General features: G+C 44.0%; 5 protein-coding genes, 3 non-coding genes and 1 pseudogene across 9 annotated transcripts; 3 read left to right on the top strand and 6 right to left on the bottom strand.

Moving 5' to 3' along the window:
* Positions 1-30,800: 30,800 nt before the first annotated feature.
* RLBP1 (retinaldehyde binding protein 1) lies at positions 30,801-62,116 on the top strand. 2 transcript variants are annotated; one of them, XM_078772031.1, is made up of 8 exons: positions 30,801-31,001; positions 35,207-35,286; positions 35,416-35,541; positions 51,252-51,494; positions 55,697-55,875; positions 57,810-57,968; positions 58,279-58,389; positions 61,565-62,116. In XM_078772031.1, exons 4-8 carry the CDS (start codon positions 51,269-51,271, stop codon positions 61,721-61,723), a joined length of 834 nt encoding a protein of 277 aa, XP_078628157.1. In that variant the 5' UTR covers positions 30,801-31,001; positions 35,207-35,286; positions 35,416-35,541; positions 51,252-51,268; the 3' UTR covers positions 61,724-62,116. The 2 variants fall into 2 exon arrangements, with proteins under 2 accessions (XP_078628157.1, XP_078628158.1); XM_078772032.1 differs by lacking the exon at positions 30,801-31,001 and having other exon boundaries at positions 35,275-35,286; positions 51,284-51,494.
* HAX1 (HCLS1 associated protein X-1) lies at positions 61,905-90,061 on the bottom strand. Its single transcript, XM_068106645.2, has 7 exons — positions 89,732-90,061; positions 89,351-89,526; positions 87,303-87,436; positions 78,850-78,901; positions 67,592-67,710; positions 67,250-67,325; positions 61,905-62,236 (listed from the first exon to the last, which is right to left on the bottom strand). The coding sequence occupies exons 1-7, from the start codon at positions 89,803-89,805 to the stop codon at positions 62,181-62,183; spliced, it is 687 nt and encodes a 228-aa protein (XP_067962746.2). The 5' UTR covers positions 89,806-90,061; the 3' UTR covers positions 61,905-62,180.
* A 799-nt stretch (positions 90,062-90,860) lies between these two features.
* LSM6 (LSM6 homolog, U6 small nuclear RNA and mRNA degradation associated) lies at positions 90,861-95,065 on the top strand. The gene is made up of 4 exons (XM_068106646.2): positions 90,861-90,896; positions 91,419-91,555; positions 94,364-94,477; positions 94,727-95,065. The coding sequence occupies exons 2-4, from the start codon at positions 91,462-91,464 to the stop codon at positions 94,759-94,761; spliced, it is 243 nt and encodes an 80-aa protein (XP_067962747.1). The 5' UTR covers positions 90,861-90,896; positions 91,419-91,461; the 3' UTR covers positions 94,762-95,065.
* A 22,877-nt stretch (positions 95,066-117,942) lies between these two features.
* Positions 117,943-128,873, bottom strand: RPL4 (ribosomal protein L4). Its single transcript, XM_068106647.2, has 10 exons — positions 128,795-128,873; positions 128,338-128,509; positions 127,536-127,642; positions 125,480-125,618; positions 124,876-125,000; positions 123,092-123,221; positions 122,832-122,988; positions 120,326-120,409; positions 118,882-119,002; positions 117,943-118,160 (listed from the first exon to the last, which is right to left on the bottom strand). The coding sequence occupies exons 1-10, from the start codon at positions 128,795-128,797 to the stop codon at positions 118,017-118,019; spliced, it is 1,182 nt and encodes a 393-aa protein (XP_067962748.2). The 5' UTR covers positions 128,798-128,873; the 3' UTR covers positions 117,943-118,016.
* LOC137422744 (small nucleolar RNA SNORD18) lies at positions 119,793-119,868 on the bottom strand. The gene has a single exon (XR_010983582.2). It is a non-coding gene; the product is annotated as a small nucleolar RNA SNORD18 (small nucleolar RNA).
* LOC137422743 (small nucleolar RNA SNORD18) lies at positions 121,900-121,975 on the bottom strand. The gene has a single exon (XR_010983581.1). It is a non-coding gene; the product is annotated as a small nucleolar RNA SNORD18 (small nucleolar RNA).
* Positions 123,571-123,646, bottom strand: LOC137422742 (small nucleolar RNA SNORD18). Its single transcript, XR_010983580.1, has one exon. It is a non-coding gene; the product is annotated as a small nucleolar RNA SNORD18 (small nucleolar RNA).
* Positions 128,874-131,304: 2,431 nt separating the features above from the next.
* LOC144890687 (uncharacterized) lies at positions 131,305-138,474 on the bottom strand. Its single transcript, XM_078772027.1, has 2 exons — positions 136,442-138,474; positions 131,305-131,933 (listed from the first exon to the last, which is right to left on the bottom strand). Exons 1-2 carry the CDS (start codon positions 137,301-137,303, stop codon positions 131,833-131,835), a joined length of 963 nt encoding a protein of 320 aa, XP_078628153.1. The 5' UTR covers positions 137,304-138,474; the 3' UTR covers positions 131,305-131,832.
* Positions 138,475-139,351: 877 nt separating this feature from the next.
* LOC144890829 (protein FAM200C-like) lies at positions 139,352-141,252 on the top strand (annotated as a pseudogene).
* Positions 141,253-144,179: the final 2,927 nt, after the last annotated feature.

The raw sequence follows: 144,179 nt of genomic DNA, 5'->3' as shown, positions 1-144,179 counted from the left end.
TTCGCGGCCCTGCTCAAAACTGCCGTCCAGGCCCCAAGCTGCTGTTGTTGCTGCTGTTGCTGCGGCTGTGTGGACGTCGCGTGCTCTTTTTAGGACTCGTCTCTCTCGTCTTGTCAAAGCTCATCTGCTTCTATAAAAGCTCATCTGGTCCAACCACTTCTGTAAAAGCTCCTCTGGTCCAACCACTTCTGTAAAAGCTCATCTGGTCCAACCACTTAACTCAACAACAACACAACTTGCACGTCTCCCTGTCCAACAACTACTCGGTTCTTGCGCGCGCGCTTTTATAGCGCCTCAGGCGATCAAGCCGACGGCCTTTAGGACACGCCCATCGGTCAGCTCGCCTCGGCCCTGATTGGTCGGCACGGCCCTCTGGCTCCGCCCTTGATGACCATGGGCGGGCACGCCCTTCTTCCCCGAGCTGAGCACATGCTTAATGGTGGCTTTGGGGCGAAATCAGCAACCCACCGCTGTAACAAACCTGGCAAACTGCCCAGTGCGGTTGGCAATGGAGACTTGGAGGGGATGTAGCTGGAAATGGAGATTTTGGGAATGGGAATGAAAGGGGATCTATCTTGTTTCACTTGGTGCAATGGAGTGTCATCTTAATGGAAGACAAGGCCTTACCCTAATACACATAATAAAGATATAACTATCAACAAGGGGGAAATCTATGATTGGCTGACGTGTATGCTTTATGGAATTAACTACGGGAACGCCCTTTGACCTTTATACAACACTGGAGTAAGGAGGGTCCAGAATAAAGCACTAATAATAAAAAAACACAATAAAAAAAACACAATCCTCATATCCACAACACTGCACCCTCCTCCTCTTAGGCATGGCCCGGGCCTATAACTTTAACTTAGTGTGACACGTAGGTGTAGTTCCCTCTACTTTTAACCTGACCCTGAGTGCGACAGTTTTTAAAACATAAATAAATATGTCCCGCTGCTCCATTGCACCCTACCTAACAGACTCACGCCCACAGCTAACCGAATTGCGGAATGGTCTTCAAACTATACACTGACGGTGGGGAGCATTATTTACAATGGCTCTGCTTTTATTTACAAAACGCAACCCAGGACCTGTGATTGTTCTTTTGGGGGGGAGAGACAGTCTGCTCTGCATCGACGCACCATGAAAGCACCCAAAACGCACCAACACCAACACCAAATGCAGGCAGGTAGGTGGTCTTTCTGTCTTCTACCGACTCCTCTCCGGCCTTGCTCCCCCAGCTCTCTCTGTGCTCTGTCCCCCAAATATTCCTACAGGTCGCACAAGATCTGCCAGCAACCCTCTGATGGTTAAACTGCCGAAATCTCGGCTCTCTGCTCACCTTCACTCTTTCATTCCTCTTTTCTCCCGCCTGTGGAACAAACTCCCACACTCCCTTCAATCCCTCTCCTCCCTCCAGGTCTTTAAAACAGCTGTTCACCACCATCTCTTATCTTCCCCCATCCATAACCTTGATCTTTTCTACCCCCACTAATTCACCCCAGATCCACCTTGTTTGAAATTCCAACTTATTTCCTGGAAATCCTGGCAGTGTCCATATGTTTATACCTCTCCCACCCCCCCCCCCCTTCACATGCCTCCCCCCCTTCACATGCCTCCCCCCCTTCACATGCCTCCCCCCCAAAGCCCTCTCCCTCCCACAGATCTCTCGATGTCTCCATGTCTCTCGGTCCCTGCTCTCAAATGTTGTGTTTGTGTCCTTCCCCCTCTCTCCCCATCTTGTCTACCGCTCCCGATGTTATTTGTTTTATGTGTCTGTTTGTCTTTCTGTGTGATTAATGTTCGCTCTTTCACGAGCCTCGATCTTGTATACAAACAAACAAAACAAAACAAAAAAAAAAAAAAAAAAAAAAAAAAAACACACCCTCAAGCACCAATCGGCGCACAGTCATCACTGTTCATCAATAAAAATAAAAACAACAACCCCTAACCCTGCAGGTGGTCTCTTGTTCTTCGGCTCCCTCTGCTGGCTATTTGCTTTCTTCCAGATGTTGTCATTTTCTTTCATTTTTTCTTACTGGTGGCCTATTTGAACATAAAATGAAATGCACCCAACGTGTCCATTTTTATTTATTTATGGCCCACAGGGGCCGACTAGTGTGGTTCACCTGTGGGGCATCGGTGCCCTGTGGCCAAGGTCCGCCAGCAAGATTTCGGGCCTTCATGGCCGGTTCCAGCAGAGGGGCCTTGCCCCAACCCATGGGGTCCATAAGTGGTGCTCAGCCACAGATGTGTGGTCCATAATGTGGTGCATCGATGCAGACAGCTGGTTCTGGGAGTTCCGGGCGCACAATGGCGGACTCACGCACGCTCCCCTCGGCGCCCAGTGGCGCACAGGTCCTCATGTGGGAGACAAAGGGGGGAAAGACAGATGAGCGAGGGGTAAGGTCTCAAGGGTACACATCAATAAGGCAATGCAAGGTGAAGTGCGTACGGAGAGCGAAGTGAGAAAGCTCGTCCCTACCGTACGTCACCCCCCCTGTCACTTACACTACCCTTGCCCTTACCCCATATGTACAACAACCTACACCTTCACAAATTCGTCACTACTGTCACGTCTTCCCCATATTTCTTCTATACCAAATTCGTCTCCACAATCCCTCTAACCAAACTTTGCCATCACCCAATTCATCATCAATCCTCATAAGGAGGAAGAGATGGAACAACAAAGCACAGTCACACCCACGTCATGATGCATCTCACAATCCAAAACATTTGCATCATAAAAATAATAAAAACAACCTGGCATGGTGTGGAGGTACGTCATCCCAGGTGAGTGGATGCAGATGGTGCGAGGAGACTTCAATCCTAACTATCCTCCAAATGACTTTAACACACTTTACACTACCCGGGGTCTTTCCCTGCCAAACCATTGGCAATCTTACTCTATGTGGTTTTAAAAACCAATTCCCATTGACCAAACTGTGGTGCTTCATCAATTTGGGGTCTCACTCCCCCGATTCATCTCCCGGTGCCCTTGCACAATTTCTGGGCTGTGACGTGTAGCTCTTCCAGCAGGTCTACCCACCTGCACACCTCCACCACTGTAGTTGCCACCCGAGCTTACCTGCTCCTCACCCTAACCTAACTAACTGGGGAAGGCCCCTCCTGGCTCTGTCACCCCTTGGTGCCCTCTGGCACTGGGCTACCCGGGTCCGTCCTCCGGATCCTCGGGCCCCATCCACAACAACTCTACCGGCTCCCAGAGCCCACCTGCGGCCTCACCTGGCCGACATCCTCACAGTGGTTAAGTGCCCAAACCAACTACACACACTAACAGGCTACACGCCCAGCCATTTCCACAACACTAATGCACCCATCCAAATACCATTCTTTCACCCGCACCACAGGTGCCAATATCCAACCACAATTTACCTATACCCTCTACCTAACACTTGCACTACCCTCCCCAGGTATTCGTGATGGGGGTCCATCCTTCCCCCATTCACACCTTCGCACCATCCACTCCACTCCATAGTTTCCACCATACTCACTCCACGACCATCCATTCCAATATTCCATATATTCCACACTCCATGTATTCCACACTCCATGTATTTCACACAACCATTCTCCATACACCTGTAGTTGCACACCTGTGCAATCTTACCTGGTGCCACCTGCACCCTCCTTCCTCCCAGGACCATTCGGTCAATACAACACTAATCACCATCACTCACTCAAACACTGATCCATACACCTGCTCAGTTGCACACCTGTGCAATCACAATACAACTCACAATCACAATCATTTACTCATACCCTGCTCAATACACTTTCGATCCTCACACACACGGCATCATCTGAACTACCTGTTGCCCTGCTAACTTAGTGCTCCCCGTCTTCCCTTTAAACTAAGCACATACCACGTCATTATCATCCACTCTAATCTACCTGCGTCCCCACTACAGGTATCAGTCACTACCTAACCTTAACGTTACCTAAGGTCATCTTCTCTAGGGCCCTACACATTATCCAAACCCTCCCTCGGCGAGCTTACACTGCCATAAACCCCATAACTCTAGTGCTCCTTTGCCCCCACTGTGAGAGATGGTGGATTGGCCATCCCACCACATCGGGTATCTTCCACTACCAATTTTGCTCACCAAATTCCAACCAATCAAAAATTTTCCAATTACTGCCAATTCTATTCACTTTTCTAAATTTCGGATCAAAAACACTATCAGTATCATCATCATCACAGTCCGCTTTATCTGAGCCTCGGTGCGTCGTCACGTCATTAAAACTCGGCTTCGCAAAGCCGAGCAATGAATTCGGGTGGTTTGGTCGCCTGCAGGTTGAATCCGTCCGGCTTTCGGTTCAAGGGAGGTGGTTTGGTCGGGCCGAGATTCCACGCACCATCTCGGCGCGGTACCTTGCGGTCCCGGGCCCGATGGCTCAATCTCCCCCGGTCGGAACCCCGTCCCCACGAGGAGGCACCGTTCCGCTTCCTCCCACTCGCCCTTGAACCGGACCGGTCGCCTCGCCCGACAAGGCCCGGACTCGACCGTGCGGGGCGGGGCCAAGCCCGAATCGGCAACGACGCTTCGAAGAGAAGCGACGCAGCATCGATCCGCACCGGGCCTGGCATGCAACAAAGCGCACCGCGCCCCGAGTGCTCGCATCGGCTATCCGTCGCCCTAAACGCTACCCCATTCAACGTCGATGCTTTACTCACATGCCCACACGCACACGCGACCCTTTTGACACTCACAAAACCCGGCGTTCCAACGCCGTCCGTCCATTCCACCAACGCACTCCCTGTTACACACCACACCTCTCGCGCACACTCGCCGTTCGCACACTCCCTTAACACACCTCGCGCATCGTCTTGCGCACTCTCCCTTGGTACGTACTCCATGCCACTCACCATGGGCGTGCACCCTTGCATCCACCCACTACCGCGCTCCGATGTGCTCCCTCGCACCCGTGCCACGCCCAACTCAGGTGTGCTTCCTCGCACACGTTCCACCACCACCTTACTCTCCGTGTCACACTCACCCTCGCACGTACACTCCGTATTGCTCTCACTCCCTGTGTCACACTCCGTACACCCCGACGTGCATTCTCGCTCGCACTCGGTATCACACTCACGCTTCGTAACACGCTCACTCCTTGACGCACACTTTTTTTCCACACGCGTGCTATTTCCACTCACACCGGACCCTTCACCAACGCCCGGGTGCCATATTGACCCCAATCGCGCGACTATTCTCTTCGCGCCAAACCCCCTTTTACAAAATCTCCCGGCACCACATGCAGCCCGTCTCACCTTCGGGGTTCTTCTTCCTCCCTGCACCAACACCTGTAAATCTTTATAAGGATTAATGAGCACAGCATCGTGATGTGAGCACGGACTTTGTACAGTTTCCATTCCTTCCTCCGACTGTTGCTCTTCTACGTCTGTCGTTTCTACAATTTTAATTCCCGGCACTTTTGCTTTCTCTTTATTCACCACGATGACCGTTGGCTTTAATAAAATTCCCTCTTCTACCTCAATGGTCGCCGGCTGCCCCATACCCCGGGTCGCGATTTCTCTACCCGTCATTGTACCCGCGCTTTCCTCCGCCTCGCTCAACCAGCGCTTCTCGACCCGCGTTACCTCCTCGTGCACCCCTGGGACCTGCTCGCTCAACCCGCGGTCTCTGTCCCTCTCCGCTTCCCTTATTTCATATGCGACTCTGTCCCTCGCCAGTCCCTCATTTACTTCTTTGGCCTGGGCAGTTATGTCTTCCAATTCGTCCCCTTTTATTCTATTACAACACCCTTCAATTAGATTTCCCAATTTTTCTCTCTGAGCCCTCTTTTCGTCCCTCATTTGGCCCCTCAATCGCTCACTATTAGCCCTCGCTCTGTCTCCCATTTCTTTCATTTCCCTGCTAAATTTCTTCCTTTCTTCCCTCTGCTCGGCCATGTACGCCAGGCATTGTGTCATGAATAGGCCCCAGTCTGTTGGTACCGCGGGCTCGGCTGCCGCGCGCTCGTACGAGGCGCCATTTTGCACCTCTTCAACCACGTGCGCGAGAGCGCCATTTTGTGCGCCTGATACTTCCTCAACCACCTCCTCATTGCCCTCCTCCCTCTGATCCTGGGTTACTCCTAACCCCTCTCCTAGTTCCCCCACCGGCATCCGATCGCCTTGACTAGCCATGGCGCGATTTCAAAATTCGGGTTTTTCTTTAAAACAAATCAAATTTCAGCAGCTCGTAATTTTGAGCGCGTTAAGCGCGCTTCGGGTCCGACCCCACTCCCGACACCAATTGTTACTGCCAATAGTACAATTGGTGTTCCAAAATTTGGGCTAAATAAATTTAGTCCCAGGTTCGAATCCCACTCTTGACACCAATTGTTACGGACCGCGGATAAGGATGTTGTTTTGCCGAGCGGATGGCACCGCGGCCGAACAGTTACCCCGACTAACCCGATTCCCGAACGTTGGCCGGATCGCGCCACAGATATTCAATAGGGAAAAGACAAAGGCGACACGGATGTGAAGAAGAAGAAGAAGACAAAAAGGTTGGCAATACTACTAAATTTATTCCTATTATATACACGCTCAAAGTAACCAAGGAGAAGGAAAGATAATAAAATAATTTACAGAAGAGCTCAGAGACACAGTGCAATTATTAACTTATACAAGCTTAATTAATACCCAGGGACAAGACACACAGAACAAACTCACATACACAAAAGGATGGAAAGGCAGGAGGTGGATGGCTGGAGGGAGAGGAAGGTCCAACGGATACTGCAGCACGATCGGCGCGTTTAGCAGCCGCCGTTCCTTCGCGGCCCTGCTCAAAACTGCCGTCCAGGCCCCAAGCTGCTGTTGTTGCTGCTGTTGCTGCGGCTGTGTGGGCGTCGCGTGCTCTTTTCAGGACTCGTCTCTCTCGTCTTGTCAAAGCTCATCTGCTTCTGTAAAAGCTCATCTGGTCCAACCACTTCTGTAAAAGCTCCTCTGGTCCAACCACTTCTGTAAAAGCTCATCTGGTCCAACCACTCAACTCAACAACAACACAACTTGCACGTCTCCCTGTCCAACAACTACTCGGTTCTTGCGCGCGCGCTTTTATAGCGCCTCAGGCGATCAAGCCGACGGCCTTTAGGACACGCCCATCGGTCAGCTCGCCTCGGCCCTGATTGGTCGGCACGGCCCTCTGGCTCCGCCCTTGATGACCATGGGCGGGCACGCCCTTCTTCCCCGAGCTGAGCACATGCTTAATGGCGGCTTTGGGGTGAAATCAGCAACCCACCGCTGTAACAAACCTGGCAAACTGCCCAGTGCGGTTGGCAATGGAGACTTGGAGGGGATGTAGCTGGAAATGGAGATTTTGGGAATGGGAATGAAAGGGGATCTATCTTGTTTCACTTGGTGCAATGGAGTGTCATCTTAATGGAAGACAAGGCCTTACCCTAATACACATAATAAAGATATAACTATCAACAAGGGGGAAATCTATGATTGGCTGACGTGTATGCTTTATGGAATTAACTACGGGAACGCCCTTTGACCTTTATACAACACTGGAGTAAGGAGGGTCCAGAATAAAGCACTAATAATAAAAAAACACAATAAAAAAAACACAATCCTCATATCCACAACACTGCACCCTCCTCCTCTTAGGCATGGCCCGGGCCTATAACTTTAACTTAGTGTGACACGTAGGTGTAGTTCCCTCTACTTTTAACCTGACCCTGAGTGCGACAGTTTTTAAAACATAAATAAATATGTCCCGCTGCTCCATTGCACCCTACCTAACAGACTCACGCCCACAGCTAACCGAATTGCGGAATGGTCTTCAAACTATACACTGACGGTGGGGAGCATTATTTACAATGGCTCTGCTTTTATTTACAAAACGCAACCCAGGACCTGTGATTGTTCTTTTGGGGGGGAGAGACAGTCTGCTCTGCATCGACGCACCATGAAAGCACCCAAAACGCACCAACACCAACACCAAATGCAGGCAGGTAGGTGGTCTTTCTGTCTTCTACCGACTCCTCTCCGGCCTTGCTCCCCCAGCTCTCTCTGTGCTCTGTCCCCCAAATATTCCTACAGGTCGCACAAGATCTGCCAGCAACCCTCTGATGGTTAAACTGCCGAAATCTCGGCTCTCTGCTCACCTTCACTCTTTCATTCCTCTTTTCTCCCGCCTGTGGAACAAACTCCCACACTCCCTTCAATCCCTCTCCTCCCTCCAGGTCTTTAAAACAGCTGTTCACCACCATCTCTTATCTTCCCCCATCCATAACCTTGATCTTTTCTACCCCCACTAATTCACCCCAGATCCACCTTGTTTGAAATTCCAACTTATTTCCTGGAAATCCTGGCAGTGTCCATATGTTTATACCTCTCCCACCCCCCCCCTTCACATGCCTCCCCCCCTTCACATGCCTCCCCCCCTTCACATGCCTCCCCCCCAAAGCCCTCTCCCTCCCACAGATCTCTCGATGTCTCCATGTCTCTCGGTCCCTGCTCTCAAATGTTGTGTTTGTGTCCTTCCCCCTCTCTCCCCATCTTGTCTACCGCTCCCGATGTTATTTGTTTTATGTGTCTGTTTGTCTTTCTGTGTGATTAATGTTCGCTCTTTCACGAGCCTCGATCTTGTATACAAACAAACAAACAAAAAAAAAAAAAAAAAAAAAAAAAAAACACACCCTCAAGCACCAATCGGCGCACAGTCATCACTGTTCATCAATAAAAATAAAAACAACAACCCCTAACCCTGCAGGTGGTCTCTTGTTCTTCGGCTCCCTCTGCTGGCTATTTGCTTTCTTCCAGATGTTGTCATTTTCTTTCATTTTTTCTTACTGGTGGCCTATTTGAACATAAAATGAAATGCACCCAACGTGTCCATTTTTATTTATTTATGGCCCACAGGGGCCGACTAGTGTGGTTCACCTGTGGGGCATCGGTGCCCTGTGGCCAAGGTCCGCCAGCAAGATTTCGGGCCTTCATGGCCGGTTCCAGCAGAGGGGCCTTGCCCCAACCCATGGGGTCCATAAGTGGTGCTCAGCCACAGATGTGTGGTCCATAATGTGGTGCATCGATGCAGACAGCTGGTTCTGGGAGTTCCGGGCGCACAATGGCGGACTCACGCACGCTCCCCTCGGCGCCCAGTGGCGCACAGGTCCTCATGTGGGAGACAAAGGGGGGAAAGACAGATGAGCGAGGGGTAAGGTCTCAAGGGTACACATCAATAAGGCAATGCAAGGTGAAGTGCGTACGGAGAGCGAAGTGAGAAAGCTCGTCCCTACCGTACGTCACCCCCCCTGTCACTTACACTACCCTTGCCCTTACCCCATATGTACAACAACCTACACCTTCACAAATTCGTCACTACTGTCACGTCTTCCCCATATTTCTTCTATACCAAATTCGTCTCCACAATCCCTCTAACCAAACTTTGCCATCACCCAATTCATCATCAATCCTCATAAGGAGGAAGAGATGGAACAACAAAGCACAGTCACACCCACGTCATGATGCATCTCACAATCCAAAACATTTGCATCATAAAAATAATAAAAACAACCTGGCATGGTGTGGAGGTACGTCATCCCAGGTGAGTGGATGCAGATGGTGCGAGGAGACTTCAATCCTAACTATCCTCCAAATGACTTTAACACACTTTACACTACCCGGGGTCTTTCCCTGCCAAACCATTGGCAATCTTACTCTATGTGGTTTTAAAAACCAATTCCCATTGACCAAACTGTGGTGCTTCATCAATTTGGGGTCTCACTCCCCCGATTCATCTCCCGGTGCCCTTGCACAATTTCTGGGCTGTGACGTGTAGCTCTTCCAGCAGGTCTACCCACCTGCACACCTCCACCACTGTAGTTGCCACCCGAGCTTACCTGCTCCTCACCCTAACCTAACTAACTGGGGAAGGCCCCTCCTGGCTCTGTCACCCCTTGGTGCCCTCTGGCACTGGGCTACCCGGGTCCGTCCTCCGGATCCTCGGGCCCCATCCACAACAACTCTACCGGCTCCCAGAGCCCACCTGCGGCCTCACCTGGCCGACATCCTCACAGTGGTTAAGTGCCCAAACCAACTACACACACTAACAGGCTACACGCCCAGCCATTTCCACAACACTAATGCACCCATCCAAATACCATTCTTTCACCCGCACCACAGGTGCCAATATCCAACCACAATTTACCTATACCCTCTACCTAACACTTGCACTACCCTCCCCAGGTATTCGTGATGGGGGTCCATCCTTCCCCCATTCACACCTTCGCACCATCCACTCCACTCCATAGTTTCCACCATACTCACTCCACGACCATCCATTCCAATATTCCATATATTCCACACTCCATGTATTCCACACTCCATGTATTTCACACAACCATTCTCCATACACCTGTAGTTGCACACCTGTGCAATCTTACCTGGTGCCACCTGCACCCTCCTTCCTCCCAGGACCATTCGGTCAATACAACACTAATCACCATCACTCACTCAAACACTGATCCATACACCTGCTCAGTTGCACACCTGTGCAATCACAATACAACTCACAATCACAATCATTTACTCATACCCTGCTCAATACACTTTCGATCCTCACACACACGGCATCATCTGAACTACCTGTTGCCCTGCTAACTTAGTGCTCCCCGTCTTCCCTTTAAACTAAGCACATACCACGTCATTATCATCCACTCTAATCTACCTGCGTCCCCACTACAGGTATCAGTCACTACCTAACCTTAACGTTACCTAAGGTCATCTTCTCTAGGGCCCTACACATTATCCAAACCCTCCCTCGGCGAGCTTACACTGCCATAAACCCCATAACTCTAGTGCTCCTTTGCCCCCACTGTGAGAGATGGTGGATTGGCCATCCCACCACATCGGGTATCTTCCACTACCAATTTTGCTCACCAAATTCCAACCAATCAAAAATTTTCCAATTACTGCCAATTCTATTCACTTTTCTAAATTTCGGATCAAAAACACTATCAGTATCATCATCATCACAGTCCGCTTTATCTGAGCCTCGGTGCGTCGTCACGTCATTAAAACTCGGCTTCGCAAAGCCGAGCAATGAATTCGGGTGGTTTGGTCGCCTGCAGGTTGAATCCGTCCGGCTTTCGGTTCAAGGGAGGTGGTTTGGTCGGGCCGAGATTCCACGCACCATCTCGGCGCGGTACCTTGCGGTCCCGGGCCCGATGGCTCAATCTCCCCCGGTCGGAACCCCGTCCCCACGAGGGGGCACCGTTCCGCTTCCTCCCACTCGCCCTTGAACCGGACCGGTCGCCTCGCCCGACAAGGCCCGGACTCGACCGTGCGGGGCGGGGCCAAGCCCGAATCGGCAACGACGCTTCGAAGAGAAGCGACGCAGCATCGATCCGCACCGGGCCTGGCATGCAACAAAGCGCACCGCGCCCCGAGTGCTCGCATCGGCTATCCGTCGCCCTAAACGCTACCCCATTCAACGTCGATGCTTTACTCGCATGCCCACACGCACACGCGACCCTTTTGACACTCACAAAACCCGGCGTTCCAACGCCGTCCGTCCATTCCACCAACGCACTCCCTGTTACACACCACACCTCTCGCGCACACTCGCCGTTCGCACACTCCCTTAACACACCTCGCGCATCGTCTTGCGCACTCTCCCTTGGTACGTACTCCATGCCACTCACCATGGGCGTGCACCCTTGCATCCACCCACTACCGCGCTCCGATGTGCTCCCTCGCACCCGTGCCACGCCCAACTCAGGTGTGCTTCCTCGCACACGTTCCACCACCACCTTACTCTCCGTGTCACACTCACCCTCGCACGTACACTCCGTATTGCTCTCACTCCCTGTGTCACACTCCGTACACCCCGACGTGCATTCTCGCTCGCACTCGGTATCACACTCACGCTTCGTAACACGCTCACTCCTTGACGCACACTTTTTTTCCACACGCGTGCTATTTCCACTCACACCGGACCCTTCACCAACGCCCGGGTGCCATATTGACCCCAATCGCGCGACTATTCTCTTCGCGCCAAACCCCCTTTTACAAAATCTCCCGGCACCACATGCAGCCCGTCTCACCTTCGGGGTTCTTCTTCCTCCCTGCACCAACACCTGTAAATCTTTATAAGGATTAATGAGCACAGCATCGTGATGTGAGCACGGACTTTGTACAGTTTCCATTCCTTCCTCCGACTGTTGCTCTTCTACGTCTGTCGTTTCTACAATTTTAATTCCCGGCACTTTTGCTTTCTCTTTATTCACCACGATGACCGTTGGCTTTAATAAAATTCCCTCTTCTACCTCAATGGTCGCCGGCTGCCCCATACCCCGGGTCGCGATTTCTCTACCCGTCATTGTACCCGCGCTTTCCTCCGCCTCGCTCAACCAGCGCTTCTCGACCCGCGTTACCTCCTCGTGCACCCCTGGGACCTGCTCGCTCAACCCGCGGTCTCTGTCCCTCTCCGCTTCCCTTATTTCATATGCGACTCTGTCCCTCGCCAGTCCCTCATTTACTTCTTTGGCCTGGGCAGTTATGTCTTCCAATTCGTCCCCTTTTATTCTATTACAACACCCTTCAATTAGATTTCCCAATTTTTCTCTCTGAGCCCTCTTTTCGTCCCTCATTTGGCCCCTCAATCGCTCACTATTAGCCCTCGCTCTGTCTCCCATTTCTTTCATTTCCCTGCTAAATTTCTTCCTTTCTTCCCTCTGCTCGGCCATGTACGCCACGCATTGTGTCATGAATAGGCCCCAGTCTGTTGGCACCGCGGGCTCGGCTGCCGCGCGCTCGTACGAGGCGCCATTTTGCACCTCTTCAACCACGTGCGCGAGAGCGCCATTTTGTGCGCCTGATACTTCCTCAACCACCTCCTCATTGCCCTCCTCCCTCTGATCCTGGGTTACTCCTAACCCCTCTCCTAGTTCCCCCACCGGCATCCGATCGCCTTGACTAGCCATGGCGCGATTTCAAAATTCGGGTTTTTCTTTAAAACAAATCAAATTTCAGCAGCTCGTAATTTTGAGCGCGTTAAGCGCGCTTCGGGTCCGACCCCACTCCCGACACCAATTGTTACTGCCAATAGTACAATTGGTGTTCCAAAATTTGGGCTAAATAAATTTAGTCCCAGGTTCGAATCCCACTCTTGACACCAATTGTTACGGACCGCGGATAAGGATGTTGTTTTGCCGAGCGGATGGCACCGCGGCCGAACAGTTACCCCGACTAACCCGATTCCCGAACGTTGGCCGGATCGCGCCACAGATATTCAATAGGGAAAAGACAAAGGCGACACGGATGTGAAGAAGAAGAAGAAGACAAAAAGGTTGGCAATACTACTAAATTTATTCCTATTATATACACGCTCAAAGTAACCAAGGAGAAGGAAAGATAATAAAATAATTTACAGAAGAGCTCAGAGACACAGTGCAATTATTAACTTATACAAGCTTAATTAATACCCAGGGACAAGACACACAGAACAAACTCACATACACAAAAGGATGGAAAGGCAGGAGGTGGATGGCTGGAGGGAGAGGAAGGTCCAACGGATACTGCAGCACGATCGGCGCGTTTAGCAGCCGCCGTTCCTTCGCGGCCCTGCTCAAAACTGCCGTCCAGGCCCCAAGCTGCTGTTGTTGCTGCTGTTGCTGCGGCTGTGTGGGCGTCGCGTGCTCTTTTCAGGACTCGTCTCTCTCGTCTTGTCAAAGCTCATCTGCTTCTGTAAAAGCTCATCTGGTCCAACCACTTCTGTAAAAGCTCCTCTGGTCCAACCACTTCTGTAAAAGCTCATCTGGTCCAACCACTCAACTCAACAACAACACAACTTGCACGTCTCCCTGTCCAACAACTACTCGGTTCTTGCGCGCGCGCTTTTATAGCGCCTCAGGCGATCAAGCCGCCGGCCTTTAGGACACGCCCATCGGTCAGCTCGCCTCGGCCCTGATTGGTCGGCACGGCCCTCTGGCTCCGCCCTTGATGACCATGGGCGGGCACGCCCTTCTTCCCCGAGCTGAGCACATGCTTAATGGCGGCTTTGGGGTGAAATCAGCAACCCACCGCTGTAACAAACCTGGCAAACTGCCCAGTGCGGTTGGCAATGGAGACTTGGAGGGGATGTAGCTGGAAATGGAGATTTTGGGAATGGGAATGAAAGGGGATCTATCTTGTTAAACTTGGTGCAATGGAGTGTCATCTTATTGGAAGACAAGGCCTTACCCTAATACACATAATAAAGATATAACTATCAACAAGGGGGAAATCTATGATTGGCTGACGTGTATGCTTTATGGAATTAACTACGGGAACGCCCTTTGACCTTCATACAACACTGGAGTAAGGAGGGTCCAGAATAAAGCACTAATAATAAAAAAACACAATAAAAAAAACACAATCCTCATATCCACAACAATATATATATATATATATATATATATATATATATATAACTGTGAGAAATAGTAGAAACTCCACAGTACGAACAGGGCGTCTCATTTGCATTGAATATATAATCGGGAGATTGAATAAGACGCGGACGTAGCTTCAGGACTTCGATCTTTAATTCGACAAGCTTTCGACCAACAAAGGTCTTCTTCTGAGTCGGCCCCAATATATATATATATATATATATATATATATATATATATATATATATATATATATATATATATATATATATATATATATATACATACATATATATATATACACATAAGCCACGGATTTGACATAAAAACTTGCGTTTCTTTTTTTGCCAAGTACATATATATATTGTTACGGTTTTCCACCGCCCTTCCTACCCTTACCAAGGGGAGATTAAGCCCCTTGTTCTTTTTGGGTCGGCGTAACCGAGACTTGAAACGCCCCTCCCGGGCAAACGCAAAGTCGGGTTTCGGGACAAGTCTCGCACGTACCTAAATACCTGCGCCGCCGCGGAAGCGGGGAATCAAGCCTCGCACGAGCCACATGTAAATTGAGTACACCGAGTGGATTGCGTACCACGTGGTCCGTGCAGTTACCTTGGTATTGGAACGCGATTCGTGTGGTTCTATTCGTACCATGCTTAGTCAATGATGGAAGGGATAAGACGGTCAAATCAAAGAAATAACAGGTTTAATTATTATTTACACTTATATGTACAATGATTCGGTAGAAGAACAGAGACACAGAGCAGTCTTAAGCAGTCTTATGTTAATCCCAGACACGGGCCCGATCACACTCACAAAGGGGAAATGCAGGTAGAATGGTGTTCCTCGCTGAACGGTCGTCAAGGAACGGCCCCGCCCGGCGTGGCTCTCCTCGGTCCAGCACGTCCCGCAATGAAGGCAAGCAGGCGGTGGAAGGGATCCTTGTAGCGCGTCTCTCAAACAACGGGCAGATGAGGCAGGAGGGAAATGTACGCGTCTCTCGCCTGCTTGCCGGTTTTCAACAGCGCGTTTAGTTACCGGTGCGCTATCACTCACGTAACCCAATAGAGGCTCGGCCTCAAGCTCAACCGAGCATCCAATTTGGTAAGAGCGCTTATAACTTAGGTCATGCGCGTCTTCTCTCTTGTACAACACTCAACTCTCACAGAACTTGGTCAAGCGCCTCCCTTCGCAGAACTGCTCAACTCTCACAGGACTTTAATAACTTGCAAGCTCACCCCTTCGCAGAACTGCTCACTCTCACAGGACTTTAATAACTTGCAAGCTCACCCCTTCGCAGAACTGCTCACCCCGAACTCATAACTCACCGAACTGCTCATGGGGGCTTCGCGCAATGGGTTTTATTGCCACGCCCTTAGCCCTCTCGAATGTTCCAACCACACCCTGTGACGCAGTGCCGCAGCCACTCCCTTCGAGCCCTGATTGGCGGCTCGCGCTTACCGTCAGCTTCTCCGCCGCCCTCATTCGGTCTTGCCGCGATTTTCCAGGCCTGCCTCGTGTTAATTCGTGCCAAAAAGCCAAAGGCAGCATAAGGAGGCGTAAGGCGGCATAAGGCAATGGAGGCGGCATGAGGCAATGGAGGCGACATAAGGCAATGGAGGCGGCATAAGGCAATGGAGGACCTTCTCTCATTATTCTACTCAACGCAAGACTAACACAGGAAAAGGACTATTCTCACACATACTATGAAATAACTGAACTATCGCGAGGCTACGTGTTGTAGTGTGACTAAACTATGAGGGGGAAATTTAACCTTTATTGTAAAACTGCAACAATATATATATTGTTATGTCTGGTGGGGTAGTGATATGTAGAGCAGATAGTGATATGTAGGACTGGACCTTGGGGTGATCAAGTGTGGGTGAGCACTGGGGGGCTGCAGTTCTGTGTTAGGGTTAGAACTGAAATTGAGACATGACTCATTGTGAAGAGCTATCCATGGGGAATAAAAAATGTTAATGATGATGTCATAGGTGCCTCAATTATTACGTCATAATTCGACAAGTACAAAACTTCATTCGATCAAGATGAAATTTCTTGAGCATAATCTAGGAATAAATTAGTTTAGGAAAAAATAATGACGTCATCGGACACGTAGTTCAGCCGTCATATTTGTTTTAACACAAAAGCCTTAAAAACCACTGAAAATACATCCTGGCGAGGGTTTGCAATCTCTGATTGCTCTTTCTTGTTTTTACTAATTTTCAGATGTACACACACACACACACACACACACACACACACACACACACACACACACACACACACACACACACACACACACACACACACACACACACACACACATTACATTTGTACACTCCCTCAGTTGAGGAGCCAAAATATGGCTGCCAAGGTAATTCTGGTAACCTCCAAATATTTCGTTCACCTGTGATCGAGTTATATAATTCCCATCATTGGTACCAGGTCTCAAAATTCTCTCTCGTTTTAGTGGAGGATTTATTTGTGCATATATACAGCCCCCGTGTGCCTCTTTCATACAGGGACATTATTCCATGATCGTGGACCAAATTATTATTATTATTATTATTATTATTATTATACAAATTATTATGAAGTCGATGATAGTATTATAGCGGAAGAGAAAACTTTAAATATTATGTGGGAATGCCCGTTTGCTTTTATCAGCCAGAAAAGGGTGAGGAAGGAGGGGGGGGGCAGTGTAGGTGGGATATATTTGGAAAAGGGAGGTTGAGGATTTGGGTGGGGGGGGGGGGCGGGAGTTGAGGATCTTCGGTGGGGGCATGGGATTGAGGAGTTGTGGTGGGGAGGATGGATGTTGGGAGGGGTTTGTGAGCTTCAGGTGGGGAGGGATTTGATACTTCATATTTTTTAAAGGCTCTGCTGGTTGAGCAGATTCATAGGCTCAGCCACAGTAAGGGGGGTGGGGTGATGACGCAATCACCTGGTAATGATGATGACCTGGTAAATTTGGGGTAATGAGCTGGTGTGTATTAAACTCCTAAACCTGAACCAACCAAAGCCAAGGCTTAATCCGATGAAATTTAATTAAACGATTGTTCAACACCTACATCTCTCCACTTCAATACGGTACATCAAAATGAAATTATTTTTTAACGTTTGACATCTTTAACAGTCCGAGGCCTGTACTGTATTACCTCATAAGCAATTACAATATTCTGCTCTTACAATTACAATAGTCTGCAGCTCTATCCGTTAAATGTAACACTTACGTCTTACTTGTAAAAAAAATTCCAACATCCTGTTTAGATCCCCATTTATATGTAACACAACTTGGCTGGAAAGGTTGTTGTTGTGTTGGCGACACCACCTCAGTTGAGGAGCCCAAATATTGCCGCCAACTCACCAAGATAATTCCAATTCACCTCACTCGGTCCCGAACTATCACAGTAACCTCCAAATATTTGGGTAGCCTGCGATCTAGTTTATTAATTTCCTTCACTGGTACCAGGTTTCAAAATTTTCTCCCGTTATTGTGGAGGATTTATTTGTGTGTTTATACCGCCCCCTCGTGTCTCAATCATACATGGACATTATTCCATGGTCATGCGACAAAATATTGTATCTACTGTATATATATATATATATATATATATATATATATATACATATATATATATATATATATATATATATATATATATATTGTTACGGAAATGGAGTACGGCGCTCTCCCTTAGTGGGGGGGGGGGGGGGGGGGGGGTTTAATCCCCCACCTATTTTCACTGGCCGTCTCCACTCCTGAAGCTGCCCAGCTCCCTCCACGAGGCAGGTGAGCAACCCCGTTCGAGACCGCGGACAAGATGTTATTTTGCCGAGCGGATTAGCAGCCCGCGGCTCGAACCATTAGCAGTACTAAACCCGATCCTAAACGTTGGCCAAATCGTGCCACAGGTGTTCAATGATGGAAACGTCTAAAACGAACGGATGTGAAGAAAAGAAGGCAGAGTAAGGAAGAACAGGAATTTATTACTAACTATTGTACAAAACCAAAGAAACCAAGGAGAAGGAAAGAAACGAAAATAATTTACAGAAGAAGAAGAAGAAGACACAGTGCAATTCTACTTATCTGTACAGTCTTACTTATACCCAGGGACAACACAGACAAACAGACGACAGTCAGACTTACACGGGGATGATGACAAGAATGGCAGGAGGTGGATGGCTGGACGGATGAGGAGGTGGGACCACAGGGCTGGAAGGGTGCGGGTCCAGCTCGTGTCAACGGCAAGGCTCGAGGTCAGCAGCCGCCGACCCTCCTCAATCTCGTTCATACGGCGGCGTTGCTTCGCGGCCGCGGGTCGAACTGCCGTTAAAGCTCAACTCCTTCTCAACTCAACTCAGCTGCGGTGGACTCCTCTGCGGTGGACTCCTCACTCATCTGCTCAAGCAGTCCCTCCCAACTTCCTTTTATAAGGCGTGTGGCAATCAAGCCGCCGGCCTTTTAGAAACGCCCATCGGTGAGCTCGCCTTGGCCTGGATTGGTCGCGAGGGCTCACCGATCCCGCCCCCTTGATGAGGCGTTGGCAAAGCCACGCCTTGTTTCTGGCGCTTGGCTGACTCCTCCCACATTCTTCTCCGAGATGACCTCACCGTAATGGCGGCAAAGTAGTTGGCAATGCGATTGGCAATGACGCAGTTGGAAATGGAGGTTTTGGGGGAATTTGAACAAGGGGATCTATCTTATTCGATTCGGTGCAATGCAGTGTCAATTAATGGGCAACAGAGCCTTAAACTGGAACACATAATAAGGAAATAACTATTTAGAAGGGTATATGATTTTCTACGTGCATGCGATGGACTAACTAAGGGGACGACCTTTGACCTTTACAATTAACGGAGGTATTTACAAGGATCATTACATTTACACAGGGTGATATTTACAAACAGGATTCTCAAATCCGCAACACTGCACCCTCATCCTCCAGGCACATCCCGGGCCTATAAACTTAACTTAGTGTGGCACGTAGATATAATTCCCTTTACAATTAACCTGACCCTGAGTGTGACAGTTTTAAAACACAAATAAGTATGTCCCTCTGCTGCATTGCACCCTGCCTAACAGATTCACGCCCACAGGATAACCGAATTGCGGAATGGTTTTCAAACTAAACATGTACGGTGGGGAGCATTATTTACAAGTGACGTGACTTGGACTATTTACAAAACGCAACCCAGGACCTGTGATTTTTCCTTTTGGGAACAAAAAAAAGAATAAATCCTGTGGGAGGGGAGGAGACAGCATGCACTGCATCGATGCACCAGCACCAATAATCACCAAAGCACCACTCACCAAAACGCACCGGAGTGCACAGTCACCATAGTTCCATAAAAAAACCCTGTTGGTGGTCTTGTTCTTCGGCTCCCTCTGCTGGCCATTGTTTTTCCTGATGTTGTCTTTCTTCATGTTCTTCTTGCTGGCGGCCTATTTGCAATAATAATAAAAAGCACAGAACGTGTCCACTTTTTTATTTATGGCCCACAGGGGCTGACTATGGGTGGTTCACCTGTGGGCTTGGTGCCACCTCACCGAGGTCCGCAAGCAAGATCTTCCTCTGGCCAACCTGGCCGGTCCCAGCAGAGGGGCCATGCCACAAAACTGGTGGTCCATAAGTGGTGCTTGGCCACAGACTGTGGTCCATAAGTGGTGCGTGGATGCAGGCAGCTGGTTGCGGAAATTCCGGGCACACCGACGCCCCCGCCCCACCCGCACGCTCCACTCAGTGCGCAGAGAGCACGGTCCTCGGTTGGGGAAGGAAGACAGAGATGACAGGTTAGCGAGGAGTAAGGGCGCAATGGTACACATCAACACAGGTAATGCAGAACAAGGTGCGCACGGAGGGCGAAGTGAGAAAGCTCGTCCCTACCGTACGTCACCCCTCCCCCCCCCCCCCACCCCCGTTACCTACTCCACCCTTGCCCTTACCCATATTTACAACAATCTACACATTACACTACAATTTACAAATCCGTCGCTACCGTCTCGTCCTCCCCATATTTCCCCTAATACCAAATTCGTCACAATCCCATTGTCTAAATTTGCCATCACCAATTCATCATCAATCCTCATAAGGAGGGAGAGATGGAACATCAGCACAATGTCACACCCACGTCATTATGCGTCTCACATTCCAAACATTTGCACAAAAATAATTTTAAAAACATGGCATGGTGTGGAGTTCTGTCACCTCAGGTGAGTGGATGTAGATGGTGCGAGGAGATTCTTAATCCTCACTACTTCCTAAATGACATTAACACACTTTACACTACCCAGAGTCTTTCCCTGCCAATCCATTGGCCATCTTACTCTATGCGGTTTTAAGAACCAAATTCCCATTGACCAAGCTGTGGTGCTTCATCAATTTGGGGTCTCACTCACCCGATTCAACTCCCTGTGCCTTTGCACAATTTCAGGACTGGGTCGTGTGGCTCTCCCAGCAGGTCTACCCACCTGCACACCTCCACCACTGCAGTTGCCTCCGAGCTTACCTGCTCCTTATCTAACCTATCTAACTGGGGAAGGCCCTCTCTGACACTTACCCCCTCGGTGCCCTCTCTGGCACTGGGCTACCCGGGTCCGTCCTCCGGATCCTCGGGCCCCATCCACAACTCTAACGGCTCCCAGAGCCCAACTGCGGCCTCACCTGGCCGACATCCTCACAGTGGCGGAGTGCCCATTTAACTACACTCACTAATAGGCCACATGCCCAGCCATTTCCACGTCACTAATGCACCCATCCGAACACCATTCTTCCACCCGCACCACAGATGCCAATATCCAACCACAATTTACCTATACCCTCTACCTACTTTAAACTACCCTCCCTGGGTATTCGTGATGGGGTCCATCCTCCCCATACACACCTTCGCACCATCCACTCCACTCCACAGTTTCCACCATACTCACTCCACACCACCCATTCCATACTCCATATATTCCAGACCATTTATTCCATACAACCATGCTCCATACCTGTATTTGCACACCTGTGCCATCACACCTGGTGCTTCCTGCACCTTCCTTCCTCCAGAACCATTCGGTCAACACAACACACAATCACCATTACTCACTCATACACTGCTCCATACACCTGTTCACTTGCACACCTGTGCAATCACACCTGGTGCCCTCCTGCACCCTTCTTCCTCCCAGGCTTCTTCATTCAATACAATACAATGCACAATCACAATTATTCACTCATACACTGCTCCATACCCTTTCTACACACACACACACACACACACACACACACACACACACACACACACACACACACACACACACACACACACACACACACACACACACACACACACACACACACACACACACCATTCACGAGCAATTCCTCTCAATACCTCATTTCAATATGCTCATGCACACGGTGGTTCCCATCCAATTCCTCATTTCACCAAGCCCAAGAGGCACCCACAAGCTGCACCACGGGCGCACCCATCGGCTGCACCACGGACGCACCCACGGGCTGCACCACGGACACACCCACCTGGCTGCACCACAGACACACCCACCGGCTGCACCACGGACACACCCACCGGCTGCACCACGGACACACCCACCGGCTGCACCACGGACACACCCACCGGCTGCACCACGGACACACCCACCGGCGGCACCACGGACACACCCACCGGCTGCACCACGGACACACCCACCGGTGGCACCACGGACACACCCACCGGCTGCACCACGGACACACCCACCGGCTGCACCACGGACACACCCACCGGCGGCACCACGGACACACCCACCGGCGGCACCACGGACACACCCACCGGCGGCACCACGGACACACCCACCGGCGGCACCACGGACACACCCACCGGCGGCACCACGGACACACCCACCAAGCGTTCCACACACCTGTTCTTCACTTGCACCCCATGCAAGCTCATTCACTCAACACAATGTCACTCATCGCACACTTCTCACAATACGCTGCTGAGTACACTTTCAACACACACACGGCATCATCTGATCGAACTACTCCCCATCATCTGATCGAGGTATTTACAAGGATCATTACATTTACACAGGGTGATATTTACAAACAGGATTCTCAAATCCGCAACACTTTCTCCCGTTATTGTGGAGGATTTATTTGTGTGTTTATACCGCCCCCTCGTGTCTCAATCATACATGGACATTATTCCATGGTCATGCTACAAATTGTATATACTGTATATATATATATATATATATATAGATATAGATATATATATATATACATAAGTTCAAAATCTTAGCTTATTCCACACAGAAATCCTAAAATGGCCTGGCCAATATTATTTGCACCTTTTAGAAGTTGTGAGAAATAATTAGATTTCAGGCCGGTGATTCACCTTTACTTTGGAATTTAACTCACATGTGGTGAGTTGCAGGTGCCTGCAATATAACAATCATTCATTCAATCCGTTTGAAGGGAGAAAAGGAGTCATTCTGCTGTTTTGTGTCGCTGTGTGTTCCGCAATGAGCACGGAGAAAAGAAAGAAAAACAGAGAATTGTCTGAGGAGGTCAGACACAAGATTGTAGCCAAGCATGGACAATCTCAAGGCTACAAGTCCATCTCCAGAGACCATGATGTTCCTGTGTCCACCATACGCAATGTTATCAGGAAGTTTAAGGCCCATTAAGCCAACCTCCCTGGACATGGCTGCAAGAGAAAACCTGATCGAAGATTGCAGCGAAGGATTGCTCGAATGGTGGAGAAAGCACCTCAATCAACTGCCAAACAGATTCAAGCTGACCTTCAGACACGAGGTACGACAGTTTCAACTCACATCATCCGTCGCCAACTCAATGAAAGGGGTTAGAAACATATATATATATATATATATATATATATATATATATATATATATATATACATATATATATATATATATATATATATATATATATATATATATATATATATATATATATATATATGTATATATATATATATACAGACTTGGCATTTAATATGGAATATTGTTTTTTTCTTGACTTGGGTTTCCTTTCTGAACTCAAAATATCAATCTGGTGAGTTTCTTTTACGTTTTGGTGATTTCTTTGTTAAATGAACCATGTCACTGATTGTCTGTCGCAGCAAGAAGTCAATAACAGGATTATATCACAGGTGGCGTGACAAAATGTACGGACAGGTACATTTGACGATTGGCTTCACAATCGGGTATATAAGGGTTGTTGCGTTCTGTATTCGTGGAAAACAACTGCTGCACGTCTACAAAAGTTATTGCCGCTTCCTCTGGAGATGGTCCGTCAACTCGACAATGCTGTTTGTCATGGAGTGGTGGCTTTACGAAATTCCGGCATGAAACAGTGTGCTATTGCTCGGCAGTATGGCATCACTCAAGGTCAGGTGTCAAAGATACCGAAACGAAATGCTCAGAGGGGTGTCCCTCCTCTAATATCGAGGCCAGGACGTCCCCGCAGAACCACAAGGAGGGATGATCGCCAGCTGCACCGGTTAGGCCGCAATGGCCGTACCATGTCAGCTCATCGGCTTAGGGCTGAGTGGCAGCAACTGACAAATGTGCCTGTATCCAGAAGGCTAGTCAACCAACGACTGGTTCAAGCAGGCTATCGTGCCAGGCGTCCCCTGAGAAAGCCATGCCTGACAAGACAACACTGCCAGCGCCGATTGCAGTGGGCCAGAGAGCACCATCAATGGCAGCCAGGACACTGGAATCACTTGATCTTCAGTGACGAGTCTTGATTTCTGGTCTATCGTCAAGATGGCCATGTCTGAGTGTGCAGACAAGTGCATGAAGCCCACAACGAAGATTGTATAGTGCCAAGATTCCAAGCTGGAGGTGGTGGGGTGACCGTTTGGGCTGCTTTTCATGCAGGGGGCAAAACTGACTTGGTTGTTCTGAATGGAAACCTCAACCAGTTCAAGTACAGGGCCATTCTGGAAGAAACATTGCTTCCATTTGCTCGTGTAGCCTTTCGAGGAAACTTTGTCTTCGAAGATGACAATGCATGGCCTCATCGTGCTCGCATGATCCAACACTTTCTTGCTGACCGTGGTTGTAGAGCATATGGAGTGGCCTGCCATGTCCCCGGATATGGATCCGATAGAGAACTTGTGGGCAGAATTAACGCGTCAAATCGACAACTTGGACCAGCAGCCGACCTCTGTGCGTGAATTGCAGCAGGCTATTGTCACTGCATGGCAAGCGATTCCTGTCCAAACCTTGGCAAATCTCGTGAACAGCATGCCTCAACGTGTACGTGCTCTCCTGAATGCTCGTGGGGGTTACATGATGTACTGAACTGTAATTTTACTGTCCGTAATCCCAGTTGTAATTAAACTTTTGTTTTTGTTAAAAAAAATTTTGGCTAATGTGCAAAATAAAGAAATACTTCTGAAAAATGTACAGAAGTTTAACACAGTACTGTCCGTGAATTGAGTTCAATATCAGTTTACATCACTTTCAAGGATCAATTTATTTGCTTCGAAATGTCAAATGTGGTTTTTGTTTCCTTTAAAGGTCACATTAACAAAATCTAGAATAATTTCAACATAATTCCAATGAACTTTTGGTTCTAAGTCAACTTGAAAAGTAAGTTCACCCCCACTAAAAAAAAATTCCATATTAAATGCCAAGTCTGTATATATATATGTATGTATATATATATATATATATATATATATATATACATACAGCACTGAAAGAGGTGAGCTGTTAAATCCATAACAGTGTCCTTCAGTCAGTCCGTCTTTCCTCCCTTCCAAGAGTCAATTGATTTTTTTTGTTTTTTTGCTGTACTCCTCAGAGGCAGCTCAACAGATTGTTTTGAAACTCGGCATGATGATTCAGGAGGTTGATGTGAAAAAGCTAATGGATCCCTTTTTTAAATTTCCAACCAGGTAGTGAGATCATTAGCTAATTAACTCAAAATTTAACCTAAGTTTGTGTGGCCTGAAGGAACTGCGCTCCAACGCGAGTCGAAAGAATTGACGCGACCAAAGACGGAATTCGTCCGAGTTGCTTTATTGAAACAAAACAGCTCAGGTATTCTGACAAGCCCATTTATCGGGCAGCAATATATATACACATTTATGTCGGGAAGTTTGCCCCGCAAAAGCTATACCGGGCATGCCCGGGTGTCAAGGGCGAGCCTTGGAAAGGCGAGTCTGGACCTGCCCGGGCGTGTTTGGCTGCGGCCTGGCAAGTCGAGGCTGGGCGTGCCCGGGCGCTCTGGGCGAGCCCTGGAAAGGTGATAGCGGGCATGCCCGGACGCTCTGGGCGAGCCCTGGAAAGGCGATAGCGGGCATGCCCGGACGCTCTGGGCGAGCCCTGAAAAGGCGATAGCGGGCATGCCCGGACGCTCTGGGCGAGCCCTGAAAAGGCGATAGCGGGCATGCCCGGACGCTCTGGGCGAGCCCTGGAAAGGCGATAGCGGGCATGCCCGGACGCTCTGGGCGAGCCCTGGAAAGGCGATAGCGGGCATGCCCGGACGCTCTGGGCGAGCCCTGGAAAGGCGAGAGCGGGCATGCCCGGACGCTCTGGGCGAGCCCTGAAAAGGCGATAGCGGGCATGCCCGGACGCTCTGGGCGAGCCCTGGAAAGGCGATAGCGGGCATGCCCGGATGCTCTGGGCGAGCCCTGAAAAGGCGATAGCGGGCATGCCCGGACGCTCTGGGCGAGCCCTGGAAAGGCGAGAGCGGGCATGCCTGGGAAAGACGAGACCGGGCGTGCCCGGGAGGTTCGGGCGTGCCCGGGAACAGTGAGTCCGGGCATGCCCGGGAGAGGCGCGTCTGGCCGTGTTCTGGCCGGTGCAAGGCGATTGTGTGCATCCAGCGGTAACCGCTACAGGCCATCACATATCGCGAGATTCTGACATCTCACAATATATTTAGTCCTAAATTGTTTAAACTAAAGCTCTTAATTTAACCACTTAAGCCTCTCCCTATAGGATAGGGAAGGCTTATTGCTGTTGTCACGTTTGTTTCTACAATTACTGCTCCCAATTTTTAATAGCACCACAAAGTTTCTTTGAACCTTAGGAGTATTAATCCACCATTTAGAAAGAAATGTTTTTTCCCTGCATTCCCAATTTCCGAGCTGTATCAATTTTCGAGCTGTATCTCAGAGCTGGCTGGGACTTTCGGAATCAAATTTTGCAACAATAATAGGAATAGAAAGTGTGTGGGTTTGACTTTTTTCTTGACCTTGACATAATTGTTGTGGGCATTACCTAATTATAGACATTTTAACATTTTTCACCATAACTTGACTAAGATTTTTCCGATCAGAACGAAATTGCCCTCTTTAGATAGACTCGACGAAGTAGCATTTACACTTAATTTACATCATACCCCTCTGGGTCAAAGATCAAGGTCTTCGACTCGTTTGAGTGGTAAACCACCATTTAGGTTTTTCTACCTTTTTCTGCCAGAGTCCGAGCTGTATCTCGGTTTCCAGCTGGGATTTTCGGAATGAAATTTTGCATCAAGAATATGGAAATGAAAGGAATGCGGGGTTGACATTTTTTTTTGACCTTGATCTAATGTTAAGGTCATGACCAAATTGTAGATATTGTTATGAATTTGGGTAAAGGAATATCTAGAGTCAGGTAGATCTGTATAGGTAGGTATCCAACTGTCACGATAGGGAATCTACCCTGTAATAAGTTCTGTGTTTTAAGCGGTTTTTCGGGGAAGTGTATACCTGTGAACATACAAGGATGTTCGGGTGTTAAATAGTGCAGGGACTAAGATAAACCCCTGTGTGTCAGACCTGGTAGTCATTCCTTTGTCCCTTATGGCAATGCACACATGTAAACACTTAGCTAGGTCTGTAGTGCACACATTAATTAGTTCCCCTCCCTTACCACAACGACTTTGGAAAACAGGCAGAAAGCCAGGCAGGGGCACTGCCGATGGGGCCGCAGCCAGCCACACCACCAGCTGGCCTAGCAACCAGCCTCGTGGCATGGCTGGAAGCCACGCCCAGGAGGACTGTTGATTGGGCAGGGGGAGGGGGAGCAACACCAGTGCGGGAGGCACTCAGCCAATGACAGGGTGTGCTGCATGACATTTTGGCAGCTCTCTTTCTTCGCTGGTCTCTTGGCGCTGCACGACATATTTTGCTCTCTGCGCTTCTCTTCTTCGTGCTGACGGTTCGCTCTTGGTGTGGAGTGGTGCTTGGAGCGGTCCTTCCCGGTGCTTCCAGAGCTTGGAGCGGTGCTCGGCCCTTCGCGGTGCTGTTGGTGCAGGGAGCGAGTGTTGGTGCTGAGTGGGCGGGACCTCGTGGTGTGCAGCGGAGCGAGTCGCATCGGGGCCTGGCGAAGCGAGCGGGCGGACGAAGGGTTTCCTCGCACCGGAGTTTGGAGCCACGTGTAGACAAGACGACAAACAGATAAGAACGCACCACATTTCCCCGAACATAACGAACGTTTTATTTTCCTTAATTCATTTTCCCTTGTCTGTATCCGAAATCTGTGTGTGTGGGGACGTCCCGATTAGGACATTTATTACCGGCGCGTATTTTCCTGTCCAGCGATCCTTGTGAATAAACCCTTGTATTATTTTCCTGTATATATCTGAACGCAGTTTTCCGTGTGGTTTATTTAATTTGCCTTGGCATTGGAGATGCCCAGAAGAGCAGGTAAGACTGCAGGGCTCTTGCGCCGTCCCTCCATCCCGCGCAATTTTGTATAGCTTTCTGGCTTTGAGTCCACCATTGAGTTTTCGCCTCGAGAGCTAAGGCCTTTCCAATTGGCTTCTGTGACCGTCTGATTTTAATCAAAGGTGGCCACACGACAATACAGTCACGTGAAAAAGTAAGTACACCCCATGTAAAGTTTTGACTTTTTCAACATATTTCAACATACAGCTATTTGATTTTCATTTCAACAATATTGATACATAAAGGTGATATAATACAACAAATATCATGAAACATTTACATTTTGTAGTCCATTGTATAATTTAAATAAACATAAATGCAAATTTTGCATGTGGAAAAAGTAAGTACACCCTTGGCTCCAATAGGTGGTATTGCCCCCTTTGGCAGAAACAACCTCAAGTAGGCGTTTCTTACAACTGTCTACCAGTCTCTGACATCGACGGAGAAATTTTTGCCCACTCCTCCATGCAGAATTCTTTCAGCTGTGCGATGTTTGAGGGGTTTCTTGCATGCACAGCTCCTTTCAAATCCCCCCATAACATCTCAATGGGATTTAGATCCGGGCTTTGACTTGGCCATTCCAGAACCCTCCATTTCTTTCTTTTCAGCCATTCCTTGGTGGATTTACTGGTATGTTTAGGGTCATTGTCATGTTGCAAGGTCCACCTTTGGTTGAGTTTCAACTTACTGACAGATGGCCTCACATTATCCTCAAGCACCCTCTGGTACAATGAAGAATTCATAGTGGATTCGATGATGGTGAGTTTCCCAGGCCCTGATGCAGCAAAGCTGCCCCAAACCATAATATTTCCACCACCATGCTTTACAGTTGGTATCAGGTTCTTGTGGTCAAATACTGTCTTTGGTTTTCGCCAAACATGTCTTCTGGTACTGTGGCCAAATACCTCCACCTTTGACTCATCTGTCCAAAGCACATTGTTCCAGAAGGGCTGGTCTTTGCCTTGGTGTTCATTGGCAAATTTTAGTCTTGCCCTGATGTTCTTTCTAGACAGCAAAGGTTTCCTCCTGGCACACCTCCCATGTAGATCAAATTTGTGCAGCCTCTTTGTAATGGTAGACTCGTGCACTTTGACATCAACATTGGCAAGAGCTACCTGTAGGTTCCGTGATGACATTCTGGGGTTCTTCGAGACCTCTTTCAGCATCTTGCGGTATGCTCTCGCGCTGAACTTGCTGGGGCGGCCTGGCCTGAACAAGTTGGCAGTTGTTTGGAATCTTCTCCACTTGTAGATGATCCTCCGGACAGTCGAATGATTGATTTCAAATTGTTTGGAGATCTTTTTAAATCCCTTCCCAGACTCGTAGGCATCTATAACCTTCTTTCTGAAGGCCTCAGAGAGCTCTATTGATCAAGGCATGGTGATGCCGCACACTTCAACAACAAAGAGCAAACCAAACGAAATGTCTGAGGTTTAAATAAGACAGGTTCCTCCAAGATCCTCAAACGATGTTCTAATCATTTGCACCTGAGCTGGTGCACTTGATTCAAATTTTAGGTATTTGAAGTAGTGATAAATGTAGGGGTGTATTTACTTTTTCCACATGCGAAATTTGCATTTATGTTTATTTAAATTATACAATGGACTACAAAATGTAAATGTTTCATGATATTTGTTATATTATATCACCTTTATCTATCAATATTGTTGAAATGAAGATCAAATAGCTGTATATTAAAATATGTTGAAAAAGTCAAAACTTTACATGGGGTGTACTTACTTTTTCACGTGACTGTATATTAACATTTTGCACCATAACTCGACTAAGGTTTGTCGATCGGAATGAAATTGCCTTCCCTATATAACCTAGATTAAGTCGCATTTACATTTTATTTACATCATACCCCTCCGAGTTAAAGATCAAGGTCAAATGGTGGTCTGAAAAAAAACATGCTTTTTGTCTGCTCAATGTTGCCAAATACAGAATCTCAAAAACCACTTGGCCTTCCAAGATGTTCTTGCATAATAATAGTGTACCTGCATTGAAGTTGTGCACCTAGCATTTGATTAGTGTTCTTGACCTGCTTTGTCGGATTGTGACCTAAGTAAAAAAAACACCTTTTTGATCATAACTTAAATAGTTTTTCTCTGATTTTCATGATGTTGGGTTTTCTGGATAGACTGTAGATGGGGACACATTTTCTTAATTTACACTATATCCCTAAATATAAAAGGTCAAGGTCATATGATGGTCCAAACAAAATATGCCGTCCGTCATTGGATCGTGGGCCAATAGCAAGTTGTGGGTGATCGCAAAGCGTAAGCCGTGTTGTGAGGAGGTGGCTAATCCTTGGTGATCACTTTATGATTGGAAATATCTAATTTTATTTGATCTCAATCATTATTTAATTTAACGTCTGGATTAAATTTTAACCTCAATACTCTCTTGCCTTGAAGAACGGGAAAGAAAGGGGGAGGGAAGGACAGAGAGTTGGGTAGGGTGGGGTCAGAGAGGGGACAGTCATTTTAGGCCTTTTTTTTTTTTAGTCCATTTTACCCTTTTAAGACCCTTTTGACACTTTACACCTTTTAGACCTTAACTGTTATCGGGGTGGTTAAGCAGATGTGTGTGTGGTCCGGCAGTTGTCTGACCAATGGGTGCACATTTCAAAAATCGACCCCCAAAAAGAGCAACAACAACAACAACAACAACAACAAGCTCTTGTCGACATGCAAAATAAGTGGTTTAACCCTCACTGATTTTCACTTTGGTTTGTGTTTGATTATCATGGCTGTTCAAAGGAAACTTTTCAATCCTCTCAGCTCAGATAAGGACGACAAATATCACACGAGACGATAATACTATGAGAGGGTCGTTTGTCTGTGTGTGCCACCATTTTTCTCAAGGATGGCTGTACGGATCTTCGTCAAACTTTCAGAGGTTCATGGGTGAGTGCTGGGCATTGTTTCAGGCAGAATTTCTTATTAATTTTTGAAAAATAAAAGTTTGATTTTTTGGGGGATTTTGTTTTTTTAATCGCTTTTTTAATTTTTGGGTGCCTAAGCCTTTGGCGCTATGTGAATGGTAATATTGGCCTGGGGACCCGAGGATGTGCCTTTTCAAGGTTTGAAATTAATCGGACAAGTACTTACCGAGCTATGGCGATTTAGCCGTTCGCCGTTCGCTTTGGCGTTGCGAATGGACCAAACCATTGCATGTAAATAGAGGGGGGGGTTCTGTGGTCGTTGCGAATGGACCAAACCATTCATGTAAATAGAGGGGGGGGGGTTCTGTGGTCGTTACTGCCACGTGGTTTCAAAGTTTTTTTTTGTTGTTGTTTGCACGCATGTTTTTTTGCACCCACGTACGGGCACGCCCTAGGATGTTTACACACACACACCCCTACACAAATTTTTTTTTTTTTTTTTGGCAAGGAACGGGCACCCACGTACGGGCACGTCCTAGCTTATATATAGTACGGGCATGCCCTAGTATTAAATAATCTCCGATCCCATTCCTTTGTGGGTGCAGGGAAGTGTTTTCAGCCCCCACAAAGACAATATAAAAAACAAAACTTTGATTTCATCAAAATGCCAACAGGATTAGAACAGCACAGGGCAACCCTGCTGGTGTCCTAAATGTCCAAATAAAAAATAACAAAAACGACCCCACCTATCTATTTCCATAGTTGACCCCTGGAGGAGGTTCAGCTTATTAAACCTCTCGGCCTCATGCTCAGCAATGACCTCCCCTGGGCCAACCACATCGTAAAGCTGGCCTCCAAAACCAGCCGAAGACTGGGCATCTTGCGCCGATCCAAGTCTTTGGAAGAATCAGAACTACTCCATCTACAAGGGCCCTGTTGAATAAATGAAGTACTCTCTGCTATGAGCCAGCACCCTAGCATCACATCTGCTTCTTCTGGATTCTGTGGAATCTAAAGCTCCCAAAATTATTTGAATCTCGCATGATGAAGCCGAAGCACAAGATCTGTTGTTCTCACATCGCGACCACAGGTCAGTGGTCTCTCTGTTTTCTATCGTCTATTCTCCAATAGTGCTCCTTCTGTTCCTTCAGTCCTCCAACACTCCTCAACAACTCCAGGATCCCACACGTTCTTCCTGTAACCCCCTCCTGGTTCAAATTCCGAAATCCAGGCTGACTGCACACGTCAGCTCTTTCATTCCTTGCTTCTTCTCTCTATGGAACCATATTCCTGAGCCTGTTCGATCTCACTTCTCTCCAGGACAACAAGCAAGCAGTACACCACCATCTCATTATTATTTATTTATTTATCTCTCTCCCTGTTCATTCATCCCTTGCTTATTGTGTCCAAGAGTTGCTCAGGTTCCCCGCAGTTCATGTCATCCATCACCCTGCTCTTTCATGAGCACTGATCTTGGACAGGAATTTGTTTCGCACAATTAAGCCTATCAGAACCCCCAACCCCCAAATACCCCGTCTCTCTCCTGCGATGAAAATACCATCAATGGTGTTCGATATGAATCAGGGGTTTTTCCAAAATTTTAAAATCTTGGGAAATAATCAGACTGATTTTGTTACTTCACAGTAGTTGCTCGAAGATGGAAAAAGTGCAATGGCCCAATCTGGTTCTCAGGGGTAAAATGAGGAAATCTATTCCACATAAGCTTCCAGCGATTTCATTATAATCGCCTCGACAATTCCTGTTTAAATCTCAGGACACGTGGTCTGGAGCTAAGGTTCTTACAGTCCAAGTGTGAATCAGAGTTCAGCGATGGGGTCGCATTCTAATGAAACAAAACGGATGTTCAGTTTCTCCCTACATGAGGGAAACTACCTGTGTAAATCATGAAATCTGTCTGTTTCTGTCTTCTACCGACTCCTCTCCGGCCTAGCACCCTTAGCTCTCTCTGTGCTCTGTCCCCCAAATATTCCTACAGGTAGAACAAGATCTGCCTGCAACCCTCTTATGGTTAAACTGCCAAAATGTTGAGTCTCTGCTCACCTTCACTCCTTCATTCCTCTTTCTTCCCGCCTCTGGAACAAACTCCCTCACTCCCTTCAATCCCACTCCTCCCTCCAGGTCTTTAAAACAGCTGTTCACCACCATCTCTTGTCTTGCCCCATCCAAAACCTTGATCTTTACTGCCCCCGTTAATTCACCCCAGATCCACTTTTCTGAAATACCGACTTCTTTTCTGGAAGTCCTAGCAATGTCCATGTATTTTTTTTTACCTTTTCCCGCCCCCTCCCCACCTCCCTTCCCACGCCTCCTCCCACCAAGCCTTCTCCCTCCCACAGATCTCCCGATGTCCCTGCTCTCAAATGTTGTACGTGTGTGCTTCACCCTCTCTCCCCATCTTGTCTCCCGCTCCCTTTATTTCGTCTTATGTGTCCGTTTTTTTTTTTTTTTGGCATTAATGTTAGCTCTTACACGAGCCTCGATCTTGTATTAACAAAAAAAAAAAAAATGTTAACCTTCAGTATGAATTGAGGAGTTCAATTCCCACCATACAATGACTCGCCAGTCAAAAGGAAAGGAACAATCCTTGTGCCATCAAATGGGTCATTCCTGCGTGTTCATCGAGTGTAAACACATGGTGTTGGAGATTACAGGGTAGTGATTAGAAAGGATGCGTACGGCTCAGGATTATATTCGGTATAAAAACCAACTGCAAGCTTCGTCTAACCCTTCCAATCCCAACTCTTTCTGAGTATCCACCATTCCCAACATCCTAAGTCTTTCGAAGAGAGCGAGAGCATAGCGATCGGCATCGAAGATTACATTAAAGTGAGTGTCACAGGTAGGTGTCTCCACCATAGAGCGAGCATGACAGGTAGGCGTCTCCACCATAGAGCGAGCATGACAGGTAGGCGAATGGTATATCTGCAAACTCCCGTCTGAGCTCTTTAGTCTGGCTTCGAGTCCCTATGCAGTTAAAAACCGTCCAATTGGTGCTTTGTGGGGAGAATGAGGCACTCCATGAGTGAAGCAACCTTCGCACGTAGTCGTCGTATGGACATTAGCCTGGAGACCCATCCCCTAGCATTAATTGGTGGCCATTAAAGATCTCAAGGTGTTTACAAACGAAGAGTAGGATTAGTATCCATCATCAGGGCCTTGTAATCAGGATTATCCCTGGCGTTGGCTTAGCGGTTAGGGTGCCGGCTTAGGATCCTAGGATCCTGGGTTCGAATCCTGGTCAATCGCTGAATTAACGCCAGGGGGGTTGACTCAGCCTGCTCATCCTTCCGAGGTCGGCTAATTGAGTACCAGTTCACTGGTAATTCCCTGTGTGTCGTTAAAGGCGGCAAAAAGGGTTGGCGTCAGGAAGGGCATCCGGCCGTAAAACATTGCTTCAAAAAGGGGACCGAAAAACAACAACAACCACGGTTCCCGAAAAAGGCCAACCCCCGCTTTGCGGGGTAAAATGGCCTCTAAAGGTGGTTATATTATATATATGTATCAGGGCCACCCGTCCACAAAGGGTTAACATCCCAAACAGGACATTCACTTTTGTTTGTACAACAGTTAGAAAACCTCGATAAACAGTCTTGTTCTCCCGATTATTGTAGGACGAGCGGAAGCCCATGGTAAAAAATACCACGATGAGAAGAAAAATTGAAAACGAAGCTTTTCATTCTTGCACTGGTTGAAAGAGCTCACAAATGGGAGGTTATATTAAAAAAAAAAAGTCTTCATTATATGCAGGGCCTGGTGTTGGCTTAGCGGTTTGGGTGCCGGCTTGGGATCCCGGTCGATTGCTGAATTAACACCAGGGGGGTTGACTCAGCCTGTTATCCTTCAGGGGTCTGGAAATTGAGCACCAGTTCACTGGTCATTCCCTGTGTGTCGCAAGAGGCGACCAACAGGGTTGGCGGCAGGAAGGGCATCCGGCTGTAAAATATTGCTTCAAAAAGGGGACCACGGTGTCCAAAAAAGACCAACCCCCGCTCTGCGGGGGGAAATGGCCTCCAAAGGTGGTTCTTTCATTCAGATGCAGGCTGTTATGATTCATCCAGTTGAATTAAATCAGTAAAAGTTTATAATTGAAAAAGTTGGATTTACTAGTCAGTAGAGCCAAGTTTGTGTGTTTGATTGAACACCAAAAGGAATGCTTTCTTGTCCATGATGGAATGTGATTATGGATTCTTTCTGTTATTATTGCAGATTGAGTAGTGATTGGGAAGTCCCAAAGAGACGCCATCATTGCCCTTCATCCTCCTAGAGCAGGTATCATGACCGATGTGGTAAGTGAATGCAACAGGTAGGAGTCCAAGTTATGGACATTGTCGTCCTTTTAACCTTACTGATATTGAATGAGTGATTTCAAGTCTAAAACTTGTCTAAAGGATGGATATATTTGTGTTTTCACACAGACTGGCTCATTTCGGACGCTCTCGGATGATGAACAAATCTTACAAGCAAAGCTTGACTGCCTCACACCGACTGCTCATGGTCCTGTTTTTGAGTCCAAAGAACTTCAACCACACACTTTGTACAAGGTTAGGTGCATCTTCCATGAAGGTTTCCAACTTTGGATTTAATTTGGGACAGTTGTCTGCCATGCTGTGTCCAATGTCTCCTGTCTCTATGTCTTCTTTGTGTTCAACTCCGTGAGAATGGAACAGTTCAATTTTCAGGAAGTTATATGTGAACCTATCTCAGAATTATTCAAATCCATAATTCCACGCACAGGTTAGGAGGTATAGCCGATGATCCAATTCCAGAAAGAGCTCTATTTAAGGAGTTTGCTGCACCCCTCCCTCCCTGCTACCAAGATTTGACGATTGATTATATATTGTTCCTGAGCTATTTAGGAGTGGGAATCCACTTGTTGGCAATCCCAAAGCCTGCAAGGGAAAATTGTCAACAGCACTTTATGTTAGGTGGGTAGGGGTGGATAAGCGTAAATTTTCATACGTTTCAAAATGGGGGGTATGGGTGTTATAGAGTCTATAGTGCTTCTTGGTATAAATTAATCATGACATCTTACACCACTGGAAAGAGGCATGAAATACCTATCCTATGGTATCCTATGGTATCCTGTGATATCCTTGGAATAAATCAGACAATAATTGAGGTGAATATGACAATTTGTGTATCTTGTCCGTAAATATGCGTAGCCGTTAAAAGCGAACATTTCGACTAAAGCATATCTTACAATCAATCAGGAACCACTATAAACCGCCAAAGGTCAACTAGATCTATTACATTAGAAGCCTTAGGGTGCCATATGAATAAAACAGAATAAATACATTGAAAATATACCGATGAATACACCGATACCGATAAATATACCGATATTTAAATATCATGGAGAGACTCATTTAACAAATGTCATGGAAAGACTCTTTTAAACAAATATCATGGAGAGACTCGTTTAATAAATATTGTTATGTCGGGTGGGGTAGCATTATGTAGAGCCAGATAGATCTGAATAGGTAACGTGCTTCGTCTGTCGCGGTAAGGAATCTACCTTGTAATAAGTTTCATGTGTAGGTGTTTTGTCGGTTAAGAGTATACCTGTGAGCATACCAGGATGTTCAAGTGATAAGTAGCGTAGGGATTAAAGAATAAAGCCCTGTATGTCTCACCTGGTCAGCCAAACCTTTGTCCCGTATGGCAATGCACACCTGTAGACACTTAGTTAGGATCTCCTTAGTGCAACATTAAATGACTCCCTTCCCTGACAGTGACTTTGAAAGACGAACAAGCAAGGAAACCAGGCCGGGGCACCGCCGATGAAGGCCGCCACCAATTACACCTCCGACAGGCCTAACCACATCGAGTGCCACGCGCTATCACCAGCTGCACCTACGAGCTATCACCACGCTACACGCTACGTGCTATCACCAAGCTACGGTCCTGTGATTAGTCGGCGCGCTGGGCGCGAACCTCCAGCCAACGAGTGCGAGAGGCGCGAAGCTAGAAGGTTCGGTGGAAGCCACTGGTTGGTAGCGCGCCAAGGCTAACGTCACCGAAAAGGTTATTTAAGGGAGCGCCGAACGCCATTTTTCTGGCCCCCTTTTCTCTTCTTTGTCTTGCGCAGCCCGAGTTGAGTTGAGTCATAGCCCGAGTGGAGTTCGCTTGTCTTCTTGCACGTTTGCTTAGGGAGAGCTGACTGGGACGTGGCAGGCCGATCGTGTGTGTGAAGATCGACCTCGCTTGGAGCCCTAGCCTGCGTTACACGCACGGTGCTTTCCCTGCTGTGGGACCTCGTGGGTGCTTTGGAATTTGGAGCAAGGCCTGGTGACGCGTGAGCACGAGTGGAGCTTGGAGCCGCGTGGTGGACGATACCAAGACAAGACGAGGGACAGATAAGGCCAATCCCCATTACCTTTTACACAACATGTTCTTTTCCTTTAATTCATATTCCTGTGTCTCGTTTCTGATATCTGTGTGTGGGGACGTCCCAATTTAGGACATTTTATTACCGGTGCATGCTTTTTTTACTGTCCTTGCCTTTTTACTTTAATAAACCCTTGTATTATTTTCCATCCCCTGTTAAGCCTGTGCCCGCTCGAGTTAATTGCCTTTACAGGATCGGAGTGTCCGCAGTTAAGTGCTTGCGCAGCTTCCATTTTCCTCCTTCCTCCCACGCGACATATAGCCAAATCCGTGTTTGGTTATCGCCTCCATTAAATCTGTTTCGGTCCATCCGCGACCTTCTGGTGTTAACCGGAGTCGCACGACAATATCATGGAGAGACTCGTTTAACAAATATCATGGAGAGCGTTTAACAAATATCATGGAGAGACTCTTTTAACAAATATCATGGAGAGACTCTTTTAACAAATATCATGGAGAGACTCGTTTAATAAATATCATGGACTTAAACGTTCATTAAACATTAAACGTTCATTAAAGGATTACGAAACGAAAAACATTACGAAATTACGTTCACACCGTCACGTCAAACACTACCGTGAACACATTCATCGTCACAACATCGTCACAATGAGAACATCGTCACAATGAACGTTATGCAAACGCGAATGTTATGCGGGAGTCCAAACCTGAGAATACTGGAGACCAAAGCTGAAATTGGCAAAACTAAATAGCCTATTTTACTCCTGGAGATCCCAGGATTACCCACCCAAAATATCTTTGCATTCGGTTCAGCAGTTTTTACAGTACCTTCGAACAGACAGACAGACATTTGGTGAATTATAGTAAGATCGTCACAATGAGCACATCGTCACAATGAACGTTATGAGAATGCGAATGTTATGCGGGAGTCCAAACCTGAGAATACTGGAGACCAAAGCTGAAATTGGCAAAACGAAATAGCCTATTTTACTGCTGGAGATCCCAGGATTACCCACCCAAAATATCTTTGCGATCGGTTCAGCAGTTTTTACGGTACCTTCGAACAGACCGATGGACATTTGGTGAATTATAGTAAGATGAATCACATTAGATATTCAAATCAATCACATTGTATTAAATCACCATGATATTCAAATCAATCAATCACATCAGATATTCAAATCAATTAATCACATTATATATTCAAATCAATCACCTTGTAGTAAATTGCCTTTATATTCAAATCAATCAATCACATTCGATATTCAAATCAATCACATTGTATTAAATTGCCTTGATATTCAAATCAATCAATCACATTAGATATTCAAAACAATCACATTGTATTAAATTGCCTTGACATTCAAATCAATCAATCACATTAGATATTCAAATCCATCACCTTGTATTAAATTGCCTTGATATTCAAATCAAAGAATCACATAAGATATTCAAATCAATCACCTTGTATTAAATCACCATGATATTCAAATCAATCAATCACATCAGATATTCAAATCAATCAACCAGATTAGATATTCAAATCAATCACCTTGTATTAAATCACCATGATATTCAAATCAATCAATCACATCAGATATTCAAATCAATCATCTTGTATTAAATTGCCTTGATATTCAAATCAATCAACCAGATTAGATATTCAAATCAATCACCTTGTATTAAATCACCGTGATATTCAAATCAATCAATCACATAAGATATTCAAATCAATCACCTTGTATTAAATTGCCTTGATATTCAAATCAATCAATCACATTAGATATTCAAATCAATCACATTGTATTAAATTGCCTTGATATTCAAATCAATCAATCACATTAGATATTCAAATCAATCACATTGTATTAAATTGCCTTGATATTCAAATCAATCAACCACATTAGATATTCAAAACAATCACGTTGTATTAAATTGCCTTGACATTCAAATCAATCAATCACATTAGATATTCAAATCCATCACCTTGTATTAAATTGCCTTGATATTCAAATCAATCACATTGTATTAAATCATCGTGATATTCCAATCAATCAATCACATCAGATATTCAAATCAATCAATCACATTAGATATTCAAATCAATCACCTTGTATTAAATTGCCTTTATATTCAAATCAATCAATCACATTCGATATTCAAATCAATCACATTGTATTAAATTGCCTTGATATTCAAATCAATCAATCACATTAGATATTCAAAACAATCACATTGTATTAAATTGCCTTGACATTCAAATCAATCAATCACATTAGATATTCAAATCCATCACCTTGTATTAAATTGCCTTGATATTCAAATCAATCAATCACATAAGATATTCAAATCAATCACCTTGTATTAAATTGCCTTGATATTCAAATCAATCAATCACATTAGATATTCAAATCAATCACATTGTATTAAATTGCCTTGATATTCAAATCAATCAATCACATTAGATATTCAAATCAATCACATTGTATTAAATTGCCTTGATATTCAAATCAATCAACCACATTAGATATTCAAAACAATCACGTTGTATTAAATTGCCTTGACATTCAAATCAATCAATCACATTAGATATTCAAATCCATCACCTTGTATTAAATTGCCTTGATATTCAAATCAATCACATTGTATTAAATCATCGTGATATTCCAATCAATCAATCACATCAGATATTCAAATCAATCAATCACATTAGATATTCAAATCAATCACCTTGTATTAAATTGCCTTTATATTCAAATCAATCAATCACATTCGATATTCAAATCAATCACATTGTATTAAATTGCCTTGATATTCAAATCAATCAATCACATTAGATATTCAAAACAATCACATTGTATTAAATTGCCTTGACATTCAAATCAATAAATCACATTCGATATTCAAATCCATCACCTTGTATTAAATTGCCTTGATATTCAAATCAATCAATCACATTAGATATTCAAATCAATCACCTTGTATTAAATTGCCTTGATATTCAAATCAATCAATCACATTAGATGCTCAAATCAATCACCTTGTATTCATTTGCCTTGATATTCAAATCAATCAATCAGATTAGATATTCAAATCAATGAATCACATAAGATATTCAAATCAATCACCTTGTATTAAATTGCCTTGATATTCAAATCAACCAACCAGATTATATATTAAAATCAATCACCTTGTATTAAATTGCCTTGATATTCAAATCAATCAACCAGATTATATATTCAAATCAATCACCTTGTATTAAATCACCTTCATATTCAAATCAATCAATCACATAAGATATTCAAATCAATCATCTTGTATTAAATTGCCCTGATATTCAAATCAATCAACCAGATTAGATATTCAAATCAATCACCTTGTATTAAATTGCCTTGATATTCAAATCAATCAACCAGATTAGATATTCAAATCAATCACCTTGTATTAAATTGCCTTGATATTCAAATCAATCAACCAGATTAGATATTCAAATCAATCACCTTGTATTAAATTGCCTTGATATTCAAATCAATCAATCACATAAGATATTCAAATCAATCGCCTTGTATTAAATCACTGTGATATTCAAATCAATCACCTTGTATTAAATTGGCTTGATATTCAAATCAATCAATCACATAAGATATTCAAATCAATCGCCTTGTATTAAATCACCGTGATATTCAAATCAATCACCTTGTATTAAATTGCCTTGATATTCAAATCAATCAACCAGATTAGATATTCAAATCAATCACCTTGTATTAACTTGCCTTGATATTCAAATCAATCAACCAGATTAGATATTCAAATCAATCACCTTGTATTAAATTGCCTTGGAATTCAAATCAATCAATCACATAAGATATTCAAATCGATTAATCACATTATATATTCAAATCAATCACCTTGTAGTAAATTGCCTTTATATTCAAATCAATCAATCACATTCGATATTCAAATCAATCACATTGTATTAAATTGCCTTGATATTCAAATCAATCAATCACATTAGATATTCAAAACAATCACATTGTATTAAATTGCCTTGACATTCAAATCAATCAATCACATTAGATATTCAAATCCATCACCTTGTATTAAATTGCCTTGATATTCAAATCAAAGAATCACATAAGATATTCAAATCAATCACCTTGTATTAAATCACCATGATATTCAAATCAATCAATCACATCAGATATTCAAATCAATCAACCAGATTAGATATTCAAATCAATCACCTTGTATTAAATCACCATGATATTCAAATCAATCAATCACATCAGATATTCAAATCAATCATCTTGTATTAAATCACCGTGATATTCAAATCAATCAATCACATAAGATGTTCAAATCAATCACCTTGTATTAAATTGCCTTGATATTCAAATCAATCAATCACATTAGATATTCAAATCCATCACCTTGTATTAAATTGCCTTGATATTCAAATCAAAGAATCACATAAGATATTCAAATCAATCACCTTGTATTAAATCACCATGATATTCAAATCAATCAATCACATCAGATATTCAAATCAATCAACCAGATTAGATATTCAAATCAATCACCTTGTATTAAATCACCATGATATTCATATCAATCAATCACATCAGATATTCAAATCAATCATCTTGTATTAAATCACCGTGATATTCAAATCAATCAATCACATAAGATGTTCAAATCAATCACCTTGTATTAAATTGCCTTGACATTCAAATCAATCAATCACATTAGATATTCAAATCCATCACCTTGTATTAAATTGCCTTGATATTCAAATCAATCAATCACATAAGATATTCAAATCAATCACCTTGTATTAAATTGCCTTGATATTCAAATCAATCAATCACATCAGATATTCAAATCAATCAACCAGATTAGATATTCAAATCAATCACCTTGTATTAAATCACCATGATATTCAAATCAATCAATCACATCAGATATTCAAATCAATCATCTTGTATTAAATTGCCTTGATATTCAAATCAATCAACCAGATTAGATATTCAAATCAATCACCTTGTATTAAATCACCGTGATATTCAAATCAATCAATCACATAAGATATTCAAATCAATCACATTGTATTAAATTGCCTTGATATTCAAATCAATCAATCACATTAGATATTCAAATCAATCACATTGTATTAAATTGCCTTGATATTCAAATCAATCAACCACATTAGATATTCAAAACAATCACGTTGTATTAAATTGCCTTGACATTCAAATCAATCAATCACATTAGATATTCAAATCCATCACCTTGTATTAAATTGCCTTGATATTCAAATCAATCACATTGTATTAAATCATCGTGATATTCCAATCAATCAATCACATCAGATATTCAAATCAATCAATCACATTAGATATTCAAATCAATCACCTTGTATTAAATTGCCTTTATATTCAAATCAATCAATCACATTCGATATTCAAATCAATCACATTGTATTAAATTGCCTTGATATTCAAATCAATCAATCACATTAGATATTCAAAACAATCACATTGTATTAAATTGCCTTGACATTCAAATCAATCAATCACATTAGATATTCAAATCCATCACCTTGTATTAAATTACCTTGATATTCAAATCAATCAATCACATAAGATATTCAAATCAATCACCTTGTATTAAATTGCCTTGATATTCAAATCAATCAATCACATTAGATATTCAAATCAATCACATTGTATTAAATTGCCTTGATATTCAAATCAATCAATCACATTAGATATTCAAATCAATCACATTGTATTAAATTGCCTTGATATTCAAATCAATCAACCACATTAGATATTCAAAACAATCACGTTGTATTAAATTGCCTTGACATTCAAATCAATCAATCACATTAGATATTCAAATCCATCACCTTGTATTAAATTGGCTTGATATTCAAATCAATCACATTGTATTAAATCATCGTGATATTCCAATCAATCAATCACATCAGATATTCAAATCAATCAATCACATTAGATATTCAAATCAATCACCTTGTATTAAATTGCCTTTATATTCAAATCAATCAATCACATTCGATATTCAAATCAATCACATTGTATTAAATTGCCTTGATATTCAAATCAATCAATCACATTAGATATTCAAAACAATCACATTGTATTAAATTGCCTTGACATTCAAATCAATAAATCACATTCGATATTCAAATCCATCACCTTGTATTAAATTGCCTTGATATTCAAATCAATCAATCACATTAGATATTCAAATCAATCACCTTGTATTAAATTGCCTTGATATTCAAATCAATCAATCACATTAGATGCTCAAATCAATCACCTTGTATTCATTTGCCTTGATATTCAAATCAATCAATCAGATTAGATATTCAAATCAATGAATCACATAAGATATTCAAATCAATCACCTTGTATTAAATTGCCTTGATATTCAAATCAACCAACCAGATTATATATTAAAATCAATCACCTTGTATTAAATTGCCTTGATATTCAAATCTATCAACCAGATTATATATTCAAATCAATCACCTTGTATTAAATCACCTTCATATTCAAATCAATCAATCACATAAGATATTCAAATCAATCATCTTGTATTAAATTGCCCTGATATTCAAATCAATCAACCAGATTAGATATTCAAATCAATCACCTTGTATTAAATTGCCTTGATATTCAAATCAATCAACCAGATTAGATATTCAAATCAATCACCTTGTATTAAATTGCCTTGATATTCAAATCAATCAACCAGATTAGATATTCAAATCAATCACCTTGTATTAAATTGCCTTGATATTCAAATCAATCAATCACATAAGATATTCAAATCAATCGCCTTGTATTAAATCACTGTGATATTCAAATCAATCACCTTGTATTAAATTGGCTTGATATTCAAATCAATCAATCACATAAGATATTCAAATCAATCGCCTTGTATTAAATCACCGTGATATTCAAATCAATCACCTTGTATTAAATTGCCTTGATATTCAAATCAATCAACCAGATTAGATATTCAAATCAATCACCTTGTATTAACTTGCCTTGATATTCAAATCAATCAACCAGATTAGATATTCAAATCAATCACCTTGTATTAAATTGCCTTGGAATTCAAATCAATCAATCACATAAGATATTCAAATCGATTAATCACATTATATATTCAAATCAATCACCTTGTAGTAAATTGCCTTTATATTCAAATCAATCAATCACATTCGATATTCAAATCAATCACATTGTATTAAATTGCCTTGATATTCAAATCAATCAATCACATTAGATATTCAAAACAATCACATTGTATTAAATTGCCTTGACATTCAAATCAATCAATCACATTAGATATTCAAATCCATCACCTTGTATTAAATTGCCTTGATATTCAAATCAAAGAATCACATAAGATATTCAAATCAATCACCTTGTATTAAATCACCATGATATTCAAATCAATCAATCACATCAGATATTCAAATCAATCAACCAGATTAGATATTCAAATCAATCACATTGTATTAAATCACCATGATATTCAAATCAATCAATCACATCAGATATTCTAATCAATTAATCACATTAGATATTCAAATCAATCACATTGTATTAAATCACCATGATATTCAAATCAATCAATGACATCAGATATTCAAATCAATTAATCACATTATATATTCAAATCAATCACCTTGTAGTAAATTGCCTTTATATTCAAATCAATCAATCACATTCGATATTCAAATCAATCACATTGTATTAAATTGCCTTGATATTCAAATCAATCAATCACATTAGATATTCAAAACAATCACATTGTATTAAATTGCCTTGACATTCAAATCAATCAATCACATTAGATATTCAAATCCATCACCTTGTATTAAATTGCCTTGATATTCAAATCAAAGAATCACATAAGATATTCAAATCAATCACCTTGTATTAAATCACCATGATATTCAAATCAATCAATCACATCAGATATTCAAATCAATCAACCAGATTAGATATTCAAATCAATCACCTTGTATTAAATCACCATGATATTCAAATCAATCAATCACATCAGATATTCAAATCAATCATCTTGTATTAAATTGCCTTGATATTCAAATCAATCAACCAGATTAGATATTCAAATCAATCACCTTGTATTAAATCACCGTGATATTCAAATCAATCAATCACATAAGATATTCAAATCAATCACCTTGTATTAAATTGCCTTGATATTCAAATCAATCAATCACATTAGATATTCAAATCAATCACATTGTATTAAATTGCCTTGATATTCAAATCAATCAATCACATTAGATATTCAAATCAATCACATTGTATTAAATTGCCTTGATATTCAAATCAATCAATCACATTAGATATTCAAAACAATCACGTTGTATTAAATTGCCTTGACATTCAAATCAATCAATCACATTAGATATTCAAATCCATCACCTTGTATTAAATTGCCTTGATATTCAAATCAATCACATTGTATTAAATCATCGTGATATTCCAATCAATCAATCACATCAGATATTCAAATCAATCAATCACATTAGATATTCAAATCAATCACCTTGTATTAAATTGCCTTTATATTCAAATCAATCAATCACATTCGATATTCAAATCAATCACATTGTATTAAATTGCCTTGATATTCAAATCAATCAATCACATTAGATATTCAAAACAATCACATTGTATTAAATTGCCTTGACATTCAAATCAATCAATCACATTAGATATTCAAATCCATCACCTTGTATTAAATTGCCTTGATATTCAAATCAATCAATCACATAAGATATTCAAATCAATCACCTTGTATTAAATTGCCTTGATATTCAAATCAATCAATCACATTAGATATTCAAATCAATCACATTGTATTAAATTGCCTTGATATTCAAATCAATCAATCACATTAGATATTCAAATCAATCACATTGTATTAAATTGCCTTGATATTCAAATCAATCAACCACATTAGATATTCAAAACAATCACGTTGTATTAAATTGCCTTGACATTCAAATCAATCAATCACATTAGATATTCAAATCCATCACCTTGTATTAAATTGCCTTGATATTCAAATCAATCACATTGTATTAAATCATCGTGATATTCCAATCAATCAATCACATCAGATATTCAAATCAATCAATCACATTAGATATTCAAATCAATCACCTTGTATTAAATTGCCTTTATATTCAAATCAATCAATCACATTCGATATTCAAATCAATCACATTGTATTAAATTGCCTTGATATTCAAATCAATCAATCACATTAGATATTCAAAACAATCACATTGTATTAAATTGCCTTGACATTCAAATCAATAAATCACATTCGATATTCAAATCCATCACCTTGTATTAAATTGCCTTGATATTCAAATCAATCAATCACATTAGATATTCAAATCAATCACCTTGTATTAAATTGCCTTGATATTCAAATCAATCAATCACATTAGATGCTCAAATCAATCACCTTGTATTCATTTGCCTTGATATTCAAATCAATCAATCAGATTAGATATTCAAATCAATGAATCACATAAGATATTCAAATCAATCACCTTGTATTAAATTGCCTTGATATTCAAATCAACCAACCAGATTATATATTAAAATCAATCACCTTGTATTAAATTGCCTTGATATTCAAATCAATCAACCAGATTATATATTCAAATCAATCACCTTGTATTAAATCACCTTCATATTCAAATCAATCAATCACATAAGATATTCAAATCAATCATCTTGTATTAAATTGCCCTGATATTCAAATCAATCAACCAGATTAGATATTCAAATCAATCACCTTGTATTAAATTGCCTTGATATTCAAATCAATCAACCAGATTAGATATTCAAATCAATCACCTTGTATTAAATTGCCTTGATATTCAAATCAATCAACCAGATTAGATATTCAAATCAATCACCTTGTATTAAATTGCCTTGATATTCAAATCAATCAATCACATAAGATATTCAAATCAATCGCCTTGTATTAAATCACTGTGATATTCAAATCAATCACCTTGTATTAAATTGGCTTGATATTCAAATCAATCAATCACATAAGATATTCAAATCAATCGCCTTGTATTAAATCACCGTGATATTCAAATCAATCACCTTGTATGAAATTGCCTTGATATTCAAATCAATCAACCAGATTAGATATTCAAATCAATCACCTTGTATTAACTTGCCTTGATATTCAAATCAATCAACCAGATTAGATATTCAAATCAATCACCTTGTATTAAATTGCCTTGGAATTCAAATCAATCAATCACATAAGATATTCAAATCGATTAATCACATTATATATTCAAATCAATCACCTTGTAGTAAATTGCCTTTATATTCAAATCAATCAATCACATTCGATATTCAAATCAATCACATTGTATTAAATTGCCTTGATATTCAAATCAATCAATCACATTAGATATTCAAAACAATCACATTGTATTAAATTGCCTTGACATTCAAATCAATCAATCACATTAGATATTCAAATCCATCACCTTGTATTAAATTGCCTTGATATTCAAATCAAAGAATCACATAAGATATTCAAATCAATCACCTTGTATTAAATCACCATGATATTCAAATCAATCAATCACATCAGATATTCAAATCAATCAACCAGATTAGATATTCAAATCAATCACCTTGTATTAAATCACCATGATATTCAAATCAATCAATCACATCAGATATTCAAATCAATCATCTTGTATTAAATCACCGTGATATTCAAATCAATCAATCACATAAGATGTTCAAATCAATCACCTTGTATTAAATTGCCTTGATATTCAAATCAATCAATCACATTAGATATTCAAATCAATCGCATTGTATTAAATTGCCTTGATATTCAAATCAATCAATCACATTAGATATTCAAATCAATCACATTGTATTAAATTGCCTTGATATTCAAATCAATCAACCACATTAGATATTCAAAACAATCACGTTGTATTAAATTGCCTTGACATTCAAATCAATCAATCACATTAGATATTCAAATCCATCACCTTGTATTAAATTGCCTTGATATTCAAATCAATCACATTGTATTAAATCATCGTGATATTCCATTCAATCAATCACATCAGATATTCAAATCAATCAATCACATTAGATATTCAAATCAATCACCTTGTATTAAATTGCCTTGATATTCAAATCAATCAACCAGATTAGATATTCAAATCAATCACCTTGTATTAAATCACCGTGATATTCAAATCAATCAATCACATAAGATGTTCAAATCAATCACCTTGTATTAAATTGCCTTGATATTCAAATCAATCAATCACATTAGATATTCAAATCAATCACATTGTATTAAATTGCCTTGATATTCAAATCAATCAATCACATTAGATATTCAAATCAATCACATTGTATTAAATTGCCTTGATATTCAAATCAATCAACCACATTAGATATTCAAAACAATCACGTTGTATTAAATTGCCTTGACATTCAAATCAATCAATCACATTAGATATTCAAATCCATCACCTTGTATTAAATTGCCTTGATATTCAAATCAATCACATTGTATTAAATCATCGTGATATTCCATTCAATCAATCACATCAGATATTCAAATCAATCAATCACATTAGATATTCAAATCAATCACCTTGTATTAAATTGCCTTTATATTCAAATCAATCAATCACATTCGATATTCAAATCAATCACGTTGTATTAAATTGCCTTGACATTCAAATCAATCAATCACATTAGATATTCAAATCCATCACCTTGTATTAAATTGCCTTGATATTCAAATCAATCAATCACATAAGATATTCAAATCAATCACCTTGTATTAAATTGCCTTGATATTCTAATCAATCAATCACATTAGATATTCAAATCAATCACATTGTATTAAATTGCCTTGATATTCAAATCAATCAATCACATTAGATATTCAAATCAATCACATTGTATTAAATTGCCTTGATATTCAAATCAATCAACCACATTAGATATTCAAAACAATCACGTTGTATTAAATTGCCTTGACATTCAAATCAATCAATCACATTAGATATTCAAATCCATCACCTTGTATTAAATTGCCTTGATATTCAAATCAATCACATTGTATTAAATCATCGTGATATTCCAATCAATCAATCACATCAGATATTCAAATCAATCAATCACATTAGATATTCAAATCAATCACCTTGTATTAAATTGCCTTTATATTCAAATCAATCAATCACATTCGATATTCAAATCAATCACATTGTATTAAATTGCCTTGATATTCAAATCAATCAATCACATTAGATATTCAAAACAATCACATTGTATTAAATTGCCTTGACATTCAAATCAATCAATCACATTCGATATTCAAATCCATCACCTTGTATTAAATTGCCTTGATATTCAAATCAATCAATCACATTAGATATTCAAATCAATCACCTTGTATTAAATTGCCTTGATATTCAAATCAATCAATCACATTAGATGCTCAAATCAATCACCTTGTATTCATTTGCCTTGATATTCAAATCAATCAATCAGATTAGATATTCAAATCAATGAATCACATAAGATATTCAAATCAATCACCTTGTATTAAATTGCCTTGATATTCAAATCAACCAACCAGATTATATATTAAAATCAATCACCTTGTATTAAATTGCCTTGATATTCAAATCAATCAACCAGATTATATATTCAAATCAATCACCTTGTATTAAATCAACTTCATATTCAAATCAATCAATCACATAAGATATTCAAATCAATCATCTTGTATTAAATTGCCCTGATATTCAAATCAATCAACCAGATTAGATATTCAAATCAATCACCTTGTATTAAATTGCCTTGATATTCAAATCAATCAACCAGATTAGATATTCAAATCAATCACCTTGTATTAAATTGCCTTGATATTCAAATCAATCAACCAGATTAGATATTCAAATCAATCACCTTGTATTAAATTGCCTTGATATTCAAATCAATCAATCACATAAGATATTCAAATCAATCGCCTTGTATTAAATCACTGTGATATTCAAATCAATCACCTTGTATTAAATTGGCTTGATATTCAAATCAATCAATCACATAAGATATTCAAATCAATCGCCTTGTATTAAATCACCGTGATATTCAAATCAATCACCTTGTATTAAATTGCCTTGATATTCAAATCAATCAACCAGATTAGATATTCAAATCAATCACCTTGTATTAACTTGCCTTGATATTCAAATCAATCAACCAGATTAGATATTCAAATCAATCACCTTGTATTAAATTGCCTTGGAATTCAAATCAATCAATCACATAAGATATTCAAATCAATCGCCTTGTATTACATCACCGTGATATTCAAATCAATCAATTTGTATTAAATTGCCTTGATATTCAAATCAATCAATAAAATGTTAGATATTTTAATCAATTACCTTGTATCAAATCACTTTGAAATTCAAATCAATCATGCTCGATATTCCAATAAATAAATCTTGATATTCAAATCAATCAATAATGTTAGATATTTTAATCAATTACCTTGTATCAAATCACTTTGAAATTCAAATCAATCATGCTCGATATTCCAATAAATAAATCTTGATATTCAAATCAACCATCTTGATATTCAAAGCAATCAATCATGCTATACATTCAAATCGATCACCTTGTATCGTCATTCAATCATCTCGAGTCTATTTGTAAACTTGAGAGCATTCTAAATTGCCTTGTATGTTCATGTATGTTGTTTTCACCTCCACACCTTTATATCCTTGTTTTTGGAGCTTTGCTTTCCGATTCCATGGATCCCCAACAGGCATTAAGGGAACTTGGTGAAACTGAGGGTCTTCGTAAATCCGCTCCTCAATCTCTGCGACAACTCATCACGTCCAAGGCACAGACGGTACCTGAAGACCCCCTGGCTCGTTCTGCTGAAGCTCGAACACGTGACCGCAACGACGCCTATCTATTGCGCTTCGTCCGTGCCCGCAAGTTTGACATTCACAAAGCTTATGATCTTCTGAGAGGCGAGTAATTTGCCATATAAAACACAATGTGTGTGTGTGTGTGTGTGTGTGTGTGTGAGATTGTGTGAGATTGTGTGTGTGTGTGTGTGTGTGTGTGTGTGTGTGTGTGTGTGTGTGTGTGTGTGTGTGTGTGTGTGTGTGTGTGTGTGTGTCCCTTCATAAGGCTAGGCTTTGAGTAGTGGGCTATTAAAGGCTTTGAGTAGTGCTTCAGGAGGGATTTGAGTGAGAGGGGGGGGGGGCGGGGAAGGGGGGGAGTGGTTTAAGGGGCAATCTTTGAACACGACTGTGTGTCCACCGGTTAAAAGCCCTAAAAGACTCTGAGGACCCAAAAGACCCCAAGGATCCAGAAGCCCCCACAGACCCAATGTACCCCAAACACTCAAAATACCCAAAGACCCAAAATACCCCATAGACTGTTAAAGACAAAAGATAATGAAGACCTAGAAGACCCCAAGGACCCAGAAGACCCCAAGGACTCTGAAGACCCAAAATACCACAAAGACCCAAAATACCCGAAAGCCCCAAAGGACCCCAAAGACCCAAAAGACTGAAAAGACCCTGAAGACCCAATGGACCCCAAAGACCCAAAAGAACCTGAAGACCCAAAAGACCATGAGTATCCAAAAGACCATGAGGATCCAAAATACCCAATCCCAAGGACCCAAAATACGCTGAAGACCCAAAAGACCATGAGGATCCAAAAGAACATGAGGATCCAAAATACCCAAACAATCCCAAGGACCCAAATGACAAAAAGGACCCAAAATACGCTGAAGACCCAAAAGACTGAAAAGACCGTGAAGACCCAATGGACCCAAAAGACCCAAAAGACCTCAAGGACCCAGAAGACCCCAGAGACCCAATACACCCCAAACACCCAAAATACCCTGAAGACCCAAAATACCCTGTAGACTGTTAAAGACACAAAATATAATGAAGACCTAGAACACCCCAAGGACCCAGAAGACCCAAAGGTCTCTGAAGACCCAAAGGACCCCAAAGACCAAAAAGACAGAAAAGACTAAAAAGACCCTGAAGACCCAATGGACCCCAAAGACCCAAAATACCCTGAGGATCCAAAAGATCCAAACAACCCCAAGGACCCAAAATACCCCTATGACTCAGAAGACCCCCAAGGACTCTGAAAATCCAAAATACCCTGAAGACCCAAAAGACCAAAAAGACCCAGTGGGCCCCAAACACCCAAAATACCCCAAATACACTGAAGACCCAAAAGACCCAAAAAGACTGAAAAGTCCCAATGGACCCCAAAGACCCTGAAGACCCAAAAGACCATGAGGATCCAAAAGACCATGAGGATCCAAAATACCCAAACAATCCCAAGGACCCAAAATACGCTGAAGACCCAAAAGACCATGAGGATCCCAAAGACCATGAGGATCCAAAATACCCAAACAATCCCAAGGACCCAAATGACAAAAAGGACCCAAAATACGCTGAAGACCCAAAAGACTGAAAAGACCATGAAGACCCAATGGACCCAAAAGACCCTAAGACCCAAAAGACCTCAAGGACCCAGAAGACCCCAGAGACCCAATACACCCCAAACACCCAAAATACCCTGAAGACCCAAAATACCCTGTAGACTGTTAAAGACACAAAATATAATGAAGACCTAGAACACCCCAAGGACCCAGAAGACCCAAAGGACTCTAAAGACCCAAAGGACCCCAAAGACCAAAAAGACTAAAAAGACCCTGAAGACCCAATGGACCCCAAAGACCCAAAATACCCTGAAGACCCTGAGGATCCAAAAGACCCAAACAACCCCAAGGACCCAAAATACCCCTATGACTCAGAAGACCACCAAGGACTCTGAAAATCCAAAATACCCTGAAGACCCAAAAGACCCAGTGGGCCCCAAACACCCAAAATACCCCAAATACACTGAAGACCCAAAAGACCCAAAAAGACTGAAAAGTCCCAAAGGACCCCAAATACCCAAAAAAATTCGTAAGACCCTAAGACCTTAAGGACCCAAAAGACCAAATATACCCAAAATACCCGAAGATCCAAACTACCCTGGAGACTGTTAAAGACACAAAAGACCATGAAGACCCAGAAGTCCCCAAAGGCCCAAAAGACAGAAAAGTAATTGAAAACCCAATTGACCCCAAACACCCAAAATACTCCGAAGACCCAAAAGACCCCGAAGACTCTTAAATACCCAAAAGACACTGAAGACCCCAAATTCCCCAAAGACCCATAAAGAACCCGAAGACTCAAAGACTGAAATAACACTAAGATCCTTAAAGACCCAAAAGACCCAAAATACACCAATACCATTGAAGACCCAAAAGACCACAAAGATGCAAAAGACCCTGAAAGACCCTTAAATACCCAAAAGACAACACCCAAAAGACCTTGGAGACCCAAAAAACCCCAAAGACCCTTAAATATCCAGAAGACCCAAAATACCCCAAAGACCCTTAAATATCCAGAAGAACCAAAATACTCCAAAGACCGCAAGACCCTTAAAGACCCAAAAGACAACAAAAACCCAGAAGGCCCTGAAGACCCAAAATTCCCCAAAGACCCATAAAGACACCAAAGACCCAAAACACTGAAAACACCCCAAGACCCTTAAATACCCAAAAGACCAACAAGACCCAAAATACCCAAAATACCCCAAAGACCCAAAATACCCCAAAGACCCAAAATACCCTGAAGATCCAAAGACCCTTAAATACCCAGAAGACCCAAAAGACCATGAAAACTAAAAAATACCCTGAATATCCAAAAGACCCAGAAGACCCTTAAATACCTCAAGGACCTAAAATATCTCAAAGACCCTTAAAGACCCAAAAAGACCCGGAAGACCAAAAAGTCCCTGAAAACTCAAAATACCCCGAAGACCCTTAACGACCCCACAGAACCAAACAATCTAAAACACCAAAAAACCCTTAAAGACCCTGAGGACCCAGTGGAACCCAAAGACCCAAATTACCCCAAAGACCCAAAATACCTAGATGACTGAAAAGACCCGAGGACCCCAAAGAGGCAGAGGACGCAAAGGACTCAACTGACCTAAAAGACCTTGAAGACCCAAATGAACCAGAAGATTCCAAGGATGCAAAAGAGCTTGAGCACCCAAAAGACCCAAATTAACCAGAGGACCAAAAAATACCCTTAGGACTCTGAAGACCCAAAGAAGAGTAAGTATGTCTCTTACATTGGAATTGCAGACGGTGGCTTGCAAACCGAGCCTCAAGGTCGGTGTACGAAGCGGTTTTTTTTAAATTACAATAAATACACGGCGTAGGGAGGTGAAATTCGTTGAACGTGTCGTGCAAAGTGCGCAGAGTAAACTGAGTGATCATTTACGTCTGTAGGATGTCAATCCAAAACACCAAAAAGACCCTTAAAGACCCTGAAGGCGCAGTGGATCCCAAATACCCAAATTACCCCCAAAGACTCAAAATACCCCAAAGACCCAGATGACCGAAAAGACCCGAGGACCCCAAAGATCCAGAGGACCCAAAATACTCAAATGACCCTGATGGCCCAAATGACCCAGAGGACACAAAAGACCCAGAGGACAAAAAAGACCCAAAATATCCCAAGGATACAAAAAAGCTTGAACACCCAAAAGACCCCGAGGACTCGGAAGACCCAAAAGAAGAGTAATTATGTCTCTTACATTGGAATTGTCGACGGTGGCTTGCAAACTGAGCCTCAAGGTCGGTGTATGGAAGCGGTTTTTTAAAATCACAATAAATACAAGGTACAGGGAGGTGAAATTCGCTGAACGTGACGTGCAAAGTTCGAACGAGTGTTCATTTACGTCTGTAGGATGTCTTAACAAATAAAAATGATATAAGCATCCCTGACACTAGGCCCAGACGTCGGCCTGCTCACGCCACTGTACTGTAAACAACTGTTCCAACCCGTCATTTTTGACGGGCTTTATACTCGTGGTCTTATAATCGTTTAGGATAGAGGCGGCACACCAGGCCTTTCCCTGCTGAGTGGTATAGTTTACCGAGAATTTATACAGGGAGTGAGTGGAGGGGAGGAGCGGGTGTTGAGGGAGGTGGGGGTGGGGTGGGGAGGGAGTTTAGTTTACTGTTTGTCGAGGAGGCGGTGGTATAGATTATTGTTTGTAAATGAGGAGGTGGCATAGTTTATTGAGGATTTGTACATTTACACAAAAAGCTAAATCTGAGGGATTGTGTGCGCAGGTTACGTACAGTTCCGAGATCAGTATCCAGAGCTTTTTGAAAACGTATCCCAGGAGGCTGTTCGGAGCACAGTGGAGGCTGGTTACCCGGGGGTGTTACCTACACGGGACCGGAAAGGTCGTGTCATTCTCCTTTTCAACATTGAGCACTGGGACTGCCAGGAAATCACATTTGATGAGGTCTAAATGCAAATCTTTTTGCTGATGTAGTTATTCGATGACCTTGTTCAGATGAGGTCTCATTGGATGTTGTTTTGTTGCGTTTAATGGCCTGGTTTAGCGAAAGTGTGGGTGAAGGTGGAAGGGCGACAAGGGCAGACATGATGAGGTTCAGCAGAAAACAGGACGCTGAGCTTTTCCCTACAGTGGTTCATCACTCACTACATTTCACTTTCACATTTGTTACATAACGTGCAATTTGTTGAAATTAGCTGCCTTATCATTTGGATTTAATGGAAACTCGGGGCAGCACTCTCTCTCTGATTGAGGAACAATGCACAAAACACATTTAAATGACTACTGAGAAACTCAGCTGCACTCCCTGTGCTAAAATCAAAATACCAGGCGAGAATATTAGAAAATAGGCAAACTAAACGATAGGCGCCATGTAGTTCCTCAACCGTTCATGTGTTGCATGTTTCATGCAAGTGTCGAATACGTTATATTGGAACGTAACTTTGAGACTGTTAAGATCCCTTGGACCTTTTAAAGACCTTTGACTTTAGACCGTCAGACCCTAAACATTTTAGACCCTTCGACCATCAGAGCTTTAACTTTAGACCCTTTAAAGTTTAACCTCTCAATACCATTAGACACTTTACACCATTTAACCCTCATGACCCTTGACACCTTAGACCCTCAAGATCCTTTACACTTTATCCCCTAGACACTTTAACCCAACAAGACCATCATAAAAACCCCATTTCACCCATCAAGACCCCCATTAGACCCTCAAGAGCCTTTGCTGAGCCTAGCTTTTTAATAACTTACCTCTTTTAATGCACCAGGTATGCTGAGCCACAGACAAGGTTTCTTATCTCAGCTTGCTTCTACCGAAACAAATCATCCCTATAACATGTCACATTGCATGACATTTCATAGTTTTCTGCAGTAGTAATATTACTTTCATGCATGTAATACATGATCCACTCATGATTATGTGTGGTTCCACATATGTAATGTTACATGACATATGCATGTCGACACGTAGATTATTTTATTATTTGGACCACAACTTGTATAATTACATTCATAACAGAACAGATTGTCCATCACAAGATCATATTATCATCACATAGGATGTCACGTGGTACAACTCGTGATTCTACCTGGCTTGTAGAATCGATTATTTCAGCGAAAAATTAGCGAACTGCATGGATGGAAATAAGTTAAAACAAACAAGAAGTAAATACTTTTTTCGATGCACGCTCATTATGCGCTATATCAAATTGTCATGCGACATGTGGGAAAGTTTCAATTTCCTCCGTTGAACGGTTTCCGATGCATGCTCAATATGCGCTATATCAAATGGTCATGTAACGTGGTAAAGTTTCAATTTCCTCCGTTGAACGGTTTCCGATGCATGCTCAATATGCGCTATATCAAATGGTCATGTAACATGTAGTAAAGTTTCAATTTCCTCCGTTGAACGATTTTCGATGTACTCTCCATCAAATGGTCATGTAACATGTGGTAAAGTTTCAATTTCCTCCGTTTAATGATTTTCAATGTACGCTCTTAATAATATGCAAACAGTCAGACACGTACGTACGTACGCACATGACAGATTGCTTAACTCCTCTTTTCCCTTCACATGCACGTGGGGTAATAAGGACTTTTCAAACATTGCTATTTGAATAAATGCTGCCCAAAATAAGCCACCTGCACCAGCCCAAACACCTCCCATCCCTCCCTCCACATTCCCTTCTTCCCAGTGTGTATATAATTTATATATGGCTCCCTTATGACGTAGCACGGAGCTGTTGCACAAGTTGGTCTAAGCAGCAAAATGAGTTTGTACGAGTGAGCACACATTTGATCCACAAGGACCCCATATATATGTTTGTTCATCCTCACACGATCTCCAATAACGCATCTGTCTGGTTTCACCGCAGATTCTTCAAGCATACTGTGCGCTGCTTGAAAAACTTTTGGAGAACGAGGAGACACAGATAAACGGCTTCTGTATCATTGAGAACTTCCAGGGCTTCACCTTGCAGCAAGCATCCAGCATTACACCTTGGGAGCTGAAGAAGATGGTCGATATGCTTCAGGCATGACCATCCCTGGGGAAACCTGCACAAGTTATCTGGCCTTGCATGCACTCATTTAAAATATATTACACAGAGAGTTCACCTACATATTTCATCACTTTAAATCCACAGAAAACATTTCCTAGTTACTCAAGCTTGAAGAAATATCAATGTACAGGACCAGGCCATTTCACTTTTAGTTATTTATGGTTCAAGGGGAATCAAGTACTGAAGGAAAAGCTTAATAATGCTTTCTGAACTCCACTTGAAATATACAAAATGTATTTTATTTACTATATACTGAAATGTTTTGACCTTTTTGATCATACAGGACACCTTCCCAGCACGATTCAAGGCGATTCACTTCATTCACGAGCCCTGGTATTTCAAAATGACCTACAACATCGTTAAACCTTTCCTGAAGACCAAGATCCTTGAACGGGTGACGATCTTTAATTTACTTTGCATGCTCTTATCATACAACCTTATACAGTAGGCATTACAATCTTCATGTTGTAGTTATTTCCATCTTTGGAGGTTTGGAACAAGAAGAAGAAGAGTCGCCATTTTAGAAAGTTTGGGAACAAGGTGGAGGTCACCATCTTAGGAAGTTTGGGAACAAGAAGCAGAAGTCTCCATCTCAGAAGGGTTGGGAGGCCTCCAAAGTCACCATCTCAAGAGGCCTCCAAAGACAGACGCTGACTGGGCATCCTCTGTCGTGCAAAGTTCTTATTGAAATAGTCTAGTTTTGGAGAAGTTCCGAGTGTTTACATACACCCTGACTGACTCACTCACTTGGCTGACTCACGCTGTGAATACCTCAAATGAACAATTTTATTCAAAGATTTATTCATACAATGAATGACCACATAACAGAATTTAAAAAAACAAGTCAGGAGACGACGATGGTTCACGAGTGAGCAGTATTCAATGACAAAGGACGGGCTATAACCGAAACAGGCCGTCTGGGGGGGGTTCGGGGGCCCACGTGGCAGGTGTTGGCCCCCGACATGTGGTGTACATGCCTATTTACAAAGGGCCCCAATGCGCTGCGTGCTAATACACAATACCGAAAATTCGGTTCGATTCCGACAACTTTGAAAATTTGACCTTTGTGACCTTCAAAGTTCAAAGATTCTGAAATTTGTTGGAAAACTTGTATTTCATGATGTATGTGATAATATAAGATCATGTACGACATTTCACCCTATCAGGAAGCGAACAATGTAATAAACCCATCAAAAATCGACTTTTCTAAATTTTGTGACCTTGACGCGAAAACGAAAAATCGAGCTACGTGGGGCTAGACACATGACATTGGCCCTAACCACATATCGAAACCCTTGTCAGATTCCACCAACTCCCTCGGCGAAGATGCAACTTGAACTCGATTATCCCCTAAAAAGACATCTTTTCGGGCGTTGCTCCGCCCACAATGGGCGCAATACGCCCACTCTAGGCAGGACACAACGAGATCATGAGATCAACCTCCCACCCAAGTTTCATCAAGATCGGATGATGTCATCGGGTAGTTATGCTGCGGACAGACAGACACACAGACAGAAACCCATGACGAATATAGTGGTCACTCTGTTTGATAACTCGTGAACCAAAAAATTCTGCAGAATCACAATCATTTATATGTATTTGTATCATGCAACATTATTAAACGCTTCACTATTGATGAAGCCTGGTGTTGGCTTAATGGTTAAGGTGTCTAGCTTAAGATCTTAGGGTCTTGAGTTCGAGCCCATCATGCCGTTGATCAACACCAGGTGTGTTGACGCAGCTTGTCATCCTTCTGAGGTCAGCAAAATGAGTACCACCTTACTGGGAAGAACGAGCCGTTCGAGTATCCTGTGTCGTAGTGGTGACCCGTCCAGGATTGTCCCCAATAGCCGAGGAAACTGCTTTGTCAGGCCTATGCATCTGAAGATGCGAAAGGAGTGGTCTTCTTCTTTACTATTGATGACTAATAATACTTAATGCAGGAAGGAATATATACATTCCGCTCCTGATACTCCTTTCGCAATTGTTACCGCCAATAGTACAATTGGTGTTCCATAATTTGGGCTAAATAAATTTAGTCCCAGGTCCGAATCCCAACTCCTGACTACCAATTGTTACGGTCCGCGGTTAAGGATGTTGGTTTGCCGAGCGGATGGCACCGCGACCTAACAGTTTCCCCGATTCACCCGATCCCCGAACGTTGGCCGGATCGCGCCACAGATATTCAATATGGAAAAGACAAAAGCGACACGGATGTGAAGAAGAAGAAGAAGAAGAAGACAAAAAGGTTGGAAATACGAATATAATTTATTTATATTTACAGGCTCAAAGAAACCAAGGAGAAGGAAAGATAATAATATAAAATAGACAGAGGGACGGACCAGAAGGACACAGTGAAAATCGCTAGCTTACCTATGCAGTCTTAATTAACCCAGGACAGAACAAACAGAACAAACTCACGTACACAAGAAGGATGGAATGGCAGGAATGAATGCTGGAAGGAGGAATGGGAAGGTTCAGCTGGGGCAGATGGTTCGGGCTTGATCCCGCACGGGACATCGGCTGGACCTCGACGGCCACCGATGCCACCGCTATCTGGTTCCCGCGGGGTAACGGGTTGAAGCTGCCTGGTGGAGTCAACGCTGCTTGTGGAGCCAAAGCTGCTTCTCTGGCCCACCTCAGGACGCGTCTGCCGTCTCTGGCGCAACTGCTTGTAATTTACCTTGAACCTTCTCTCCCTCGTAGGACCTTGCGCACGCCCTTTTATAACGCCTCCGGCGATCAAGCCGCCGGCCTTTAGGACACGCCCATCGGTGTGCTCACCTCGGCCCTGGTTGGTCGCGCGACCCTTTGGCTCCGCCCTTGATGACGACGGGCGGGCACACCTTTCTTCCCCGACCCGAGCACATGTTCAATGGTGGTTTTGGAGGGGATGTAATATTGGCAAACGAGGCTTGGCCATGACGAAAGGGGAAATGGAGGTTTTGGGAATGGGAATGAAGAATGAAGGGAATCTATCTTATTTCACTTGGTGCAATGGAGTGTCATTTTAATGGAAGACAACGCCTTAACCTAATACACAGAAAAAAAAGAAAAAAAACACCTTTAGAGGACATTTTTTCCCCGCAAGCGGGGGTTGGCCTTTTTCGGGGACCGTGGTTGTTGTTGTTTTTCGGTCCCCTTTTTGAAGCAATGTTTTACGGTCGGATGCCCTTCCTGACGCCAACCCTTTTTGCCGCCTTTAATGACAAACAGGGAATTACCAGTGAACTGGTACTCAAATTAGCCGACCTCGGAAGGATGACAGGCTGAGTCAACCGCCCTGGCGTTAATTCAGCGATCGACCGGGATTCGAACCCAGGATCCTAGGATCCTAAGCTGGCACCCTAGCCGCGAGCCCAACACCAGGGTTCAAACCTAATACACAGAATAAGGAAATAAACTACTGAACAGGGATATTATAGTGTCCTTCAATGTATGCTTTGACATTACCTGGAGTATGTATGCTTCAATGTATGGAGGACATTAGAAGCCCTGCAGTATAAAACTTTTTAGCTCATACATTCATTGTTACAAATGCAGATCAATGTCTCACTGTCCTTGTGCAGATACATGTACACAGCAATAATCTGGATGATTTCTACATCGAGTTTGATCCGGACATTTTGCCAGAAGACTTTGGAGGCAGACTACCGAAGTACGACGGAAAAGCCACAGCCGAGAAAGTGTTTGGAGTGCAAGAGGACAGCGAAGACACTGCACTCTAAGGCCTGTTTGGTCCGTGACCCTGCAGGTGCATCCAGTCATCCCTAATGGTGTTTGCTGTCCAGTCTGAGCTTAAACAAAAAAGAAAATTACCTCCATGGGTGCAGGGTACAAACACCACAGGATTTTGGAATAAAACAATGAATAGTTACAATCTTTTACTTCGAAACAAGCACACGTGGATGATATTTGATAAATGTCCTTTATTTGTCAAATTTAAATTGCATCAAAGTGCTATCAATAACACTTGCCTAACCATCACATTTTTACACAAATTTCCATCTCATGCGGTTGGTATCAACAGAAATCTCATGTACAGTGCTATGTACAACTTTTCACCACATATTGGGCCAACTTCACTTGTGCACAAAACAACAACAAAATGGATGTAATAATTGCAAGATAAATGCTCATCGTGTCAACGAGTGTCTGGTCTGACCTCGGGGTCCCACAGTCCGTTCACTTACGAAAGAGCCAGCTCAGAATATTGTCTTGGTTAGAGGGTACGTGTTCATCTATGAAAACACCAACAACATTATTTTGTAATACCTTTTATGTCTCACACAAGGAAGAAGTACAAGGCTCGTGATGGGGGTAATTTACAAAAACAGAGTTTATAATCGTGTTACTATCCTAATTTTCTATGATAATCCGATTCCACAATTGGTAGATCAACCACAAAATAAAGATGTGCAATTTAAATACAATGCAAATTCAGTTTCCATACCATACACAGAAAAGACTTCATTATCAATCAAGACTAAAGACACTTGTGTTAACAATGAAAGAATGAAATCAAAATAAAGATTGCATTTTGGAACCACATTATCAAGACCAAAAATAAATATATCAATGGAGAGAACAAAAGCAAACTAGAACTGCCACTTTATAACTGCTGGCAGTGATGACCGGTTTCCTCCACCTTCCTGCTTTCATATTATTATTATTACACACACACACACACGCACGCACGCACACACACGCACACACGCACGCACGCACACACACGCACACACACACACACACACACAATTTTTTTTCACTCCATCAATTTATCCCTAGATGATGCTCAATAAATTTCATCCTGTTCGGATGAAGTTTTGTACTCGTCAAATTATGACATCATAATGGAGGCACCTCTGACATCATTCACAGGGGTTATTGTCCATGGATAGTTCTTTAGAATGAGCCATGTCTCAATCTTTTCTACGCAGCGCTTTTGGAGATACAGAGGTGCAAAGTTTTTCGGTTTTTCCAAAATGGGGCCAGTACCACGTCACCTACAACGTCATATTTACCATTACAAATTCTGCATGCCGAGGGCTCCTTTGGTGAAAATTTCCTGTCCATCGGTCAAACCATTGCAGAGAAAATGATTTTTAAAGAAAATAAACCTGAAAAATCGCACTGCCATAATCCGTGACATGGCATGAGAACCTCTTGCAGAGTTTCTTCTTCTTCGTCTTCACACAATAACTTATAGCTTCCAGACCGTAAATCCAATCATCTTGAAATTTTGCGCACTTATTCCACTTCATGAGTTCTACTCTATTATAAAGTTTCATGTCGATCAATGAAGTGGTTCAAGAGATATAATTTTTTAAAGATTTTAGTTCAATTAGTTACAGCTGCCAATCCATGTGAGCTATCGCAAATTCCAAAAGGGCGTCTATGCATGCCGACATGTGGAACATAATTGTGACGTCTCCATACGATATGATCAAAAATGACGGAGGACCTAGGTTTTAAAGGTTTATGCTTCAAAATGTAATAGCTCCTAAACCATGTGACTTATGATGTCATGCTCGCTGAACTTTTGGTTTGTCATGGGTATGCGATTCTGCCTGCAAAGTTTGGCCTCGATCTGTTCAGTCATTTCAGAGAAAATGTGTTTTTAGTGGTTTTTCAGGCTTTCCACTTACAATATGGCGGCCGAACCACGGGACCTACGTCATTATAATTTTTTTTCTGCATCAATTTATATTGATGATGATGCTCAAGAAATTTCATCCTTATCGGATGAAGCTTTTTACTTGTCGAATTATGTCGTCGTCATGGAGGGACCTATGACATCATCATTCATATATGTTATTCTGCATGGAGAATTCTTTACAATGAGACATGTCTCAATTTTCTCTGTGCAACACTTTTTTTAGATATAGAGGTGCAAAGTTTTTCGGTTTTTCCAAGACGGTGCCTGTACCACGTGGCGTGTGACATCATAATTACGATTAAAATATTCCACAGGCAGAGGTGCTCCTGTGGTGAAAATTTCCTGTCAATCAGTCCAACTATTGCAGAGAAAATAAAAGTTTTAACCTTCCCACATGGGGAACGTTTGTGTAAAGTTCCCAGTCAATATCTTCAAAGATTAGGGTGGAGATAGGATTTAAATTTATGCTTAAAAACGTCATAACTCCTGAACAATGACGTACGACATCATCATGCGGGAACTTTTTGTTTGTCATGGGCATGCGATTCAGCAAGCAAAGTTTGGGCTCGATCTGTTCAGCCGTTCCAGAGAAAAAGGGGTTTTCGTGTTTTCACGAAAAACAATATGGTGTATGTGGGGATTTGACATATGACGCTGAATTTTTTTTGAACCTAAATTTTATTTAAACCACGGTCATGTAAATAAATATAATATTCGTGGCATCAAGGGGTCTATTTGTCGCATTCTAACTTCGTAATGTTAGCACTTTTAATATCGTAAATACACATGTTTTTTGGTCCCATTGCAGAGTTCTTTAGAATGAGCCATGCCTCAATTTTTCCATTGAGCCGTTTCAGAGATATCGAGGGGCAAAGTCGAAGGTGTTTTCCAAGATAGCGGCCATACCATGTGTCCTATGACGTCATTAAAACCACCGTTTAGAGGCCATTTTTCCCCGCAAAGCGGGGGTTGGCCTTTTCGGGGACCGTGGTAGTTGTTGTTTTTTGGTCCCCTTTTTGAAGCAATGTTTTACGGCCGGATGCCCTTCCTGACGCCAACCCTTTTTGCCGCCTTCAACGACAAACAGGGAATTACCAGTGAACTGGTACTCAATTAGCCGACCTCGGAAGGATGACAGGCTGAGTCAACCCCCCTGGCATTAATTCGGCGATCGACCGAGATTCGAACCCAGGATCCTAGGATCCTAAGCCGGCACCCTAGCCGCTAGCCCAACACCAGGGATTTAACTAGAACGACACTCAGTGGAGCGCATACCTCCGCCAGGCTGAACAGTTTATGGTTTCTATCTCACTGATAGGCCGAATCTGGATTCGGACCTGAACCAAAATCTAATGGGCTTGTTCTCGTCACCTAACAAACTCGTCCACCAAGTTTAGTCATAATTCGTCCACAACTTTTTATGCCTCCACCCTCGAAGGTGGCTGGAAGCATTGTGTTTTCGGGTTGTCCATCCGTTCATCTGTCCGGGCTATACCTCGTTTTTCTCAGCAACCATAAGTCTGATTAAGACGAAACTTTTAGGGTAGGAGTGACACCCATGCAGAATGTTTTTATCACAATTGTGAGGTCATAGGTCACGTGGTATGGCCGCCATCTTGGAATAAACACAAATAATGAAAATTTTATTTCTCAGAAACCGCTGAATGGAAAAATTTGAAACTTGGCACATTATCAAGTACTCCGAATGTGGAACAAAAGCATGATAATGATGACATCATAGGTGAAGTGGTATACCAGGAAAAAATGTTTTAATCCAATTCCTTATCCTAAAAATCTGAAATTGCATGCACATGATCGATGACCCATTTGTATTTAAATATTACATTTATGACATCATAGGTCACATGGTTTGGCAGCCATATTGGATTTAACCGAAAACCTTATAAAAACATCTTCTCCCAAACCACCAAAACGATGGACTCGAAACTTTACGTGTGCCATTGACTAGGCATGGCGATTAAAAGATCATGAAAACATCATTGGTCACACAGTGTGGCAGCCATATTGGATTGCAGGGAAATAAAAAAAATTATATCTCTGAAACCATTTACCCTATCGATGTGAAATTTTACAAATATCATCTAGCACCACTGTTGCATATATTTTGAAAATAATGACATCATAGGTCATGTGGTTTGGCAGCCATCTTGGTTAGAAAAACGAACCTTATCCGATCAACACGACACTTCACAAACGTGATCCTCTACCCATACATATGCAGTGTGTACATTTTTCATGTAGTGTGGCAGCCATATTAGCTTGAAAGCCGATATTTCAAAAAAAATCCCTTCTCTGAAAGCGCTTCGCCGATCGAAGTGAAACCTATGAAGGCTGGTGAAAATGTGATGCTTCAAAACAGCTGAAAGGATTAAATCAAACTTGTTTATTTTTAGGACAGTGAAAGAGGGCATCTACCCGTTGTGGGACTATGCGGAGGCATATTGGCGACACAGTCGCATTGCTCTTGTTTAACTATGTTATATACTACTTTTAACTCTCCCGATGGTAAAGAATCACTTACAAAATTAATTTCTCATATCCAAATCCATATTCAGATCTTAACCAAAATTGAATCCATACGGTCTTGTCGCGTACCCAATCTATCCACCAAGTTTCGTCCAAATCCATCCACACCTTTCTGAAATATCCTGCTATATATCAGTTTTAGCCCTATCTCCCAATGGTGAAGAATCACTTCAAAAATTAAATAACTCACATCCGAATCCATTTTCAGATCTTCACCAAAATTGAACCAATTCTTCCTTGTCACACACACACACACACACAATCTATCCACCAAGTTTCGTCCAAATTCGTCCACAACTTTTTGAGATACCCTGCTATATTTCGTTTTAAGCCTGGTGTTGGCTTAGCGGTTAGGGTGCCGGCTTGGGATCCTAGGATCGAATCCCGGTCAATTGCTGAATTAACACCAGGGGGGTTGACTCAGCCTGTCATCCTTCCGAGGTCGGCAAATTGAGTACCAGTTCACTGGTAATTCCCTTTGTGTCACAAGAGGCGACTAACAGGGTTGGCGGGAGGAAGGGCATCCGGCCATAAAACATTGCTTCAAAAGGGGACCAAAGTGCCCGAAAAAGGCCAACCCCTGCTCTGCGGGGAAAAATGGCCTCTAAAGGTGGTTCTGCTATATTTCGTTTTGGCCCCATCTCCCAATGGTGAAGAATCGCTTAAAAAATTCTACTCGCCGGATCCGAATCTTAACCAAAATCTAATCATTTCGTCCTTGTCACATAACCAGCCTCTCTGCCAAATTTCATCCGAATCCTTCTACAACTTTTTGAGATATCTTGTTCACAGACAGACAAACAAACAGACATGGGTAAAAACAACTTCCATCCACCTTTGGTAGTGGAGATAAAGAATGGAGAATGGAATGAAGAAATATTCATTTCCTAAATAAGAGGTTCTGCTTCGGGGCCAATCTATTTAGGAGATAAAATGGCAGAACATTTATTCAAAAAGGCCAGAAGTATCAATAAAAATGGGAGAATTCATAACACAAACCGAAGCTCGTCATGTTTGCACGTTGTGTTGTATTAGTCAAAGGACACACCTCTTGTTGGAGGAAAGTGTTTCACAGTAGTTTGCTTTCCCTCATCGTTATAAACGGTGCGGCGTTCTTCAATAGCCTGCAGAGACATATTGCAGAGACAACTATGAATGTGCATCAGCCTCCCCCTTCTCCCTCCCCTTCTCCCTCCCCCTCCCCTCCCCTTCTCCCTCCCCCTCCCCTCCCCCTCCCCTCCCCCCAGCAGTGCACACTCCAAGCAGGATTGTTATTCTTGCTCGTTTAAATATCTAAAGAAACTTGACCAACGTGGTTGGTTTTCGCCAGAAAAAAAACTATTACGTTTCAGAGATGTAATTTGAAAGGAAAATGAAACAGTGCTCCTACTCCATCTGGAAGAGTCTTTCTGATGATGGAGTAGCTTCGGAAAATCGATGTCTGTGGCTCTTTGGGAAGAAGTTCTTTGAAACCACCAAGTCCCTCTGAGGATAATCGCTTGTCCAGATCTTATTCAATGTGTGTGGACATTCACGTTGGAAGCAAAGAAAAAAATGAGTGGAGGGAAAAAGGGTAAACAAAAAAAGTTAAGTGAAAGTTCAAGAGGATAAATTGTACAAAAAGATCAGTTAGACCGACTCATGAGCCATCACGTACTTTGTGAAGCAAAAATGACTTCTCCTGGCTTGTTTTTAGGATCTATTTATCATGCAGGAGCTAAAACACAAATATCGGCAGGTTTACAAACAACCAAAGGGTATGGGGAGTGGTGTGGATGTGGACAAGAAGGAAAGCTGGATTAAAATAAAAAATGAGTAACAATGGCCCAGAGAGGAACATAATGAGAAAGAATCTACGTATGTTGAAGAGATCATATATGTGCAAGGGTGAGCGTATGAGGTAGTGATGGGCAGCATATTTCAAAGACTGAAGAGAGGAGGCCAACCCAACAGGCACATGAAGACTTATTCCACAATGGAGAGGCTAAGGGAATCGATGAATGTAGGTGAGGCAAGCCGAAAAGACTTCAGGAGGTTAAGCAAGTGTGGGTTTATTGTAGGACTTGTGCAATCTGGGGTGGCTTTGAGAGGGAAGAGAGAGCAGGGAGAGAAAGGCCACATGTAGAGAGAGCAGGGGTAGAAAGGCCAGATGAAGAGAGAACATGAGGAGAAAGGCCAAATGTAGAGAGAACAGGAGGAGAAAGGCCAGATGTAGAGAGAGCAGGAGGAGAAAGGCCAGATGTAGAGAGAGCAGGGGGGAAAGGCCAGATGTAGAGATCGCAGGAGAAAGGCCAGATGTAGAGAGAGCAGGAGGAGAAAGGCCACATGTAGAGAGAGCAGGGGTAGAAAGGCCAGATGAAGAGAGAACATGAGGAGAAAGGCCAAATGTAGAGAGAACAGGAGGAGAAAGGCCAGATGTCGAGAGAGCAGGAGGAGAAAGGCCACATGTAGAGAGAACAGGAGGAGAAAGGCCACATGTAGAGAGAGCAGGAGAAAGGCCAGATGTAGAGAGAGCAGGGGGAGAAAGGCCAGATGTAGAGATAAGATAGCAGGAGAAAGGCCAGATGTACAGAGAGCAGGAGGGGAAAGGCCACATGTCGAGATAGCAGGGAGAGAAAGGCCAGATGTAGAGATAAGATAGCAGGAGAAAGGCCAGATGTAGAGATAGCAGGAGAAAGGCCAGATGTAGAGATAGCAGGAGAAAGGCCAGATGTACAGAGAGCAGGAGGGGAAAGGCCACATGTAGAGAGAGCACGGGGAGAAAGGCCAGATGTCGAGATAGCAGGGAGAGAAAGGCCAGATGTAGCGAGAGCAGGGAGAAAAAGGCCAGATGTAGAGAGAGCAGGGAGAGAAAGGCCAGATGTGGAGAGAGCAGGGGGAGAAAGGCCACATGTAGAGAGAGAGCAGGGGGAGAAAGGCCAGATGTAGAGAGAGCAGGAGGAGAAAGGCCACATGTAGAGAGAGCAGGAGGGGAAAGGCCACATGTAGAGAGAGCAGGGGGAGAAAGGCCAGATGTGGAGAGAGCAGGAGAAAGGCCACATGTAGAGAGAGCAGGGAGAGAAAGGCCAGATGTAGAGAGCAGGAGGAGAAAGGCCAGATGTAAAGAGAACAGAGAGAGAAAGGCCAGATGTGGAGAGAGCAGGGAGAGAAAGGCCAGATGGAGAGAGAACAGGGAGAGAAAGGCCAGATGTAGAGAGAGCAGAGAGAGAAAGGCCAGATGTAGAGAGAGCAGGGAGAGAAAGGCCAGATGGAGAGAGCAGGGAGAGAAAGGCCAGATGCAGAGAGAGCAGGGGGAGAAAGGCCAGATGTAGAGAGCAGGGAGAGAAAGGCCAGATGTAGAGAGCAGGGAGAGAAAGGCCAGATGCAGAGAGAGCAGGGGGAGAAAGGCCAGATGCAGAGAGAGCAGGAGAAAGGCCACATGTAGAGAGAGCAGGAGGAGAAAGGCCAGATGCAGAGAGAGCAGGGGGAGAAAGGCCAGATGTAGAGAGCAGGGAGAGAAAGGCCAGATGTAGAGAGCAGGGAGAGAAAGGCCAGATGCAGAGAGAGCAGGGGGAGAAAGGCCAGATGCAGAGAGAGCAGGAGAAAGGCCACATGTAGAGAGAGCAGGAGGAGAAAGGCCAGATGGAGAGAGAGCAGGAGGAGAAAGGCCAGATGGAGAGAGAGCAGGAGAAAGGCCAGATGGAGAGAGAGCAGGAGAAAGGCCAGATGGAGAGAGAGCAGGAGGAGAAAGGCCAGATGTCGAGAGAGCAGGGGTAGAAAGGCCAGATGAAGAGAGAACAGGAGGAGAAAGGTCAGATGTAGAGAGAACAGGAGGAGAAAGGCCAGGTGGAGAGAGAACAGGAGGAGAAAGGCCAGGTGTAGAGAGAACATGAGGAGAAAGGCCAAATGTAGAGAGAACAGGAGGAGAAAGGCCACATGTAGAGAGAGCAGGAGGGGAAAGGCCACATGTAGAGAGAGCAGGGGGAGAAAGGCCAGATGTAGAGATAGCAGGGAGAGAAAGGCCAGATGTAGAGAGAGCAGGGAGAGAAAGGCCAGATGTAGAGAGAGCAGGGAAAGAAAGGCCAGATGTGGAGAGAGCAGGGGGAGAAAGGCCAGATGTAGAGAGAGCAGGAGGGGAAAGGCCACATGTAGAGAGAGCAGGAGGGGAAAGGCCACATGTAGAGAGAGCAGGGGGAGAAAGGACAGATGTAGAGATAGCAGGGAGAGAAAGGCCAGATGTAGAGAGAGCAGGGAGAGAAAGGCCAGATGTAGAGAGAGCAGGGAGAGAAAGGCCAGATGTGGAGAGAGCAGGGGGAGAAAGGCCAGATGTAGAGAGAGCAGGAGGAGAAAGGCCAGATGGAGAGAGAACATGGGGAGAAAGGCCAGATGTAGAGAGAGCAGGAGGAGAAAGGCCACATGGAGAGAGAGCAGGAGGAGAAAGGCCACATGGAGAGAGAGCAGGAGGAGAAAGGCCAGATGGAGAGAGAGCAGGAGGAGAAAGGCCAGATGTAGAGAGAACATGAGGAGAAAGGCCAGATGTAGAGAGAACAGGAGGAGAAAGGCCAGATGTAGAGAGCAGGAGGAGAAAGGCCAGATGTAAAGAGAGCAGAGAGAGAAAGGCCAGATGTGGAGAGAGCAGGGAGAGAAAGGCCAGATGGAGAGAGAACAGGGAGAGAAAGGCCAGATGTAGAGAGAGCAGAGAGAGAAAGGCCAGATGTAGAGAGAGCAGAGAGAGAAAGGCCAGATGTAGAGAGAGCAGGGAGAGAAAGGCCAGATGGAGAGAGCAGGGAGAGAAAGGCCACATGTAGAGAGCAGGAGGAGAAAGGCCACATGTAGAGAGAGCAGGGAGAGAAAGGCCACATGTAGAGAGAGAGCAGGGAGAGAAAGGCCACATGTGGAGAGAACAGGAGGAGAAAGGCCAGATGTAGAGAGAGCAGGGAGAGAAAGGCCAGATGTAGAGAGAGCAGGAGGAGAAAGGCCAGATGTAGAGAGAGCAGGGAGAGAAAGGCCAGATGCAGAGAGAGCAGGGGGAGAAAGGCCAGATGTAGAGATAGCAGGGAGAGAAAGGCGAGATGTAGAGAGAGGAGGGAGAGAAAGGCCAGATGTAGAGAGAGCAGGGAGAGAAAGGCCAGATGTAGAGAGCAGGGAGAGAAAGGCCAGATGCAGAGAGAGCAGGGGGAGAAAGGCCAGATGTAGAGAGCAGGGAGAGAAAGGCCAGATGTAGAGAGAGCAGGGAGAGAAAGGCCAGATGTAGAGAGCAGGGAGAGAAAGGCCAGATGCAGAGAGAGCAGGGGGAGAAAGGCCAGATGCAGAGAGAGCAGGAGAAAGGCCAGATGCAGAGAGAGCAGGAGAAAGGCCACATGTAGAGAGAGCAGGAGGAGAAAGGCCAGATGGAGAGAGAGCAGGGGTAGAAAGGCCAGATGAAGAGAGAGCAGGGGTAGAAAGGCCAGATGTAGAGAGAACAGGAGGAGAAAGGTCAGATGTAGAGAGAACAGGAGGAGAAAGGCCAGGTGGAGAGAGAACAGGAGGAGAAAGGCCAGGTGTAGAGAGAACATGAGGAGAAAGGCCAAATGTAGAGAGAACAGGAGGAGAAAGGCCAGATGTAGAGAGAACATGAGGAGAAAGGCCAAATGTACAGAGAACAGGAGGAGAAAGGCCAGATGTAGAGAGAGCAGGAGGAGAAAGGCCAGATGTAGAAAGAGCAGGAGGAGAAAGGCCAGATGTAGAGAGAGCAGGAGGAGAAAGGCCACATGTAGAGAGAGCAGAAGGAGAAAGGCCACATGTAGAGAGAGCAGGAGGAGAAAGGCCAGATGTAGAGAGAACAGGAGGAGAAAGGCCACATGGAGAGATAGCAGGAGGAGAAAGGCCAGATGTAGAGAGAACAGGAGGAGAAAGGCCAGATGTAGAGAGAGCAGGAGGAGAAAGGCCACATGTAGAGAGAGCATGAGGAGAAAGGCCAGATGTAGAGAGAGCAGGAGGAGGAGAAAGGCCAGATGTAGAGAGAGCAGGAGGAGAAAGGCCAGATGTAGAGAGAGCAGGAGGAGGAGAAAGGCCAGATGTAGAGAGAGCAGGAGGAGAAAGGCCAGATGTAGAGAGAGCAGGGGTAGAAAGGCCACATGTAGAGAGAACAGGAGAAAGGCCAGGTGTAGAGAGAACATGAGGAGAAAGGCCAGATGTAGAGAGAACAGGAGGAGAAAGGCTACATGTAGAGAGAGCATGAGGAGAAAGGCCAGATGTGGAGAGAGCAGGAGGAGAAAGGCCAGATGTAGAGAGAGCAGGAGGAGAAAGGCCAGATGTAGAGAGAGCAGGGGTAGAAAGGCCACATGTAGAGAGAACAGGAGGAGAAAAGCCACATGTAGAGAGAGCAGGAGAAAGGCCACATGTAGAGAGAGCAGGAGGAGAAAAGCCACCTGTCGAGATAGCAGGAGAAAGGCCACATGTAGAGAGAACAGGAGGAGAAAGGCCAGGTGTAGAGAGAACATGAGGAGAAAGGCCAAATGTAGAGAGAACAGGAGGAGAAAGGCCATATGTAGAGAGAACATGAGGAGAAAGGCCACATGTAGAGAGAGCAGGGGGAGAAAGGCCAGATGTAGAGAGAGCAGGGGGAGAAAGGCCACATATAGAGAGAGCAGGGGTAGAAAGGCCACATGTAGAGAGAGCAGGAGAAAAGCCACATGTAGAGGGAGCAGGAGAAAAGCCAGATGCAGAGAGAGCAGGGGGAGAAAGGCCAGATGAAGAGAGAGAGCAGGAGGAGAAAGGCCACATGTAGAGAGAGCAGGAGGAGAAAGGCCACATGTCGAGAGAGCAGGGAGAGAAAGGCCACATGTAAAGAGAACAGGAGGAGAAAGGCCAGATGAAGAGAGAACAGGAGGGGAAAGGCCAGATCGATGTAAGCTTGTATAAAATAGAGTACACAAACTTGCCACCAGTGGGAGAATGATAGTCCTTGAGAATTTCCCTCTTGTCTTGATACTCATAGCGCAGATATCGTTGTTTCAGACAGTCTCAAAATGAGCAAGGTGCGAAACAGGAGCATCAGCCCAAAGTGGGGAGCTATACTCCATAGAGTGCGATATGAAAGCCTTATACAGCTTGATGAGCTCAATGCAGCTCACAAATGCCTTATTAAAATATCCAGATGGTGACTAGCCTTTGATGCAAGCTTGGAAATATGATCTGTCATATCTCGAGCGACGGGGCTTGCTTTGATCTCTCCACGGCATCAAAGTTTGAGTGTTTTCCCGTTCGTTTCTTTGTCAAATTTCCGCTGCGTATTTTGTTGTGTATGTGTTATTGTGTGTTTCTATTTGGTTTTGGTTTTGTAGTTGTTGCAAATTTGTGTGTAATTAGTCGTTTCTTTGTCTGCGCCTCGTGCGGCCTGGTGTCTCGTGCGGCCTCCTCGTCTCGACTTGTGCCCCGCCCCCTATATTCTCGTTTGTTCTTTCACCTCTGCTCCTGCTTTCTCAAATCCACGTTCTCACTTAGAGACTTTTCCCAGATTGTTTTCATGGTTTTGTTTAAATATTTATTTAAATATGTTTAAACCGCAGCGGTGATCCCCCCCCCCCCCCCCCCCCCCCCAGGATTTCCATGTTTTAAACGTTTCCCAGTGTGTACCCTGGATAAGAATAGGTACGCCGTATCCCTGCGTGTCGTAGGAGGCGACTAAGAGGGTTGGCGTCAGGAAGGGCATCCGGCCATAAAAAACATTGCCTCAAAAAGAGAACCATGACAATTACAACTACATGTGGGCAGGGTACAGCCCGAAGTGGAGATCGGTTTCTGAGGTTTGGGACATGGAATGTAGGGACAATGACAGGGAGATCAGGAGAAGTGGTGGAAGTATTGGTCAGAAGAAGAGTGGACATATGTTGTGTGCAAGAGACGAGATGGAAGGGAAGTGGTGTGAGAATGGTGAAGGGTAGTCAGGGACAGAAATACAAGTTTGTGTGGCAAGGGTGCCTGGAGGGCGTGAATGGTGTTGGTGTCCTGTTTTCTGAGGAGTTTGTAGACAGTGTGGTGAGTGTGACTAGAGTGAGTGATAGGTTGATGATGGTGAAAATGATGATTGGAAAGCTCTTGGTGAACGTCATCTCGGGATATGCTCCACAGGTTGGTCGGAGCGATGAAGAGAAGGACAAGTTCTGGTGTGCGATAGAGAAGCTGATGGAAAACGTGAAAGATGAGGAAGTTGTTGTGGTAGGAGGAGACCTAAATGGACATGTGGGAAGGAGTATGGATGGTTTTGACGGAGTTCATGGGGGTTACGGATATGGTGTGAGAAATGGAGAAGGCGAAAGGATTTTGGAGTTTGCTGATGGAGCTGATTTGTTGATTTGTAATACTCAGTTCCAGAAAGAGGATAATAAGCTTGTTACATACACGTCAGGTGGGTCGACGACAACCGTTGACTACCTGATGGTGCGTAGGCGAGATAGGGGGCACCTCCGAGACACAAAGGTAATCCCGGGGGAGGAGGCTGTTTCACAGCACCACTTGGTTGTCTGCGACGTAAGGGTGAAAGGTGCGAGGAGAGCTCGGCGGGTGAAGTACCAACAGAGAATGAAGGTGTGGAGGTTGAAAGAGGTGACAGTAAGGGAGGCATTAAAAGAGAGGCTGAGTAGGGTCGAGGATGATGTGGTTGAGCTTGAAAGTGGTTGGATGTCAATGAAAGCTAGTCTGTTGGGAGCCGTTGGTGAGGTATGTGGATGGACAAAAGGACCACAGAGGCACTCGGAAACATGGTGGTGGGATGATGAAGTTGGAAAGAGGATTGACGAGAAGAGGAAGAAGTTCAAGGAGTGGCAGAAGGCGAAGGGTACGGGAGCAGAAACAGCAGAGCATGAAAGTTATAAGGCAGCCAGGAAGGCTGCAAAGAAAGAGGTAGCAAAGGCGCAGGAGGCATGTAGGAAAATGTTCGGAGAACGCTTGGATTCGGAAGAGGGTCAGAGAGCGGTATTCAGGATTGCAAAGCAGATAGCGAAAGAGATGTGTGATGTGATGGGGGTGAGCTGCTTGAAGGATGAAGTGAGACAAATCGTTGTCGACCCAGATGGAATTAAAGGAAGAAAAGATATATGGAAATGCTGTTGAATACAGAGAATGAATGGGATGGCAACATAGAGAGTAACCCAGTTTTAGGACCGGCAGAGAAGATAACTGAGAAGGAAGTTGAGGAAGCGATAAAAGCAATGAAGGGTAGAAAAGCGGGAGGGCCGACGGGAGTTGTGGGAGATATGTTGAAGGCAGCAGGAAGTTGGGGTGTGAAGAGAATGACAGAGATCTGTAATCTGGTGGTGAAAGAAGGCCGCATTCCAGTGGTTTGGGAACTGAGTACCCTCGTCCCTCTATACAAGGGGAAAGGTGACCCTCTGGAGTGTGGCTCGTACCGAGCGATAAAGTTATTGGAGCATGGAATGAAGGTATTGGAAAGGGTGTTGGAGAGGAGGATAAGGAAGAAAGTGAAGATCGACGAAATGCAGTTTGGATTTATGCCAGGAAGAGGAACGACAGACGCGCTTTTCATTGTGAGGCAGTTGCAGGAGAAGTACATGGAGAAGAGGAAGAAGTTGTTTCTTGGGTTTGTTGATCTGGAGAAAGCATTCGATCGGGTTCCACGCAAAGTATTGACATGGGCATTGAGGAAGTTAGGAGTGGAGGAATGGTTGATCAGAGTAGTGATGGCAATGTACAAAAGAGTGCGCACAGCTGTAAGGACGAAGGACGGGAACAGTGGTGAGTTTGAGGTGAAGGTGGGAGTGCATCAGGGGTCGGTACTAAGTCCACTACTATTTGTAGCTGTGATGGAGGTGCTGGCTCAGAACGTAAAGGAGGGTTTAACGTGGGAGTTGTTGTATGCAGATGATCTGGTGTTGATTGCGGAAAGTATGGATGGACTGAAGGAAAAGATAAACACGTGGAAGGAATGTATGGAGACAAAAGGTCTGAAGGTGAATATCGGAAAGACGAAGGTGATGGCAAGTGGTAAAGCATGTGGTGAGGTGGAAAGAACTGGGAAGTGGCCCTGTGCTGTGTGTAGGAAGGGTGTCGGAGTGAACTCCATTCAGTGTACAATGTGCGCTGAGTGGGTTCATCAAAAATGTAGTGGTCTGAGAGGGTCATTAACCAGTGTGGCAGCTACATTCAAATGTAAGGTGTGCACAGAGGGAGCTGCAGATGGAGGAAATGTTGAGTTGGATCTTGGAGACGGTGTGAAGCTGGAAGGTGTGAAAACATTTTGCTACCTCGGAGACATGCTGAATGGAGAAGGTGGATCAGACTCGGCAACGGTTGCTCGAGTGAGATGTGCATGGAAGAAGTTTCGGGAATTGAGTGGCGTGCTGATGATGAGGGGAGTGTCGTTGAAGCTGAAGGGAAAGGTGTATGCTGCATGTGTGAGAAGTGTTATGATTTATGGGAGCGAGACATGGGTAATGAACGTAGAGCAGCAACGAAGGTTGGAAAGGGTGGAAATGCGAATGGTTCGACGGATGTGCGGAGTATCGTTGAGAGAGAGGAAGACAAATGATGAATTGCGAAAGATGATGGGAATAGAGCCTGTGATTGATGCTGTGAAGAGGAACAGGTTGAGATGGTTTGGTCATGTGTTGAGGAAGGATGGAAGTGACTGGTTGAGAAGAGTGATGGAAATGAATGTAGAAGGAAGTAGAAGACGGGGAAGACCGAGAAAGACTTGGCTAAAGATGGTGGAAGAAGAAATGCGGGCAAGGGGGTTAACAAGGAGAGATGCAGAAAATAGGGCAAAATGGAGAAGATTGTCATGGGGACCGCAAGGCTAACCCCCGCTCTAGCAGGGAAAATGGCCTTTAAAATGCATGTTGTGTTGTTGTATATAAATCGATGTGTCAGATAGTGAGGCCAATAGGTTCCAGGGACTTCACGTTTTCTAGTGGCTGTCCATAGAAGTGAATTGGATAGTTTGATTTCTGATCCTTATGCATAGTCAGTGTGAGACTTGTCAGTGTTGATCATGCAGATGACCAGGGGCTTTCTTTGTCCAGTTGTGACAAAAGGGATTCAGCAGTGGTGGGCCTTTCTTTCACAAGTGTGATGTATCGTTCTCCACAGGATAGAGTCATCCTCAAAATGGTAAAGTTGGTATTCACAAAAATCAGGCAGATCATTGATATCGATTAAGAATAATGTAGTTCTGAAGATGACGCCTTGTGGAAACCCAGCCAGATGAGAAAGGTAAGAGGAAAGGACACATCAAGGGCCACCCACTGAAATCACTTGAGAAAACCAATTGAAACCACCACCCAGGGAATCTTAAAAACACTTGAGCTCAGGGCTCTGAACTACAAATCTAGGCTAGATACCAGGCAGTGGTTTGAAAGTATGAGAGGTTATATAACACATGGATAATACAAAGAAGAAAAGTGCATGGTTATTTTCCTGCCCCTTGTTAAAGAAAGACGCGTGGAGCGAGTGTTAATAAGGACGTTACATGAGACTAGCATTTGTAAGTACATGACTTCCTCAATATACGGACATTCAATACCGGAAATGAGTAATTAGGGATTCAATTTTGACATATGGAAGTAGGAATTGCACTAAGAAATTTGCAACTACAAATTTTTTTTTTTGAGAAGAAATTAAAAAAGAAGCTTTTCTTTACCCGATTGTGTGTTTTATTTAACTTTTTCAGGCGCATTTCATACCTGGCCGTTTGTCACTGTGTTTCATACAAGGCCCCCATGCATCACTTCCCCTCATGGTCAATGGCCTGTGTGACTTAGTCTCCTCTGGTTTTCACACTCGTTCAAGACTATAAAGTGCTTCACCCTCGATTATGAGTAAATCCATTACTTTCGAGGTTAAACTTGATAAGGGTTTGACGAGGGTGAAAAACGGACATCGCGGAAGTGATAGGCCTTCACAGTGTGCATAATAAAAGACTAACGACAAAATAAGAGCCAGTGCTCCGCAAGTAACACACCTCTGTCAGCCACCTCTTCAGAAACAACCCCTCAGTCTTAAGACATTTAGCATTTGAATAAAGTGTGTTGCATTAATGTGTGTATTTTTTATGTCATTGAGTTAAGATTTGGTCTGTAGAAACCTATCTCCACTTATATAATGGGAGTATATGGGATAATTAAATTAAATATATGGAAATTCACCTAACAGAGAGAGTTTAAGAAATGTGACCCTTCCGTATAATTGAGGGATTACTGTAAAAGATAACAGAACAGAGTAAGTGAAGAAAAGAAAGGAGAGCCGGGAGCAGAGCACCCGGTAGAGCACCATTTATAGGAAGCGAAGAAAGAGGAACAGAAACATAAAATCTTTACACAAAACATCAAAAATACAAGTTCTTCAAGATGGGTACATGCAACAATAAAATGAAAGAACAAGAAGGAAGATAACTTGGAGAACAGTACCATGCTTCTTCTCCGAAGAACCGGAAGACATATACCCATAAAAACAGACACAAGAGCTGAAACTCGTGAAATTTAAAACCTTAGAAATGCAACAACGTGACTCCTCTAACAAAGACCTTTCTTTGGAGATTGCCATCAAACAAAGTACATAAAGGGGTTATTGTGTGGATGACTGACAGGCATTTCATCTTTATATAAATAGAGAAATAAAAAACAAGAAATTGATATTTGTACTAAAGACAGACAACACACACACATCATTTACCATTATCTTCTTTCACAAATGGGCTTGGCATGCGTTTCTCTGGAGTGGTGCCCTATTGTGCAAACAAAACATGAAACAAAGATAATTCTGAATCAGTTAAAAATCGAATAAGATGGAATGGTTACATATGATGGCAGAGAAATACTTTTAAAATGAAATACAAACAAGTCAAACAAGTAATACAAAGAATGGATTTGCCTTTCACTTAGCAAGATTAAAACCATACATGTGACTGTTTATAATGTTTACTAACCCTAAAATAAACAAAATATCATTACATGTGAGGCATTATAAATCAACTGCATTTCCAGCTCCATGAACATAAACAAAGTACATTTATAAATTCATAAACCCAAACAAACTGCATCTATAAATGCATAAACCAAAGCAAACTGCATTTATAAACCCAAACAAACTGCATTTATATATCCATAAACCCAAACAAACTGCATTTATAAATTCATAAACCCAAACAAACTGCATTTATATATCCATAAACACAAACACACTGCATTTATATATCCATAAACCCAAACACACTGCATTTATATATCCATAAACCGAAACAACTACATTTATATATCCATAAACCCAAACAAACTGCATTTATATATCCATAAACCCAAACAAACTGCATTTATATATCCATAAACCCAAACAAACTGCATTTATATATCCATAAACCCAAACACACTGCATTTATATATCCATAAACCCAAACAAACTGCATTTATAAATTCATAAACCCAAACAAACTGCATTTATATATCCATAAACCCAAACACACTGCATTTATATATCCATAAACCCAAACAAACTGCATTTATATATCCATAAACCCAAACAAACTGCATTTATAAATTCATAAACCCAAACAAACTGCATTTATATATCCATAAACCCAAACACACTGCATTTATAAATTCATAAACCCAAACAAACTGCATTTATATATCCATAAACCCAAACACACTGCATTTATATATCCATAAACCGAAACAACTACATTTATATATCCATAAACCCAAACAAACTGCATTTATAAATCCATAAACCAAACAAACTGCATTTATAAATTCATAAACCCAAACAAACTGCATTTATATGTCCATAAACCCAAACAAACTGCATTTATATATCCATAAACCCAAACAAACTGCATTTATATATCCATAAACCCAAACAAACTGCATTTATATATCCATAACCCAAACAAACTGCATTTATATATCCATAAACCCAAACAAACTGCATTTATATATCCATAAACCCAAACAAACTGCATTTATAAATTCATAAACCGAAACAACTACATTTATAAATTCATAGACCGAAACAAACTGCATTTATAAATTCATAAACCGAAACACACTGCATTTATATATCCATAAACCGAAACAACTACATTTATATATCCATAAACACAAACAAACTGCATTTATATATCCATAAACCCAAACAAACTGCATTTATATATCCATAAACCCAAACAAACTGCATTTATAAATCCATAAACCAAACAAACTGCATTTATATATCCATAACCCAAACAAACTGCATTTATATATCCATAACCCAAACACACTGCATTTATATATCCATAAACCCAAACACACTGCATTTATATATCCATAAACACAAACAAACTGCATTTATATATCCATAAACCAAAACAACTACATTTATATATCCATAAACACAAACAAACTGCATTTATATATCCATAAACCCAAACAAACTGCATTTATATATCCATAAACCCAAACAAACTGCATTTATATATCCATAACCCAAACAAACTGCATTTATAAATCCATAAACCAAACAAACTGCATTTATATATCCATAACCCAAACACACTGCATTTATATATCCATAAACCGAAACAACTACATTTATATATCCATAAACCCAAACAAACTGCATTTATAAATCCATAAACCAAACAAACTGCATTTATATATCCATAACCCAAACACACTGCATTTATATATCCATAAACCCAAACAAACTGCATTTATATGTCCATAAACACAAACAAACTGCATTTATATATCCATAAACACAAACAAACTGCATTTATATATCCATAAACCCAAACACACTGCATTTATATATCCATAAACACAAACAAACTGCATTTATATATCCATAAACCCAAACAAACTGCATTTATATATCCATAAACCCAAACAAACTGCATTTATAAATCCATAAACCAAACAAACTGCATTTATATATCCATAACCCAAACAAACTGCATTTATATATCCATAAACCCAAACAAACTGCATTTATATATCCATAAACCCAAACAAACTGCATTTATATATCCATAAACCCAAACAAACTGCATTTATAAATCCATAAACCAAACAAACTGCATTTATATATCCATAACCCAAACAAACTGCATTTATATATCCATAAACCCAAACAAACTGCATTTATAAATTCATAAACCCAAACAAACTGCATTTATATATCCATAAACCCAAACACACTGCATTTATATATCCATAAACCCAAACACACTGCATTTATATATCCATAAACCCAAACACACTGCATTTATATATCCATAAACCCAAACACACTGCATTTATATATCCATAAACCGAAACAACTACATTTATATATCCATAAACACAAACAAACTGCATTTATATATCCATAAACCCAAACAAACTGCATTTATATATCCATAAACCCAAACAAACTGCATTTATAAATCCATAAACCAAACAAACTGCATTTATATATCCATAACCCAAGCACACTGCATTTATATATCCATAAACCCAAACAAACTGCATTTATATGTCCATAAACCCAAACAAACTGCATTTATAAATTCATAAACCCAAACAAACTGCATTTATATATCCATAAACCCAAACAAACTGCATTTATATATCCATAAACCCAAACAAACTGCATTTATATATCCATAAACCCAAACAAACTGCATTTATATATCCATAACCCAAACAAACTGCATTTATATATCCATAAACCCAAACAAACTGCATTTATATATCCATAAACCCAAACAAACTGCATTTATAAATTCATAAACCCAAACAAACTGCATTTATAAATCCATAAACCAAAGCAAACTGCATTTATAAATTCATAAACCCAAACAAACTGCATTTATAAATTCATAAACCCAAACAAACTGCATTTATAAATCCATAAACCAAAGCAAACTGTATTTATAAATTCATAAACCGAAACAACTACATTTATAAATTCATAAACCGAAACAACTACATTTATAAATTCATAGACCGAAACAAACTACATTTATAAATTCATAAACCGAAACAAACTGCATTTATAAATTCATAAACCCAAACAACTACATTTATAAATTCATAAACCGAAACAACTACATTTATAAATTCATGAACCGAAACAACTACATTTATAAATTCATAAACCGAAACAAACTGCATTTATAAATTCATAAACCGAAACAACTACATTTATAAATTCATAAACCGAAACAACTACATTTATAAATTCATAAACCGAAACAAACTGCATTTATAAATTCATAAACCGAAACAAACTCTACATCTATAAATCCAGAAACCCAAGAAAACTGCATTTTAAAATTAATAAACCTAAACAAACCACATTTATAAATTCGTAAACACAAAAAACTACATTTATAAATCCATAAATACAAGTAAACTGCATTTATAAATTCATAAACCGAAACAAACTACATTTATAAATTCATAAACCGAAACAAAATACATTTGTAAATACATCACTCATGTATAATCTGCGACAATAAACCGATATATTTACGGGCAGGTCACCGGGTATTTTTTTTTTTTTTACTCGTCTAGTTTCCACGTTAGACCGGACTGCCAACTTTGATGAAAACCTACATATAGTTCGACAAGAAAAAAAAAAAAATTACAGCAAATCCTCGCCATTTGTGGTTCCAGGCTATCACCTCGAGCAGTTGGGAAAAACCATTTCCTCGAGCTCAGGTTAAATTCTCTAATGTCTCGTTAATGTATGTATATTACAGTCAAGTGAAAAAGTAAGTACACCCCATGTAAAGTTTTGACTTTTTCAACATATTTCAACATACAGCTATTTGATCTTCATTTCAACAATATTGATAGATAAAGGTGATATAATATAACAAATATCATGAAACATTTACATTTTGTAGCCCATTGTATAATTTAAATAAACATAAATGTAAATTTCGCATGTGGAAAAAGTAAGTACACCCTTGGCTCTAATAGGTCGTATTGCCCTATGGCAGAAACAACCTCAAGTAGGCGTTTATTATAACTGTCTACCAGTCTCTGACATCGACTGGGAGAAATTTTTGCCCACTCCTCCATGCAGAATTCTTTCAGCTGTGCGATGTTTGAGGGGTTTCTTGCATGCACAGCTCGTTTCAAATCCCCCCACAACATCTCAATGGGATTTAGATCTGGGCTTTGACTTGGCCATTCCAGAACCCTCCATTTCTTTCTTTTCAGCTATTCCTTGGTGGATTTACTGGTATGTTTAGGGTAATTGTCATGTTGCAAGGTCCACCTTCGGTTGAGCTTCAACTTTCCGACAGATGGCCTCACATTATCCTCACGCACCCTCTGGTACAATGAAGAATTCATAGTGGATTATATGATGGTGAGCTGCCCAGGCCCTGATGCAGCAAAGCTGCCCCAAACCATAATATTTCCACCACCATGCTTTACATTTGGTATCAGGTTCTTGTGGTCAAATGCTGTCTTTGGTTTTTGCCAAACATATCTTCTGGTACTGTGGCCAAATAGCTCTACCTTTGACTCATTTGTCCAGAGCACATTGTTCCAGAAGTGCTGGTCTTTGCCTAGGTGTTCATTGGCAAACTTTAGTCTTGCCCTGATGTTCTTTCTGGACAGCAAAGGTTTCCTCCTGGCACACCTCCCATGTAGATCAAATTTGTGCAGCCTCTTTCTAATGGTAGACTCGTGCACTTTGACATCAACAGTGGCAAGAGCTACCTGTCGGTCCCGTGATGACATTCTGGGGGTTCTTAGAGACTTCTTTCAGCATCTTGCGGTCTGCTTTCGGGCTGAACTTGCTGGGGTGGCCTGGCCTGAACAAGTTGGCAGTTGTTTGGAATCTTCTCCACTTGTAGATGATCTTCCGGACAATCGAATGATTGATTTCAAATTGTTTGGAGATCTTTTTAAATCCCTTCCCAGACTCGTAGGCATTTATAACCTTCTTTCTGAAGGCCTCAGAGAGCTCTTTTGATCAAGGCATGGTGACGCCATACACTTCAACAACAAAGTGCAAACCAAACTCAATGTCTGAGGTTTAAATAAGACAGGTTCCTCCAAGATCCTCTCTAACGATGTTCTAATCATTTGCACCTGAGCTGGTGCACCTCATTCTAATTTTAGGTATTTGAAGGAGTGATAAATGTAGGGGTGTACTTACTTTTTCCACATGCGAAATTTGCATTTACGTTTATTTAAATTATACAATGGACTACAAAATGTAAATGTTTCATGATATGTGTTGCATTATATCACCTTTATCTATCAATATTGTTGAAATGACGATCAAATAGCTGTATGTTGAAAAAGTCAAAACTTTACATGTGACTGTATACTCGTATATACCGATTATACCGTACGTACATATATGTACAGGGTGAGCCAGAAATATGGTCATTTTTGAAATTCGTGTGAAGGAAATAAAAAATTGTACTTCTAAATAAATGCATCCATGATATTGAAGTACATAACATGAATTTTTTTTTTTTTTTTTTTTTTTACCAATTTCGTTTTATTTTTTGCAGGCAGAACACACTTGAGTGACCATGTGGAACTGGTCGGGTTTAGAACGCGCTTTCGCTATCAAAGCTTTTTACAAGAATAATGATGGTGCAACTTCTGTACAACATCAATTCAAACTCCATGGAAATGTGCCATCTGTTCGTGCTATCAAGTTATGGGTTCAGAAGTTTGAGAGGACCGGTTCAACTTTAAAAGAGAAACAGCCAGAAGCACCCAAATCAGTAAGAAGAACCACCTTTAGAGGCAATTTTTCCCTGCAAAGCAGGGGTTGGCCTTTTTCGGGCACCATGGTCCCCTTTTTGAAGCAATGTTTTATGGCCGGATGCCCTTCCTGCCACCAACCCTGTTCGTCGACTCTTGCGACACACAGGGAATTACCAGTGAACTGGTACTCAATTTGCCGACCTCGGAAGGAAGACAGGCTGAGTCAACCCCCCTGGCGTTAATTCAGCGATCGACCAGGATTCGAACCCAGGATCCTATCAGTTCAAATCAGTTCCAAATCAGTAAGAACGGCACAAAACATTGAGCATGTAGGGGAATCAGTTTTGAGACGTCCGCATCGCTCCAGCCGAAAGCATGCATCAGCCTTAAGAATTTCTCACACTCGCTACGCCACATATTGCATAAGGATTTAAGCTTTTATCCCTATAAAATTCAAACTGTCCAGGAATTAAGCCAAGATGATGAGATTGCCCGCTAGAATTTTTGTGAGGGAATGCTTTCATTTATGGACGGAAATGAAAACCAAAACATTGCTCACAATTTGTTCATGTCTGATGACGCACATTTTCATGTGTGTGGCTGTCAACAAGCAAAATACTCGTTTTTGGGCACCAAAAAATCCAAGAGAAATGCACACGAAACCGTTACACAGTCCCAAAGTCACAGTGTGGTGTGCACTTTCGTCGTTTGGCATCATTGGGCCTTACTTCTTTGAGAACGATAACGGAAATGCCATCACTCTTACTGCAGCTCGATATACCGTAATGGTTTCTAACTTTCTCTCCAGGGAATTAAACAGATTTGCAGGAGTGAGACGTGGTTTCAGCAAGATGGTGCAACCTCCCACACCACCAGAGTGTCTATGACTACTGTAAGGGCGCTCTTTCCAAAAACGGCGATATTCTATGGCCAGCGAGGTCACCTGATTTGACTGCATGTGATTATTTATTGTGGTCATATCTAAAGGAGAAAGTGTATGTTAACCATCCACAAACTCTTCATGAACTTAAAGAAAACATCAGATGCGAAATCAATGATATCGACGTGGCCATGTTGCAGAACGTCATGAATAATTGGCGTCCAAGATTGGAGGAATGTGTCAGACAAAATGGTGCGCATCTCCTAGATGTTCTTTTCCACAAAAAAAAAAAAAGTTATTTGAGTCACTATACCTCCGCTCGTAGCGTGTTTCACAATGTACAATCATTTTTCAAGTGCAGAAGTATTGTTTGATCAGCCTCTGGGGTCACGCTGCGATAATCATAATCTTCATGACCAATTTCCATGAAGAGCGACATTTGGAAACTCAAAGGTTGGTGTTTAAGGACCGGGGAGTGCTCCCTCGAGTTGAAGGAAGGTTTTAAGGAAAAACTTAAGGAATATTCGTATAAGCAACAATCATCAAATTAAGGGTTAGGGGAAACTTATAGAAATGTTTAAGTAAATCCTCAAATCTTTTCTTGAGGATGCCTTTGTATACAAGATCGAGGCTCGTGAAAGAGCTAACATTAATCACACAAAAAGGCAACCGACACATAAAACACACAAAATAAGGGGAGCAGAACACAAGATGGGGAGAGAGGGGGAAGGACACAAACACAACATTTGAGAGCAAGGACATCGAGAGAAATGTGGGAGGGGGGGGGGCTTGGGGGGAGGTGGAAGAGGTATAAAACACATTAACACTGCAAGGACTTGCAGGAAAGAAGTTGGAATTTCAAAAAAAGTGTATCTGGGGTGAATTAGCGGGGGTAGAAAAGATCAAGGTTTTGGATGGGGGAAGATAAGAGATGGTGGTGAACAGCTGTTTTAAAGACCTGGAGGGAGGAGTGGGATTGAAGGAAGTGGGGGAGTTTGTTCCAGAGGTGGGAGAAAGGGGGAATGAAAGAGTGATGGTGAGCAGAGAGCCTAGATTTTGGCAGTTTAACCATAAGAGGGTTGCTGGCAGATCTTGTACGACCTGTAGGAATATTAGGGGGACAGAGCACAGAGAGAGCTGGGGGGCAAGGCCGGAGAGGAGTCGTTAGAAGACGGAAAGACCACCAATTTGCACCCAAGGTGGGGATTTAAAATTTTCCACAGGTGAGGAAAGAAAAATTAAATGAATTAAGAATGGTACATGAAACAATTATCCCCGGACGCATTACAAAGTGAAAATTAAAGGAAATTGGGGATTCTCAGACAACCATATAAAGAGGGGATGACAATAAGCAAAATAGACATGTGGTCCTGGCAGTGGCTAATTGGGGCCATACAGACATGCAATCGACACGTAATTAAGAAATAACTAAACGAAAATTAACCACTTGCTAACCCCTATGGGCGGTCTCCGTAACAATATTATCGTCACCGCAACTGCTCTTCGTGGCAGAAATCATCGGGGCCACAAGGCCAACTTACCCTGGAATCATACGACTTGTGTTTATCGATGGTGGTGACGTCATCATCACGTTGGGGAGGGTGGCTGTCGGGGAACTTCAACATGAAATCCCTCAATGAATGAGGACGTTCCCTTTCTTCATCGAGAAAAGGTTCTGAAACAAACAACAACAATTCGGGTCACAACTTCCCCGCACATTCCTGTCAACGCTCCAGCACAACAACATGACAGGCCTTCAGTTCAAGTGAGCAGACATCAGCAACTAGAACGGCACTCAATAGAGAGCACACCTCCGCCTGGTGAACAGTTTACGTTTAGTATCCCACCGATAGGCCGGATCTGGATTCGGACCTGAACCGAAATTAATCGATTAGTCCTCGTCACACACACACAACCTCTCCACCAAGTTTCGTCCAAATCTGAACAACTTTGAGATATCCCACAATGTATAGTTTTTGGCCCTAACTCCCAATGGTGAAGAATCACTTAAAAATTAAATAACTCTCATACCCGAATCCGTATTCAGATTATCACCAAAATCGAATCTATTTGTCCTCGTCAGACACCCAATCGGATCCACCAAGTTTTGGCCAAATCCGTCCACAACTTTTTGAGATATCCTGCTATGTATCGTTTTTAGCCCCACCTCCCAATGGTGAAGAATCATTTTTTAATATATTGTAGCCGGATCCGAATCCTTACCAAAATCTAATCATTTTGTCCTTGTGACATACGCTACATCTCTGCCAAATTTCGTCCGAATCCGTCCACATCCTTTTGAGATATTTTGTTCACGAAGAAACAAACAAACAGACAGAGGTGAAAACATAACCTCCATCCACCGTTGGTGGAGGAGGTAACAAGCAGATGATGATAGAAAGATAAGCTGTGCAACGATTGATAAAAAACCACATAATAAGGTACAAAAAGGTGAAGTTTCTAACCAAGACAAGAGGGTAAAGAGCTCGGTAAGTACAATCTTTAGGAAATGCATCCTCATTTTCATTTCGTCTCAACCACTGGGTTTCTGTTGGTTCTTCTGCTCGAGAAAATGTTGATTAATGTGATATTGAACATCTTCATTTTCCCCTTTTATTTTCTCTTTTCCCATTTGTTCCTCTAATTTTCCATGTCTTATTCTTCCGATGTCCACATCCGACTGAGCTACTGTTATTATTTAACGGGTTTAGGGAAACTTTGTCCCCGGCAGTGATGCGGGATCTCCGTGAGGAAGTCCACGCTTGTGAGGAGATGCCTAAGCTGAAACTTGAGGGGCTTTCCAATGAGGGAAAGTGACAGCAGGTCCTTTGTCCTGGCGTTTGACAAGGTAATCCCGAGAGCCTTTTGGGCTTTGCGAGCAGCGAACGCGAGTGTCGGTTTTCAGGCGGGAGCGCCGAAGATTGCACGTGCGAGGGGTCGGGGTCACGGAAGGGGACCTTGCGCCCTGGTTTGGAAAGAGCGATAGTGCTCCTGACAGAGAGCATCCAATCAAAAGGGATCTGCGCAACCAGCGTGCCTAAATGGGTTCATCCACAATGGCATCTCATCGAACACCTGCGAGTCAAATTCACTGGAAGAACGAGTCCTCACAAGGCAATAAGACTTTTTTCTGACCAGCGCAGGTGTACCCGTCCTCAATGAAGAAATCAAGTCAGCATGAAGGTGTGATCAAATATGGACACACGCACAATGTCAATGTAGCAGTTGTAGCACACTAGTCTTAGCTTTTCAGATTCTTTAATCCGGTCGAGTTTCGTCCTATGTATCGTTTTTGGCCCCATCTCTCAATGGTGAAGATTCACTTAAAAAATTCTACTAGCCGGATCCGAATCCGGATCTTCACCAAAATCGAATCGTTTCGTCCTTGTCACATACGCTACATCTCTGCCAAATTTCGTCCGAATCTGCCCACAGCATTTTGAGATATTTTGTTCACAAACAGACAGGACAACCTTTGACACGTTTTGACTTTTGAAAGACAGGTCAACAAACAACCTCCATCCACCTTTGGTGGCGGAGGTAACAATTAAAGCGGTGAACCAGATGGACCTCCGCCAGCGGGTCGTACCCGAATGTGGAAACGAGTCGAACATGGACTCGAACATCCTCATGAAGTCATCCATGGCCCGGAAAGGATCGTGCAGGTCTGGGAAGGCCTCGCCGTGATGGTTTCCAAAAGGTAGGCCACAGTCATCGTCATCCTCATCGTCAACAAACCAGCCCCAGGGGCCACCAGGTCGAAGGCTTTCACAACCACCGAGAGAGCAATAAAAGGGGAATTGGAACGACAGCAGAGGGGTGCGGGGAGAGTGAAACTTTCAACCAAAGCGGTTTTGTTTGTCGGATTCCGAGAGCGAGAACGCGACGTTGAGACACCGAACGATCTGAAGTAACAAATAACATGAAAGATCCTTCAGAGAATCTGACATTCAAAGAGCGGTTCGCTTACTCGTCTGCTCGTCGTCTCCCTCTCCCATCGCCTCCGAAACCAAAGAACCCACGAAGCACGTCTTTCAGATCCATGTCCGATGCGGTGCGCGTAGTGGCTCCGAAGTCCGAAGTCCGAACTCCGAAGGCGAGGAAGTCTTCTGGATATACGCTTCTTCTTCTTCTTTGTTTATTTTCGGCCTAGCAGATATACTATTGCAGTTAAACCATAAACACCTCAATTATTCAAATCGGCAATAAAAATCGTTACAGAAAACACTGCAAGGAGCAAACTTTATAAAGTCTGCCGGAACTTGATGGCTCCCTTTCCTGCTGACATGTTTAAGTGTGTGGCATATATAGAGCCTGACGGCTCTGAAAACACCATTTATTACCTCATATTAATGATAATAAAAGGGCGTTTAAGCCGAATATTAAATAGTTGTAATCGTCATGGAAGGAGAAAGATTGTTTCCTTTGATAAATAAAGGGTGTAGTGTCATTATCGAAGTATTTTTTTTGGCGTCCCAGATCCTGCTAACAAGGATATTGATCGTGGGCTGGCATTGGCATCAGACAGGCCGCCGCCATATTACCTTGACCAAAGGCCGATTATAACGTTGGCATTGAGCATTTCCACATAGTCTTGATGCTACAAAACAACATCACGAACGCAGGAATGTTAACCCATACGTGCAATTGGGCCTAAATATTACACACGGCGTGCGAAGAACGACGTTTTACGATATTGTTTGAACATGATGCTTGTTTCTCGTTAACGGCCAAGCCGATCGCGGCTTCAACAGGCAGTGAAAGATGGCGTCAGGCTTCTTCCGGTTCTGTTTTTCCCGCCACAATTGTAAATTGCTCAGCGGGTTGACTATCTTTTGTCAATTCCGAGGGTTTTCGCAATATCTTCTTCCCATTCTTTCTTTAAAATTTTTATTTTGTGTTACGCAACTGCTGACGAGTGATAATGGCGGTGTAGCGGTCGGCTGACGTCCAGGTGAAGTGCTGTTAAGGGGTAAATATCGTAATGTTGTTTCATTGCATATTCAATGAATTCCTTTGATTTACAAAGATTGATTATTTTGTGTAAAAATGGTTTATTGCCTGAGATTAAAAGGCGAAGCATAAGAATACCCGGTATGCATTGCGATTGGGCCTGGCACGAAGTGTCAGTTTAGGTTTGTTATTTCGGGTTGGTCTCGAACAGCTTGTTGGGGTTTAAATGACCCGGATTTGTGTGGAATTCTGGGAGTGTTACTTTAAGGGAATTTCAAAGGATCACAAACAATCTAAGGCTATTTGTTAAAATAGAATATTCTTTCCTGAGTCTTGTATTTGCTTTGCCATTACATGCAGATGAGTACAGTTCTGTGGAACCGTTAACATTTACCTGAACGCTATTTCACCGGTAAAGCAAATTAGCCACCTTTACCGGCGCACGTGATGAAACTGTCGGTACCTGTATATTGTCCGGTCCTCGTGAAGTCGTGAATAAGTAATGCCATCGCTTTACCGGTAAAATAACGACACGCTGAATGTTGCCGGTTAAATAAACCATTTGTTTTCCCAATCGTCATCTCACGGGGTTATGGAAATGGTGGATTTGATAAGTCACTCAATGGCCGTGTCCCTCCACCACCTCCCCCATTGAATGCAATGCTAATGGTTCGACGGTTTACCTTTTGATACACCTGTTCCAGCCTCCAGGGAGCGATTTGGATCGTGCTTGCAAAATAGTCCAGCATGAGTCTTCGGAAGCAAACTCCAAGTGATTTTTTAAAACAGATCATCGGAAGGCCAGTGGTGGTGAAACTCAACTCCGGTGTGGATTACCGAGGTGATGGATGAATGAACGAATGATTATCATTTCCGATGAAGAGGGGGTGACACCTCTTCAGTTATGTTCATTGGTGATTAAGGTGTCGACCCACACCCCTCCTTCTCCTCCACATACCCGAGCCCCTTCATCCATTTTTTTGTCTTCTCCAATACATAGATACTGTATATTGGATAGACAGTGTACAATATGATATACAGTGTACATTACATGGATATATAAGTGTACAATACATGGATATACAGTGTGCAATAGATGGATATACTCATCCACAGTGTGACAGTTATTTAATTTATTATTTTGTAGTTACATCATAACATACATTGCGCCCCTGCAGGATTTCCAAAAAGTGAACCAAATCGCTGTCGAGCAGCATAGCACTTATACTGGACATAGTGTGTGACAGATGTACTGCACATCCAGTGTATGACAGATATACTGGACATACATAGTGTGTGACAGATATACTGAACATAGTGTGGCAAATATACTGGACATAGTGTGTGACAGATATACTGAACATCCAGCGTGTGACAGATATACTGATCATCCAGTGTGACAGATATACTGATCATCCAGCGTGTGACAGATATACTGATCATCCAGCGTGTGACAGATATACTGATCATCCAGCGTGACAGATATACTGATCATCCAGTGTGACAGATATACTGATCATCCAGTGTGACAGATATACTGATCATCCAGCGTGTGACAGATATACTGATCATCCAGCGTGTGACAGATATACTGATCATCCAGCGTGACAGATATACTGATCATCCAGTGTGACAGATATACTGATCATCCAGCGTGACAGATATACTGAACATCCAGCGTGACAGATATACTGATCATCCAGTGTGACAGATATACTGATCATCCAGTGTGTGACAGATATACTGATCATCCAGCGTGTGACAGATATACTGGACATAGTGTGTGACAGATATACTGAACATAGTGTGGCAAATATACTGGACATAGTGTGTGACAGATATACTGAACATCCAGCGTGTGACAGATATACTGATCATCCAGTGTGACAGATATACTGATCATCCAGTGTGTGACAGATATACTGGACATAGTGTGGCAAATATACTGGACATAGTGTGTGACAGATATACTGAACATAGTGTGACAGATATACTGAACATCGTGTTTGGCAAATATACTGAACATAGTGTGTGACAGATATACTGGACATAGTGTGTGACAGATATACTGGACATAGTGTGTGACAGATATACTGAACATAGTGTGTGACATATACTGAACATAGTGACAGATATACTGGACATAGTGTGTGACAGATATACTGAACATGGTGTGTGACAGATATACTGTGAACATAGTGCGTGACATATACTGAACATCGAGTGTGTGACAGATATACTGGACATAGTGTGTGACAGATATACTGGACATAGTGTGTGACAGATATACTGGACATAGTGTGTGACAGATATACTGGACATAGTGTGTGACAGATATACTGGACATAGTGTGTGACAGATATACTGGACATAGTGTGTGACAGATATACTGGACATAGTGTGTGACAGATATACTGGACATAGTGTGTGACAGATATACTGGACATAGTGTGTGACAGATATACTGGACATAGTGTGTGACAGATATACTGGACATAGTGCGTGACATATACTGAACATCCAGTGTGTGACAGGTATACTGAACATCCAGTGTGTGACAGATATACTGAACATAGTGTGTGACATATACTGAACATAGTGTGTGACAGATATACTGAACATCCAGTGTGTGACAGATATACTGGACATAGTGTGTGACAGATATACTGAACATAGTGTGTGACAGATATACTGGACATAGTGTGTGACAGATATACTGGACATAGTGTGTGACAGATATACTGGACATAGTGTGTGACAGATATACTGGACATAGTGTGTGACAGATATACTGAACATCCAGTGTGTGATAGATATACTGGACATAGTGTGTGACAGATATGATATACTGAACATAGTGTGTGACGGATATATTGGACATAGTGTGTGACAGATATACTGAACATCCAGTGTGTGACAGATATACTGGACATAGTGTGTGACAGATATACTGAACATAGCGCGTGACATATACTGAACATCCAGTGTGTGACAGATATACTGAACATCCAGTGTGTGACAGATATACTGAACATCCAGTGTGTGACAGATATACTGAACATAGTGCGTGACATATACTGAACATAGTGTGTGACAGATATACTGAACATAGTGTGTGACAGATAAACTGAACATCCAGTGTGTGACAGGTATACTGGTCATAGTGTGTGACAGTGAGATACACAAGCTCTGCAGTGTGTGTTCGTTAGCCATACTAGATCGACAGTGTGTTACAGTTATATTGGATCTGCAGTGTGTGGTAGTTAGACATACTGGATTGACAGCATGTGACAGTTAGTTCCGAGTTGATTATTTAAAGGGTCACTTAATTAGTCAGTCATTTACAAAATCGAATTAATTGTTTTTATTTGTAATTATTGAATATTGGTAGAAATTTGTCACTGGTTGTGGTTTGGATAATCTGTCTTGGTTGTACGAGGTGTTTGAATTTGTATCAAAGTATAGAACAAGTTCCAGGTATTCTTTATACATTTCTTGCTCAGTGACTTATTTTCTGCACACACATAGTGTGCCAGCAAGAGAGTGAACACCGAGGAAACGCGGTGCAGCAAACATTCTCCGGGATGACGTGAGCTGATGATTGCTTGTTGTGAAATTGAGGTTTTTTAAAAACCTTGTACGCTCGTAGGTGTCCTTGCCTGCCTGGATGGTTACATGAACATCGCCTTGGAGCAGACAGAAGAGTACGTGAATGGACAACTGAAAAACAAATATGGAGATGCATTTATCAGAGGAAACAACGGTAATGCCCCACTGTAGGAGGCTACACAGTCGAAGCTAATATAGTGATGCATGGCATCCCTCCATCCCCCACCTTCTCCCCCCACCCCCCATGTGTGGATGTGGATGTGTTTGTGTGTGTCACCACCACCATACTCCTCCCCACCCACCACATGTGCTCCATGTATGAAATGTATGCGGCTTTTCCTCTGTAGATACAAGGCGTTCTCAGATTTTTTCTTCTTCTTCCCAATACCTCCCTGTTTTCCAGTCCTTTACATCAGCACACAGAAGAGGAGAGTTTAAAGGTGGCCCTGCATGAAAGCGTCAAACTTCACCCTCAACACATGAACCTTTGCTTTTGTAAACAAAAACAAAAATATGTTCACACTCAAAACTTTATCGAATGTAGAGATTACAATCGAGCTACGTTCATTAATTATGATCGAATTGGTTTTTTTTTGTTTGTTTCCTCCCCCTCCCCCTTTTTTCCACACCTGTCTTTTATACTTGTGTTGGATGTAATGGATCTATTTTTCATGAACTTTAATAAACACGGTTGCTTTGTGAATTAAAACATGTATTTGTGAATAAACCGCAAAAAACAACAGCTCGGTTTAATTACATCACTATTGTTTCTTTATGTAGGATTTTACACAAAGATAAACTTTACACATCACTGAACTTGCCTTCACACAAAGATAAACTTTACACATCACTGAACTTGCCTTCACACAAAGATAAACTTTACACATCACCAAACTTGCCTTCACACAAAGATAAACTTTATACAACACTGAACTTGCCTTCACACAAAGATAAACTTTATACAACACTGAACTTGCCTTCACACAAGGATAAACTTTATACAACACTGAACTTGCCTTCACACAAGGATAAACTTTACACAACACTGAACTTGCCTTCACACAAGGATAAACTTTACACAACACTGAACTTGCCTTCACACAAGGATAAACTTTACACAACACTGAACTTGCCTTCACACAAGGATAAACTTTACACAACACTGAACTTGCCTTCACACAAGGATAAACTTTACACAACACTGAACTTGCCTTCACACAAGGATAAACTTTACACAACACTGAACTTGCCTTCACACAAGGATAAACTTTACACAACACTGAACTTGCCTTCACACAAGGATAAACTTTACACATCACCGAACTTGCCCTCACACAAAGATAAACTTTACACAACACTGAACTTGCCTTCACACAAGGATAAACTTTACACAACACTGAACTTGCCTTCACACAAGGATAAACTTTACACAACACTGAACTTGCCTTCACACAAGGATAAACTTTACACAACACTGAACTTGCCTTCACACAAGGATAAACTTTACACAACACTGAACTTGCCTTCACACAAGGATAAACTTTACACAACACTGAACTTGCCTTCACACAAGGATAAACTTTACACAACACTGAACTTGCCTTCACACAAGGATAAACTTTACACAACACTGAACTTGCCTTCACACAAGGATAAACTTTACACAACACTGAACTTGCCTTCACACAAGGATAAACTTTACACAACACTGAACTTGCCTTCACACAAGGATAAACTTTACACATCACCGAACTTGCCCTCACACAAAGATAAACTTTACACAACACTGAACTTGCCTTCACACAAGGATAAACTTTACACAACACTGAACTTGCCTTCACACAAGGATAAACTTTACACAACACTGAACTTGCCTTCACACAAGGATAAACTTTACACAACACTGAACTTGCCTTCACACAAGGATAAACTTTATACAACATTGAACTTGCCTTCACACAAGGATAAACTTTACACAACACTGAACTTGCCTTCACACAAGGATAAACTTTATACAACACTGAACTTGCCTTCACACAAGGATAAACTTTACACATCACCGAACTTGCCCTCACACAAAGATAAACTTTACACAACACTGAACATGCCTTCACACAAGGATAAACTTTATACAACACTGAACTTGCCTTCACACAAGGATAAACTTTACACAACACTGAACTTGCCCTCACACAAGGATAAACTTTACACAACACTGAACTTGCCTTCACACAAGGATAAACTTTACACAACACTGAACTTGCCTTCACACAAGGATAAACTTTACACAACACTGAACTTGCCTTCACACGAGGATAAACTTTATACAACACTGAACTTGCCTTCACACAAGGATAAACTTTACACATCACCGAACTTGCCCTCACACAAAGATAAACTTTACACAACACTGAACATGCCTTCACACAAGGATAAACTTTACACAACACTGAACTTGCCTTCACACAAAGATAAACTTTATACAACACTGAACTTGCCTTCACACAAAGATAAACTTTATACAACACTGAACTTGCCTTCACACAAGGATAAACTTTATACAACACTGAACTTGCCTTCACACAAGGATAAACTTTACACAACACTGAACTTGCCTTCACACGAGGATAAACTTTATACAACACTGAACTTGCCTTCACACAAGGATAAACTTTACACAACACTGAACTTGCCTTCACACAAGGATAAACTTTACACAACACTGAACTTGCCTTCACACAAGGATAAACTTTACACAACACTGAACTTGCCTTCACACAAGGATAAACTTTACACAACACTGAACTTGCCTTCACACAAGGATAAACTTTACACATCACCGAACTTGCCTTCACACAAGGATAAACTTTACACAACACTGAACTTGCCTTCACACAAGGATAAACTTTACACAACACTGAACTTGCCTTCACACAAGGATAAACTTTACACAACACTGAACTTGCCTTCACACAAGGATAAACTTTACACATCACCGAACTTGCCTTCACACAAGGATAAACTTTACACAACACTGAACTTGCCTTCACACAAGGATAAACTTTACACAACACTGAACTTGCCTTCACACAAGGATAAACTTTACACATCACCGAACTTGCCTTCACACAAGGATAAACTTTACACAACACTGAACTTGCCTTCACACAAGGATAAACTTTACACATCACCGAACTTGCCTTCACACAAGGATAAACTTTACACAACACTGAACTTGCCTTCACACAAGGATAAACTTTACACAACACTGAACTTGCCTTCACACAAGGATAAACTTTACACAACACTGAACTTGCCCTCACACAAGGATAAACTTTACACAACACTGAACTTGCCTTCACACAAGGATAAACTTTACACAACACTTTTCACAAAGAGAAACTGTACGAAACACTTGACTTTCCTTTACACAGACAAACCTTACACAACGCTTGATTGGACTAAACAAAGACGAACATTCTCGGTGCTGGTGACGCCATCTTGTAATATCACTTTTCTTCCTTCAGTCAGCGGAATAATTAAGGAGAAATTCCACCCTCGCCCCATCCCCCATTGGGGCAAACCAATAAGGATTTCCGGTGGATGGCTGCCTGATCATTAGCCCTCTCTGCATGCTGGTGAAGTGCATCCTTGGTGGGAGGAAGACTGATCAGTGGTGGATGAGACACAGTACAATCTGTATGTTGCATCATTCACATCATCTCAGGAATACTGCCCATATAACCGACACACAAACGTCTCTAGTGAGCTAAGTGTATTCTGGCTCATAGTGAGGTTGGAGCCTACTTCCATGGAAGTACCTTGGAAATCATCACTGTCTACCAGAAGTGAAAACGACTTCTTCTTGCCTTTCCCTCAGAAGGCACTGGTGGAGTCGCATCCGGTGAAGGTGTGTCATCCAATCAGAGATTTTAGTTTTATTTTTTTTGTATACAAGATCGAGGCTCGTGAAAGAGCTAACATTAATCACACAAAAAGTCAAACCGACACATAAAACACAAAATAAGGGGAGCGGTAGACAAGATGGGGAGAGAGGGGGAAGGACACAAACACAACATTTGAGAGCAGGGACATCGAGAGATCTGTGGGAGGGAGAGGGCTTGGGGGGAGGTGGGAGAGGTATAAAACATATGAACACTGCAAGGACTTCCAGGAAAGAAGTTGGAATTTCAAAAAAGTGTATCTCGGGTGAATTAGCGGGGGTAAAAAAGATCAAGGTTTTGGATGGGGGAAGATAAGAGATGGTGGTGAACAGCTGTTTTAAAGACCTGGAGGGACGAGTGGGATTGAAGAGAGTGAGTTTGTTCCAGAAGTGGGGAAAAAGAGGAAAGAGTGAAGAAGAAGGTGAGCAGAGAGTCTTGATTTTGGTTAGTTTCACCAGAAGAGAGTTGCTGGCAGATCTTGTGCGACCTGTAGGAATATTTGGGGGACAGAGCACAGAGAGAGCTGGGGGAGCAAGGCCGGAGAGGAGTCGGTAGAAGACAGAAAGACCACCAACCTGCCTGCGGTGAGTGAGTGAAAGTCCCTCAGAATCGGCTTCATTGTGATAGATTCCAATGATTCTGAACGCTTTGGTTTCTACAGCATGAAGCCGAGCTTAGTGTGAGGCAGGAGCACCGGCCCAGAGGGGAGAGCAGTATTCCATTGAGCTGCGGATGAAATTTTATCCAGGTCTGCAAAGTTTAAAGAGGCTGCTGCCTGCCGATCTGAGGGATGAGATATGGAGCGGCAGAGAGTGAAGTCATCAGCAAAAAGATAAAGAGGATTTTCCAGAGAGTCGGAGAGATCATTGATGAAGATTATAAAAAGGCCAAGGCCCAGAGTGGTATGAACAGGGCGTTCTGAGGCAAAACATCTCCACAGGACCACTCGCATACACTCGCATACACTCGCTTATGCTCATTCCACTCGCTCTCGGTCGTTTTTGCTCGCTCACCTGCTCGGTGACTCATCTCAGAACCCCCCTTTTCCTACTACTTGTGTGGGGGGAGGAGGTGGAGGGAAAGTGGGGGAAGGAAAGGGGAAAGAGAGCGGTTGATTATTACAGATGGTGTTTCACATTATTTACACCCATCATGTTTTCATTATACTGGAGATACTGTGAAAGAGGAACAAAACTCTCCATCTGATCCCTTAAATGTTTATTAATGTTTTTTTTTTGGTGTGTGTTTTACAGAGTGGAAAAACAAACAGAACCGTCATGGTGTACCAGCAGGCAGACATGACTCACCCGTGGCACACACAGAAGCAACCGTTTTCATCAAATCAAGATTATATTATGATTTTAATGTATAATATTGTTGCGAATATGGAATTTGGCCTCCATATCCGCTTGTAAATATTCCCCTATTTTCTCCAATACTCCCCAACTTTCCCCAATCCCCCATTCCCTAGTCCCATTGCATGTAAATAACAATCAGTAGAGCCGACCTTCCCCTTATTCCCCCATTAAATGTCGTGCCCAGGTCCACCGCACCACACGTAGACAACTTTCGGACATCTTCCTAGTTATTCTTATTCTATGTCAGTTAAGGCCTCGTCTCCATTAATTATGACTCTTCGTTGCACCAGAATGTGATTATATGGCATCAGTAGTGAGTTTAGGACCTTTCCCATACCTCCTTCCATCTTCCCATACCTCCTTCCATCTTCTTCCCCAACCAACTATGGCTGCAGCAACGGAGGGGATGGGGGCGGCGCGGCGGCGCGGGGGAGGATGCGTCCTCACACCGGCTCGATTAGCGCCATTGACCACGCGCTCCACGGGGTTACCAGAGGGGCTGGCTGTCAGCTCCTCGTCAAGGGCGGAGCCTGGTAACCCCCCCCGCACCCAATCAGAAGGGCGGACCGATTCCATCTGGGGCGGAGCTAACGAGCCGAGGGCGTGTCACTCCCCGCCGGATATACGTGGCGACTTAGCGGACGTGACGAGAGGAGAGATGCGCCCCGAGCTGGAAAAAGAAGGACCTGCGAGCGCTGAGAGAGAAAGGCCCGCCTGTGAAAGAACGTCCCCTCCGAGCGCTGTGAAACCTCCCGCATCTCTGGACCGGACCGGGTCGATTCTAACCTTTGAGCACAGGTGCACCTGGAGCCATCGCTACCCGCCTGTCCTTTCCATCAACCCCCGTGTGAGTCAGCCGTTGTCCCGTTTGCCTGTCGTCTGTTGGGGAATAATATAAGATTGTGTCTAAGTGCTTGTCTTTCTATGTTGTACCTCTAGCCCCTGTAATCTAACCTTTTCCGTAACGAATATAATCTCCTCCGGAGGTCTTGAGAACCGTATCCCTGGTGTCGTCATTTTATAACCCAGCCGGGTGTCTTCTTTTTCTTATTGAGCCAGCGTGGCGCGGCTTCATCAACGTCGAGTATAATCGGTAACTTGTGCAGACGTGGTCATACCAAAACCGCTCGGTAAACTAACATCTAAGCCACGTCTGTAACAATTGGTGTCGAGGAGTGAGATTCGGACCCGGGACTAAATTAGTTAGGCCCAAATTTTGGGAGGGAAAATCGAGCCGGAGCGCGTACGGCGCTCGACCAAATCGATCCGGAGCGCGGTCCCGCGGTTACTGCGCTCGACGAAATTATAACGGCGAAATTTCGAATTTGTGTTACGAAACTCGAATTTTGAAAGTCGCGCCATGGCGGATCAAGACGGCTGGGGTCCGGTAGGGGAGAGTGAAGCAGGGTCGGTCCAGGACCAAATTGAGGGACATGAGGGACATGAGGAGAGCGAAACAGCGAGGGTAGCAGGCACGCAAAATGGCGCCTCGCAAGAGCGCGCGGTAGCCGAGCCCGCTGTATCAACGGGCTTTAACATGCAGCCGATTGACATACAGGCCCTCATTGCGCAGCTACAGGCAGCTGTACAGATGAGTATGGGGAGCCAAATTGAGCGATTGGGTGAGCGGTTGGGGAACCGGATGGATGCTCAGAGTGAGCAAATGGGGGTAATGAGGGACGAAGCGAGGGGTACCAGTGAGGGGTTAGACAATAATTTTGAGGAGTTAGACAAGAAATTTGGGAAGTTAGACAATAATTTTGAGGGGTTAGACAACGGGATAAAAGAAGTGAAAAATGGGTTAATGGGGGTAGAAAATAGAATGGCTGCCCAGGAGAATCAGATAGAGGGAGTGAAAAATGGGTTAGAGGGGTTAGAAAACACCATGGAAGGCAAATTGAGGGACATGAGGGACCAAGCGGAAAGGGAAGTTAACCAAATGGGGCAGCAGATAGAGGGGGTCAGAATGGGGGTAGAAACCAAACTGGATGCTCACAGGGAGGAAATGGAGCAGATGAGGGTGGCATCTGGGCAGGAGATGCAAGTGATGGGAGAGGAGATCAGAAGAGGAGTGAGTGAGGAGGTCGGAGGAGTGCGCGAGGAGGTGAGGCACTGTGAGGAGCACATGGAGAAGGAGGTGAGAAAGGGGACTGTAAAGTTACAAGGGGGCATAGAGGTCCTGACGCAGGAGGTGGAACAGCTGACGGAGGGACAAAAAGGACTAACGGAGCAGGTTCAAAGGAACACTGCGGTATTAGGAGGTTTAAAAGCGACACAAAACGACATAAAAAACGACTTAATAGCGACAAAGAGGGAATGTCAGATGGTACGTGAGGGACTGACAACGAGGTTGGACGAGGTGGTAGAGGTAATGGAGACGAAGGACCGGCAGGTGAGGACGCACATGGAAACGGTCAAGGTAGCCTTGGAGGATGAGCTTGAGGAGACGTACCGGGGAATAAAAGAGGTGAAGCACAAATTAGAAGAAGTGGAAGAAGGGATGAGCGAAATTAAGAAGCGACGGAGAGGGGATAAGAAAGAGATAAAAGAGGAGATAAAAGAATTGGTCCAAAGTCTGTGTTTGGATCGTGATGATGTGCTCATTAACCGGATGAGGGATTCGCAGGTGATGGAGGAGAAGCGAAGAGGAAGAGGACCCGGTGTAAGTGGTGACCAATATGGTCGTGCGTATGATGCGCCAGGGGATTTAAAAAGCTTGGGGATTGGTTTGGATCCGGGTGTTCGTGAAAGGCCGTTGGTGAGGTGTGTGACAGGTCTGGTGTGCGAAAGAGGAGGTGTGCGAGAAAGTCCGACTCTGGGGTGTGTGAGGAAAAAGTGTGTGCCAAGGAGTGAGGGTGTTGGCGAGAATGAGTCGGTCGTAGCGTGTGTGCGAGGGAGCACATGGAAGCGCGGTGTGGTGAGTGTTACAGAGGGTGTAACGGGAGAGTGTGCGCGAGAAAGGTGTGTGATGGACAGGTACATGGGGAAAGAGTGCGCTGTCAAAGGCAAGGAAGAATGCACACCTGTGGTAAGTGTTGCAGAGGGTGTGACGGGAGAGTGTGCGCGAGAAAGGTGTGTGACGGACAGGTGCATGGGGAAAGAGTGCGCTGTCAAGAGTAAGGGTGAGTGCGCTGTCAAGAGTGGTGGTGAGAGTATTGAGAGTGACAAGGAGAGTGAGTTAGTTGTGACAGGTGCGCGAGGATGTACACCTGGGAGGGAAGGATGCACACCTGGAATGGTAGAGCGTGAGTGGGAATGCACGCTGGAATTGGTGGTGAGGCACGTGGTTGGGTGTGCGAATGAGAGCACCCCTGTGATTGTCACAGAGGAGGTGACAGAGGAGGGGGCGCGAAGAGGTGTATTGGTGAGGTGTGCGAGCAACGAATGTGTGCCAAAGTGTTCGGTGGTCAGGTGTGTGACCAAGGCTGTGAGTGGAATGAGTGTACCTGGGTGTGTAAGGAAAGGTACGAGGAGCATGGGCACGGCTGGATGTGTGAGCAAGGAACGGGCTGCGGGGTGTAAGCGTCCAGGTGAAGCATCGACGTTAGACGGGATAGAGTTTAGAACGACTTATAGCCGAATCGGGCCCTCGGTGCGTGCTGGGCCTCGCTTTGAACGGCCGCGTCTGTGCTCCACTAGGCGGAGCGGGCGGCTGGATAGGAAGGGTCGTTATGGCGACCACGTTTTGTTGAGGCATGCCGGCAGGTCGAGATCGGGACATTGGATGGCTCCACGCCGAGGTGATGTGTGGGATCTCGGCACGGGTAAACCCCCGTCCCTGCACCGAGTACCGGACGTGTCCAGCCGCTGGCACAAAACAACCAGCATCCATTGCTTGGCTTTACGAAGCCGGGCTTTGGACAGGGATTGGCGCACCGAGAGGTATTAGTGAGTCGACTGGGTGATGAGGTTAGTGTTTTGGACCCAAAATTAGAGAAAAAACAAAATTTGATGATTGGCAAAGGATTGGCAGTAGTGATTGGCAGATGATGGGCAGTGATTGGCCAAATTTTTGATTTGTTGAAATTTGATGTGCAAAATTGGTAGTGAGAGACCCCCGATGTGGTGGGATGGCAAATCCACCATCCCTCACATGGGGGGGCAAAGGAGCAATAGATTATGGGGTGTATGGCAGTGAAAACTAGCCCGGGTGGGTTAGGATATTGTGTGTAGGGATCTAGAAGATGACATTAGGTAACGTTAAGTTTAGTTAGTGACTGATACCTGTAGTGGGGACGCAGGTAGATTAGTGTGGATGATAATGACGTGGGAGCGCAATAGTTTAAAGGGACGACTGGGAAGCGCAAGTTTCAGAAGGGAGTAGTTAGCTGAGATGATGCTGTGTGTGCGAGAATTGAACAGGTGTGATTGCACAGGTGTGCAACTGGACAGGTGTGTGGAGCAGTGTATGAGTAGTGAGTGTTGTGGATCAGCGCGAATGCGCTTGGGGAGAGAAGGGTGCAGGTGGCACCAGGTGTGAGAGCACAGGTGTGCAAGTACAGGTGTGTGGAGAAAGTTGGAGTAAGTGGTACGGAGTGGTGTGCATGGTGCGAAGGTGTGGATGGGGGAAGAGTGGACCCCCATCACGGATACCCGGGGCGGGTAGTGTAAGTGTTAGGTAGAGGGTGCAGGTAAATTGTGGTTGGATATTGGCATCTGTGGTGCGGTTGCAGAATGGTGTTGTGAATGGGTGCATTAGTGTTGTGGAAATGGCTGGGCGTGTAGCCTGTTAGTGCGTGTAGTTGGTTGGGCACTCCACCACTGTGAGGATGTCGGCCAGGCGAGGCCGCAGGTGGGCTCTGGGAGCCGGTAGAGTTGTGGATGGGGCCCGAGGATCCGGAGGACGGACCCGGGTAGCCCAGTGCCAGAGAGGGCACCGAGTGGGGAGAGTGCCAGAGGGCCTTCCCCAAGTAGTTAGGTTAGGGCAAGGAGCAGGTAAGCTCGGAGGCAACTGCAGTGGTGGAGGTGTGCAGGTGGGTAGACCCACTGGGAGAGGTACACGCCGCAGCCCAGAAATTGTGCGAGGGCACCGGGAGATGAATCGGGGGAGTGAGACCCCAAATTGAAAAGCACCACAGTCTGGCCAATGGGAATTGGTTTTTAGAACCAATAGTGTAAGAGGGCCAATGGTTTGGCCGGAGAAAGACCCCGGGTAGTGTAAAGTTGTAAAGTCATTTAGGAAATAGTTAGGATTGATGAACCTGTCGCACCATACGCAGCCACTTACCTGTGGTGATGATGATGACTCCACACCTGTGTTTTCTTTGTTTGTTGCAGGAAATGAGATTGCTGTGTGGATTTGTGAGACGCATCACGACGTGGATGAGACATTGGGGTGATTCCATCTCTCCCTCCCTAGGAGGGACTGATGATGAATTGGTAATGGCAAATTTTGATGTGCAGTTGGAGATGGCAAATTTTGATGAGAGTTGAAAATGGCAAATTTGATTGGTTAGGAGGGAGAGAAGACGAATTTGGTTTATGGGAGGAACGGGGAAGACAGTAGGGATGTTTGTTGATTTGTAAAGTAGATGTTTATGGGTAGTGTTGTGTTTTGTGGATACAGTAAGGGGTAAGGGAGGGGCCATGTAGGTTACCTGGTGGGGGGGGGGGCATACGATAGGAACGTACCTGTCTCACCTGGTTCCCATGTGCCCCCAGTGTGCATCACCTTACATTGCGTGCACTTTTGCGCCCTTACCACCTTACTCACTTGTCTGCTTCTTTTGTCTCCCACCTCCGAGGATCTGGCTTTGGGGAAGAGAGAGAGGAGAGAGAGGTGCTGGCTGCGCAGTTGTGGGCCTGCACTTTCGCTGTTTGCTGCCGGGATCGATACACCATATGGACCGCAATGTTTGTGGCCACCCACAATGGACCGCAGTTCGTTTGCGGCCAAGCACCACCCGGGGATGGACCTATGGGTCAACGTGGCACCTATGCCATAAAGGTGAACCACTGTTAATTAACACCACTGAAGGCCACACGAAGAGCAAGAGACACCTGCAGGGTTAGGGGTTGTCGAATTTATTTTTATTCCAATGAACAATGGTGACTGCACCGATTGGTGGTGGGGTGGTGCTTTTGATGCTCGGGAAGGGTGCTCTGCACGTTATTAAAGGCCGTCGGCCACAGAGCACTCGTGGGTTGGTGTATCGATGCTGGCAAGCGCGCTCTCTCTATGCATAACATCTGCATGTGTTCCTCCAAAAACAGGTCCTGGATCGTAGTGTAGATATCAGCGTAATCTTGTAAATAATGCTCCCTACCGGCTGTATGTTTAGTTTGCGAATTCTTTCCGGATTCGGTTATCCTGTGGGTGTGTTTCTGTGAGGAGAAGGGTGCAACGTCGCAGGGGGACATATTTACTCATTTGTGAATATCTGTAAAACTGTCGCACTCAGGGTAGAGTTAATAGTAGAGGGAACTACATTGCGTGCCACACTAAAGTAGGTAAAAATTTATCGGGTCGGGACGCCCTGAGGGTAGAGAAGGGTGCAATGTTGCGAATATGGAATTTGGCCTCCATATCCGCTTGTAAATATTCCCCTATTTTCTCCAATACTCCCCAACTTTCCCCAATCCCCCATTCCCTAGTCCCATTGCATGTAAATAACAATCAGTAGAGCCGACCTTCCCCTTATTCCCCCATTAAATGTCGTGCCCAGGTCCACCGCACCACACGTAGACAACTTTCGGACATCTTCCTAGTTATTCTTATTCTATGTCAGTTAAGGCCTCGTCTCCATTAATTATGACTCTTCGTTGCACCAGAATGTGATTATATGGCATCAGTAGTGAGTTTAGGACCTTTCCCATACCTCCTTCCATCTTCCCATACCTCCTTCCATCTTCTTCCCCAACCAACTATGGCTGCAGCAACGGAGGGGATGGGGGCGGCGCGGCGGCGCGGGGGAGGATGCGTCCTCACACCGGCTCGATTAGCGCCATTGACCACGCGCTCCACGGGGTTACCAGAGGGGCTGGCTGTCAGCTCCTCGTCAAGGGCGGAGCCTGGTAACCCCCCCCCCCCGCACCCAATCAGAAGGGCAGACCGATTCCATCTGGGGCGGAGCTAACGAGCCGAGGGCGTGTCACTCCCCGCCGGATATACGTGGCGACTTAGCGGACGTGACGAGAGATGCGCCCCGAGCTGGAAAAAGAAGGACCTGCGAGCGCTGAGAGAGAAAGGCCCGCCTGTGAAAGAACGTCCCCTCCGAGCGCTGTGAAACCTCCCGCATCTCTGGACCGGACCGGGTCGATTCTAACCTTTGAGCACAGGTGCACCTGGAGCCATCGCTACCCGCCTGTCCTTTCCATCAACCCCCGTGTGAGTCAGCCGTTGTCCCGTTTGCCTGTCGTCTGTTGGGGAATAATATAAGATTGTGTCTAAGTGCTTGTCTTTCTATGTTGTACCTCTAGCCCCTGTAATCTAACCTTTTCCGTAACGAATATAATCTCCTCCGGAGGTCTTGAGAACCGTATCCCTGGTGTCGTCATTTTATAACCCAGCCGGGTGTCTTCTTTTTCTTATTGAGCCAGCGTGGCGCGGCTTCGTCAACGTCGAGTATAATCGGTAACTTGTGCAGACGTGGTCATACCAAAACCGCTCGGTAAACTAACATCTAAGCCACGTCTGTAACAATATAATCTCCAAGTGGGGTCACCCGTGGGAATCCCACGGGCAGGGGCGCCGCCAGGGATTTTGGGCCCCATGAAAAGATATCACAATGGGCCCCTATGAAGCACGTGCGCACATTTTTTCCTAATGTTCTAATACTTTTTAGGGCCCCTGTCAGTGCAAGGCCCTTGGAATCATCCGAACTTTTCCCCCCCTTACGGCACCCCTGCCCATGGGCATGGACGTGTGTGACATTTCGACATATTGAGTTAGATGCTGCACCTGCACATTCAGTTTCACAAAATGGTTACTGGCAATTTATCAGATGCACAAATAATGTAATCGACACAATGTATTTACTTCTGATAACATGTGAATGCATGTGCGTGCACACCCACACACACACCCACACGTACACCCACACACACACTCATACATACACACACACACATATATATATATACTCTCACACACACACACACACACACACACATATATATATATATATATACATACATACATACATACATACATACACACACACATACATACACACACACACGTACACCCACACACACATATACGTATATATATATATATATATATACACACCCACACACACACATATATTATATATACACATATATACACATATATACACATATATACATATATACATACACACACATACACACACACACGTGCACGTGCACACAAATGTACACCCGTACACGTACACCCACACACACACACATATATATATATATATATATATATATATATATATATATATATATATATATATATATATATACACACTCACCTGCTCACTCACCTTTTTTTTTTTCGCTCTTTCACGAGCCTCGATCTTGTATACAAAAATAAAAAAATTAAAAAAAATGTACGCACACACACACACACACACACACCTACACCTACACATGTCCCACATGTATATATCCCACATCCCACATGTATATATACATTTTTAAAGTGTACGTGCCCTTCCCCCTGTTGTGATTGGTACTAGCATTGGGTACGGGTAGTGGCGTCTGGGGGCGGGGCTTCGGTGGTTGCTGGCGGCACGCCATGATGGCCGTGTGCTCTGTGAGAGCTTGGTATCGTCTTTAATAAACAACTTGATTGAAGGAGATTCCTGAACTTACTACATGGTGGCAGCGCGGGATCGTGAAGATCAACAAGCAGTTTGACGTTTGGTCTTGTTTTTCTTTGCGGATTACCACGGCGGCACGTTCCGTGTTTTTTCAACATGGCGAAGTTCCCGACAATGGACTGGTCCAGCTCGGAGCTGGCGGAGACCTTCAAGTTATTCAAGCAACGAATGAACTTGGTGCTGTCGGACGAGGGCATCGATACTAAAGCCAGACAGGCCATCAAGATTCAGATTGCTGTGGGAGACGAAGGACTGAGGCGGATCAATGCATCGACTCTGAGTGAGGATGATAAAAAGGATCCGGGTAAATTATATAAATTATTCGAGGATCATTTGGACATTCATTTAAACTTTCGGATTCACCGGCTGGAAATGATGAGATTTCGGCAGCAAGAAGGAGAGTCCATTGATGATTTCGTCAACCGATGCCGACGGAAGGGAAGGTTGTGCAATTTCTCCAAAGCAGAACTCTCGGAACGGATTATCGAGTTGATTGTTGCGAGCACGTCATGTGATGATTTTCAAAAGCATCTGCTCGACCAAGAGGTCGAGTATGACATGGACCTGGTTTTAAGTGAGGGACGCAAGTACGAAGCAATGGTAATCGGAAAGCAGGCCATCCAGAAGATGGAAGGGCCTTCATCGTCTGTGAATGCCATGACACATCGACAAAAGTGCAAAAAGTGTGGACTATCACATCCACCACGGAACTGCCCAGCATACAATGATTATTGTAAGTATTGTGGTGAACTGGGACACTGGGCCCGTTGTTGTGAAAATCCCAAACGAAGCACGAGATATGCTGATGGACACGAGTCCTGCCAGGGGTGGAAGAGGCCGTCGCATCAGCAGAAGCAAGTTGAGAGGTTTGCTTGGTGTGTATAAAACTTATACCTTGACACGATTTTCCCCGGCTTGGGTTTTTGTGTCTCTGCACCAACTCAACCAGTGCAGCTTATGACTTTTCACGGGTGTTTTCTGGTGATAGGAGATCCTTCATCAACCTGTAGATCTGGGATCCGCACACAGTCAGCATAATAGCACAAGACGTCGAGGTGCATCATCAGCGCCATCGATTCGGTTGGCAACGAAATACTTGTCCAGTCTCTCGCAAAAATCAACGCAGTCATCTGAACTCGGATTGAATTCACTCAAAATCCTGATCCTGGCGACAGCCATAGTGAAAATAAAACACCACACGTGAGCTCAAACACACAGTCCAGCTCCTCGTCAACACTGTAAAGTCCTTATGACAGATGGCATCGCAAATCGAGGGATTCAGAGACACAGAGCAAGCGTCCAAACAGCGGTTTATTCCCGGAAGTGATGACACAGGAAAAAGCCCTCGGGGCGCCCAACAGGTGGCGGAGCCCAGAAAAGGATATGACGTCACAGTATGTTATAGATAATGATCATGACGCGTCAATATATTGTTGTTGTTGAGCTTTCTCAACCAACGATCTTTCATGGCCATAAAGATGCAACCATTTCCGGGCGCATTCACGGGATTTCTCCCACCGAACCTCCGAAAAAGGCTTACTTACCTCTCCACGAACACATTGTTGATGGATAATACATTCAGGAGACACTTTTTCCTCCATTTCGTTGTGAAAACAGCAAGAGAAAACTCATTGACCACTCTGGTGCATGGAGGCTGCCATATTGGATGGATGCTGATTTGCATAAATCGCTGACGCTGTTCACTCATCCCATTGGGCCAGTGAGGTGTCACGTGACGAGCGCTTCGACTGGCACCTATTCAAATAGCATGGGTCTACTTGACCCCCTGACTACGAGCTACAAGCCACAGCTGATGGCCTAAATGGCTGCCGTTGTTGGATTGGAACCGCTGACCTCCCAGATCCAGTGGATGTTTTTTTTTAGCCCAGTTGAAATGAAGTTCCAGGGAGCTTATGGGGTGGCGCGTCGTCTGTCCGTCCGTCCATAAACACTTACAACTTCTCCGAAACTGTGGATGGGATTGTGACCAAACTTGGCTAAATGATATTTGGTATGTCACACCTCAACTTTGTTCACGGCCTAAAAAAAATCAGGGCCTAAGAGGGTCCACCGGGGGTCAAAATGAGTCCAGGTTCGGTCCCCCAAAATAGAACTCCGCACAAGATTCCGATGAAACTTGACCACAACCTTCATCATCCGTGATGTACCAAAGGTCGGTCATGGCATCAAAATACAGGGTTTAAGGGTGTTTTGGGGGGGTCAACGTGGGTCCAGGTTTGACCCCCACCCTCCCAATAGGTATTTGCATTCTTCTCTGAAACTACACACACAATCTCGATGAAACTTGACCACAACGTTCATCACCCGAGATGTAAAAAAGTTTGGTCATGGCATCAAAAAAACAGGGTCTAAAGGGGTATATGGTGGGGGTGTGGGAATTTACCCCCCAAAAATAGGTAAATAGGCTCTCCTCTCCGGAACTATACACACAATTTCGATTAAACTTGACCACAACCTTTGTCACCTGTGATGTACAAACCTTTGTTCACGGCATTAAAAAAGTCGGAGTCTAAGGGATTCTACTGGGGGTCAAAATGGGTCCAAGTTTGACGACCCAAAACGGTACTGTAATTGCTTTTTCCTCTGAAACTACAAGCACTATTTCAATGAAACATGACCATAACCTTCATCACACTTGATGTACCAAAGGTTGTTCGTGGCATCAAAAATCAGGGTTTAAGGGTGGGTTTTTTTTGGGGTCAAAGTGGGTCCAGGTTTGACCCTCTCCCCCACAAAAAGTAAGTTGGTATTTGTTTTCTTCTCTGAAACTACACACACAATTTCGATGAAATTTGACCACAACCTTCATCATCCGTGATGTACCAAAGTTTGTTCATGGCACGAAGAAAATCCGGGTCAAAGGGAGTCTACGGGGGTGGTGGGGTTATCCCCCAAAATAGGTTTTATAAGTCTTATGATTACGGTCGTATGATTCTACATGCTGCCCTGTATCCTAGCAACCAATGAAAATGGATTAAAATACCATGATGCTGTTTAAAATACTTGGTGAGTGTGGTATGCTGCTTTATTCTACCAAGTGAGCGTCCAGGTGTATTGCCCCGATTTTTATGCCTCGGCTGAAGTCTCCAGAGGCAGTATGTTTCAGGTTGTCTCTCTGTCTGTCTATCCGCGATAGGTTTTTGTTACTGCGATAACCTAAAAACGGCTGTATGTATCCAAGTCACACTTGGTACAAGTGAAGTAAATCCTTGCTTAAAATTGTCCCGGTTAACATTGTTTCGTTATTAAGTCGCTGATCTTTTAGAGAACATACTCGTTTAAAGTCGTTCACTGTTCCGCTATAAAGCCGTGTACAGGAGATAACTTCCGCAAGCTCGTCTGCATCAAAACGCTGTAACAGTTATAATTTAGTACCAAATTTATGGTTTTCCTTGTTTTAATAAAGCTAAAGTATAAACCATACCATACATACCAGTGCATACGCCATATTGTAAATACCGGTGTATAAGCCCACCCATCGTATGTACAGCATAGGCCTGAAATGCATCGATAACCTCGGTTGCTGCGTCACCCTCTCCGATCTCAGGTGTTTGACAAGTAGTGATCCACCTGACTATCTGCCACCTGTTAAATGGAAACTGTTAAACTGATGGAAACACCCTCAAGAACATTGTTGAAATCAGCAGTTTCTGAGCTGAATTACTCAGGTGTGCATGAATGGTTTGTGGAGGAAGTTGTGGCCTGAGCTTGTCAATGACTTGAAAGGAATTAAAGATGTCCCCGATATGAAGAAAGTCCCCATTTACATTATTATGGGGAAATTGGATTCATTTAAGGTTGTTTACGTTAAAATTTAAGGTTGCACTGCAACGTTAAGTGAGGACTTACTGTATGTATAATGATGTGAATTTGAATAATTGATTAGATTATGGTGTTAAGAGGTCAAAGGTCAGAGGTCCCATGAGGTAAAAATCCTGTTGCTGCACTAACTTGTGAACCAGTGATGGGATTTGACCAAACTTGCTTTACGTATGTATTATGATGCAAAGATGAACTGATTAGATTTCGATGTCAAAGGTCAGAGGATATGTCAGGTATCAATAAAAAGGTGCAAATACAGATCCTTGCAACTATAGACCAATCAGCCTGCTCCAAATTATTAGCAAGGTCATGGAATCCACCATTGCTTCTAACATCAAATCCTTCCTCTTCTCCAATTGCTTCACCTCTGATCATCAATTTGGATTCAGACCAGGTATTCTACTCTGAACATGCTGCTTCTGCTGTCTCAACAATGGATGGAGGTCCTCAATGCCAGACAGGAAATTAGAGCCATCTCCTTGACATATCTCGTGCCTCAGATAACTCCAGCACCCCGCCCTGCTCACCAAACTCTCCTCTTATGGTATCCATGGAAATCTCCATGCATAGCTTGCAGATTTCCTCTCTTGTCGTAGTAAATGTGCGGTTCGAAATGGAATGCTGTCATCTCCTCTTCCTGTCCAGGCTGGAGTTCCTCAAGGCAGTGTTCTAGGCACTGTGCTTTTTCTGATCTTCATTAATGATCTCTCCGACTCTCTGGAGAACACTCTATCTCTTTGGTGATGACTCCACTCTCTGCCGCTCCATTTCTCAACCCTCAGATCAGCAGGCTGTAGCTTCTTCATTCTCTGCAGACCTTGAAAAAAATCACAAACTGGTCAAACATGTAGAACATGTCTTTCAATCTTGACAAATCTCACACTGTCTCTCCAAAAAGACCATCTGGAAAACCCTCCCATCTACTTTCTCAACAATCCTCTCGAAGAAGTTCTGTCACTCAAGCTTTTGGGTCTCATTATCAGGCATGATCTTTCCTGGGAAAACCACATTTCCAAGCTGGCCTACAATGCCAGTCGCCGACTGGGCATCCTCCGTCGTGCGAAGTCCTTTCTGGGCACACCTGAGCTCCTCACCACATACAAAGCTTTCATCTGCAGCTCAATGGAGTACTGCTCTCTGCTCTGGGCTGGTGCTCCTGCCTCACACCTAGCTCGGCTTCACGCTGTAGAAACCAAAGCTTTCAGAATCATTGGTATCTCCCATGATGAAGCTGATTCTGAGGGTCTTTCACTGCAGGCAGGTTGGTGGTCTTTCTGTCTTCCACCGACTCCTCTCCGGCCTTGCTTCCCCTGCTCTGTCCCCCAAATATTCCTTCAGGGTGCACAACATCTGCCAGAAACCCTCTTCTGGTGAATCTGCCAAAATCGAGACTCTCTGCTCACCTTCACTCCTCTTTTCTCCCACCCCTGGATCAAACTCCCACACTCTCTTCAATCACACTACTCCTTCCAGGTCTTTAAAACAGCTGTACACCACCATCTCTGATCTTCCCCCATCGAAAACCTTGATCATTTCTACCCCCGTTAATACAATCTTTTCTACCCCGTCACTTTATTGTCATGTGTTTAAAGAGGTGGATTAATAAAACCACCTTTAGAGGCCATCTTTCCCCACAGAGCAGGGGTTGGCCTTTTTTGGGCACCGTGGTCCCCTTTTTGAAGCAATGTTTTATGGCCAGATGCCCTTCCTGCCACCCACCCTGTTAGTCACCTCTTGCGACACACAGGGAATTACCAGTGAGCTGGTACTCAATTTGCTGACCTCGGAAGGATGACAGGTAGATTTCAAACCCACTGGCGTTAATTCAGCGACCGGGATTCGAACTCAGGATCCGAGGATCCTCAGCCGGCACCCTAACCGCTAATCCAACACCAGGCTTCAAAAAGGATTAATAAACAATGAAATTATTATTCAGAAACACCCATCTCGCTCTATTGACAAATTTACCAAAAAATTTCAATTATACAATTTACATACGACACAAGTAGATGTAACACAAAACAACAGCAACAATAGCATAGTCGAATTCAGTGGTTGTGTAAAATGCAGACAGCCTTGGGGAAGAAACTGTTCTTGAACCCAGTGGTCTGTGGCAGAAAACTCTGGTACCGTCTGCCTGATGGCAGGAGTGAGATCAGGTGCAGGGTGGGTATTGTCTTTTAGGATACAAATTGCCTTTCTATGGCCGGGTTGGTGTAGATGGGAGATCTGTGCCTATAATTTTTTATGCAGTTCGAAGTCTTTTGTATGGCCTTGCGTCCTGCATCATGGAATGGCCATACAAGAGTAAGATGCAGCCTGGTCTAGGATTAAGTTGGGGTAAAGTTGGCGATACTATATTATTTTTAGGGTAGATATGGCAGATTTGTGTCATGTGTTTAGCACCTCTCCTCGTGATTGTTTTTGTTGTGAGCCATGATGGCTATGGCAGAGGAAAGGGGGGGGGGGGGGGGGTAGTGTTATGGTTGTGGTTGCGTAGAGGGCAGGTGGTGTGAAATATGACCTTTTAATATTTTTTTTCCCCTTTGTTTTGCTCAAAGTCCCCTTTACTATCTATATCCACCTCCTTGACTTATTGCGGCATTTTCACAGATAGCAGTGCGCACAACCACAGCTGGGAAAAAGGGAGAGTAGACGAAGGCAGCCATTCAATCCATGCCCTACTTCATGGAGAGGCCTCAGCCTGAAAAGTTATGTTGTATAAAGGAAGTGACCACACCCTAAAACTGAGTTGTGAAAAGGAGATGAGAGAGGAAGAAGAAGCAAACTGTTGTGTTCTGATGGTGAAGCGATGCCATTTGACCAGAACTGGGTTGCTCACTGAGCAGCCACCTGCTTCAAAGGAGCTGTCCTTGAGAGTGAGGGCCTGGAGGAAGGGGAGAGTTGTGGAAAGCACTCAAGACGAGCTGTCAGGGTGAGAGTGGGACGACTGGGCCCATTCTCCTTTTCCCACCAAGTTCCGCTCACCAGCGTGGATGAAACCGTCAGCGGTCCCCTTCAAACAAGCCTGAAATCCATTGCCTTCTGGAAATGTTGCTTTCTTGCTTTGCTTTCCTTTCTTTTCCCTGGGTTAGAGGGCCCATGTGTGATGCTGTCAGCCTTTGGTATCGGGTGTGCGGCCTGTGTTGCATGTAATTAATTCAGTCAGTCGTCACAGTTGGGTATTTATATCACTTGCTTCTTGTATCTATTCAGTGTATCCTAACCCTTGAAGCATGTAAATTTATTGCAATTCATTGTTTGACTTTGCACCATTGTTCCATGGGGCTGTGTTGTAAAAACTCCTTTAGAATAGCAACGTATTTTGGAAACACAAGTCAAGTCGCAAGCTGCCCGAATTGTCAGCATCGCAATCATGAACTCTACTCCTCAGGCTCATCCTTAAGTTTCAGCTTCCAAAACCGCTCACCGACCTTGCGGGCTTCGGCATGGTAGGCTAGGGCCAACACCAAGAATAATAAACGTTACCCTGAGAAATGATGCATCAACCTCCAGGTCCCACTTCTTCTTCCTCAATGGAACGCTTTTAAAACCGGCATCTTTGTGATTAAAGACAAAATTTGGTCCCAATTAAATTAATTGTTAGCTTTCAAATGGTACCACTTGTATTATTCGACGAGAGCAGGAGCCTTTTAAAATGAAGCTTGACAACTACTCCGACTACTATTAAAACTACTACTAGCTATCATTCAAAGTCCGATGACGTCCATCCAGCAAAAGATGAAGATTATGTTGATTAAAGAAATGCATGTGGTCAGTCAGTCATAGATGACCTCAACATTGATGCGCTCGCAGATGAGTGCTGAGCCGCAACTGCACCCACAGTGCATAGTCGAATGATGCCATCGTCATTGGATGTACAATGCCTTCAGAAAGCATTCACACCCCTTAAATTTTTAACATTGTGTTACAGCCTGAATTTTAAATGGATTATTTCGGGAGTTTCTCCCATTCTTCCTTGCAGATTTGCTCAAGCTCTGTCAAGTTGGCTGGTGAGCATCAGTGAAGAGCAATCTTGAAATCTTTCCACAGATTCTAATGGTATTTAAGTCTGGGCATTGGCTCGGCCACTCAAGGACTTTCACGTTTTTGCTCTGAAGCTATTCCGTTGTTGCTTTGGCTGTATGCTTGGGGTCATTTTCCTGCTGGAACGTAAATCTTCGCTGCAGTCCAAGGTCTTTTGCACTCCGAAGTACGTTTTCCTCAAGGATTTTCCTGTATTTGCTCCATTCATTGTTCCCACTATCCTTACAAGTCCACCCAGTCCCTGCCGCTGAAAAGCACCCCCATAGCATGACACTGCAACCACCAAGCTTCACATTAGGGATTGTGTTAGATGGGTGATGATCTGTGCTCGGTTTCCGCCAGATGTAGCGCTTTGCACTCAAGTCAGAGAGTTCAGTTTTCATCTCATCAGACCACAGCATCTTTTGCCTCATGTTGTCTTTCACATACCTTTTTGCAAACTTAACTCCAAGCATTGATCGATTGGTAAGCGACCAACCGGTGATAATACTACTCGTCGTTGGATGTCAAATTAGAACTAGTTGAACCAACAAAATGCCACAAAAATAATTAATCTACAATTTCCTAGTTTTGTCACAATACAGCAGCATACAAACTCCATCGTTTTACGAATGCATTCCAAATTTACTATTGCATTTTATTTCCAATACATTTAGTTTCATTTTTAGTATTTTCAAATACTGTTTAAGAAAAGGAATTAAAATACATAAAATATTTTAGATTTCCATAGAAATCTGATATCTATCGACGGAGTTTGTATTATGCTGTATCGACGGAGTGTTTTGTATTTAAATTTAATCCATCCACAGTCTAAAGGTTAGGTGGGATTTCCTTTGATGTGCTTGCTTTTGGTGTCATCTGTGTAAAATATCTTCGTAAACCCATGTGAAACATACAAACTATGGCTAATTAGACTAATATACAATATTGGAAGAATACTGCAGATGTGTATACCCCGGTTTAGAATAGGTACACCGTATCCCTGCGCATCGTAAGAGGCGACTAAGGGTTGGCATCAGGAAGGGCATCCAGCCATAAAAACATTGCCTCAAACAGGGAACCATGTTCGTCATGGGGCCCGCAAGGCTGACCCTGGCTCTAGCGGGGAAAAATGGCCTTAAAACGATCATTCATATTATTTTGAGTGATATGCATCTGAAGAGGTCTCACTAGGGGAGAGGGTCTAAAGGTCTAAACCGTTTAAGGTGTCTAGAGGGTGCAAAGGTCTAATACTCTAATCTCGAAGAGGTCGGAGGGGTCCATAGAGATTTAGAAGAGTCTCACTTGAGGGTCCTAAAGGTCTAAAAGATTTCAATAGTAGTTAGGGCCTTTAGAGGTCTAAGGACACTCAAAGCAAATGCTGAACAAACACTATCGCCAGCACCATGAACAAATTCCTGCCCTAACCCTAATTGAATGTCAGGCCTGGCCAGCCAGACCAAGACTTGGGCCAGACTTCTCCTCCCCACCACCCCCGCTGACCTCCCAACAGCTCCTCTTGACCAAACCCACCAGAACATGGGAATAATTTTGGCCGTTAAAGAAGACCATTTTGTGATCACCTTGGATTTGATTTCACATACAAGATAGAAAAAGAAGAACCACACTCAAGCCTGTGAGTAAACAGCAAATACATTGTAAAGGATCCACATTTTTTATTGAAGTGGCTTCACGAGAGACAATGACTGTAACAAAGGAAAAGTCTAATTTCACTCCATTTTCGCTTCACCGGCCTCAGCTTTTCCCTTCCCAGAGGGTTTCTTGCTTTTCTCAGACGGCTTCTCAGTCTTACGGATCTTTTTCTTGGGCTTTCGTGGCAGTTTCCCTTCTTTAATCAAATGCCGTGTCTCACGCTGCAGGTAGGAGTTTGGGTGAAGAAACAAATATATGAACGTCTCAAAGCCATGAGGTGGCTGCAGCCTGACAATACAAATTAATTCCCAACCTGAACAGGAATGGCCAAAATTGGCCAATTCCCAGAGAATCCTGCCCCTGAACCTCAATCGCCCAATTCGAAGAAAGGCATTCCAATTCCCAGAGAAACCCACCTCTCAAGCTCCAATTAAACAATTCCCACAGAGACCTACCCCTGAAGCCTCAACCAGCCAATTCCCAGAGAGGCCTGTCCCTCAAGATTTCACAGTAACAGCACTGAAGAAAAAAAAAAAGAACCTCTAGGGTTACCTAAAGCATATTTTCTATGCCCAATCTTTGTTCCTCTCCTGAACTCATCATAAACACTCAAAGGGGATATTCCAGGATAAGCACAGGAGAAACATGAAGTTGAACATGCAAACAAGCAAATCACCATTCTTAACCACAAAGTGGAAAATGACAAAGCCAGTTTGGACCAATTGGACGAGCGCGGTCTACATTGCGGATTTAGGCTACAAGAGGGACAGGCGCGGTATCATTTAATATTTCTGTTGAACACAATCAACCAGGAAACCAGGACGAAATGTTTGATTTGATGTGCAATCATCAGCATTGAACCAAGGCAACATGTAGAATCAACTAAACTGGGGAATGGCAGAGGAGGAAGAGGAATCGATTGAGGAAACAAAAAACACTCACGTTCTTCTTTTCAAGCATCAGGGCCTCCCGCCGTACCACCTGCATGTTAGGATTCAACTTCATCATAACACGCAAGTTCTTCAGTGGGTTTTTCTTCAATACCCGGCGATGAATTTTCTTCCTACACAAACAATGGGAGAAAGCAAGAATGACTGCGGAGGTTACCTTTACGAACCGGTCCGATGATCCTGGGGCATGAGGAAGAACGTTAATCTTTGGCCAAACTAGCACCAGAAATCTGCTTGACTTTCACACTTCATCACCCAACACTGTGAAAACCACGCACGCCAGTTCAGAACAAAATACATTTGCACAACAACACAGGAAGGTATTCTTCCTTTCATCCCTTTATAAATGGTGATGTCCAATGGATCCAATATCCTGCCCTGAACACGATATACCTCCACTTCCTTCTGTCTCTCTCGGCCAACTCTCTCCACTCTCCAACCACACCCACCCTTATATTGATATCCCTCCTCACACAATCTTTCCCGCCAAACTACCATCCCAAATGACCCCACCCCCCCAAATGCTCAAGCCTATTTGCCTGCCTGATCGCCTTCCCATCCAATACAAGATGAATTTACTGTCTCTGCTGCCCAACACACATCACATTAATCTTCTCCATACGAATCTTAAATCCACATTTCCAGAAAATGTGTGTAATTTATATTCGGACAAACAAACCCGAGGATCATGAGCTGTGAAACACCTCTGGCAACCCACCCTTTACCCCCACCTACTTAGCAATCCTCTTGAGGAAGTTCAGTCACTAAAACTCCTGGGTCTCACTTTCCCCAGGGAGAAACCTAATTGTTTACCAATCCCTAGGTAAACAAAACAATGGAACCTTCACCGATTAGGAATGTGAGAGAGAGTGCACAGAATAGTGCAAATTGATTCACTCCAGGAGGCTCAGAACCCCTTTTGTAGATCAGCCAGCACATGTCAGAAACACGGACCAGAGGTGAGCATTCATCATTGCCACTTTAGATTTCCAATGGGAAAAAATTGGCTACATTTTCATGAAAGAACAGCCATAAATAATCTTACTCAGGCAGACCATATTCCGAAGTTGGCCTTCAGTCAGTATTGCTCCCCTGGTTCCTGCCTCATCTTCGGGCCACTCTCCTCTTTAAAATATGACAAAACCTCTCGAAATACCCTCACCTGCACGACTGATTTTCAGATCAAAATTTTCTTGAGGAAAAGTATTTTGAGCAAAACCAGTGGAAATCCACCAATGGCAGAATCTCAACGTAACACAACATAGCAAGGGGCAAAGTGAAGAGGTGAACAATTGGGAGCCCAGATGGCGAGAACATTCGAGCAAATGTGAAAGCGAGAGAGCATGTGGCTTTACTTGGGTCACAACGCACGTGGCCACACTGGCGTAAACGACACAAAAGGAGACGTACGAGACCTAAATTCAAAAGAAACGTACTTGGGAGCCCTCAACACGTGCTGGACCTCATTGCACTTCATCAGGCGGGTGAGGTCGGTGTTGGTCATCTTGTTCATGGGAAGGCTACAAGAGGAAAGGAGCACAAAGTCAAAATGAAAGACTGACAGAAAAACGAGTCAATAGATTATATTATATGTATATGAGCAGGTTGTATCTATGTGAAGCCTTTTTACAGCGCAGCCCAGAGGGCAAAGCCGTCTAGAACAGTTTGTCCGTCCATATGTATGCATATATGTATGTCCCCTCAAACGTATACCAATCAGAGCTGAGGATCTGTTCACATGACAGGGTGATGTGATTACGTTTGTGTCATTACAGCGGCTAACTCGCCACACCGTCATTTTGATGTATATGCCGTTCAGGCCGAACATATCGTCGAAGCTGTTATATATCACAATCACCATGCTCTACTGTTCCGTTTTTCATTCAGTGTGAAATAAACAAACCGATTGTTAAAATGACCAAATATCGAAAGCATCGATGTCACGACTCTTCCAACAAAACGGTACGTACCCAACCCTTGTGGGGTATCATCTAGATTACAGTAGATCTTCCCTCGGTTCTGCAAGTAAAAAACTTACCTCACCTCAGGGATATCAGGATTCCTCCAAATTTCTTTGTTTAATGTTATGAACAGCATTAGCGACTGTTTAAAAAGCTAATCAGGTGTGTTTGTCGTTTGTACTATTTTACAAGCCCGTCTACGCCTGTTAGACTTTCGGGCTTGTCGATTTTATACAATGCCATACCTCGCGTTTCCACCTCAAGTTCAATCAAAATTCCTTGTTGGGAATGGAACCAATTGCATTTAACTACTTATAGTTCATATGCAGAATGGAAAAAAAAAAAAAAAAAAAAAAAATCACACAGGACTACATTGAGTGCAAGTAGTCATCACACCATCCTGTACGACAAACAAGCAAAAAGACAATTTGGCCCAATCTTGATGTGTTGAGAAAGTTTAAATTACTCGACCTTAATTAGGTGATCCACCTTGTACATTAAACTACAGAAGGGAGAGGGTTTCAAAACATTCAGATTGGGGGGGGGGGGGGGGGGGGAGAGGAGAGGAAATGGGGGGGAATAGGGGAGGGGGAGGGGAAGAGGGGGGTCAGGGGAGACAAAGGAAATGACAAACCGAGAAGCAAGTTGAGAACAACCAATGGGCGCACAAAGCCAATTGTCCATTTGGGGTAGGGGGGTGGGAGGAGAATGGGGAAGGGCTTTTTCTGTGTTACCCTGGATACGACCAACACACCAACACGTATGCAAAATTTGGAGATCGGGCAGCATTTTTCTTTTTCGATGATTTTATCAGATGTGTACGTATGCACACATAAATTGCCTTATTTTGCATAGGAGGATATTACCCTGTCAATGGTTTACTCGTCCTCAAGGAGAAACCACTTTGCTTACTCATCCGCAGGGGGGAAGGAAACCCGATAATTTACCAATCCAATTAATGAATTAATCCAATTAATTAATGATTAAACCAATCCGATTAGGAATGGGAGAGAGAATGCACAAAATGGTCCAAATAGATTCACTCCAGGAGGCTCAGAACCCCTTTTGAAGATCAACCAGCGCATGTCAGAAACACGGACCAGAGGTGAGTATTCATCATTGCCTCTTTGGATTCCCAATGGGAAAAAATAATTGGCTACATTTTCACGAAACGTCCATTTAAGGCCTGACAATTCCAGTTTTATAACCTTGTAATGTAAACGATCCGGCTCGCAGTCGCACATCGCTCCACTGTTCCAATGCTGTGTCCGACTTGCTATGTGTCCGGATTGCAGGAATCCGTCCCAGTCTCTACCATCGAGCAAAAGACTCCCGAGCAACAAACCACTGTTATTGGTCACAAAGTTCGATGCAAGTTCCAATTTTGCAATGACTCGCTTGGATAAACAGCAAGTGCACGAGACCAACGTGAACAGTTGGGTTAAACGGCTCAAGGCGATCACATGCCAAATACACCATGTTTTTTCATAATTCCTCATATACTTTAGTCAAGCCTGGTGTTGGCTTAGTGTTTAGGGTGCCGGCTTGGGATCCTAGGATCCTGGGTTCGCATCCCAGGCGATCGCTGAATTAACGCCAGGGGGGGTTGACTCAACTCAGCCTGTCATCCTTCCGAGGTCGGCAAATTGAGTACCAGTTCACTGGTAATTCCATGTGTGTCGCAAGAGTCGACTAACAGGGTTGGCGGCAGGAAGGGCATCCGGCTGTAAAACATTGCTTCAAAAAGGGGACCATGGTGCCAGAAAAAGGCCAACCCCTGCTCTGCGGGGAAAAATGGCCTCTGAAGGTGGTTTATATACTGTAGTCAAAAACAAGATCATTCATGTGAAATCAAATTATTAGCGAGGGTAAAAGAGGCCTGTGTAATGGATGACCAAACCAGCGTCAGTGGAGCTTTTTAATCGGGATCAATCCCCTCGATGAAGACTGTGACGCCGACAATCACAAGATGACTCCTTACTTGAAGTTCTTTTTCTCGCGCGATGCTTTTGTCCAATTTCCGTACAGACTGTCCAAGCGGCGGAAGGCACTCTCGGTCCAGATAAGAAACCGACCCATGTGGCCTCCCGGCGCCAGACGTAACAGGTTTAGCTTGTGCACGGGTAGGAGGGAGATGCCTGCACAAGGGCGCAGCAAAGAGAGAAAAGCAAAAGCCTCTCAGGGTCAAAATGGCTCCACAATGTGCAACAATTAGCTTTATCATGTGATTAAAATTCCTACCAGGAATGTTACGGAATGCGCGAGACAGTCCTTCGTCCTTGTTGTAGATTATGCACGGTCCACACCGCTTCACACGGCGACGGTTTCGCATTTTACCCTTACCGGCACGAATTCGTCGAGACGCGTACACCTGTGAAAGCACAGACACAAAGCGACACCAAATAACTAATACAGTCAAAGCACAACCACGGACAGACAACAGTGGGGAGTTTACAAATAAAAGCCTCGGGATTTTGGGGGGAAAACAAACTCGAAGCGAGCTTTATAAGTACGAGCAGGCATGCCGCGGCCTAAGTTGGCGATGCGAAACTTTTAGCATGTCATCGGCTAGCCATAGGTATAAAAGTTTCACAAGTAAAACTTCATCAGTCGTGGTGTGGCCACCACATTGGTTTCAAGTTAAATGTTTTATAGGAACCTTCACCGATTAGGAATGGGAGAGAGAATGCACAAAATGGTCCGAATCGATTCACTCCAGGAGGCTCAGAACCCCTTTTGAAGATCAGCCAGCGCATGTCAGAAACACGGACCAGAGGTGAGTATTCATCATTGCCTCTTTGGATTCCCAATGGGAAAAAATAATTGGCTACATTTTCATGAAACGCCCATTGAAGGCCTGACAATTGCACTGTTAAGGACAAGGTTAGTTTTTCTATCTAATATGGCTGCCACACCATGTGACCAATGACATTTTAGCTATCAAACCTTAACCCCCATTCCTAGTCGGTTTCGCTTTGATCGTTTGGGCGGTTAGAGAGAAAATGCTTTTAAACGTTTCAGCTCAAATCAAATATGGCTTTCAGACCACATGACGTATATCATAGTTATCAAACGTTATTCCCCATGGCTGATCTTGAAGGTTCACATCGACCTCAAGCGGTTCTGCACAATATTTCAAAAGGTTTTTTTTTTTTTTTCAATCCAATTCAGCTGCCAAACCATGTGACTGATGACGTCATAAAATTAATGCTTCGGCAGAAGTTGGTCATAAATCCAATATCTGAAGATTCATTCTCAGAAAAGGATTTCAATTGAACCAATTATGGCTGGCATACCACTTCGCCAATGATAATCGCTGTCACCCTATATAACCACGGGAAGTTGATGACGTGCCAAGATTACATATATTTTTTTCCCATTCACCTGTTTCAAAGATCGCGAAAGTTTTTTCATTCATCCAATGTCTTCCATACCTATGACGTCATAATCATCAAAAATTAATTCATGGGGCGGTGGTCAATCGTGTGTTGAAAGTTTTGCGTCGATCCGACAGGTGGTCGCTGATTTTTTATTTTTTTTTAAAGCTAGATTAAAGGCCTCATCTACAATGTGTAGTTTTGGTCACCACATCTGAGGAAGGGCTACCTCATAGCTGCAACAGAGGAAAGCACATAGAGAAACTCGACTGATTCTGCTTTGGGTATGGATGAGTGATTCTACACCTGTATGATGATAGTGATGTCTGTTTGAGAGGGTTTCGTGAAAAGGTGAACATGCAGTTGTTGTTTGCTCATTCCTATCCCGTACAATTTTTTTTTTTTTAATACCCGAGTGACATCCCTGTGCTTTGCCCAACTGTTCTACCAATCCACTCCTCATCCATCCATTCCTAATACGGTGAAATTAAGTAGACAAGCACAACATTTAATGTTACCGTTTATACCCAAATTTGATTGGCATCAGTTGAATAAACAAACAAATGACATGTTGAATCCAGATCTTTGTGAAAAATATAAAAGGAGTGAAGAACAGCTTTCACGAGTAGTGCTCGCATGAAGACTTGCCTTCTGAATATCACTCCACGCATTTATCTTCTTCAACATGAGTACCGCCTCCTTGGTCTTCTTGTAGCTCTGCACCTTGTCCTCCACTACCAGGGGAACCTCAGGTATACCTTCAATGGCATGGCCTATGGAGATGAAAAGGCCAGAGATGGTGACTGAGATGAGGTATAACAAAGCTTTTGGCGAAGGTGAGGTATAAATTGGATCGGGGGGGGGGGGGGGGGGAGGGTGTCCACCAATAGGTAATGCATGAATTTATGCATGTGTCCACCAGCTGAACTTTGGAGTTTATTCATGGTGCCGGCAATAACTCACCGACAGTTTGAAAAGGACATTGTGGGATCTTTATAATGTCCACAAACTAATGCCGGCACACGGGACATCAGGTTTAACGTCCACAGAGGGACGGCACACATGTTGATACGAAACACCAGGATGACATTTTATAGGTTGGGTTGGGATTTAAACCCAGGGTAGACAGCTCAGAGTGGAGTGTGCCATTCCTTGGCTATTGCCAGCCCCACATTTCAGACAGTAAAAAACACAACCAAGTGTAAAGTGTGGAGAGGGAATGGAAACCAAAACACCTGAAAATGCAACTCACCTTTGGACAATATCAGGGCAGGGAGTGCGGACGCAGCCAAGCAAGAGCAAATGGCATATCGCCTTTGCCCGAGGTTTACCCTATGGTGCCAACGCCTCCACGTCTTGGTCGGAGCAAACATGCGTCCACCGCGACACATCTATCACCCCACAAGCAGAGGTCAAGGAGAACCCCCATCATGCGTAGTATTGTAACTAAAGATGCAAAACGATACTGACCCAGGACAAAGATCAGCGTTCCAACAGAAAAACAATAAATAAATAAAAGTAAACAAACTAGTGTGCTGAATTTCACGACTTTACTCAATAAAACAAGTTATCATCGAATCTCCAGTCGGTCCATGTTGATGTCAATCTGAAGGAAAAGTCCAACATTCAAACAGGCTGCCATGCAGGCTTTGGATCTCATGTCTCTAAGTGAAAGACCCACCACTTGGGAGGACAGAGGTAGTTCAGATGAAGCGGTACAAAGAATTTGGATGATGAGCTTCAGAGAGCATGCTCTCATTGCAGAACTGCCACGCCACAAACGGATCGTCAGGGAAAAAAAACCCCCAGTCGGCTCATTAATGACCTTCAGAGTGCGACAATTTGCCTGCTTCACTCACTCTGATCTACAGATGAAGCTCGTCTACCCATGGGGTCGAGTCTCCTTCCCTTCCTTTATTACGGGTGGACTTCCGAATGACTGCGGCCAACCATTGTGCATCGGCACACACGAACCGACACGTCTCGGGGGAGATAGGACAGCAACACATTCAAGGAATACATTCCGAGCACCACCCCAGCCTTCCAGAAAACTGGCATAAACGGCACCCAAAAATCAGTGACGGCACCCTCATGCACGGGTCTTGCTCAGTGGTTTAGTTGGCAGCACTCGGGCGTGGTGGTTCATCGACGGCAGGCTACCGTCCCCACTCACGTCGTCAGGCGCAAATTACATGCATCATAGCAAGACACGGAGCCTTCGAGTGCATCGAAAACATAGCCCAGGAGCATTAGGTTAGGGCCTAGAAGAAATTAGTAGAAAGCTGATTTTTTTGCACAGAGCTTCAGAATACCATGTGGATGCCCACAATATAAAGTCCCACGAGTCCCACCTTGTGGCATTTTCAAAATTCAAGATGGCCGCCGGTTGGATGGAAAATACATAAATATGGATAACTTCTGCCTAGAACCTCATAAAAGTGTACTTTTCGTGGCTAAATATATGTTTTAGCACACTAGGATTTTAATACAATATATTTCAGTGACCTCAGATAATGATATGTAGATATAATCCAAGATGGCTGACAAAATTGCCGCTGCTGTAATGCAAAAAAACATCAAAATCATGATAAGTTTAATTTGCTATTATTTTATTTAATGCAAAATGTGTCACATTGTGACCACAAGGCCTGCAAGAGGTAAACAACACATGGGGTTTGACATTTAATTACAATACGACACAAAAGCAGACCAACTCTTTGATCCCAGTCATCCCAACCTGATTCTAGTGTTTTGGACAGTACCGTGTTAACTCAATGTCACTTTTCTTATTCCTGACTTAAACACTGTTATCACCCTCTAAATCAATGTCCCGAGAGTTTTTGCAATTATGGCCATTACAAACAATACACAAGAGGGTACACTCCAGACCAGACTTGTAGCAAGTGCATCGTTTTCCACACCCCGCCTTGCATCCACAAGATATCATTTTCAATATTTAGACATAAAAAGTATACTTTTATGAGGTTCTAGGCTGAAGTTATCGCAATTTATGCATTTTCCGTCTAACCGGCGGACATCCTGAATTTTGAAAATGCCACAAGGTGGGACTCGTGGGACTTTGTACTGTGGGTATCCACATGACATTCTGCAGCTCTGTGCAAAAAAATCAGTTTTCTACTAATTTCTTCTAGGCTTCCCCTTCATTTTTGGCTAATGCTCCTGGGCTAACAACTCACTTTTTGACTAAAAACGAGAAAAATGTTTTTTGAGAGACTGGGTAGGAATAATTAAAGGATGGATGCAACCACCATCACTCAAAATATTGTTTGCGTTATCTCAGAGGATACATTTCCAAAAGCTCCCTGGCCGGAGCGGTGAGTACCACCTCCACGGACACGGGGGATTCGAGCCACGGCTCGCCCGGTACCCCATGACTCTGCACTCGTCTGGTGACCTGCACGAGGATGCACAAAGCAGGGTCAATAGGAACAACATACGGAAAACATATTCAGGAACACACTGTAGAACATACACATCTACCATTGCTATGGCTGCACTGGTCATCTCTTGGTACCACAAAGTTTCGTGTAAAAACCGTGGTTTACCAACCCCACGACCCTAACCCATGGGTTCACAGATGTGAGATGAGCTAAAACGCCAAACCAACCGAACCAAATGCCACCATGTACGCAGTCTACATATTACGTACGCAAAGATAAACGTGCAACTCTGGTAAGAGTAAGGGGATGGAGGCTCAGAAGTCAGGACATCTTTTGTCATCACGATTAGTCAGCAACACGGACCAGATGACTCATCATTGCCTCCCCAAAAATAACAAAAACAATTAAATATCCATCCCGTCTGGATGAAGCCTTCAAATGTAAAGGCTGGTACTACGTATGTACCAGGTAAACGCAACTTACATCGGGACATTGGACCAAACTTACAACACGTATATCCACCCAACGTCGGTCGATTTGATGGCTCAGTTGAAGTGGACGAATCCATCATTTTAAAATCACGTGACGCTCGCCAGACGCCACGTGCTGATCACGTGGGCACTTCGCAATGCATTATCACGAGGTTTTCCTATCAAAGCCGTTTATTTGACCCCTTCGGAACGAGGGCGCGATCGCCGTTCGAACCCACCGGCCTTGGCGCTGACCGCGTACGGTTGTCGGCTGTTCTTGCGCACGTTGCTGTGCACGAAGTTCACGATGTCGGGCCGGATGGGGGCGCGAAACACGGCGGGCAGGACCACGAGTCGGCCGGACGCGTCGCCCTTCTCACCGTACACGCTCACCAGGGGCCGGGAGCACGCCTGTCGGGTCAACGAGAGCACACAGCACCTTTAACACAACACCTTATAACAACAACAAAAATCATTGGCAATACACGGAGTACTCCGACGAATCGATCAAAAGAACAACAATAGCACGTGGCAGGTTGCGTGCAGCACTAGGCCCAGGCTGACGAGTCAGGCCTGAGTGAACGTAAAACTCATTGAACAAATAATTTTGCAAGACAAGGGCAACTGTACCGATTGTAAGAGGTTTACAATCAAGAAATGTCACCATAGACTATAAAAGAGAGGACGTGATCGCACCATGGCGTGAAGTGAAGCCTGAGCCGGAGAGCGCGCCGCGTAATGGCGATGCAGCCGGAAACGGAAAGAGTAAAGGGAAGGCCAGGAAGGGGGAGGGGAAAAACAGTGCGCCGCACATGTATCACTCCGCGACCGAAGCACTGCCGGCTTCCTCTTCCTCGTGCCGTCGTTGGTTTTAATTAGATTTGCTAACGCCCAAATGAACGGATTGATTAAACCAAAAAGCAAAACGAATAATAAGTAATCACGGGTGTTTTCCGTTAATAAGCCGCTTGCTAACGGAACGCGCCCACTTATCTAAGCAAAATGGCCGCCGTAGGTTAGTGGCTATTTCTTTAATTCTACGGTCACAGAGGATGATATTGAAACGTCAAGTTCATATTTTTATTGCTACTTGTACTTTCCTTCCAAATTCTTTTAAATTTACAAACATGAAAAACCCCTCCCACCCTCCCCCAAAGTGCACAGTGGAAGGTGTATAGATAAGCTTGGCTGGGGCCTCCACCTTCTAATTCCCCATTTATTTCTGTTTCTTTTATTCTTCATATAGTACTCTAAATATCTGCTGCTATCACAATGACCACCATCATCATCATTATGGTCATCATCAATCATCATCAAACATCATCATCAACACCAACACCATCTTCATTCGGAAATAAAGGGTAGTCTTTTAAAATCTTCTGATCATTCAGTCGATAAGGTTGGTGTATACAACATATATACATATATACCGCCCCCCCCCCACCCCCCCGCCGTAAACTCCCAAAGGGGCAGATTTTTTTCAATGCCGTAAACATACTTTGGTACGTAACGGGGGTTGAAGGCTGTGGCTAAGTCTCATCGAAATTGTGTGTGTAGTTTCTGAGAAGAAAGCAAATAACTATTTTTGGGGGGTCAAACCTGCATCCACTTTGACCCCGGTAAACCCCCTTAAACCCCGACTTTTTAATGCCGTGAACAAACTTAAGTCACAACACAACAAATATGATTTGTGCCAAATTTGGTCGCAATCCCATCAGCAGTTTCGGAGAAGAAATTTCAAGTGTTTATGGACTGACGGACGGACGGACGGACAACGCGCCATCGCATAAGCTCCCCTGAACTTCACTCCAGGTGACCTAAAAATCAAAAGTGGCAAAGACAAAAAATTACGAATGGCCTGAAACAAAAGTAAAGGAGGGGCACAGTCCCCAAATCAAGACCATTCTCCCGGCCCGCACTCCAAGCCGTTACAGGAGCAAAACTTTGGATTCACTTTCAAAAATACTTGTCGTATCTCGTTCAAAATCAGCGCGGTTTTCCTCCGGAGACCACCCCTGAAACATTTTAACATGTGCTCAGCTCACGGATTCAAAACCACCAGACCATTACGTTCAGCATGTCCCCACTAATACACGACAACGTTCCGACTTAATACTCTATCATGTCTTTCAATGAAAAATGCGAGTCTATTTACCACTGGGATGGCACAACATTTCTCGGGTCTCAAACGTCACCCACAATCCCCCGCGGCTCACGCAACTTCCGTTCCAAATCCTACTGGCACACCAACTCTCGTGGGATTAACGGTATCTTCCAGTGCGGAATTACCGGTGCTTTATTACCACCTGGTTACATATATCTCAGTTACTCTTTGACTGAAACAGTTATTTCATAGAGCCAAAGAACTCCTCTCCTCCAACAACTTCAGAGTATGGCCTCTAATTGCATGATATATCGCTGAAACAAAGAAGTGCTCGGGATATGTGGCTACTAAGCCTTTGATGATCTTGTAGACTTCAATCGAGTCTCCTCGTTGTCCCGTGTGCTGGGGGAAGAATATGTCCAGTTGTTGTATAGCCCAGGGCAGTTCTCTCGAACAAGCCCGCGGCACAAAGGCAGTCGATCGATCTCGTTGGAGTGACCCAGTGATCCCCCACATCCAGGATGATGTACCTCCGTCTTCACGGTCAGGATCATGACAGAGTTAGAGAGAGACAGAGTTAGAGAGAGAGACAGAGACAGAGAGAGAGAGGGAGAGAAGGAGAGAGAGACAGACAGACAGAGAGAGAGAAAGAAGAGGGAAAGGCTGATTGGCGCTGACTGTGCTGCTGTGACGAATGCAGGCAGCAAGGAAGAATGGGGAAGATTTGGCTCCGTTTAACATTCTGCCAAATGGCATGCAGCCTGCCATAGAAAGTTAAACAATAGTAAACTACAAAGAGCCAAAACGAGGTAGATAACTCAAAATGAGGTTCAAGAAGATAACGAGCAACAATTGCGAAAGATCCGTAACCGTCAGGCTATGGATGTACAAAAATGAATATTTTGTGGGAAGGAACATATAGTGCCTTCAGAAAGTATTGTTATAGATCGCGGTTAGATGTTATAGACCGAGCGGTGGTGTAAGACCGCGACCTAACAAAACTCACCCGATTCACCCAAACTTTGGCCGTATCGCACCCCAGCTGCTCAATGAGGGAAAAGACGAAAACGACGCAATGCAAAGAGGAAAACGAAGGCAAAAAAAGGTTTGGAAATACGACTGAATTTATTGACTATTTACACACAAGCAAAAAGAAAGCAGTCACGTTTATTTACAAGCACATAAGACGCAGGTGACACAGGGAAAATACTAGCTTATACAGACTTAATTAACCCAGGACAGAACAAACAAAAGACACTGACTCACGCGGGGAATTGCAGGAGGTGGATGGCTGGAGGTGAACGCTTGGTGGAGCCAACGCGGAGCTTGGTGGAGCTGAACGCTTGGTGGAGCCAACGCGGAGCTTGGTGGAGCTGAACGCTTGGTGGAGCCAACGCGGAGCTTGGTGGAGCTGAACGCTTGGTGGAGCTGAACGCTTGGTGGAGCCAACGCGGAGCTTGGGGGATTGGTGTGACGGGTTCTCTCTCCTTCCTTAGTCCCACCCAGTCCAACAACTTCCTCTCTTGCTTCAGGACTCTTTCTCTCTCTTTCTTGGTCCCTCACTCTTTACCACCGACTCCTCACCGCAACCAACGCAACCACTTGACCACCACCTCTACTGACTGACTCTTCACCACTCTGCACTTGACGACCGACTCCCAACCAACTCAGACCAACTCAAAGTCCAACTCCAGGCCTTTCTGTCTTCTGCTCTCCTCTGTAAAAACGCATCTCCTCCTGGACACGCCCTTGCCTTGGGTTATATAGGCCCCCGCCCCTCAACCTTTGCGACCCTCCCCGATCGCTCTTCCTCCGCCCTCTCTAGCCGAACCCCTGGCTCATGGTTGGTCGAGTGGGGCGGGCTCACTCCTCCCCTCTATGACGAGGTGGAGACACGCCTTTCTTCCCCGACTCGAGCCTCGTGGTCAATGGCGGATGAAGGGAAAAAACCGACCAAAATGCGGAAGGCGCTTCGAATTGCAATTGACGGAAAGGGGGGAATGGAAGGGAATCTATCTCTTTCACTGGTGCAATGGAGTATTTCAATTAATGGAAGACACAGCCTTACGCTAATACACAGAATAAGAGATAACTATCAACAGGTATATTCTATTACTTGGCTGACGTGTATGCTTGTGGACTATGGGACGCCCTTTTGGTCTTTACACAGCTCCGGAGGCAGGAGGCACAGAATAAACAATAATCACAACAATACAGCACACAATCAAAAAAAATATACAGTCCTCATATCCACAACACTGCACCCTCCTCCTCTTAGGCACGTCCCGGGCCTACAACTTTTATTTAGTGTGACACGTAGGTGTAGTTCCCTCTACTTTTAACCTGACCCTGAGTGCGACAGTTTTAAAACATATATAAATGTGTCCCGCTGCTCCATTGCACCCTGCCTAACAGACTTACGCCCACAGTTAACCGAATTGCGGAATGGTCTTCAAACTAAACACTGACGGTGGGGAGCATTATTTACACTGACGCTATTTTTATTTACAAAACTAACCCAGGACCTGTAATTGTTCTTTCTGGGGGGGAGACAGTCTGCTCTGCATCGACGCACCATGAACGCACCCAATAACGCACCAATACACACCCACGCACCAATCGGTGCAGTCACCATAGTTCATCAGTGTTCCATAAAAATAAACCAACAACCCCTAACCCTGCAGGTGATCTCTTGCTCTTCGGCTCCCTCTGCTTGTTATTTTTATTTGTCTTCCAGATGTTGTCATTCTCTTTTGCTTTGCTTACTGGCGGCCTATTTGCAATAAAGTGTGCCCAATGTGCCCTTCTTTATTTTCTTTTATTTATAGCCCACAGGGCCGACTAGTGTGGTTCACCTGTGGGGCATCGGTGCCCTGTGGCCAAGGTCCGCCAGCAAGATTTCAGGCCCTCATGGCCGGTTCCAGCAGAGGGGCCATGCCCCAACCCATGGGGTCCATAAGTGGTGCTCGGCCACAGGCATGTGGTCCATAATGTGGTGCATCGATGCAGACAGCTGGTTCTGGGAATTTCGGGCGCACAATGGCCGACCCACGCACGCTCCCCTCGGCGCCCAACGGCGCACAGGTCATGTGGGAGACAAAAGGGGAAAGACAATTGAGCGAGGGGTAAGGTCACAAGGGTACACGTCAAAAAGGCAATGCAAGGCGAAATGCGTACGGAGGGCGAAGTGAGAAAGCTCGTCCCTACCGTACGTCACCCCCCTGTTACCTAGCCCACCCTTGCCCTTACCCCATATGTACAAAACCTACACATTACCAAATTCGTCACTACTGTCACGTCTCCCCATATTTCCTCTATACCAAATTCGTCACCACAATCCCTCTATCCAAAATTTGCCATCACCAAATTCATCATCAGTCCTCATAAGGAGGCAGAGATGGAACATCAAAGCACAATGTCACACCCACGTCATGATGCGTCTCACAATCCAAAACATTTGCATCAAAAATAATTAAACATGGCATGGTGCGGAGTACCTGTCACCTCAGGTGAGTGGATGCAGATGGTGCGAGGAGATCCTTCATCCTAACTATCCTCTAAATGATTTTAACACACTTTACACTACCCGGGGTCTTTCTCTGGCCAAACCATTGGCCCTCTTACACTATGGGTTCTAATAACCAATTCCCATTGGCCAAACTGTGGTGCTTCTCAATTTGGGGTCTCACTCCCCCGATTCATCTCCCGGTGCTCTAGCACAATTTCTGGGCTGCGACGTGTACCTCTCCCAACAGGTCTACCCACCTGCACACCTCCACCACTGTAGTTGCCACCCGAGCTTACCTAGCTCCTTACCCTAACCTAACTAACTGGGGACAGCCCTTCTCCTGGCTCTGTCACCCCATGGTGCCCTCTGTCACTGGGCTACCCGGGTCCGTCCTCCGGATCCTCGGGCCCCATCCACAACAACTACTACCGGCTCCCAGAGCCCACCTGCGGCCTCACCTGGCCGACATCCTTACAGTGGTGGAGTGCCCAAACCAACTACACACACTAACAGGCTACACGCCCAGCCATTTCCACAACACCAACGCACCCATCCACATACCATTCTGTCACCCGCACCACAGATGCCAATATCCAACCACAATTTACCTATACCCTCTACCTAACACTTGCACTACCCGCCCCGGGTATCCGTGATGGGGGTCCACTCTTCCCCCATTCACACCTTCGCACCATCCACTCCACTCCACAATTTCCACTATACTCACTCCACGACCATCCATTCCAATACTCCATACCATTTATTCCATACACCTGTCTTTCATTCACCTGTCGTTGCACACCTGTGCAATCCTACCTGGTGCCACCTGCACCCTCCTCCTCTTCCTGGACCATTTGGTCAACACAACACGCAATCACCACTACTTCCTCATACACTGCTCCATTCACCTGTCAGTTGCACACCTGTGCAATCACACCTGTTCCATTCTCACCTGTCCAATCCTCACACACACGGCATCATCTCAGCTAACTACTCCCCTCTGAAACTTGCGCTTCCCAGTCGTCCCTTTAAATTATTGCGCTCCCACGTCATTATAATCCACACTAAGCTACCTGCGTCCCCACTACAGGTATCAGTCACTAACTACCCTTATCGTCACCTAATGTCATCTTCTAGAGCCCTATCAATATAACCTAACCCACCCGGGCTAGTTTTCACTGCCATACACCCCATAATCTATTGCTCCTTTGCCCCCACCTGTGAGGGATGGTGGATTTGCCATCCCACCACATCGGGGGTCTCTCACTACCCATTTTCGCTCGTCCAAATCCAACAATTCAAAGATTTTCCATTTACTGCCAATTCTATTCACTTTTCTAAATTTCGTTTTAAATCACTATCACTATCACCATCACCCGTCTACTTATTACATCCTCTCGGTGCGCAATTTCCTTCGAAAGCTCGGCTTCGTACAGCCGAGCCATGAACGCGGGTTCTTTTGTGCCAGCGGCTGGATACGTCCCGCATTCGTGGCAGGGATGGGGGCTTACCCGGGCCGAGATCCCACGCACCACCTCGGCGTGGAGCCATCCAATGTCCCGATCTCGACCTGCCGGCACGTCTCAATAGAAAGTGGTCGCCATGACGACCCTTCCTATCGGGCGGCCCGCTCCGTCTAGTGGAGCCCGGACGCGGCCGATCCACGCGAGGCCCAGCGTGGATCGCGCACGGCAGTTCTTTCGAAACCATGAACACACCGTGGTTCGGATCCCCGCTGGTTCTCGCGGCACGCGAAGCCCGGCACGCACCGAGGGCCCGAGTCGGCTATAAGTCGTTCTAACCTTTAACCCGGTTATCGTCGACGCCTCACCTGGATGCTTACAAGCATACGCTACCCCTTTCGTGCTCATACATGCAGCCGTTTCCATGCTCTTGGTCGTACCTTCTCTAACACACCTCGGTACACTCATTCCGCTCACCGACTTGGTCACACACCTGACCACCGAACACCTTGGCACACATTCGTTGGTTGCACACCTCACCAACACACCTCTTCGCGCCCCCTCCTCGGTCACTTCCTCTGTGACAATCACAGGTGTGCTCTCATTCGCACACCCAACCACGTGCCTCACCACCAACTCAAATGTGCCTTCCCACACACGCTCTACCATTCCAGGTGTGCATCCTTCCATTCCAGGTGTACATCCTCGGTCACCTGTCACAACCAACTCACGCTCCGTTTCACTCTCACTACTCTCACCTCCACTCTTGACAACGCACTCTTTCCTCATGCACCCGTCCGTTACACACCTTTCTCGCGCACACCCTCCCGTTACATCCTCTGTAACACTCACCACAGGCGTACACTTCCTCGTTACATCCTCTGTAACACTCACCACAGGTGTACACTCTCTCGTTACTTCCTCCGTAACACTCACCACAGGTGTACACTCTCTCGTTACTTCCTCCGTAACACTCACCACAGGTGTACACTCTCTCGTTACTTCCTCCGTAACACTCACCACAGACGTACACTTTCTCGTTACATCCTCTGTAACACTCACCACAGGTGTACACTCTCTCGTTACTTCCTCCATAACACTCACCACAGGTGTACACTCTCTCGTTACTTCCTCCGTAACACTCACCACACCGCGCTTCCATGTACCCCCTCGCACACGCGCTTCGACCGGCTCACTCCTGACGGCACACTCACTCCTCGGCGTGCACTTTTTCCTCACACACCCCATGGTCGGACATTCTCGCACACCTCTTTTTTCGCACACCTGTCCTGTCACACACTTCACCAACGGCCTTTCACGAACACCCGGATCCAAACCAATCCCCAAGCCGACTGAAGCTTTCCTCACATCATATACATTGCCACTCACCTCCGTACCTTGTCTCCGCACCTCCTTTGCCACCTGCAAACTTTTTATTTGGTTAGTGAGCATCTCATCATGATTTGAACACAGACTTTGTACATTATCCATTTCTCCCTGCAATTCCCGGGCTACCTCCGTCATCTCTTCAATTTCAATGCCCACTTCCGCTTTTTCTGTACTCACCTCGACGACCGTTGGCTTTAATAAAATTCCCTCTACCTCATCGGTCGCCGGCTTTTCCAAGCCCCGGGTCGCGATTTCTACCCCCGTCATTGTACCCGTGCTTTCCTCCGCTTCGCTCAACCAGCGCTTTTCGACTCGCGTTACATCCTCGTGCACCCCTGGGACCCTTTCGCCCAACTTGCGGTCTCTGTCCCTCTGCTCCCTTTCCTCCCTATCGGCCCTCATTCCGTTCGTTATTTCTTCAATTTGGTTTCCCAATCGCTCACTGTTAGCCCTCCTTTCGTTCGTTATTGCTTCCATTTCATTACTCAATTTCTCCCCGTTTATTCTCAGCATCTCGGCGAATTGCGCCATGAAGGCTTGCATTTGGACCACCGTTGGTAGTACAAAGGGTGCGGCCGCAGCTGCCCCCTCAACCACGTGCGCGAGGCCGCCATTTTGTGCACCTGATACACCCTCAACCACACCTTCTTTACTCTCCTCCACCATTTTTTTTCCTAAGTCCTGGGTCGATTCTACCCCGTCTATCTCTCCCACCGGCATCCCGTCGCCTTGAACAGCCATGGCGCGATTTCAAAATTCGGGTTTTGCTTTACACAAAACAAATTTCGGCAGCTCGTAATTTTGACCAAAATTTTTTTTTTTTCCTCTATTCGTTTTTTTTTAAAAATTTGGTCGGGCCTCGAATCCCACTCCCAGACACCAATTGTTATAGATCGCGGTTAGATGTTATAGACCGAGCGGTGGTGTAAGACCGCGACCTAACAAAACTCACCCGATTCACCCAGACTTTGGCCGTATCGCACCCCAGCTGCTCAATGAGGGAAAAGACGAAAACGACGCAATGCAAAGAGGAAAACGAAGGCAAAGAAAGGTTTGGAAATACGACTGAATTTATTGACTATTTACACACAAGCAAAAAGAAAGCAGTCACGTTTATTTACAAGCACATAAGACGCAGGTGACACAGGGAAAATACTAGCTTATACAGACTTAATTAACCCAGGACAGAACAAACAAAAGACACTGACTCACGCGGGGAATTGCAGGAGGTGGATGGCTGGAGGTGAACGCTTGGTGGAGCCAACGCGGAGCTTGGTGGAGCTGAACGCTTGGTGGAGCCAACGCGGAGCTTGGTGGAGCTGAACGCTTGGTGGAGCCAACGCGGAGCTTGGTGGAGCTGAACGCTTGGTGGAGCTGAACGCTTGGTGGAGCCAACGCGGAGCTTGGGGGATTGGTGTGACGGGTTCTCTCTCCTTCCTTAGTCCCACCCAGTCCAACAACTTCCTCTCTTGCTTCAGGACTCTTTCTCTCTCTTTCTTGGTCCCTCACTCTTTACCACCGACTCCTCACCGCAACCAACGCAACCACTTGACCACCACCTCTACTGACTGACTCTTCACCACTCTGCACTTGACGACCGACTCCCAACCAACTCAGACCAACTCAAAGTCCAACTCCAGGCCTTTCTGTCTTCTGCTCTCCTCTGTAAAAACGCATCTCCTCCTGGACACGCCCTTGCCTTGGGTTATATAGGCCCCCGCCCCTCAACCTTTGCGACCCTCCCCGATCGCTCTTCCTCCGCCCTCTCTAGCCGAACCCCTGGCTCATGGTTGGTCGAGTGGGGCGGGCTCACTCCTCCCCTCTATGACGAGGTGGAGACACGCCTTTCTTCCCCGACTCGAGCCTCGTGGTCAATGGCGGATGAAGGGAAAAAACCGACCAAAATGCGGAAGGCGCTTCGAATTGCAATTGACGGAAAGGGGGGAATGGAAGGGAATCTATCTCTTTCACTGGTGCAATGGAGTATTTCAATTAATGGAAGACACAGCCTTACGCTAATACACAGAATAAGAGATAACTATCAACAGGTATATTCTATTACTTGGCTGACGTGTATGCTTGTGGACTATGGGACGCCCTTTTGGTCTTTACACAGCTCCGGTGGCAGGAGGCACAGAATAAACAATAATCACAACAATACAGCACACAATCAAAAAAAATATACAGTCCTCATATCCACAACAGTATTCACACCCCTTGACTTTTCACATTTTGTTGTGTCACAGCCTGAAATAAAAAACTAAGTTTTTACTAGTTTGATTTTTTTTGTCACTGATCTACACATAAATACCCCATTAATGTCAAAGTGGAAATTTTTATTTTTATACAAAATAATAAGCTGAAATGTCTTAAGTAAATAAGTATTGAACTCCTTTGCTATGACACTCCAAATTCAGCTCAGGTGTATCCAATTTCCTTTGATCATCCTTGAGATGTCTCTACAACTTAATTGCTGTCCACCTGTGGCCAATCCAATTGATTGGACATGATTTAGAAAGAAACACACCTTTCTATATGAGATCCCACAATTGACAGTGCACGTCAGAGCAAAAACTCTACTATCAAGTCCAAGGAACTGTCCGTAGAACTCCGGGATAGAATTGTGAGGAGGAATAGATCTGGGGAAGAATATAACACAATTTCTAGAGTGTTGAAAGTTCCCAAGAGCACAGTAAGCTCTATTATTAGGAAATGAAAGGAATCTGGAACTTCTCAGACTTCCTAGAGCAGTGGTTCCCAAACTGCGGGGCACGACCCCCAAAGGGGTCATGAACCTTTTTCTGGGGGTCATGGAGGGTCCAAGATTTTGAGGAAATTTTTTATGATATCTAGGGATTTTTGTTCGTTTTTTGATATTTAGGTTTTGTCGTACGACTATTTTCGTTCCTAATGCTTGATATTTTGTTTTGCAGATGTCGAAGAAACGCACATACAACGGGAGTTTTCTCAACTTTGACTTCTCATCTATCGTGAACAATGGCGTGCAGTTGCCACAGTGCGTCATCTGCAAGAAGACACTTGCTAACGAGAGCCTGAAGCCCTTCAAGCTGAAGGAGCACCTCGCCAAGGTTCATCCGGAACTTGCCAGCAAGGATTTGGCCTACTTCAAAATCAAAGAACACCAGCTCAAGCGGTCGAGATTGGATCATGGAACAGGAGTTCTCTTTCAACACAGCAAGATCGTCGAGGCCTCGTACAAGATCTCCCTTCTTATCGTGAAGCAGAAGAAGCCACACACGATTGGAGAGACGCTCGTTAAACCTTGCATGGTAGAGGCTGCTCGTCTTGTCCTCGATCAGAACTGTGTCAACAAGCTTAATCAGATAAGTCTCTCGGACAACACAGTTAAGCAGCGCATCGATGACATGTCCCAGGACATCAAACTTCAGGTGATGGAGAAAATCCGACTCTCTCCCTTCTTCGCCATCCAACTTGATGAGTCCACAGACGTCGCACAGCTTCCACAGCTTTTGGTTTTTGCTCGGTTCATCTCGGAAAATCAGGTGGAGGAGGAGTTCCACTTCTGCAGCCCACTGATAACTACAAAGGCTGAAGATGTCATGAACATGGTGTCCAACTTCTTCCAAGAGGAAAAGCTCTCGTGGGCAAAGTTGGTTGGTGTCTGCACGGACGGAGCTCCCAGCATGCTCGGCTCCAAGTCAGGATTTGTGACTCTGGTCAAGAAGAAGAACCCGGATGTCATTACAACACACTGCCTGATCCACCGTGAGGCTCTTGCCTCCAAGACGCTCCCTGCTGCTCTCAAAGTCACCTTGGAAACTGTGATCCGCATCGTCAACCATATCAAAGGAGGGGCACTCAACACCAGGCTGTTTCGTCAGTTGTGCCAAGACGGATTCTGCCCACCAAGACCTCCTCTTCTACACATCTGTTCGTTGGCTGTCAAAGGGCAATGTTCTCGCCCGTGTATTTGAGCTCTTTGATGAATTGCAGGTATTTCTGGCAGCTCAAGGGAAGAAGACGGAGCAGTTGTTAACGGACATTCGAGAGCCGTTTAAGTGTAGTCTTGCCTACTTGGCAGACGTGTTCGAAGCTTTGAATGGACTCAACCGGCAACTACAGGGCCCAGATACCACCATCTTAATGCACACCGATGCCATCAAGGCTTTCCTCGACAAGCTAGCTCTTTGGGAGAGGAAAGTCGAGGGGAAATGTAGCTTCCTTCCAACGTCTGACTGAGGTCGTCGGTGAAGAACCACTTGCAGAGGAGCTGCAACAAGAGATCAAGGAACACTTGTCAAGCCTCCAAGAAGAGTTCAGACACTATTTTCATGAGATTGATGCAAATGAGAATGTACAGCTGAAACTTGCCCGCAATCCTTTCCGATGCACTGTGGACGATCTTCCTGATGGCATACAAGAGGAATTCTTGGAGCTCATCAACAACACCGCAGCCAAAGAGGAGTTCCAGGAACAACAACAGTTCAGCAGCTCTAATTGCTGGGCCAAAATGCTTTCCGCTTTCCCCAACACCAGCGAATTCGCCCTGAAGGTTCTCATTCCTTTCTCATCGACTTACCTCTGTGAAAGTGGTTTCTCGACTCTCCTGGTAATCAAATCAAACGCCCGAAACAGGTTGGATGCTGAAGCAGACATGCGATGTGCCTTGAGCCACACAGACCTGCGTATTGATTTGCTTGTATCATAAAGCAAATACATCCTTCTCATTAAAATACATGATTAAATCAATCCTTGTTAATAAACATTAATAATTTTTTTTTGTTGTTATTGCTCTCTCTGCTGTGATTAATCTTTAAAATGTATCTGCGCCATTGGAAATTAGTACATTTTCAGAAGGCTTATAAAGGTGGGGGTCATGGTAGGTTTGGTACTACTGAAAGGGGTCACGTACTAGAAAAGTTTGGGAACCCCTGTCCTAGAGCTATCCATCGAAACAAAATGAGCAACCGGGCAAGAAGGACCTTGGTCAAGGAGGTGATCAGGAACCCAATGACCACTCTGACAGAACTACAGCATTCCTTGGCTGAGAAGTCAGAAAATTCTGGAAGGACAACAGAGATTAAAAAAAAAAAAAAGGCACATGACAACATGCCTGGAGTTTGCAAAAAGGTACATGAAAGACTCAGCGTGAGGCTAAATATTCTGTGGTCTGATTAGACGAGAATTCCCATGGCCTAAATGTAAAGCGCTAAGTCTGGCGGAAAAAGAGCACAGATCATCACCCATATAACACCATCCCTACCGTGAAGCATGGTGGTGGCAGTATCATGCTCTGGGGATGCTTTTCAGTGGCAGGGACTGGGAGACTTGTAAGGATAGAGGGAACAATGAATGGATCCAAATGCATGCAAATCCTTGAGGAGAACCTACTTCAGAGTGCAAAAGACCTTAGACTGTGATGAAGATTTACGTTCCAACAGGAAAATGACCCCAAGCAAACAGCCAAAGCAACACTGGAATGGCTCCAGAACAAGTATGCGAAAGTCTATGAGTGGCCCAGCCAAAGCCCAGACTTGAATCCCATTGAGAATCTGTGGAAAGACTTGAAGATTGCTGTTCACCGACGCTCCCCATCCAACTTGACAGAGTTTGAGCAAATCTCCAAGGAAGAATGGAAGAAACTCCCCAAATACAGGTGTAAAGCTGATACAGACATACATAAAACGACTCAAAGCTGTGATCGCTACCAAAGACGCTTCTATGAAGTATTGACACAGGGGGCTAAATACTTAGGGAAATATCTAATTTACATATTTCATTTTTAAAAGATTTGTAAAAATTTCTAAAAAGAAAATTCCACTGACATTATGAGGTACAATGTGTTGATCAATGACAAAAAAAATGTGAATTTAATCCATTTTAACTTCAGGCTATAATATTACAAAATGTGAAAAAAGTCAAGTTGTGTGAATACTCTGATGGCACTGTAACCTCATTGAGTTCCCGACTACATCAGCTGATAAGAATGTGTGACAAATGGACACAGACCTACAGGACACTGGTTATACTATATCAGCTGATAAGAATGTGCGACAAATGGACACAGACCTACAGGACACTGGTTATACTACATCAGCTGATAAGAATGTGCGACAAATGGAAACAGACCTACAGGACACTGGTTATTCTATATCAGATGATAAGAATGTGTGACAAATGGACACAGACCTACAGGACACTGGTTATACTATATCAGCTGATAAGAATGTGCGACAAATGGACACAGACCTACAGGACACTGGTTATTCTATATCAGCTGATAAGAATGTGTGACAAATGGACACAGACCTAGAGGACACTGTTTATATGATATCAGCTGATAAGAATGTGCGACAAATGGACACAGACCTACAGGACACCACTGGTTATTCCATATCAGCTGATAAGAATGTGCGACAAATGAACACAGACCTACAAGGCACTGGTTATTCTATATCAGCTGATAAGAATGTGTGACAAATGGACACAGACCTAGAGGACACTGGTTATTCTATATCAGCTGATAAGAATGTGCGACAAATGAACACAGACCTACATGGCACTGGTTATTCTATATCAGCTGATAAGAATGTGTGACAAATGGACACAGACCTAGAGGACACTGGTTATACTATATCAGCTGATAAGAATGTGCGACAAATGGACACAGACCTACAGGACACTGGTTATACTATATCAGCTGATAAGAATGTGTGACAAATGGACACAGACCTCCGGCAAAAATGCCTGGAGGACACCTCCCTTAGGGTGGTCCAAAAAACATCGATCTCTCCGATTTTGATGCTCCACTGGATTATTGTTAGAAATGGTCTAAAACATTCACCCACCAAATATTTTCGCTCAATTCCATCTTGAAACTCATACACACTTCAATTGAAATATGGCGTTTTTCACCAAATTTGGCTAAATGAGAACAATCCAATAGCAACCTAGGTGGAAAACGTACATGCACTATTGTACTAAGCCATTTTGTGGTTCATGACTTTTTGCATGCGCTTGCGCCTGTCAGTGTGAAATCATCATGGTCGAAACATGTTTGACAATGCTTGAAACATGTTCATACATGTCTGACTCATGTTTTGACCATGAGGACTTCACAGGGGTATGTACCATTGTGGAAATGTAACTCATTGAGAAGGGACTGGTAACGAAGCAGATAGACGATTTCGTAAATGAATGTCAGGAATGTGCACGTGGTAATCTCTTGTTCACCTGGTCACAGCCCCGGGCTAGAGCACCCTCCTATTGTGAGGCAAATGGAACTCGCAGCAGGAGGGGAGCGAGTTGGTGCCAGTAAGGCGAGCGGGATGACTGAGCAACCTTCTGCGGAGAAGGGATTAACATTTAGCGCACGGAGGATTAACTCGAGTGTGCCGATAAAAACGAGGACAAACTTTGAGTCGAGAGCACTTGCCACGAGAACCCCTGCCCGACGGAACGAACGAGCACGCAACGGGAAACAGAAAACAGGAGAGCACCGGCGAACGAAGAAGAACCAACGACTTGAATTACTAAATTCGTTATAGTATTGTAGTTCTTTATTATATTGAAACAAGTGAATTATTAGCTAATAAAGCGTTGCTTTGTAAAAGCCCTGTTTAGTTATTTTGTATC

The sequence above is a fragment of the Myxine glutinosa genome, chromosome 2 (assembly GCF_964187855.1).
Source record: "Myxine glutinosa chromosome 2, kmMyxGlut1.1, whole genome shotgun sequence".
NCBI classification, from domain to species: domain Eukaryota; kingdom Metazoa; phylum Chordata; class Myxini; order Myxiniformes; family Myxinidae; genus Myxine; species Myxine glutinosa.
Note: the sequence above shows the minus strand (reverse complement) of the source record. Positions and strands in the feature narration are given on the sequence as shown.

Coding starts and splice junctions, on each gene's coding strand:
- RLBP1 (XM_078772032.1), top strand. Junction 55,876..57,809: donor AGGAAATCACATTTGATGAG/GTCTAAATGCAA, acceptor GTTTCACCGCAG/ATTCTTCAAGCATACTGTGC. Junction 57,969..58,278: donor AGATGGTCGATATGCTTCAG/GCATGACCATCC, acceptor TTGATCATACAG/GACACCTTCCCAGCACGATT.
- HAX1 (XM_068106645.2), bottom strand. CDS start 89,805: ATGGATCTGAAAGACGTGCTTCGTGGGTTCTTTGGTTTCGGAGGCGAT. Junction 87,437..89,350: donor CGACTCGTTTCCACATTCGG/GTACGACCCGCT, acceptor TGTTTGTTTCAG/AACCTTTTCTCGATGAAGAA. Junction 78,902..87,302: donor ACAAGTCGTATGATTCCAGG/GTAAGTTGGCCT, acceptor TTTGCACAATAG/GGCACCACTCCAGAGAAACG.
- LSM6 (XM_068106646.2), top strand. CDS start 91,462: ATGAGTCTTCGGAAGCAAACTCCAAGTGATTTTTTAAAACAGATCATC. Junction 91,556..94,363: donor CTCCGGTGTGGATTACCGAG/GTGATGGATGAA, acceptor GTACGCTCGTAG/GTGTCCTTGCCTGCCTGGAT. Junction 94,478..94,726: donor ATTTATCAGAGGAAACAACG/GTAATGCCCCAC, acceptor CCTGTTTTCCAG/TCCTTTACATCAGCACACAG.
- RPL4 (XM_068106647.2), bottom strand. Junction 127,643..128,337: donor CGCGGTCAGCGCCAAGGCCG/GTGGGTTCGAAC, acceptor ATCCTCGTGCAG/GTCACCAGACGAGTGCAGAG. Junction 120,410..122,831: donor CGCGAGAAAAAGAACTTCAA/GTAAGGAGTCAT, acceptor TTCCTCTTGTAG/CCTTCCCATGAACAAGATGA.
- LOC144890687 (XM_078772027.1), bottom strand. CDS start 137,303: ATGGCTGTTCAAGGCGACGGGATGCCGGTGGGAGAGATAGACGGGGTA. Junction 131,934..136,441: donor ACAGGTGTGCGAAAAAAGAG/GTGTGCGAGAAT, acceptor GTCCAGGAGGAG/ATGCGTTTTTACAGAGGAGA.